The 131,905-nt window shown below is 44.6% G+C and overlaps 1 protein-coding gene across 1 annotated transcript; it reads left to right on the top strand.

The window, feature by feature from the left end:
• Positions 1–49,865: 49,865 nt before the first annotated feature.
• GALNT11 (polypeptide N-acetylgalactosaminyltransferase 11) lies at positions 49,866–131,647 on the top strand. The gene is made up of 12 exons (XM_082257522.1): positions 49,866–49,981; positions 56,815–57,144; positions 76,005–76,128; positions 82,702–82,868; positions 87,470–87,595; positions 88,914–89,163; positions 101,490–101,607; positions 109,923–110,075; positions 122,972–123,190; positions 124,028–124,132; positions 126,112–126,249; positions 131,062–131,647. The coding sequence occupies exons 2-12, from the start codon at positions 56,853–56,855 to the stop codon at positions 131,191–131,193; spliced, it is 1,824 nt and encodes a 607-aa protein (XP_082113648.1). The 5' UTR covers positions 49,866–49,981; positions 56,815–56,852; the 3' UTR covers positions 131,194–131,647.
• Positions 131,648–131,905: the final 258 nt, after the last annotated feature.

The following is a 131,905-nucleotide window of genomic DNA, read 5'->3' as shown; positions in this document are numbered from 1 at the left end:
TGAGCTCGTGTTTCTGATAACTACTGAAAGTTATTCCAGAATTGTTTGTACAGTAACTTATTCTTTTTTCAGCTAACTTATTTTATATTGTGTTTAGCTTTTAATTACTGATAAATAAATATCTGCTAATGTGCACTGTGTACTGAGTTTATTTTCTTATGCAAGAGGAGGGGTTGTCTGCATTATTACCAGCTCTGAACATACATTTATGTACTATATTCATCAATTCTTTTCTGTTATCATCATTAACATCAAAATGGCTATTTAGAAATTAGAATGTATACAGTATATAGAAATGGCTAGAGTTTGACAGATATTTATGATATGTACAATTTTTTTACCTCAATGATTTATTTGCAATCATTATTTTACATGAAACACATGCAATTTAAAGCTACAGTCAGGGCCAGGCCCACCCATAGGTGCACAAGGCAGCCATCTCATAGGCGTAGCTATGACGCAGGGATTGGTTTATTTGGTGCAGCAACATCCCCACTGTAGCTTAGCTGCTTTCTGGCCACCGCAAAGTGTGGAAATTATATCTGGCTGCAGAGTTTGAGATTAAATGGTTTGAAGTGCTGCTGTAGCCTCTGTGTCTGAGCTGACCCAAACGCCCCTTAAAGAGGTTGTAAACCTCCCAAAAAAAAAAATAAAAAAAAATAAATAAAAAAACATGAAAGACAAAGGCATAAGGAGCTAGTATGCATCGCATACTAGCTCATTATGAAATACTTACCTTAGAATGAAGCCCCCGCATCGCTGACTGCTCACCGCTGACACGGTGTCCATCTATACCCGGTCTTCCTTCCGGATTCGCGTCTTCCGGCCATCTGATTGGCCAGAGCTGCAATGACGCCACTCCCGTGCATGTGCGTGAGAGCTGCCGTTTGTTCACGGCCCAGTGCACTGAAGGAACGGCACGGTGGCCGTTCCTTCAGAGCGTATGCATCAGTGATGTCACTGGCTGCATGCAAAGTAAATATCTCCTAAACGGCTCATGTTTAGGAGATATTTACAGTACCTATAGGTAAGCCTTATCATAGGCTTACCTATACAGTCAGGTCCATAAATAATGGGACATTGACGCAATTCTAATCTTTTTGGCTCTATATACCACCACAATGTATTTGAAATGAAACAAACAAGATGTGCTTTAACTGCAGACTTTCAGCTTTAATTTGAGGGTATTTACATCCAAATCAGGAGAACGGTGTAGGAACTACAACAGTTTGTATATGTTCCTCCCACTTTTTAAGGGACCAAAAGTAATGGGACAATTGGCTGCTCAGCTGTTCCATGGCCAGGTGTGCATTATTCCCTCATTATCCCATTTACAAGGAGCAGATAAAAGGTCCAGAGTTCATTTCAAGTGTGCTATTTGCATTTGGAATCTGTTGCTGTGAACTCTCAATATGACATCCAAAGAGCTGTCACTATCAGTGAAGCAAGCCATCGTTAGGCTGAAAAAACAAAACAATCCCATCAGTGAGATAGCAAAAACATTAGGTGTGGCCAAATCAACTGTTTGGAACATCCTTAAAAAGAAAGAACACACCGGTGAGCTCAGCAACACCAAAAGACCAGGAAGACCACGGAAAACAACTGTGGTGGATGACCGAAGAATTCTTTCCCTGGTGAAGAAAACACCCTTCACAACAATTGGCCAGATCAAGAACACTCTCCAGGAGGTAGGTGTATGTGTGTTAAAGTCAACAATCAAGAGAAGACATCACCAGAATGAATACAGAGAGTTTACCACAAGATGTAAACCATTGGTGAGAATCAAAAACAAGAAGGCCAGATTAGAGTTTGCCAAACAACATCTAAAAAAGCCTTCACCGTTCTGGAACAACATCCTATGGACAGATGAGACCAAGATCAACTTGTACCAGAGTGATGGGAAGAGAAGAATATGGAGAAGGACAGGAACTGCTCATGATCCAAAGCATACCACCTCATCAGTGAAGCATGGTGGTGGTAGTGTCATGGCGTGGGCATGTATGGCTGCCAATGGAACTGGTTCTCTTGTATTTATTAATGATGTGACTGCTGACAAAAGCAGCAGGATGAATTCTGAAGTGTTTCAGACAATATTATCTGCTCATATTCAGCCAAATGCTTCAGAACTCATTGGACGGCACTTCACAGTGCAGATGGACAATGACCCGAAGCATACTGGGAAAGCCACCAAAGAGTTTTTTAAGGGAAAGAAGTGAAATGTTATGCAATGGCCAAGTCAATCACCTGACCTGAATACGATTGAGCATGCATTTCACTTGCTGAAGACAAAACTGATGGGAAAATGCCCCAAGAACAAGCAGGAACTGAAGACAGTTGCAGTAGAGGCCTGGCAGAGCATCACCAGGGATGAAACCCAGCGTCTGGTGATGTCTATGCGTTCCAGACTTCAGGCTGTAATTGACTGCAAAGGATTTGTAACCAAGTATTAAAAAGTGAAAGTTTGATTTATGATTGTTAATCTGTCCCATTACTTTTTGTCCCTTAAAAAGTGGGAGGCACATATACAAACTGTTGTAATTCCTACACCGTTCACCTGATTTGGATGTAAATACCCTCAAATTAAAGCTGAAAGTCTGCAGTTAAAGCACATCTTGTTTGTTTAATTTCAAATCCATTGTGGTGATGTATAGAGCCAAAAAGATTAGAATTGTGTCAATGTCCCAATATTTATGGACCTGACTGTAGGTACACGTTACAGAGGAAGCTTTACTTCCTCTTTAAACTTCTGTGTTTGAAGGGACTGCTGGTGTTTGTGGGCTGAAGCTTGCACATAGGGGGGAAATGAGAGTCTAGAAAGCATGCTGGCAGGCAGAGCAGGGACATGCACATCCAGTTTTTAATTTGGTAAAATGTACAGTGCCTTAAAAAGGTATTCACCTTTTCCACATTTTGTTATGTTACAACCAAAAAATGTAAAATTATTTTATTGGGATTGTATGTGCTAGACCAGGGGTAATGAATTAAAATTCAAGGAGGTCCGGTCGCTAAAATTTTCATTGGCCCGAGGTCCGAATCTCAAGTCTGTGCTGACTCTGAACAAAATGTGCCCACCAGCGTGACCCTTAACATAAAATATGCCCATCAGCGTGCCCCTTAGTATAACATTTGCCCGTCAGCGTGACCCTTAACACAAAATAAGGGGCACGCTGATGGGCATATTTTATGTTAAGGGTCACGCCGATGGGCACATTTTATGTTAGGGGGCACCCTGATGGGCACATTTTATGATGGTGGGATCGCTGATGGGCAAAAAAAACGTGTAAATCAGCGTTGCTCTTAACATAAAATATGCCCATTAGAGTGCCCCATAACATAAAATATGCCCATCAGTGTGTACCACAGTATAAATATGCACATCAGCATGCCCCTTAACATAAAATATGCCCATCAGCATGACCCTTAACATAACATTTGCCCATCAGCGTGACCCTTAACACAATAAGGGGCACGCTGATGGGCATATTTTATGTTAAAGGGAACTCTGATGGGCATATTTATGTTAAGGGACACGCTGATGGGCACATTTTATGTTAAGGGGCACGCTAATGGGCATATTTTATGTTGAGCGCAACGCTGATTTACACGTTTTGTTTTGCCCATCAGCGTGCCCCCTAACATAAAATGTGCCCATCAGCGTGACCCTTAACATAAAATGTGCCCATCCGCTTGCCCCTTATTTTATGTTAAGGGTCATGCTGATGGGCATATTTTATGTTAAGGGGCATGCTGATGTGCATATTTATGCTGTGGTACACACTGATGGGCATATTTTATGTTAAGGGCCACTCTGATGGGCATATTTTATGTTAAGAGCAACGCTGATTTACACGTTTTATTTTGCCCATCAGCGATCCCACCATCATAAAATGTGCCCATCAGGGTGCCCCCTAACATAAAATGTGCCCATCAGCGTGACCCTTAACATAAAATATGCCCATCTGCGTGCCCCTTATTTTGTGTTAAGGGTCACGCTGATGGGCAAATGTTATGCTAAGGGGCACGCTGATGGGCATATTTTATGTTAAGGGTCATGCTGGTGGGCACATTTTGTTCTGCCCATCAGAGTGCCCCTAACATAAAATGTGCCCATCAGCTTGCCCCTTATTTTATGTTAAGGGTCATGCTGATGGGCATATTTTATGTTAAGGGGCATGCTGATGTGCATATTTTTTGCTGTGGTACACACTGATGGGCATATTTTATGTTAAGGGTCACGCTGATGGGCAAAACAAAACGTGTAAATCAGCGTTGCGCTCAACATAAAATATGCCCATTAGCGTGCCCCTTAACATAAAATGTGCCCATCAGCGTGTCCCTTAACATAAAATATGCCCATCAGAGTGCCCCTTAACATAAAATATGCCCATCAGCGTGTCCATTAACATAAAATATGCCCATCAGCGTGTCCATTAACATAAAATATGCCCATCAGCGTGTCCCTTAGCATAAAATAAGGGGCACGCTGATGGGCACATTTTATGTCAAGGGAGCAATCTGATGGGCATATTTTTTTTCTTTTATGGGGCACTCTAATGAGCACAACAACACATGCCAGTCTGCACACTTCAGGGTTTTTTTTTTTTAAATTGCATTATTCTCCTCTAAAAATGTGCTCCACATACCTGGAGCCAGCTGAGTCAAAAGCCGCGAACAGGGGGGCGGGGCATGCACATAGCGTCCGCTGTGAGGGAGCCGCAGTCAGGAGCAGAGGGCGGGGCGCGCGAGTGACGTCACGCCCCTACTCGCAGCCCGACAGGACACCGCGATGTCCATTAGTCAGTTGCAGGGGGCGGGGCGCGCGCGGGACGTCACTCCCCTACTCGCGGCTCGCGCGGGACGTCACTCCCCTACTCGCGGCTCGCGGCCCGACAGGGCAACGGCTGCTAGTGAGCCGCAAGCGGTCCGGGCAGAAGCATCGCGCGGGCCGCCAATGGACCGCGGGCCGCCATTTAGTGACCGCTGTGCTAGACCAACACAAAGTTGTACATGTACAATTGTGAAGTGAAAGGAAAATGATAAACGGTTTTCAAGTCTTTTTGGGTATGTCTCTCTACCAGCTTTGCACATCTGGAGAGTGAAATTTTTGCCCATTCTTCTTTGCAAAATAGCTCAAGCTAGATTAGATTAGTTTGGATGGAGAGCGTCCGTGAACAGCAATTCTAAAGTCTTGCAACAGATTCTCAATTGGGTTTACGTCTGGACTTTGACTGGGCCATTCTAACACATGAATATGCTTTGATCCAAACCATTACATTGTATCTCTGGCTGTGTGTTTATGGTCATTGTCCTTCTGGAAGGTGAACCTCCGCCCCAGTCTCAGGTCTTTTGCTGACTCTAACAGGTTTTCTTCTAAGATTGCCCAATATTTAGCTCCATCCATCTTCCCATCAACTCTGACCAGCTTCCCTGTCCCTGCTGAAGAAAAGCATCCTCACAACATGATGCTGCCACCACCGTGTTTCACGGTAGGGATGGTGTGTTCAGGGTGATGTGCAGTGTTCGTTTTCTGCCACACATAGCGAGCGTTTTGCTTTTTAGGCCAAAAAAGTTACATTTTGGTCTCATCTGACCAGAGCACCTTCTTCCACATGTTTGCTGTGTCCCCCACATGGCAAACAGAAAATGGGACTTTCTATGGCTTTCTTTCAACAATGACTTTCTTCTTGCCACTCCTCCATAAAGGCCAGATTTATGGAGTGCACACCTAATAGTTGTCCTGTGGAAAGCTTCTCTCACCTGAGCTGTGGACCTCTGCAGCTTCTCCAGAGTTACAATGGGCCTCCTGTCTCTGATTAATGCTCTCCTGGCCCGGCCTGTAAGTTTAGGTGGACGGCTTGTCTTGGTAGATTTGTAGTTGTGCCATACTCTTTCCATTTTCGGATGATAGATTGAACAGTGCTCCGTGAGATGTTCAAAGCTTGGGATATTTTTTTTTATAACCCAACCCTGTTTTAAACTTCTCCACAACTTTATCCCTGACCTATCTGGTGTGTTCCTTGGGCTTCATGATGCTGTTTGTTCACTAATGTTCTCTAACGAACCTCTAAGGGCTTCACAGAACAGCTGTATTTATACTGAGATTAAATTACACACAGGTAGGCTCTATTTACTAATTAGATGACTTCTGAAGGCTATTGGTTCCACTAGATTTTAGTTAGGGGTGTCAAGAGTAAAATGGGCTGAATACAAATGCACACCACACTTTTCAGATATTTGTTTGTAAAAAATGTTGAAAACCATTTATCACTTTCCTTCCACTTCACAATTATGTGCCACTTTGTGTTGGTCTATCATATAAAATTCAAATAAAATACATTACGTGTTTGGTTGTAACAAAACAAAATGTGGAAAATTTCAAGGGGTATGAATACTTTTTAAAGGCACTGTATGGTAATCATAGAGTATGTAATTAAAAAAAGAAAAAACTTGGCTATGGTGCATCAGATGCAACTCTTCTCTGCATTGTGGTTTAATGCATTAATAAATATATATATATATATAGTGTAATTTATGTTGTTCTTATGCTGAGGCTCATTATTTGCCTCAAGAAAGGTTATCGAGATATTGTAACACCACGTAAAAAAAAAAAAAAAAAATAGGTAATGCTTGCATTTACCACTTAAGCCCCGGAGGATTTGGCTGCTTAAAGACCAGGGCATATTTTGCGATTCGGCACTGCGTGACTTTAATGGACAATTGCGCAGTCATGCAACACTGTAACCAAATTAAATTGACGTCCTTTTTTTCCCACAAACAGAGCTTTCTTTTGGTGGTATTTGATCACCTGTGCGATTTTTACTTTTTGCGCTATAGCCAAAAAAATAGCGACAATTTTATAAAAATAACAATATATTTCACATTTTTTTATATGAAATTCTCAAAAAAAAATGTAAAAATCCAAATTTTTTAACATTTTAGGCCAATTTGTTTTCTGCTACATATAAAAAAAAAATCGCAATAAGCATATTTTGATTGGTTTGCACAAAAGTTATTGCGTTTACTAACTACGGGAAAGATTTATGTAATTTTTATTGTTTTTTTTTAACTAGTAATGGCAGCGATCTGCGATTTTTTTTTGCAGGACTGCGACATTGCAGCGGACAGATCGGACCCTTGACTTACATTTTTGACACTTTTGGGGGTACCAGTGACATTACTACAGTAATCAGTGCTATAAATATGCACTGCTACTGTAAAAATGACACTGGCAAGGAAGGGGTTAACTTTATTAGTGATCAAGGGGTTAAGTGTGTCCCTAGGGGTGTGATTCTAATTGTCAAGGGGCGTGGCTTGTGATGTAACCACAGAGACATACCATCCTACATAGCAGGATCGTATGATCTCGGCAGTTACACCAGGGAGAATGACAGGCGGCTTTGTTTACATCAGCTGTCTGCCTTTCTCCCTCTACAGCAGGAGATCGCGAGTGGCCGGCGGACATCGAAGCCGCCGGTCACTCACGCGGGGATGTCAGGGAACGAGCTTTGGCGGGAGCACGCCTCCGGCGGCGCGCGCTCGCCCCCCTAGAGGTTTGTGGAAAAGCGACGTACCGATACGTCGCTTTGCCCAGGAGGGGCTGACCACCGCAGTACATAGTCGTGCGGCGGTCGGCAAGTGGTTAATGCACACAGGAAGATATGAATAGGCCTGAATGTATTTTAATTACTTTCCCCATCCTGACCATCAACCTCTACTAAAGTCGAAGAACACTGAAAGCTGTGTAGTGGCTGAAAAGGCATTTATATATATATATATATATATATATATATATATATACACAGTTGTAAAAGCTATGGAGTTGTTATTACTGAGTGACAGTAGGGAGGGGCAGATACTGTATGTAACTTAATATTTATGGCAGGGGGAATGCTTACACACTTTATTAACTGTTAAGTGAGTCTTCCCTTTGAAAATTGAACTTTTACTTAGCTTAGTGAATGGGGTGAAGTTGATTTTAATCATTTAACCACTTCCATACCGAGTCATGTAAAATGACGTCGGCAAAGTGGTTGTCTAGATCCGGGCCGCCGTCATATGACGTCGGCCCGTTCTAGCTGCTACTGCGCGCCCCCGGCGGCGCGCAGCGGCGCGATCAGGGATGAGGCTCGTCCCTCGGACATAGCCCATCACTGATCAAGGTAAACAGCCAATAGAAATTGGCTGTTTACCACGTGATCGGCTGTGTCAATCACAGCCGATCACATGAGCGGCTCCTGCACGAGCCGCTCGTTCTCTCTGCAATGCGCGCCCCCGGGGGCGCGCAGAGCAGCGATCGGGGACGAGGCTCGTCCCTCGGACAGAGTCGATCCCCGATCTAGGTAAAGAGCCAATGAAATTGGCTCTTTACCACGTGACCGGCTGTGTCCAATCACAGCCGGTCACAAATGTCAACAGAGAACACGGTAACTAGCTGTCACCGTGTTCTCCTCCTCACACACTGATCCTGTGTGAGGAAGAGAGTGTGGTAACAGCTAGTTACCAACTACAGTGCACCCTAAACACACTGATTGCCCCCCCCCCCAATAAAGAGCACCTGTCACTAGCCCATCAAAGTACCCGAGTACCTGTCATCAGGTACTCAGATGACAGGTACTCGGGTACTCTGATGGGCTGGTGACAGGTATTCGGGTACTCTGATGACGGATACTCTGATGACAGGTACTCGGGTACTCTGATGACAGGTACTCGGGTACTCTGACGGGTACTCGGGTACTCTGATGACAGGTACTCGGGTACTCTGATGACGGGTACTCGGGTACTCTGATGACGGGTACTCGGGTACTCTGATGACAGGTACTCGGATACTCTGATGACAGGTACTCGGATACTCTGATGACGGGTACTCGGGTACTCTGATGACGGGTACTCGGGTACTCTGATGGGCTGGTGACAGGTATTCGGGTACTCTGATGACGGATACTCTGATGACAGGTACTCGGGTATTCTGATGACAGGTACTCGGGTACTCTGACGGGTACTCGGGTACTCTGATGACAGGTACTCGGGTACTCTGATGACGGGTACTCGGGTACTCTGATGACGGGTACTCGGGTACTCTGATGACAGATACTCGGATACTCTGATGACAGGTACTCAGATACTCTGATGACGGGTACTCGGGTACTCTGATGACGGGTACTCGGGTACTCTGACAGGTACTCGGGTACTCTGACAGGTACTCAGGTACTCTGATGACAGGTACTCGGGTACTCTGATGTCGGGTACTCTGATGACAGGTACTCGGGTACTCTGACAGGTACTCAGGTACTCTGATGACAGGTACTCGGGTACTCTGATGACAGGTACTCGGGTACTCTGATGACAGGTACTCGGGTACTTTGAGTACCTGTCAACGGAGTACCCATCATCAGAGTACCTGAGTACCTGTCACCTACCCATCAGAGTACCCGAGTACCTTCCACCTGCTCATCAGAGTACCTGACGCCTGAAGTACCCAAGTACTTGCCGCCTGCTCATCAGTACCCATCACTACTCATCAGTACTCATCAGTACCTATCACGTATCAGTACTGATCATCAGTACCCCTCAGTACAGTATCACCTATCACCTATCAGTCAGTGAGTACTACTCATCAGTACCTATCACCTGCCTGTCACCTGCCCATCAGAGTACCCGAGTACCTGTCACCTGCCTATCGGAGTACCCGAGTACCTGCCACCTGCTCATCAGTACCAGAGTACCTGTCACCTGCCCAACAAAGTACCCGAGTACCTGTCACCCTTCATACAGCCACCATGTCCAAGTCCAAAAAGGTTTATATACGTCGTCCGTTTAAACCTAAATACCGGTGTTATGGCAGCAGATAGCTGCCATAACCCTGGTATTTTTTTAAACGGTGGACAGTTGGCTTTCCGATAAGGGTGGTCCCAGCGGCGGATTCGCCGTGGAATCACCCTTCCGGGATGGCGGAAGAGGCACCCCCCCCCCTCCCGACGCGTTCCGGTCCTTTTCCCCGCTTACCGGACCCGCCGGCAGCGGGGAAAACGATCCGGTCCCGAATCCTCACAGACAGGATGTCGAGTGAGGGCAAGCTTGCCCTCACTTGACTCTATGGTCTTGGAGGACCGGAGCTACGGAAAATGTTGTTGCCTAGCAACCGGTTTAAAGGTCCTTTTTTTTTTTTTTTTTCATTTTATATTATAATTATTTTTTTTTTTCTATCTTTTAGTGTACTTGTGAGATCTGAGGACTTTTTGACCCCAGATCTCACAAAAAAGAGGTCCTGTCGTGCCTATTTCTATTACGAGGAATATTTACATTTCTTTTAATAGAAATAAAAATGATCAATTTTTTTTTTTTTTTTTAAACGGTGTAAAAATAAAAAATAATAAATAAAATAAATAGTAAAAAAAAAAAAAAAAAAAAATTAAAGCGCCCTGTCCCCGTTAGCTCGCGCGCAGAAGCGAATGCATACAGAAACCCCGCCCACATATGTAAACGGTGTTCAAACCACACATGTGAGGTATCGCCGCGATCGTTAGAGCAAGGGGAATAATTTGAGCCCTAGACCTCCTCTGTAACTCAAAGATGGCAACCTGTAGAAATTTTTAAATTGTCGCCTATGGGGATTTTTAAGTACCAAAGTTTGTCACCATTCCGTGAGCGTGCGCAATTTTGAAACATGACATGTTGGATATCTATTTACTCGGCGTAACATTATCTTTCACATTATGGAAAAAAATTGGGCTAACTTTACTGGTTTCTTATTTTTTAATTAAAAAAAGTGAATTTTTTCCAAAAAAATTGCGTTTGGAAGACCGCTACGCAAATACGGTGTGATAAAAAATATTGCAATAATCTCCATTTTATTCTCTAGGGTCTCTGCTAAAAAAAAATATATAATGTTTGGGGGTTCTAAGCAGTTTTCTAGCAAAACAACTGATTTTAGCTTGTAAACACCAAATGTCAAAAATAGGCCTAGGCAAGTGGCTAGGATGCATGATGATGCTCCTTGGATGTTAGGCCCCTCTATATGGCTAGGCTGTGAAAAAGTCTCACACATGCGGTATTGCCATACTCAGGAGGAGTGGCAGAATGTATTTTGGGGTGTCATTTTTGCTGTGTACATGCTATGTGTTAGGAATATCCTATAAATTGACAACTTTGTGTAAAAAAAAAAAAGTTTTCATTTTTTTCCCACATTTTCCAAAAACCTGTGGAAAAAAATGATATGTTCAAACGACCCATAATGCCTCATAGAATATACGTTGGAGTGTTTGCTTTCCAAAATGGGGTAATTTTGTGGACTTTTCCATTGTATTGGTGCTCTAGGGCCTTGAAAAGTGTGATAGGTAGTAAGAAAGTTTTATGTGTATTTATGCTCCTAGAACGCCTGAATGTGCTTCTTGGACGTGGAGTCTCTTTTTGTGGCCGGGCTGTGTAAAAGTCTCACACATGTGGTATCGCCATACTCGGAAGGAGTAGCAGAATGTATTTTTGGGTGTAATTTTTGCTGTGTACATGCTATGTGTTAGAAATAGCTTATAAATTGTCAACTTTGTGGGAAAAAAAAGAAAAAAAAAAATTTTCTTCATTTTCCCAAGAATTGTGGGAAAAAATTACAACTTCAAAAAACTCACCATGCCTCTTACTAAATACCTTGGACTGTCTACTTTACAAAAAGGGGTAATTTGGTCGGTATTTGTACTGTCCTGACATTTCAGGGCCTCAAGAAAGGAGATAGGCAGTCAGTACATCTGGTGTGATCAATTTTCAGTAATTGGTACCATAGCTTCTAGACTCAATAACTTTCACACAGACTAAATAATATACACTAATTTGGGTTAATTTTACCAGAGACATGTAGCAGTATACATTTTGGCCCAAATGTATGAAGAAAATTTTATTTTTTGCAAAATTTCATAATTGAAACTAAAAAAAAGTGTTTTTTTTTTCAAAATTTTTGCTCTTTTTTTGCATATATCACGAAAAAAAAAAACCCCAGTTGTGATCAAATACCACCAAAAGAAAGCTCTATTTGTGTGAAAAAAATGATAAAAATTTTGTTTGGTTATAGTGTAGCATGACTGAGCAATTGTCATTCAAAGTGTGAGAGTGCTGAAAGCTGAAAATTGGTCTGGGCAGGAAGGGTGTCAAACTGCTCTGTATGGAAGCGGTTAATGAATCATGTGCGAGCAAAAATTATTATTTTTTTCATTGCACATGATTGGGGTATTTTTGACAAAGCAAAGTTTCACTTCATTTTACTTCATTAACTATTATAGGTGAAATTCTGCAAAGTGAAAATTCACTTTGCAAGGAAACATACTCTACTATGTTTGCAAGTCAGGATCTGAGTCTTTGCTAATATTAAGATATGGAACGGGTCACAGCAGGGCTGGCTTTTGGGTGGGCAAAATGAGCAATTGCCCAAGACCCCTACAATCCTAAAATGTTACTAAACCCAGGATCCAGCATTCACTATATCTGCTCTCCCAGAGTAAACAGAACATGGAAATACAATTATATTAGTACATTTAAACTGCCAAATACCTTTTCTCATTAGCATGATATAGCAGCCTTGTGACTTCTATCAGTGTCTGGCTGAGCACTGGTTAAAGCTTGTAGGAGGAGTTTTCAGTCTCCTCTGACTATCCTTTGAGGCTTCATGACTCCTGGCCCTCTGTCTGGACAGTGCTGATTTGCCCTGTGCTGATCACATGCACCCTCCCAAAAAAAAACAAAGCAATACACACCAAACCGTGCAGAGTACCTTATCAGCAGATGGATTGGGGACAGTAAAAGAAGGGGAGGATCAAAGAATACAGAATCGAACAGCATTTTTACACAATGCAGAGGATTAACCTAGGTTCCACAGTGAGCATAACAAGCATGCTTTACTGCATATACAGACTGATTTTATTGTTGTGGGTTTAGCAACACTTTAAACAATTCAGCTCTCACACCAGCACACCCCCTATGGCCAGAGCAATTTTTACATTTCTACTATGGGCCTCTTTATTCTGCAATTACTTTGTCATTACATAGGATAGCATAATATTACAGGTAACATTTTATTTTAGGACAAACAAGGCTTTCTTTCGGTAGCATTGCCTTGCAAAAACTATTTTGTTGTTTAGTTTATGCAATCCAAAGATAAATATAGTATATATAGTATATAGTATAATATAGTATAAGTATAGTAAGATAAATATAGTAAAGATAAATGTAGTACTCAATGCATATAGGAAATGGGATTAGGTTGCAAAGAATGGCCTCGTGACAATACCATCTGACAGATATATTCTTGTATCCCCCCTGTGGGGATAAAGGGTGGATGGAGGGTGGTGTGTGTGTGTTCTGTGTTGAAAGTTTGGATGGTTGTCTTGTTGGCTGGCTACATTTCAGATGTGGATCCTACATAGGGTAACCAGTAATGGCTCTACCAATGTTATGCATTATGACTCCATAAAGGGACGCAATCCTCTCATTTCACCCTGTTTGTTACTTATTGGCCGTGTACCGATCCTTGAATTATTTTTCCTTATATGCCTCTGCCTCTGTATACTGTTTTGCTTTTTTGTTGGATTGTTCATGTGTGTTATATTGAAATTAAAAATAAACACTTTCATAAAAAAAAGATAAATATAGTATGTCAGTTCAGGATATTAAAAGCGGAGTTCCGGCCTCAAAAACAACTTTGCACCATCCGCTTGCTTTTTTTTACCTGAAAAATAATTGGATAATTTAATTTTTTTTTTTTTTTATTTACTTACCTTGTTTTTAAAGAAAATATACTTACCTTCCTTCCTCTTCCTCCCTCTGCACCGTCTCTTCCTGCTTGCATTGACTCCTGGGAGATGAGCGTAATCGCTCCTAGTATTTAATGTGCCTGCACCGGCCCTGCTCATTACTTCAGGTGCAGGCGCGTCATACCCTGCTAAACAGCTTCTGGGCATGCCCAGAAGCTGTGCAGGGATGACGCTCCTGCACCGGAAGTGATGAGCAGGGCTGGTGTTCCGTGAAAAAACCATACCCCTGAAAATTCCCTACCCTCGTCAGTTCCGGTGCACCTACATCATTGAACAGCTGAGCAGCTTACTAGTGCGCATGCTCAGAGCTCCGGAGGGTAGGGAATTCTCACGGGTAGTGTTTTTAAACATTACACCGCATCAGCTGTTGCTGCTGCAACATAACATCATCTCCGCTCCTACCCCTGTCACTTCCCTGATCTCCGCTACTAAATGTAAAAGCGGCGGCGGGTCTATGAAAATATAACTCATGGAGCCGAGATCTCCGTGATTTATATTTTCATACACCCGCCGCTTTTACATTTTGTAGCCGAGATTAGGGAAGTGACAGGGGTAGGAGCGGAGATTATTTTATGTTGCAGCAGAGATGTTTTAATGTAACTGCGGCAACAGCTGATGCGGTGTAACGTTACATAACACTACCTCGTGAGAATTCCCTACCTTCCGCGGCTGTGGGCATGCGCTCTGCTATGCTGCTCAGCTGTTCAATGATCTATGTAGGTATGGAATTCTCACGGGGTAGGGTTTTCTAACTTTACACCGGTGCAGGCGCATTCTGGGACTCCGACGTCACCGAAGAGGACACCAAAGAGGACGCTCCGGCTTCAGCTGCCCACACCTGAGATGGCAGCGCTGGACAAGACATTTTCAAGGTAAGTATTTCTTCTAAAAGGTAAGTGAAACAGGGGACAGTTCAGAGGCTATCGTTGCTGAAATGCACTAGCCCCGACTGTCCCGGGGGTATTTTTATCTAAAAAATGTTTTTGAGGCCGGAACTCCGCTTTAACCACTTGCCGACCGCCCACAGTATATTTACTGCGGCAGTCAGCCTCTCCTGGACAAACCAACGTAGTACTACGTCGCTTACCCAGGAGCCTGTAGGGGGCGAGCGTGCGCCACCGGAGGCGTGCTCCCACCCCCGCTCGTTCACGGCCATCCCTGCGCGTGTGACCGGCAGCTCCGATGTTCGCCGGCCACTCGGGATCTCCCGCTGGAGAGGGAGAAAGGCAGGCGGCTGATGTAAACAAAGCCTCCTGTCATTCTCCCTGGTGTAACTGCAGAGACTATACGAACCTGCTATGTAGGATCGTATGTCTCTGTGGTTACATCACAAGCCACACCCCTTGACAGTTAGAAGCACGCTCCTAGGGACACACTTAACCCCTTGATCACTAATAAAGTTAACCCCTTCCATGCCAGTGTCATTTTTACAGTAACAGTGCATATGTATAGCACTGATTACTGTAGTAATGTCACTGGTACCCCCAAAAGTGTCAAAAATGTTAGTCAGGGGTCCGATCTGTCCGCTGAAATGTCGCAGTCCCGCAAAAAAAAAATCGCAGATCGCCGCCATTACTAGTTAAAAAAAAACAATAAAAATTACAAATCTTTCCCGTAGTTAGTAAACGCAATAACTTTTGCGCAAACCAATCAAAATATGCTTATTGCGATTTTTTTTTACCAAAAATATGTAGCAGAAAACAAATTGGCCTAAGATGTTAAAAAATTTTGATTTTTATATTTTTTTGGGGGGGAATTTCATATAAAAAAATGTGAAAAATATTGTTATTTTTTTCAAAATTGACGCTCTTTTTTTGTTTATAGCGCAAAAAATAAAATCGCACAGGTGACCAAATACCACCAAAAGAAAGCCCTGTTTGTGGGAAAAAGGGACGTCAATTTCATTTGGGTACAGTGTCGCAAGGAGTCAACAAGCTTGTACTGTCCAAGTAGCAGGTACAACAGAACAGATAGCCACCAATACACATACTGCTCAGAGAGTCAACTCTCTGCACGTGCACTCTGCATGTGCACGCTAAAGGCCCTGTTTTAAATGGTTATGTTAGGGTTATGGACTATGAGAAATAATGAAATAAGATAGAAGTATAAGTAGAAATGGGAGCCAAATGGGAGCCAAAGATTGACAGACAGGGAGGGAGCAGGGAGAGAAAAAAAAAAAAACATCCCTCTTTAGAGGGGGAGAGAGGGAAGGAGATGGAGAAAACCAGTGTCTATGCGGTACAGAATACAGGATACAGTATCAATTACTGAGGATGCCTACTGGGGAGAGGCCTGTGCCATCTGGACTGAGATGTAGGAGCAATATTCCTGCAGAAACTGGAAGTCATGCCAATAATACCAGGTTTTGCAGAAACCTTCATCTTTAAAGTGGAACTCCAGTTCCCCCACCAAAAAATTAAAAGTCAGCAGCTACAAATACCGTAGCTGCTGACTTTTAGTATTTGGACACGTTCCTGTCCAGGAATCCTGCGATGTCAGCACCCCAGCCGATTTTTAAATAGGCTCTTGGGTGCTACCGCTGCCATTTTTTGTAAGAGAAACTGTGCTACTGTGCATGCGCAAAGCATGCTGCGCTTTGTGAATGGTCCATCGATGGAGGAAGGAGGAGGGGGGCCAAACTGCTGAGTGACTTTGCGGTATCAAAGTCATCTGGAATTGGGAGCAGGTACCTGTCAAAAACAGGTACGAACCGCCCCCCCCCCCCCGAAAGGTGCCAAATGTGGGAGCGGAGGGGGGAGGAAGCAAACACCCCTTTTTGGGTGGAGCTCCACTTTAAGTTGCAAAGCAGCAGTCAAACATTCCAGATCATTCAGCTCGGTCACCACTGATATCCATTGTCCAATCATCGGAGGGTCAGTACTTTTCCACTTTTACTGAATACACACTCTGGCAGCGCTAAGCAAATGGATTAGGGGAGATTTCTTATAACTACATCTGGAGAGCGGGGTTAGATGCTACAGACATGCCCCTGGATGGGTTTCCAACGAAATGTTGGTATTAGGGATGAGCTTCGAGTTCGAGTTGAACATAAGTTAGACTCGAACACCAGGCGTTCGTACATTTGCTGAACGCACTAATAAATAGGGCGCTCGGCAGGAAGTTTGCCCGCTGATGAGCGCCCCATAATGCACTGCGCTGGTGCAGTGAATAAATTATTGATGATCTGATGATTAGCCAAAAGCATGCACATGACCTGTATGCTTTGGCCAATCACAGCACAATGTCCTGTCAGAACCATGATTGGCCAAAGGCAGGGTGCCTTTAGCAAATCATGGCTCAGGGGCTAAGTGCACGCCCCACACTATATAAAGCTGCTGCTTACACGGCAGCCGTGTAGAGTGTGTTAGGGCAGGTAGTTAGTGAATTGTGTGTTTTATCTAGTAATAGATCAACCAGTGTAGTATATATACTGTATATATATTTTTCAGCTATTGCAGGATATCTCAGATAGTTAAGTATATATATTTATCAGTTATTGCAGTGTATATATATCAAGCAGTGCAGTGTAGTGTAGGGCTGATTCTTATGTTACACAGTGTACTGCAGTCAGTTTAGTGCTGTGCTGTGATTGTAGTGAGTTCACTGAAGTGTATTGTATGAAAATTGGTCCAGGCAGGGAGGGGGTGAAAGTGCCTGTATTTAAGTGGTTAAGGGGAACCCTATGACAGAATTTTATAAAAAAAATGGCATGGGGTCCCCCCAAAATCCATACCAGGGCCTTTGGGTCTGGTACAGATTTTTAGGAGAACTCCACGCAAAAATTTAAAAAATAAAACGGCGTGGGATGCCCCCCAAAATCTATACCAGACCCTTATCTGAGCAAGCAGCCCTCCTGAACCATACCAGGCCGCTTGCCCTCAACATGCACTTTGTTCCCATGTTAATGGGGACAAGAGCCTCTTCCAGACTACCCTGGGTTGTGGTTGTTGGGGTCTGCGGGTGGGGGGCTTAATAGAATCTGGAAGCCCTCTTTAACAAGGTGGTCCCCAGATCCTGCCCCCCCATGTGAATGGATATCGGGTACATCGTAACCCTACCCATTTACCCAAAAAGTGTACAAAAAAAAAATAAAGCCTAAAGCCAGTTTTTGACAAGGCCTTTATTAAAAAAAAAAATAGTGTCCCCCGATGTAAATCCATCATCAATCAAGTCGCCCGCTGCACTCGAAAAATAGAAAAAAAAAAAAAGACGCTCCCGCCTCTTCACACGCCTCCCGCGTAATGAGCTGTTTGAGCTGATATCAAGAGCGCCCCATAATGCACTGCGCTGGTGCAGTGAATAAATTACTGACGTCACGTCAGAAGAGGCAGTGCCACCAAGTGATATAACTGGGTGTCCCCGCCCCTTTTCTATAAAAGAGCTGTCACAACTGGGGGACCCCACGCTATTTTTTTCATGTTTTTTTATCTGTCTTGCCGGGACCCGACAATACATTACAACCGCGAGCAGGTTTAAATGACATGTTTTCCTTTAGAAATGTCAGTATTGCTGCAGCAGGCTACATGCATCGCACAAATGTGCCACTTTACAGGCACATTAAAGGGACCCGATATTTAAAGGAATTTTTCATTTTTATTGTTTGCATTGGCACATCTCCCCCAGGGCAGTACCCGGACCCCCATACACTTTTTTTGGGCAATAACTTGCATTTAGGCCTTTAAAATTAGGACTTTTTTCATGTTTGAGAGTCCCATAGACTTCAACGGAGTTCAAAAGTTTTAACAAACTTTTCCCCTGTTCGCAGTGTTCTGGTGCGAACCGGGACTGTTTGACTCATCACTAGTTGGTATTTTTAAATATCAAGTCCTGAACATCATCCCAAAAGGGCCATATTAGGGCATTAGGCTAAGTTTACACTTGCTTCTAAACTACCACAACTCTGAAAAGCAATCTGCATTCAGATAACTTTCAGAGGTGCATGACAGACGGTGAGGATGTGATGTGACACATCTCCTCACCACCTGTTTTAATCTCATAATTACCACACCAATGCACAACATAATGCCTTCATTGCAAGCAGCTTTGAGACATTTGCAGTGCTTCCCCAGTCACTTGAATGGGCCACGTTCTAAGAACTTGACAGGAGGGATCGTTTTTGCACGTCTACTAAAATGTGGCTTGTGTGGTGACTTTGTTGTTCTGGCGACATGACACAATGACTGTGATTCTGGCTTTCGTAATTTATTTGGAAAATGTGATAAAGTTTACCAATGAAATAGCATTTTGCAACATTAGTATAATATGCTCCTTAGCTTCTCTAAGTGAAGTCTGTAAATCACAAAGATAGACAGAGGCATGGGATGAGAGCATTCTGTACCCTATGCTGTGTGTTGTGTCAGAGGGCTTGCATTATTCCAGCCAAGGGGGCCCCAGTTTGATTCTTGCCCATGACCCGGCTTTATCAAAAATCAGTCCTCCTTTATTTGGATTACAGTAATATTTAGTATTTAAAAATATTATCCATATGAAATGAATGTTTTACAGATTTTACATTCTGTTAATAATTTCCTCTGAACCAAGAGTAGAAGGAAAGTCCCTATGTATGTAAATATGTAGGTAATTTTTGTATAAATATATTGCTCAAAGAACATTTCTGTTAAAAAGAGGATGTAATTGGGGCCGCTTCTGAAAAATGCTGAGGAACCAAAAGTGTAATTTGTTTTGGCTTGTCATTTTTGTTGTTTTTGGTTAGAGATCTCACCAGCGGTACACTTCCTTTTTTCTTTGTGGTCATGAGTGCAGGCCTAAGGCTCAACATTTCAATAGCAAAGGAGGAACCCTTAGAATTTCATATAAAAAGACGGTTTGTTTTCCTTACATTTGTGCACACATAAGCAGAATGTTTTGTGAAGCAGCTTATAGTAGAACACACGTTATGTATAGAAAATATATTCAGTATAATAGAGGAAGAATGCCTGGGAACTGAACTCATTAGTAAGATACAAACAGGAGTTCACACTGATGTGATGTGGGAAACCCTGCGATTCAGTGCCAGTTCCCGCATCGCACCATAATCGCACAATGGTTCACAATGAGATCTGAGAATCGCCGGGGGTGTTGATGTACAGTTAATGACACCTCCAGATTAGTTCACAGATCGCAGTGCAAATTGTGAAAATGTGCAGGAATCGGATCGCATAGTTGTAAACACCCATGCGATCCGATTCCAGTTCGAGATGAAAAAAGGGCCCTGCACCATATTGGCAGCTGGGGAGTGTATTTAAGTTCCCATGTCTCCCTGAAACACAGACTCTGGGAACTTCGGACCTGGATAGAGATTTGGGGCCTCTGTGCCTAAACCAGCAATGACTGCTTCAACACCAGGGGAGAACTGGGCCGGGGGGGCAGGGAGGCAATTGCCCTCCAGGCCGCTCTGATGCCTCATAAAATGGCCACTTGCTCCGCACCACTTCCACCCCTGCAGACAGGCATGACACCCGCCAGCCGCCGCTACATTGTGTTATACTTGCAGAGCTGCAGCGGAGCAGTGACATACTCGCACTGCTCCGCTGCAGCTCTGCAAGTATAATACAATGTAGCGGCGGCTGGCGGGTGTCATGCCTGTCTGCAGGGGTGGAAGCGGTGCGGAGCAAGTGGCCTTTTTGACTGGTGAGTCCAGTCACTTCCCTGTCAGGCGGAGTGATCTTCACCCGACAGGGGCTTCCTAGACCCGGCCCAGCGTGACGTCATTCAGTGGCCAGGAGGCGGGAAGAAAGGACAGAGGAGATTGCTTCTGCTAAGACCTGCGAGGAGCCAGTGAAGCCCTGTGCAAGTGAGTTTTCAGAGGCTAATACACCTTACCTAAGGCACTGTTGTGTCAGTGTCTTAGCTGTGTGAATTGGCTGAAGTGATTAACTCATTGGGGGGAGGGGTTAATTTACAATCCTGTTTGTAAAATGCAGCATGGAGGGGGGTTAATGTACTGCCACTTGCCACTGATGCATTAGTGACCAGTGGCAGTTAAGTAACCCCTTTGTGCTGCATCAGTTGCAGTGGCATCATCAGTGTTAATAAACCCCTTTGTGTTGCATTAGTGATAGTGGCACCAGTGTCAGTGTTAATTAACCCCTGTATTGTGCAGCATGAAATGGTTTATAAACACTGACACTGGTGCCACTAATGCAGCACAAAGGGGTTAATGACTGCCACTTGTCACTAATGCATCAGTGTCCAGTGGTGTATTTTATTTTTTTTGCTGCCCTAGGCAAGACTTAAATCGGGCACCCCCCATCTAAATTTGTCCCACCCCAGCCGCAGTATACTGTTCTTGTCTCAGGGTCTGATGAGGAAGCCACAGCTTTTCACAGTGAATGGCTGCGGCTTCCTTATCAGACCCTGGGACATGAGGGCAGAGGATCGGGGTCAGTGGGACACAGGACGGGGTCAGCAGGGCAGAGAATGTGGCGGAACTGGTAAGCACTGATCAGGAGCAATGATTAAGCTGGATTGATATGCAGCACTAGTAGGCGGCACTGATGGGCGCTGATAGGCGGCACTGATAGGCAGCACTGATGGGTACTAATAGGCTGCACTGATCAAGCTGAGCTTATATGCACTGGTGAGGCTGCATGGATGGGCAATGATCAGGCTGCATTGATGAGCACTGATGAGGCTGCACTGATGGAGACTGGTGGTGCTGTGTTGAGGGCACTGATGAGGCTGAGCTGATGGACACTGGTGAGGCTAAGCTGATGGGCACTGGTGAGGCTGCATTGATGGGCACTGGTGAGGCTAAGCTGATGCACACTGGTGAGGCTGCATTGATGGGCACTGGTGAGGCTGCATTGATGGGCACTGATCAGGCTGCATTGATGGAAACTGATAAGGCTGCACTGGTGAGGCTGCATTTATGGACACTGGTGAGGCTGCATAGATGGGCACTGGTGAGGCTGAATTGATGGGCACTGGTGAGGCTGAATTGATGGGCACTGGTCAGGTTGCATTGATGGGCACTGATCAGGCTGCCTTGATGGGCACTTGTGAGGCTGCATTAATGGGCACTGATGAGGCTGCGCTGATGGGAACTGGTGAGGCTGCATTGATGCATTATTTTTGTTAAACCTCCTTTGTTGCTATTAACATTAAATTATGTTACCACATTGTATCATATTTGTCTTGCTTCATAACATCAATATCCGTTATAAACCAGGTGGGCATAGATGGTGAGCTGATTCAGTGGTTCAATGGGCCACTTGACTGGACTTGCCCCCAGGCCAAAACCTGCCAGCCCTCCCCTGTTCAACACCCTTCTAGACTCAAATACTCCAAGAAGAAGATTATAATCAGTTCAAACAATCTAATGCTGGTGTCTCCTGCTGCTTTGTGCAAATCTTTTTAATTAAGCTGTCTTTCTCTCATTGTATAATTCCACATTGTGTGCCTCCTAGGTGTGAATTCTAATTGTTAATTGAGTCACCCATTGTTTTTGTCTGTCTGCTAATACTCTTTGAGATGTGACTAGTATTGTGTCCACTTCACCTAGTTCCAAACCATTGTGGGATGTTTATGTATATTTTAGCTGTTCATTAGATGTACTGTTAAGCCTTGTACTGTACACAATACTAGCTGGGTTGTACGAAAAAAAAAACTGACAGCTCAGGTTGGAGCCGCTGTACTAACAATCTGATGTTAGTACAGCGATCTCCCCTGCTGAGCTATTGTGTTCTGACAGGGGGACGGCCCCCCCCCGCCAAAACACTCTGATCAGCGCTCTCATTGTCATTGACTGAGAGCGCCGATGGGGAGCCGGTCAGCCGGCCTTTTTTTGGTCATAACGGCAGCTGAACGGCCGGCTTCTGTGGGACCGGCTGCCGTACACACGGCTCGAATATTGGCCAGTTTCTATTGAACCAGCTGATAATGGCCAACATTCGGCCCGTGTATACCAGGCTTTAGATGTACTAATGATATTACTGTTTAAAGTTTGCATTGTTTAGGGTTATGTGTGTTGCAGAGTGCGATCACTGGGTGCAGCGGAGTCCATTCAGATCAGACATTGTGGAGTAAACAGGAACTGGCTTCTTTATTGGAACATAACACAGAAATCAAAAGATATCACCTTCTCATGGTGAGGAAAACACAGACAGGAAGAGATAACCAACAAGTACAGTGCAGTGTACAGGAAATACACATCATAGAAAATGCATAGCATATCACTTAGCATTAGCCACATCTACTGTCCTATTTGTGAACTGCAGTTTATCGGATAAGCTAAAAGCTGTTGTATCTCCAACTATGTGATCAAGATCTTACCTGATTTTGTGTGGTATATATTCTGTGTGAATTTTCAATAAACAGTTCTAGTACTTAAGCTAGTGTCGTCTAGTTCTTGGGTGCAATTCTGAGCTATAATACCTGGTTCCTGGTTCCAGAGTGGAGGAAGCTGTATATTGGTGTAGGCACCCAGGTGGGGGGGCCAGGCGGTCTGTCACAGGTTCCCCTATTTCTTATGTAAAAAAACAAATACCTATAATGTTCAAATCACCCTTACCCAAGGTTGGTTCTGCCCCCTTCCTCCCCAGTCAGCTGACTAGACATTGTGTTATTCAAGACATCATGGCGACACAAAGACATGTGTAGAAGAGTAGGCAGACTGGGAGCTAGCATTGCATAAAACCGTTTCAAGGGGTCCAAAGAAACCATTCAACCCTAATTTGTGGGGAATGGTGCTTCCTGATTATATGTGCACCATACGGTCAGATTCAGACCGGGGAGCCTTAACAACAATACGAAATAGTACAAAAAAAAAAAAAAAAACAAGGGATACAAAAATGTTACCCTTGCAAAGTAGTTGCAACAAATGCTTCAAAACTTGAAATAAATGCAAAAATTACTTTATTGAAAAGACAAGACTGGCTAACAAATACCAGTCGCTAAAATCTACAGCAGACCAAAAAAGAACCTGTTACACTAAAAGCTGTATGATGCACCACTTTCACTCTCGTTCACACATGATAGGGCCCCAACCATACAACCCTGCACTACATGAACAACCGCCCCAAAGATCCTTGTAGATAACCAGTGCACTGAATTCATTGCCATTGCATTATAATTTAGTGGAGATTACACTGGATGTTCACAGATAAGAGGAATGCTGGGCTGTTCATCATTAACGCCTTCTATATACTCCGACTTTGAGAATCTTAAAGCTCCAGGTATCAAAGGGAACAGGGCATAGCTGGGAAAAAGTTAATGGCGAACAATCATGCAAAATCTACTGATGTGTAGGATCTGTGTCCAGACTGGGACCTAAGCTGTTGGGTTCTAGAAAAATGGACCTAGATTTGGTGAGCTGTAAGTACATAGTACATTATTCCACCAAGAAAAATATACCACCAATTCAAGGGCAGCGAGAACAAGAAATAAGCTGGATTGCACAGGAAAGAATGGCAGTCTGGCACTATGGCTAATCTGTATCTACAACATGCAGGAACAGTATGCTTCTGTTTATCGGTACAGGATAGAAAATTTAATACAGTATCTCACAAAAGTGAGTACACCCCTCACGTTTTTGTAAATATTTTATTATATCTTTTCATGTGACAACACTGAAGAAATGACACTTTGCTACAATGTAAAGTAGTGAGTGTACAGCCTGTATAACAGTGTAAATTAGCTGTCCCCTCAAAATAACTCAACACACAGCCATTAATGTCTAAACTGCTGGCAACAGCAGTGCGGTCTCCCCCAAAATCCTTACCAGACCCTTATTCAAGCATGCAGCCCAGCAGATCAGGAACCATACCAGGCCACATGCCCTCAACATGGATGCATGCTGGGTCGGTGATGTCACAAGGGGGTGGTGCCACCAGGTTTAGTCACCAGGTAGCCCCGTCCCTTACCTATTTAAGAACTGTCAAATGGCAGAGCAGGCATTCCACGGTTAGCCTTCATCTTTTTTTTGTTTCGGGTCCGGTGGTGCTGCGGGCATCGTGATTGACGATGGATCTTCATCGGGGGACATTATTATTATTATTATTATTATACAGGATTTATATAGCGCCAACAGTTTGCGCAGCGCTTTACAATGTGAAGGAAGACAATACAGTTACAATACAGTTCAAAACAGGAGGAACTAGAGGGCCCTGCTCGTTAGAGCTTGTTTTTTACTTTTTTTAAATAAAGTAAATGCGTTGTTTTTGTTTTTTTTTTTCACTTTTTTCTATTGCTAGCAATGTTTTTTTTCTATTTAGTTGGGAACAGGGAAGCCCGTGGACATCCGTTGTTAAGGACCCCACGGCCAACTTCCCGGCCTGCTCCTTAACAACCAGCTATTCACTGTGCCCTTATTGGGCAAAGCTTTGCCCAATCAAGGCTTAGACTGCACTGTGCAGCGTACAGTGCATTGTGGGGCGCTCAGCGGGCAAACTCAAACTGTTGGCCCAACTCTACCCCAGTGTATCCAAAAACAAATAGCAAACACAGACAATCAGCTTTGCACAAAAATGTTGCACAAGGTACTCACCCAAGGTACTCATAATTCAAACTGAAGCAATCCATTGAGGTGCATGAATGCATGTTATTGCATGCAGCAGCATAGCTTGAAGCTTGTGGGCCACAATGCAAAGGTTGATCTGGGGCCCCCCCAACTACCACCCACAGCTTCAACCGTGCTTTAAGATACTCCTGGTGGACTTGTATGTAAAAGAAGAAACTGAAAGGGCCAGGCGTGGGCCCCGCCCAGGGTGAGTGTGCCTTCTGACTTCCAGATTCACATACAAGCCCACCACTTTTACCTGGCAGCTCATAGTATGACCTGCCTGCCCCCACCTTGTGTGCATGTGTACAGTTGAGAGCCAGGGTGACGGGGCAAGTACTTCTCCGCAGCAACACAGTGTAAAAAAGGGATAGGCAAGCTTTGAGAGGGGGGATCTACCTGAACAACATGAAATCACAGATCACTAAAGTTCCCTGAAATCACTGAAATTACATAGCAAGGGATAACTAAATTGTAAGGAAAATGTAGAAAAATGTAATAAAATAAATGTCTCTGTAAAAATATAAACTTAGTCTACTGTAAAAGTGTTAGTAGATAAGTGGATGTGTTAGGGCAGAGGGTGCTGTTAGTAGGGCCGTGGACAGTTTAACTAGGACAGTGGACGGTGTCAGTAGAGGGGTGGATGTGTCAGTAGGACAGAGGTTCATGTCAGTAGAGCAGTGGATGGTGTCAGTCAGTAGAGCAGTGGGCGGTGTAAGAAAAGCAGTGGATGTGTCAGTAGGACAGAGGTTTGTTGTCAGTAAAGCAGTGGATGGTGTCAGTCACTAGGGCAGAGGTCGGTGCCAGTAGAGCAGTGGATGGTGTCAGTAAGGCAGTGGATGGTGCAAGTCATTTTTTATTTTAGTATGTTACTATTTTTTACAATTTTATTATTTTTTAAAAATTTTTTTAGTAGCCCTTTGGTGGCTACTTTGATTGTTTTAGTAGGCCTTGGTGAAATATCAGGGGTCTAAACAGCTGCACAGAAAGACAGAACAGGAATAGTTCCGTACAGAGCGGCTTCCTGGTCATTCACAAACACAGTAGGCACAGTTTTCTATGCTTCAGTCATGAATAAATAGGTACTCATCACTCAGAAAAGTAAGCGGCTGGTAAAATACATATTTACTGGCCCCTTTCCAGTTCTCTATCCTGAAGATCCCTGCAGCAGCTGGGGGGGGGGGGGGGGGGATAGGCGGTAAATGCCCCCCCTTCTCCAGTCCAGGTTTCGTAAAACCTAATGTGACAAGGAGGTTGCACAGGCCCCCTGGAGCATGGGCAGTGTCAGAATTGTAACCCCTGAAGCTATGCCCATGATAGAATGCATATGTGTTGTGTTGAGAAAGCCCATTCATTATGAATGAGCTGACAAAGCACCACAACAAATTAAAAAAGTGCCTTTTTTCAAAACAAAACACACCACGAAGTGCAGTATATCCAATGTGGTTCCCATGCATTGTTTTCAACTGTACATTGCGTTGGGGTATCATTCACAATGAATGACACCTATTTTAACTCCAATTGTTGTAATAGTGACTGATTACTTGCTGAGACCTATGCCTGGCCTGTATAAGCAGATGCAATCACCATGGACAATCGTTATCAGATAGCTTGAACTCACCAAAAAACTGTAGTTTTCAGGTCAAAACATGGTAATGTGTTCCCAGGTGTGAGCAGATTGCATGGAGGCCTAGACAGATGTGGCAATGTCTTATCCCAAGTATGAAGAAGCAGGAACAGGAAATACATCATAAAAGGGAGGGAATACAGAAGAGAAAGAAAAGTGCAACAACTGAAATAACCACAAGTTGGCAGTATAACGGCCAAATATATAGAAGTCAAATAACAATGGCTTATGGAAATAAACTATATAAATTCTCACACGTGTGACCACAACACCAGAAAGCATTGCACATAATGATAAAGCGTGTGCGTTGTCATGCTTTCTGGCAATGCAAGTTACTTGTGGGCTTTAGTGCAAGTTACCACAAGGCAAACGTGTGAATCGTCCCATTAACTTTTTGCAAAAAAAAAACAAAACACATTTTTAGAACAGCTGAGAAACAGGAACAACAAATTTTGATTTTCAGACTCTGAAACATTTCTAGAAAGCAGCTGGTTTCTATGTCCTTCTTGCGTTAGAGAAGCTGACCTCTTGGTGGACAGGCTAGTGAAATATTATGTACTAGAGATTCATTCTATCCAGACTATCTTGAGGTCACTGTCCAAAAGTACACACTGTAACATTAACAGGGTTACTTTTTTGCTGGTCTTAGGTCAGTTCTATTACACCAAGGTCACTCTGTTTTTTACTGATTACCTAGCACTATTAAGCAGAAGTAAAACATAGTTCCTAAAATGCAGAATAGTGTATGAAGCCGGTTGGGTCATTTTAGGCATTATAATCTGATGTAATAATAAGACAAATCATTAGGTACGGAAATATTTTAGGTGGTACTTTTTACATGTGTATTTTTTAAAACAATTTTTAAACAAATGTTTCCTGTACTATTATTGCATGACATTTGTATCTGATTTTCTAAACTTTAAGTGGGTGACTTTATGGTTCCTTTTAGTGCACCTTACCATAACATATTTGGTTGTTCTGTTGTATCAGTCAGAAGGCCCTTTAACAGGATGGGTAATTGGCCAAATAATCAGACGAACTGTACCTGTAACCTGCAGTTTACTTTTTTTTTTAGTAAAGTTATATTTATTGAGGTTTAAAAGAAGTACACACAACCAAACACAAACACTGCCACACAGGGCCAAAAAATACACAAAAACAGTAAAAACCAAACATCCCAACAACCCCAAAGCCCCCCCCCCCCCCCCCATCAGTCAACCCCACAAACAAGGTCTATGCAATTAAAGCAAAAAAGAGCAGGTTGAAAGGTAAAAGAAAATAAAAGGTCCCTTAAGGGCAAATGCACAAATCCAACCCATCCAGCTTAGTAACGCTAGAGGATAAGAGCTATGGCCATGCGTGAACCACTAATGGATCCTAGAGGGGCACGGCAAACAGGGAGACATCTGGCCCGATAGGGCCAGAGTGCCAGGGCCTGACACATACATTGTATCTAGCCAGGACAGTCTAGGCAGCCGTTACAGGACTCTCAAGCCAAGCCTGCCAGACCTTCTCAAATTTAGTTGGGCAACCCCTACTCAAGTACGTGGCTTTGTACAGCGGCAATGCAATATTGATCAACCCCTTCCAGTAAGTGAGCGAGGGAGTAGTGTAATGGATGTAATTAATTTTTTTTCTGTTTTTACTTTTCATTTTCTTTATAGTATAGTTATTGTATGTATGCTATTTTTGTCTATTCATCAAAAGCCTCTATTTCCTTTCAACCTGACGGTGGTATTAAAGTGACTTCACCCCTGACCTCTGAAGATGCCTCAGCACTGTGTTCCATTCCGCTCCAGCTTTCCTTGGATATGGAGGATGAGACTGGAATCCCCAAGAAGTTCTAGACCGTATATCCTCATGTTTGTAGTCTACGGGGCCGGAGGACATTGGTCACCTGAAAGTCCCGCCCATTATTGTGAAAATGAAACCAGGAGCCCCTTACCCAAGGAAGCCCCAGTACCCCCTTAAGCCCTCCCAATCAGCTGCAATCGCCCTCCAAATAAAGGCCCTGTTGCAAAATGGGGCTCTCGTATATTGCACAAGCCCTTGCAATACTTCTCTCTTTCCAGTAAAGAAGAAGACCGTGAAGGGGGAACCTATAAAATATCGAATGGTACAAGATCTCCGAGCAGTAAATGAAGCCACCATACTGGAAACACCCATTGTGCCTAATCCACACACCTTGCTGGCTGGAATACCGCCCACAGCAAAATACTTCACAGTGGTGGACCTGGCAAACGCATATTTTAGCGTTCCCCTCGACCCTTGTTGCCAATTCCTCTTCACCTTCACCCATGAGGGCCAAGGATACACTTGGACTGTAATGCCTCAGGGAGCTCAAAACTCCCCATCTCAATTTGCCAAGGCAATGACATTTGTCCTGGATACATGGATCAAACTCAACCCAGAGGTAGTGCTCCTCCAGTATGTGGATGACCTCTTGCTTTGTGCGGACACCCAAGAAGAAGCGTCAACTCACTCTGAGAGCCTCTTATGCTACCTGGCCGAGCAAGGCTGCAAAGCCTCAAAACAGAAGATTCAGTGGTGCAAAGGCACAGTGGTCTTCCTTGGTCACTGTGTCTCAGAAGGCACACGGCATCTTACCCGAGAAAGGGTTGCTGCAATCAAGGCCATTCCAGTGCCAATGGGCCAAAGATCCCTCCATGCCTTCTTGGGACTAATCTCTTATTGTCGCTCCTGGATTCCAGAGGCATCCATACTGATGCGACCTCTGTACGATGCCCTGAAGACCAACCCTTTTGTGCTATCTTCAGAGGCCCTTACCAACTTTGAACTTCTGAAAGAAATTCTATCTACAGCCCACGCCCTCAGCCTCCCAGACTACGAGAAGCCTTTCAAGTTGTTTATCTTAGAGAGAGAGGGTCTATAGTGCTGTTATGCTAATATGCTTTTATGCTATTTACTTATATGAAATACTTTCCTTGCTCAAACATAATTGCCAGATCACTTTTCTCCTATAAATCGAAGCAATAAGAAAACAAGAAGAACAGATGATTTCCAAGATGGCTCCTCCAGTGAGAGACACACCTAGGACAGAAGATGGTCATATCCTGGAAGAAAGTTATATGCGCATAGATACATCCAATCAAATAAGATTATAATTTAAAGAGGTTGTAAACTCGTTTTTTTTTTTTTTTTTGTTTTTTTTTCACCCTGCAAGAGAAAGCCATAATGAGCTAGTATGCATCGCATACTAGCTCATTATGCAATACTTACCTTAGAACGAGCCCCCGCCGTGCCGCTCACTCACCTCTATGACGGGCGACATGTCCAGTCGCCCGTCTTCTGGGATCGCGGCATCCGCCCATCTGATTGGCCGGAGCCGCGGTGACGTCACTCCCGCGCACGCGCACGAGAGCCGACAGTCACGGCACGGGACTCTGAAGGAAGGGCACGAGCGGCCGTTCCTTCAGAGCGCATGCGCCAGTGACGTCACTGGCTGCATGTAAGGTAAATATCTCCTAAACGGTACATGTTTAGGAGATATTTACAGTACCTATAGGTAAGCCTTATTATAGGCTTACCTATAGGTACAAGTTGTAGAGGAGGGTTTACTTCCTCTTTAACTGTCTATACTTAATGCCATGCCTACAGGACATTTCCTGGAGATGTTCTGTAAGGGCTTTATAAGCTTAAAAGCCGGAAGCAATAAAGCAGAACTGTTTCACCCTGACTGCGTCAGTGTCAGCATTTCTCTGTGTGCACACATGCATTATTCTTAAAAATTAGGCCAGGGACGGATATAACTCTATCGGCATTGTTCCGATCCAAATCAGTAGTAGGCTTATTCCAGTACATGATCAAGGCCTTCCTAGCATAATAGAGCAATAGGGACAACAGCGTGCGCTGAGCTTGTTTGGGTGCTAAACCATCTACCAAGCTTAATAAACAGACCGCTACCGTCATCGGGACCTGTATGGAAGTAACTACTGAAATACAGCTGAGTACGTCCCTCCAGTAATCTCCAACCAGGGGACAGGACCAGAACACATGCCCAAAATCAGCCGGAGAGCAGGTGCAGTGCCAGCACTCGGCTGACGCCAACCAGTAGTTAACTTAACAGGTGCAAAATTAGAATCAATAATATGAAACAGGTTCAGGGGTAGCAAAGAGCATGCAAACATTGCAGAATAACACAAAACACATAATGAAAGCTGCACAAACATGGACTCTTTACAGCAATTTTCCTCTGGCTCAGGCAGGGTGATTCTACAATAACTGCTAGCTTAGAAAAACTACTTCAGTAAAACAGTTTAGAACACAAACATTTACTTGTGATTGTGCTCATAAATGGCATCCCTCATAGTGAAGTCCAGGGCCACTCTAGAAACCAAAGGAAATTCCTGGAGGGATTCAAAACACAAAAATAAAGGGCCACTCCACTGAAAATGGAGTCCCTGGATCTTCTGGAGAAACTACATGCTACTGATCTTCGGTCTGGCTGCCTGCATACCGGTTCTAACAAGCAAGGTTCTACCCATCTGGTCAGAGCAGCCATCAGGAATTTTAAGGCCCCTTACAGAGCTTTAGGCCTGGGCCTGACCACCAACATCCCCCAAGGCCCGTCCATTGGCCATCCCACCGAATCTGCCCACTGGCCAGTGCTTCAGTTCACCCACTTTTATTTTAACGCTCAACACTTAATATATGAAAAGTGTATTCCAAGTCAGTACACCTACCAACCTCTATATAAGACCCCCTGACACACACCTACCTCTATTTAAGACCCCCCTGACACCTACCTACCTCTCTATAAGACTCCAGACACCAGAGAATTTTGCTGTCAGTCAGAGGATTCTGTGACGGAGGGCACACACACCCCCCAGAGAGGGGAGGACATTGTGTGGAGGACACATGACCTTAAAAAAGCTCTGTAACCCCAGAGGAGCCTCCATCCCCCATACCATCACAGACAGTCTCTCTGTCCCCCATATCTCCTCATAGACAGCCTCTGTCCACTTAGCCTCCTCTCCCCTGACGGAACTTTTCACCGTCATGCAGGCCTGGACTGGGACAAAAAAAATGGCCCCAAAAATGGCATTTTGGACTGAGCAGCCCGGGAGGGGGGGTGACAGGGGCGTGACAGGGGCGTGGTGGGGCGTGGCAGGCGGGGCTTTTGTCTGGATGGTTGATGACAGGATTTAATGTTCCAGGATGTGTGGATTCGATTACGGTACCTTTTTTAGTTTAATCTTTCAATCAATAATTTTTATTAAATTTCAAATACAGATGAAAAACAGAAAATCACATTAACAGAATGTGAAATAAGAAAATAACCACAACAAGGTAAAACATTATCCAAAAGTAGATGGTACAGTGTTCAAAAACTAATATAAACGTTGTACAAGTGCATAGGCATCATGCATGTAAATGTCAACACAGTTTATTCTGATGCAGGGAGGAGACGAGAGGCGTTGAACCACCCCGACTCAGAACCCCTAGGGGAACAATGTCAACAAGCCACGGGTCGTCCTCACCTCCCATCATCCTCAGGACCAAAACAAGTAGAACTAAGCTAAGTAAAGGGTTACATTATAAGCTTTTAGTATCAGGTGTCAAATAGGGCCATTCCGACCGAGCTTTTTGAAATTTGTGATGGGTTAAAGCATTGAGGGATAAGGCTTTTTCCAGTTTACAGTTTTCATTAACCAGGGTGAATGCCTCAGAGAGATTTGGGGAGTCGTGGTTTTCCACTTTCGTAGTATTAAAGTCCTAGCAGCCGAAAGGAGATGTACAATCATTTGTCTATATGTCAGTGGATATAATTCAATGTTTAGATTCAGTAATGCTAATTTTGGTTTGGGAGGCGTTAAGATTCCAGTGATGGATGCCATACATTGGAAAATTGCTTTCCAAAAGCTTGTGAGGGAGGGGCACTCCCAGAGGATGTGTTGTAGGATACCTACTTTACCACATTCTCTCCAGCATAGTGGTGAGAGGGAGGGATTTATTTTGGATAACTTATAGGGAGTGAAATACCACCTATTTACAATCTTTGTCATCATTTCCCAATGATTTGTGCAATGTGATAGTTTGTGGGTAGAATTGATTGCTATTTGCCATTGTTTTAGGGTGAAAGAGTGGTTAAGCGTTTTCTCCCATTTCAGCATGTGTTGCGATTTGGTTTTGAGGGAATCAGCTGTAAGGCAGGAGTAAAAGAGAGATATACCTTTAGTTAGGGGTGGTACTGTGGAGATGAAATTCCATGTTTGGGAATTAGTTAGTAGTTCTGATAGTGGATGTTTGGCTAGAGTGAAAATTATCTTGGAAATGGTGAGTGACAGGTCATGAGAGAGGGAGAATTCCTGTATAATTTCTTCTTTGTCTTTAAGCCTACAATTACTGTATAGTTGTTTAATGAGTGATAGACCGTAATCCTCTAGTTTAGTGACATTAAGCTTTTTAAATTTAGATTCTACTATCTTGATAGGAATATCACAAGTGTGTAAAAGGTTTACTGTAGGAGTTAGTTTGGAAATAGCTCTCCAAGCTTGCAGAGAAGCTTTGACTGTTATGGGAATGTCGGGCCAATTCCAGGGTATCCATAAATCACACTGAAGCATGAGTGTTAGGCTTTCAGTCGGCACTAAATCTTTCTCAATCAATGCCCATAGTGGGGTTTCACTACTGGTGCACCAATGTTTTATTTGGTCTAGCCTTGAGGCCCACCAATAGGCTTGTAGGTTTGGTAGTCCAGCTCCTCCCATCGATTTGTGTGCAGTGAGTATATTGAAGGCTATGCAGGCTTTTTTCCCTGACCAAATAAATTTCCTAATAATACTCGTCAGGGCATTCAACTGTGTTTTGGGTATGGGGACGGGTAGTGCTCTAAATAAGTATAAGATTTGAGGAAGGATGGTAATTTTTATTACCGCCATTCTCGCTCTCCATGTTAGGTCAATTTTTGAGAAGTTATTAAGGTCTTCACAGATTTTTTGCTTTAGGGGTTTTAAATTCGAATGGATAAGGTCAGAGGTTCGAGGTGTGATGGTAATGCCTAAATAAGATATTTTCTTATCTGTCCATGTGAAAGGGCAGTTTCCTAGCAAACGTTTTTTTGTGTCAGGACTAACATTTAGATTTAGGACCACTGATTTGGAGTTATTTACTTTGTAGTAAGATATTTTACTGAAACAGGTAAGGATAGTGTGGGCTGCAGGTAGGGATGTTTCTGGAGATATCAACATCAAGATAATGTCATCTGCGAACAAAGTAATCTTGTGTTCTGTGTCGCCAATAGTGAAGCCTTGTATGTTGGGAGAATTTCTTATAGCTTCGGCTAGGGGTTCAATTGATAAATTGAAAATTGTTGGGGAAAGGGGGCATCCTTGTCTTGTGCCGTTTGAAATTTTAAAGGGTTTGGAAGGCGTTCCAGACGTGAAGACTTTGGCTGTAGGTTGGGAGTAGAGTGCCATAATTTCTGAATAGATGTTACCCTCCAAGCCAAATTTACGTAGGGTGGACAACATATACATCCAGTTGATCCTGTCAAACGCCTTCTCTGCGTCTAGTGTAAGCAGCAGAGAAGGCGTCCGACGTTTTCCCGCTACATCAAGGACATTTACAATTCTTCTATTCGCATCTGACGTTTGACGCCCGGGGATGAATCCCAACTTGATCTTTTCGGACCAGAAAGGGTAGTACCTTCTGCAGGCGTTTTGCCAGTAGTTTAGCAAATATTTTGAGGTCTGTATTTAACAGTGAGATCGGCCTGTAGTTTTCGGGTTTCGAGGGGCCTTTCCCCTGTTTAGGGATTGTGGTCACATATGCTCCTAGCATTTCTTTTGGGAATGATGACGTGTCAACCGCTTTTTGGAATACATCAAGTAGAAATGGTGTGAGGGTGTGTTGAAATAGTTTGTAGTACTCACTTGGGAAGCCGTCTGGGCCTGGTGATTTGCCGTGAGGTAGTGATAATATCGTTTTTCTTACTTCGTCAATAGTTATGGGTGCCTTAAGCATTTGGAGTTGGGCTTCAGAGAGAAGGGGTAAATTAAGGTTCTCTAGAAAGGCTGAAACATCTGTACTTACAGGTTTGTGGATTGCGGGATCTGATTCCAAATTATAAAGTGAGTAGTAATAGTCAGCAAATTCGTCTGCTATTTCCTGGGGATGGGTAAATTTGTGATTTGTCTTAGATTGAGTGAGGTGAGAGATCCTAGATTTAGTTTGTCGGGATTTAAGCCTATTTGCTAATGTTTTACTAATTTTATTGGACTGTGCGTAACATGTTAATTTAAGTCTTCTGAATTGGATATCGCTCTTTTCCAATAGGATAGAACGAAGTTCTATTCTTAGGTTAGCCAAGGTTTTTGTAATTTTGGGGTCTGGGAGAAATTTGTTTTTGGATTCAAGATCATGAATTTGAGATAGGATGTGTGAAAGTTCTTGATTATATTTCTTATTAAGTTTAGAGCTCTGCTGTATGCAGACTCCACTCATGTAGGCCTTATGTGCCTCCCAGAGGCTCCAAGGGTCTGACACCGAATTCGCGTTTAGTTGGAAAAATTCAGTAAGATATTGGGAGTCATGTTTTTTACCCATATCGGACTGCTGGTTTCTAATGTTGCAATGCCATACCGAATTAGCTCCCCTGGGGATTCCCTCATCCACGGTCACCTCCACCACAGCATGGTCAGACCATGTGATATCTTTGATGACTGCGGATGAAATCATCCCCAGAAGCTGCCAATCAGACACAAACATATCCAACCTTGAGTATGTACGATGTCTGGAGGAGTAGAAAGTGTAATCTCTCTCAGATGCGTGGAGAAACCTCCAAACATCGTACAAGCTTTCCTTATATAACAAACCCTGTAAGGAGGTTCTTCTGCTGTTTGAAGAGGAGGAAGTGTCCATCTCTGGATTGGATGTCAGGTTGAAGTCCCCACAGATCATAAGATTGCCATACTTGACTTTGGAGATGACTTTTAGTGTTCTTTTTAGGAATCGCAGTTGATGCATGTTAGGAGCATAGATTGATGCTAGGGTCATTGGTAATCCGTTGAACGATCCTGTGATGATAATATAGCGGCCATCTGGGTCAGTCACTAAATCCTCGTTTTGCCAGTTAATCGTGTGTTTAATTGCTAGGAGGATTCCTTTTTTCTTCGATGGAGATGTAGCTAAATAGATGTTGAAAAAGTCCTTGTTAGAGCATTTTAGATGATTGGACGTCTGGAAGTGTGTTTCTTGCACCAAAATGATGTCCGCATTTAAAGATTTAGCTTCTTTCCAAAGAGCGCATCTCTTGGCTGGATGATTCAATCCATTTGCATTTATCGAGATAATTTTAAATGGCATTTATATATGTAGAAGGGATGTGCTGGTCGGGCTTCGGAGTGGAGTTAACAGTTAATGGAACTGAACTGTACTCATATTCTTGGTCTCGAGAGGGATGGTTTGAAGATGACAGAGATTCATTGTTGCAAGAAGAAGAAATTAAAACAAAACTGAAGAAGAAAAAGAAAAAATACAAAAATAGAACATTGTAAAAAAACGACCATAAAGGTGGTCCGAGATCGACAAAGTTGGTCGATATCCTGTGTGGATAAGGGGCCATGAGGACATTTTTCACTCCATAGGCCCAGAACCGGTGTGATGCTGGTTTGTGGTGCTGGATAATCCACCCTGCAGCTTATTTTTCTTTTTTTGAGATTTCTTCCTGGTAACTACGTTCCAATCAACGTTGGTAGGTAGAGGGGTGGGAGCTCTGTGTTGGGAGTCATCTGTCGGAGGAACGATGCCCCATCTCTGAAGCAATGATATTCCTTCTTCCAAGGTTGAAATTGAGGTAGTGGTACCATTGTGAGTGATTGTGAGGGTTGCCGGATGCTTCCCCTTGTGTAGAATTTTGTGATTTCTTAGCGCCTTTGTGATCGTTGCCAAGTTCCTCCTTCTCTGAAGGGTGTGCCTACACAAGTCAGGCAATATTTGGATCATTGAGAATTCTGCTGGTAACTCGGAGGATTGGCAGAAGGAGGACATGATTTTCTCCTTGGAATGGAAAAAATTTACTCGCAGGAGCACATCCCTCGAAACTTCTGGCGCTAAGAAGGCTGGTTTAGGCAGCCTGTGAATTTTATCTATTATCCGGTCAGTTTCGGATAGTGTAGGAACAAACGTGTAAAATAGCCGGTTAGCATATTGTTCCAGTTGCTGCGACTGCACTGATTCCGGAACTCCTCTCAGTTTCAGGTTGTTCCTCCTTGATCTATCTTCTATATCTGCAACCTTGTCCTTAAGCCACAATATTTTGTCGGAATGCTGATCGTGGGCTTCAACCATTGTGTTAAAAGACAAAGTCTGTTTGCTAAGAGAGGATTCAATTATATTCACTCTATCTCCCAAGTCATGAACTTCTCGTCTGTATTGCTGCATCCATCCCATTATGTCTGCTTGAAGTGTGGATCTAAAAGAATGCAGCATTTCTTTCAGCATAATATCAGTGATAAGGCGTCCCTCTGTGGGGAAAGAAGCAAACTGATCCTGTTGGTGTGGCATAGAGCCTGAGGCATAAGGCTGGGGTAGATCCATCCCTTGAATATACCCCTACCCTTGTTTGGCTGGGGATATGATACAGGGTTTATTTTTAACCGGGCTCCTTGAGGAGGGGGACTCATGGGAGGATGAACCCGATGAGTATTCGCTGTCAGGATTACCCACTTGGCATAATGATTGTGATTTGCCCTTTTAGTTATTTCCGCATGCTGCTTGCATGTTAATTTGTAGGTCTCCACTGTTGCTGCTGCATTCTTTTTGTTGTAGCATAGCTGAATGAGAGTTGTGGATGTGATCAATTTTAATTAGCTTTGGTGACTCTTTACGCTTGCGGATCATTACCACTGATATATTTAGGGTAGTTGTGGATCAGAGGCGTTTGATCAGTGCTGCAGGGATGGATGGATGGGTCCCAGTTCACAGTGGCCACATAGAGCAATTAGGCTAGGCAGTCATTTGTTTCCTAGATCACCACCATTCTGCCAGATAGAGATTAGACAGTTGGGTAATCTGAGGCCAAGATCGTGGCTACTCTGATGTGATTGATGGCAAAATGGACGCTGTGCCTCCACGTGGGGGAATGGTGAGAACATTGCTGTCTGAGTGAGTATATTAGGCTTATTATTTGTGCCTGGGCCGAGCGAGAGGCTTGTGGCAGGGAGGAGGCAGATCGGGTGCTGTAAGTAGGTCTCCAACAGGTGATATGTCTTACCGGGTCCCGTCGCTGCACTCGCTTCCAGCCGTAGGAAAGTCCGCGGCTTCGGCCCGCGGCTAGGCCTCAATAACTTTGTCCCGCCGATCGGCGCTCTTCTCCTCAATATTGCCAAAAAAGATATCCTATAGTGTTGTGGAGAGAGACCGAGGGTGTTTCAAGCGGCTGCCAATGCTGGATTAGGAGGATTGAGCTGGATTCCTTTGATCCAAGACGGAGCTCCTCTCCTAAGCGTCCTGCTCCGCCGGCTTCCGGACACGCCCCCCTTTTTTAGTTTAATCTGACAGACTGGGTCCAATTTAGATCAGAGCTGCCATATGATGCTGTTTTTTTGTCTTACTTTAAATCCTGTTTTGATGGTTGAGTTCTAAAAATAGTATGAAGCAACACAAGATGAGGGTTACTCTAATCAAGGGGTAGACAACCTTTTTGGGCCCAGTGTGCTGAAAAATGTTTTGAAAGAAATTGGGAGTGCCAGATACATAAAAAACAACTGTCAACTTCATATAAAGTAACTGCTGTAAACCGCTTGAATAATAGTAAGAAATCAAGTGAGCTTTGCACCTTCACAAATCAGATCACCCCAATTGCTGCACCTTCCCACCTCAGATCAGTCCCAATTCCTGCACCTTCACACCTCAGATCATCCCCAATTCCTGCACCTTCACACATCAGATCACACCAATTCCTTTATTATCACACCTCAGATCAGTCCCAATTCCTGCACCTTCACACCTCAGATCATCCCAATTCCTGCACTATCACACCTCAGATCACCCCAATTCCTGCACCTTCACACCTCAGATCACCCCAATTCCTGCACCTTCACACCTCAGATCACCCCAATTCCTGCACTTTCACACCTCAGATCACCCCAATTCCTGCACCTTCAAACCTCAGATCACCCCAATTCCTGCACTATATCACACCTCAGATCACCTCAATTCCTGCACTATCACACATCAGATCACCCCAATTCCTGCACTATCACACCTCAAATCAGTCCCAATTCCTCCACCTTCACACCTCAGATCACCCCAATTCCTGCACCTTCACACATCAGATCACCCCAATTCCTGCACCATCACACCTCAGATCAGTCCCAATTCCTGTACCTTGACACATCAGATCAGTCCCAATTCCTGCACTATCAAATCTCAGATCAGTCTCAATTCCTGCACCTTCACACCTCAGATCAGCCTCAATTCCTGCACTATCACACCTCAGATGACCCCAATTCCTGCACTATCACACCTCAGATCAGCCCCAATTCCTGCACTATCACATCTCAGATCACCCCAATTCCTGCACTATCACACCTCAGATCAGCCCAAATTCCTGCACTATCACACCTCAGATAACCCAAATTCCTGCACCTTCACACCTCAGATCAGCCCCAATTCCTGCACTATGACACCTCAGATCACCCCAATTCCTACACCTTCACACCTCTGATCATCCCCAATTCCTGCACCTTCACATCTCAGATCAGCCCCTGGTAGGCTGGCACTGGCAGCAACAATTTTATTAAAATCAGGATTTCTTCTGCATATAGCCTGGCCTGGCAGGCTGGCACTGGCTGCAAATATTTTATTCAAATCAGGATTTCTTCTCCAAATAGGCTGGCATCAGAGTCAGACAATTACCTTAGCCAATGTCATCATGTCACCTATGTGAACCCACTATTAGGGATAAGAAAATAGTGAATCAATGAGTAGGGTGGGGGGGTATGTGCTAGAGAAGAGCAAAGTGATGGGGTGCAGAGAAAATTTGAATATTCTAGGCTGTGTGGGGACAGGACAAAAGAGCTAAAAGCAAACTGGGATGGAAAGGGTGTAAGATCATTGTGTGGAATACTGAGCTGAGACCAGAGGCTGCAGGACAAGTGTTGTAGAGATTTATAGACAGAACAGATAAGAGAAGGACAAAAAATCAACAGGGCAGAGAAGCAAGGAGTATCGGTGTGGCTTTACTGGCTTACATTCACTGCATGTCAGAAGTCTTATCTTTGCGACTGATGACTGAGAACCGCGGCCCACCGGGAATATGCCCGGTCTTCCCTATGGCCAGTCCGGGCCTGCCGTCATATCTGAGGAGGGTTGCCGCTTCCCCATCAGACACACTACAGGAGACAGTCAGAGACTGAGGACATACTACAGGAGATGGTCAGAGACTGCGTACATGGTGCAAGAGATAGTCAAAGACTTTGGACATGGCACAAGAGATGGTCTGAGACTGCGGTAATGGTGCAAGAGATGGTCAGAGACTACGGACACGGTGCAAGAGATGGTCAGAGACTGCAAACATACTACAAGAGATGTAAAAAACAATTTCCAAGCTCAACTTACTGACCAGCCTGCGACCGACTGAATCGGCCTGTTCAACGGTATGTGGTAAAAACAATGGAAGCACATGCATTTAGATGGACAGGTGTAGCGTAGGGCAGATAAACCTGGAGGGAGCCCACCCCTCCTTAAGGGCACAGCGGCACACTGCCCAGAGCACTATGGCAGCAAAGGTGTCAGTGCGTTGCTTGGCCAATATAATTCATAGTACAAACAAGTGGTTACTGCCCCCACCTGTAACTGGTCACTGTAGCAAGGAGCATTGGAAAAGGCAATGCATATAAAAAATAAAAAAAAACAAAGAAATTTCCAAGCTCAACTTACCAACCAGACTGCGACCAACTGCATTGACCTGTCTGACAGTATGCGCTAAAAACAGGGGTTTAGTTGCACACATTTTCAGGAAGCAGATCAAAAGCAAACTGCATAGGTGTGAACCAAGCCTAATATAAGGAGTAGTTGTTGAGTGGGGGTGTTGGAATACATTGTTCCTGTATTTTTGTACAAAAACGACATCAGCCAGTAGATGGCAGTGTTTATAAGTTTGTAACTGCTTTACTGTTAAAGCATATACACACAAAGACAACAAGGATAGAAGGCACAAACAGGTAACCAGGCTCCATGTACACGGGACGTTGTTAAAAGTCCCTTTGAATGCTGGAATTTTTAGGATGTTTAAAATGTCCGTTAGGTCGCGTTTGCACCCACATTTAGCGGGCGTTTGCAGGCGTTTGCGTTTAGAACCGTTCCTAGAGGTAAAAAAAATCATTCCCCTTTAAAATGGAAAAACCCAAACGCAAAACGCGGGTCATCGCATTCGGTCACATTCGGCCACGTTCGGTCGCGTTTGGACGCGTTTTTGCGTTTGAAACGCCGGGAAACACACGTTCGAACTCAAATAATTGCGTTACAAAAAACGTCCCTGAACTCAACTGCCTGCAAATGACTGTAAACGACCCTGTGTACATGGACAGATAAGATAACATGCAGGTGGGTTCAGGGGCTTCTGAAAAAAACACCCAACTGCTCCTAAACGGCCATTTCCAACGTCCCGTGTACATGGAGCCTTACACCTACGGATAGGACAAGGGTGGCATTGTATGGCAAAACTGGTGTAGTCTGTTTTGTGTTGGTGGGAACTGCTATGCTGGCCAATGTAGGGGGCGGGTTGTCAAGATAAGATGGACTAGAATGGCACCTATAGACAAGAAAAGGGTATCAAACTGGCATAGTCTAAATGGTTTGAGTGAATATTGTGTGCACCGCTGGCTCATATGTGGCACAGATTGTCTAAGTTACATGGACCACATGTGACATCTACACACAGAAAAGGGGTGGCATTGGACGGGCAACCTGTCATCTACATAGTGTGAGTACCCTGTTTGCTAGAACAGCACATATAGGACACAGGTTGTCTAGATGGCAACGACGATACCTACAGACCAGTGTTAATTTCGTCAACGGCATTTTTCAAATGACGAAAACGAGACGCAAAGTATAGCACATTTTCGTCAAATGACGACAACGATGACGAAAATCAAATCCGTTTTCGTCAACGAACGAAAACTAAACGAGAATGTGAGGCAGGGACGTTTACCCAACTTCCGGTTTTCACTGAGTTCCGCCTGTGTGGCGTCTGGCGTGGCGTGCCCCGTGACGTCCGACGTCTATAAGAGAGTCGACTCGAGACCAGTCACCTGACCTGACCTGAGACCTCATCACCATCACCAGACAGCACTACAGCCAGAGCCAGGCCCGACTCATCACACAGTCACACGGCAGACGACCAGGCAGTGGCGGCGCGGCACTCCACCACATCCTCCAGAGTGAGTTGCAACAGCCAGCTATTATTGCCCCTGAGTCCCCTCAGAGCTCATGTAAAGGGTGGCTTTGGTTGGGCAACCTATCAGAGCCAGCATGGTATGGGTGGGTGCCCTATATTCATCTAGCCCGGTTCATATAAGGTACAGTTTTATAAAGGATATAAGGGATGGAATTTCATGGGCATGCTTGCTTTTTCTGCATACTGTGCATAGGCTGTGATTTGTAACATGGGCACAATTATACCTACAGCGAGGTGGGCATTATACAGGCAAACTAACATAGTCTGCATTCTGCATGTGGAAATGCTCTTGAGCTAGCCTGGCTCATGTAGAAAATAGATTGTGAAGATATCATGGACACCTTCAGAGGGGGCATTTTTAAAGCATGGCTACATACTGCAGTCTCCATTCACCTAATTGTCCTGTTTAAAATTCATATGGCCATGAACAAGATATTATAAAAACTTTTAAAAAACTATAAAAAAAAACTATAAAAACTAAATAAATATAATTTGATCTTTGACAAGGATGAAATGTCATGTCAGACATGAATCAATAATAAATCAATAATAGATTACCTTCAAGTAGGTAAATTATTTTAATTTAGTTTTTATAGATTTTTAAAAGTTTTTATAATATCTTGGAGTGACGTCACTGGTTGCTTGACGCCAAGCGGCTCTAGCAAACACTGCCAGTGCTATGTGTTTGGGCTCCTGCCCGCCTCCGCAGCAGAGAGAGAGAGCGGCCAGCCAGCCACAGGCAGAGCCAGCGGAGTCGGATCGGATGCGGTCCGGATGATGATGATCCATTCATTCCAGATGGTGAAATGGGTCACTGAAGAGTAAGTGACACAATCTGAGTCAGCGGCAGTGCGCCCCTAGGCGGCAGCGCGCCCTAGGCCGCTGCCTAGTTCGCCTAGCGGGAGCGCCGGCCCTGTTAAAGAATAGAAATCTACCGTTAATGTCACTTACACTTTCTTGATAAGTCAAAGGGACATTATTAGCTATAAGTATCGACACTCCACGTGACTTAGTTTGTAAATTGGTTGAATGGTAAACAAAAGGAAAGACTCTGTTGTTAAGATAGGGTAATTTATCTGTTTTAAAGTGAGTTTCTTGGATGAATGCAACATTAGTTTTTACTCGTTTTAATTCATTTAATAAAATCTGCCTCTTCTCAGGAATATTTGATCCTTTCACATTAAGGGAGATGAGTTTTATATCCTCCATCTCTGGGAAAAAGGAAAAAAATACCCCACACAACCCCCCCCTCTTTACACTCTACCACCCCCCTCCCCCCCCTATCCTGGATTAGTTCCCAGAGGAGTCTGGACTGATATTTCCCAATCTCCTGGTTCCTTCCACGGGAAGGATTTCTATCCTTTATACACACGGCACTTTGGGTGCCACTTGTGTGCCTACCTAAATGGGGGAGTAGCCGGAAGAGGCCAAGAGTCTCCCCCCCACCCCCCTCGCCCTTATTTCTAAAATTATTATTATATTTTTAATACCTCTTTTCTTATGCAGTACTGGCCGTATTTTCTTTCCAATATCGTATTATTTTCTTTATTTACAATTTTACAACTTTCCTCCAGTTTTACCTTCCCGCGGAGAAAAATGTACTTAGCTATGATCATAGCTGCTGCCACATTTACGCTTTACTTGTAGGCATGGCTTGTTTGTGTATATGTGATTCAATGATGGCTGGATGGGCTCACTTCCTCATGCTTTTGGGGATCTGGGCCGACTGCCCAGCATCCCTGGGGTGTACAGGTGGAGATTGTAGCTTTTGCGGGTGCTGGGCAGAGGTCGGTAACACTCTGCCCTGTCGCCAGCTCTTCTGCTGGGTTGGGGTTGGCGAATAATACCCCCAGGACCTGGTTGGGGGTCTGTTGTAGAGAGGAGAGATCGCCTACCTCCTCCTCCTCCTGGTATTCCTGCGGGGCAGGTTGGGGATCTGGACCGGCCGTCCAGCATCCCTGTAGGTCTGGTGCAGAGACTGCGGTCCCATCTGTACCATTGGGGTCAGGGCTGTTGTCTCCCTGTGGTTGGGGAGAAGGATTAGTTGTCTCCTCTCCCTGTAAGGTACACTGCTGCTTGGAAGGAAAGACGACACCTTCGGCTCCCTGTAACTCCTGCTGTAGCTGGGGACCTGGGCCAGCTGCCCAGCCTCCCTGTAGGGCCGGTAGAGAGACCTCGGTCCCATCTCCACCTGCCATCGGTGGGTCTTCCAAGTACCACCAGTCTGTACTGTCTCCCCAACTGAAGGGTTGTGGGTCTGGATCTGCCACCCAGGACTCCGGCTCTGCTTGCAGGGTAGATTGGGGTGGAAGGGAGCAGAGCAGGCGTTGGTAGTCCTGCTCCAGTTTCCACTCCATTCCGACCAGATGAATCAGGTCTGACCCCAAGTCATCCGCTTTGGGGAGACCCAGTAGGGCTTCCCTGGTGTCCTGGATTTCCCAGAGCCGAAACTCTGCAGGACATCCAAAGTCCCTCTCCTCAAAGGCCTTCCACAGCAAGCCCAGGCCACTATAGTCCTCACCTTCCGGCATATTGTCGTCAGCCATCCAGTGGTCGTAGCTGGTGGCATACCACTTTAGTGCCCGGTAAGCTTCATCCAGCCACATCTCCTTCCAAATCAGGTTCCACGGCTCTGTCACCCACTCATCCAGGGGTTGCTCTCCTAGGAAAGGTAACCGCAGGGCAACGTATACCTGGAACCGCTGTTCTTCGCTTGGAAGGTTCTCTTTCCGCCTCCACTGCACATCCTCTAAGACCTCATACCACATTTCCTTTCGAGTGAAATCTCTCCAGTCCAGTATGGCTTCCTCTAATCCAGGCCCATCCTGTTGGACCAAGTGTTGCTGCAACCTCCAGAGAAACTCCTCCTCATATGGGGACGCTGCATCTTTAGGCGTTTTCTCCGATTGCCGCATTTCTGCCATTCTCTGCTCATGCTGCCGCTCTCGTTCTCTCTCTTGTCGCTCTAGTTCTTTCTCTTGTCGCTCATCCTGCAGCTGGATGTCTCTAATGGCATTCTGTATGGTGGTCTCTGATGGGTTAGCACCATATAATGCCAACCGCTCTCGAAATCGTTGCTGAAACAAGTCTTCAACTGACCGGGATCCTGGATCACCATCCCTCTTATCCATCTCGGATAGCTTACTGATCAGGTTGGCCTTGTTCTTTGTCCCACCGGTCCCTCCGCTGCTCTCAAGTAAGTCTTTCAGCATGGCTCTCCTGCATGCTGCATAGCTGGTCATTGACTGTGGTGGTTTGGAGTGTCCCAGTAACTGGAGAGCAAATCCCACCGCTGCCAACCAATGTAACGAGACCCTTGCTCGCTCGCTTCCGCTCTCCCGACACTCCTCTGTTTCTAGTGAGTCAGCTTGCAGATCGCAATGTCTGATGGTTCGGTCAACCAAGGCTCCGGGATCCGAACTACAGCTATGTGCCGTTCGGAATCCATTAGAACAAACACCAAGCAGGCTGTATGAAAGTTCAAACAGGAAGACAATTTATTGGAAGCACACAGCACAGCATTTGGAACATCCTGCCCCCAACAACCGCTTTCCCATTGGTCAATTGCACAGTACATGCCGTTCTCCTTCAGGTCCTCCTTAGCCATGCAAATGAGGACTTGAAAATGAGTCAGCCGGGATTGGTTAAGGACTGTTATATGTAATGAGACAGAAGCCCCCAGGGGACAATCAATGTACACAATAGCCAGACACAGAACAATGGTTCCATAATGAGCCCCCAATACACATTACTCTGAGTGTCAATACATCCCTTAGCAGACAACAGGTGAGTTCATTAGCACACCCGACAATAGGTGAATGGAAAGCCACCTCAGACAAAAGAAAAATTGTTAGACAGTCAGTCTCCTCATTGAACTTCCTGGAATTACCATATTAGGAGTTATACTTCCTGGTCAGAGACCTCATACTGTACAGGGAATAAAAATCTTCATATTACAAGGGAGACATTATTCCTGAATATGACTGTCCCCTTTGTAGTAGTCCAAACCATATTTTCAGTGTTCACCACCCTCCTGGTCACCCTGAATCCATAACAGATGCAGGGTGACTTAAACATAAGAGAGCTCCATAAGGCTGGGCATGGTGCCCCCCCAACTCTCTAAAGGAATTTGGGGGTCCACAACCCCCATGCCCAAAGTGACTCCCGTCACACCCCCTTTGACAGGGGGGCACCCAGATCCTGCCCCCCCATGTGAATGAGTAGGGGTACATTGTAAAAGTGTTTAAAAAATGAAGACAGAAGGCAGTCTTTCACAATTACCTTATTAAAAAAATAAAAAAAACAATGTCCTCCGATGTAAATCCATGGTCAATCATGACGCCCGCACCCACCGCTGGACACGGAAAAAAAATAATCTGTCCGCCACCATTACCAGTAAAAAAAATAAATAAATAAAAATTCCACAAAATAATCCCATAGATTGTAGATGCTATAACTTTTCCACAAACCAATCAATATACGCTTTTTGAGATTTTCTTTTTACCAAAAATATGCCGCAGAATACATATTGGCCTAAGCTGATAAAGAAACTTGATTTTTTACATTTTTTATTGGGTGTGTTTTATAGCAGAAGGTAAAAAAAATATTTATTTTTTCAAAATTCTCTGTCTTTTTTTTTACCATTTGTTATTTGGGCACAGTGTTGCACAACTGCGCAATTGTCAATTAAATTAATGCAGGGTTGTATCAAAAAGAAATGGCTCGGTCATGATGGGGCGTAAAACTTCCAGAGCTGAAGCGGTTAATTAGGATTTTGTTATCTAAAATGTAGCTTTGCTCCTAAGACTATAATTGAGTTGCATTAATTTTTGCAACATTGTCTTGAATGAATTTGTTAGGAAAAATACTTTTTTGTGTGTGCAAATTAACAAATCTTGGTTGCAATCAATGGCCTGCATTTGTGGGAGTATTTTGTAGTATAGTGTCCCACAGAAAATGTTGATTCTGAAAGGAGAGGTTTTCTGACAAATCTATTGGGGTGTACTCATTTATGCTGAGCACTGTACATAGTAGGTGGGGGGGGGGGGGGGTAGCAATATGTCACATGTCACATACAGCACCATATATGGAGTGGGGCAGCCAAAAGTATGTTAACCACTTGCCGACTGCCTAACGACGATTTACGTCGGCAGTCAGCCCCTCACATGCAAAGCGACGTAGGTTTACGTCGCTAGCCTGTGAGGCTCTAGCGAGCGAGCGCGCGCCGCCAGAGGCACGCTCCCGCTCGCTCACGGACCCCCCCCCGCGCGTGTGCCCAGCGGACCCGATGTCTGTCGGGCACTCGCGAATGGCCAGTTACAGCGGGAGAAAGGCAGACGGCTAATGTAAACACAGCCGCCTGTCATTCTCCCCTGTGTAAGAATAGAGATCATACGGTCCTGCTATGTAGGACCGTTGATCTCTGTTATTACACCTCAAGCCACATCCAATCACAGTTAGAAGCACGCCCCTAGGGACACACTTAACCCCTCCCTCTAAAAAAAAAAGTTAACCCCTTCACTGCCAGTGTAATTTTTACAGTAACAGTGCATATGTATAGCACTGATTACTGTAGTAATGTCACTGGTGACCCCAAAAGTGTAAAAAATGTCAGTCAAGGGTCCAATCTGTCCGCCGCAATGTCGCAGTCCCGCAAAAAAAATCGCAGATCGCCGCCATTACTCGTTAAAAAAAAAACAACAAAAATGACAGAAATCTTTCCCTTAGTTAGTAAACGCAATAACTTTTGCGCAAAACCAATCAAATACGCTTTTTGCGATTTTTTTTACCAAACATATGTAGCATAAAACAAATTGGCCGAAAATGTTAAAAAATTTTGATTTTTACATTTTTTTTGGGGAATTTCATATAAAAAAATGTGAAAAATATTCTTATTTTTGCAAAATGACGCTCTTTTTTTGTTTATAGCGCATGATCAAAAAAATCGCACAGGTGATCAAATACCACCAAAAGAAAGCTCTGTTTCTGGGAAAAAAGGACGTCAAATTCGTTTAGGTACAGCGTCGCACGACCGCGCAATTGTCCGTTAAAGTCACGCAGTGCCGAATCGCAAAATAGGCCCTGCTCAGGAAGGGGGTAAAATCTTCCGGGGCTTAAGTGGTTAAAGAGGAGTTCGTCCTGGGGGAAAAAAACTTAAAGGTCAGCATACTGTAGCTGCTGACTTTTAATTATTAGACACTTACCTGTCCAGGGAGTCCACGTTTTTGGCACTCCAGTCGATTTTCGGATCAGCTGTCAGGTGCTGCCGCCGCCATTTTTTGTAATGGAAACTGCCAGTGAAGCCTTTCGGCTTCACAGCTGGTTCCCTACTGCACATGCGCAAAGCGCACTGCGCTTTACCATTGACCCAGCGATGGGGGAAGGAGGAGGGGGGCCAAACATCCAAGGGAGGGAGTTGTGGGATTGTCCCTGGAAAGAAGGGGCGGGGGGCGGTCACAGTTTGTCACATACAGCACAACATAAAGAGTGGAATGAAGCAGAGGCGTAACTAGAACCCTCAGGGCCCGGTGCAAGAAACCATGCAGGGCCCCCCGGACACCTGGCCGGGGCCCTTCCCTTCAAGCCTGGGGCTCCTCCCATTGATACTGGGGCCCTTCACTCTCGTTGCGGGGCCCTTTATTACAGTCCCCCAGCTATACAGTGGAGCTGCATGGGCCCCCTGGAGCATGGGGCCTGGTTGCAATTGCAACCCCTGTAGTTACGCCCCTGGAATGAAGGCTATAACTCTGGCATGCTTTGTTAACATTATAGCATACCTGCCAACTTTTTTAAATTTTTTTTTTTAAATGAGGGACACCCTTTAGCAAACGTAGGAAGGCATAGGACACACCCCCTGCCACACCCCCGTAAAGGAAAAATCATACAAAAAAAATACAAAAAAAACAAAAAAGCCAGTTAAACCCACAAGTGCTTTCTTGCCACTCCAATCCCTTTATACTGGCTTTTGACATTTACAAATGCAGCAATTTAATAATAGGATGAAAGGATTAGCATGTTTTGAATGATAAATAGTGCATTTTATATACAACTTTATAGATCAGACCAAAATGAGGGACAAATGAGGAGGAAAGAGGGTCAGGGGGACTTTGTTCCATATCAGGGACAGTTGGGAGCTATGTTATAGAGAACATTGAGATCTCTATCTGTTGCACACAACACTCAACATAACACTGACACGTCAGATGATGTGAATGGGAGAACCTATCACCTACTGGGGTTTTCCCTAAAACTATGGGATATGAAGTTGTAAATATTATGGTAGTTATATTACAACCTTCTTTTTTACAATCCTTCTATCAAATTCGTGTCTTTTAAACACATACTTAATGTGTGCAATCTTGGCAGGTAAGAACCATTATGATGAAGCTCGGGATCCATAGATATGTGTGAAAGCATCACACCCAAGATGTCTTCCGATTGGAGACATAAACCGGAAAGACTTGTGTCTCTACAGTCTACGAACGTTTGTACCGCACACAGGACACGCCCCACTCAGGGGCTGATCAGGGGTAGGGATGTGGGAGACGACGTCACGGTGCAAGGAGGAGCCGGGTGTCACGTTGTTTAGAGGGCGGAGACTACGACCAGTGTTCTTTCAGAGCACTCTGGAAGGGGCCCAGGTAAGTGGTACGTTGTAGGGTCACTGCTGTGCTGTATGGGGGATGCAAGGTGCGGAATCGGGGGGCTCAGGGGGTGTGTCCAGGTGGTGACAGACGGGTGTTAACATGGCGTGTGACAGGAGGGGGCAGCACACTCAGTGCTCAGAGACAGCTGTGTGCCACATAAGAGGGCAATTTGACTGACTGTAAACACTGATCACAGGACACTGCTGACTACACACTGATCACTGACTGTACACACTGATCACCGCTGGCTGTACACACTGATCACTGACTGTACACATTGATCACTGACTGTACACACTGATCACAGTACACCGCTGACTGTACACACTGATCACTGACTGTACACACTGATCACAGTACACTGCTGACTGTACACACTGATCACCGCTGGCTGTACACACTGATCACAGGACACAGCTGACTGTACTGACTGTACACACTGATCACAGGATACTGCTGACTGTACACACTGATCACTGACTGTGCACACTGAATACTGACTGTACACACTGATCACAGTACACCGCTGACTGTACACACTGATCACTGACTGTACACACTGATCACAGGACACTGCTGACTGTACACACTGATCACTGACTGTACACACTGATCACAGTACACCGCTGACTGTACACACTGATCACTGCTGACTGTACACACTGATCACAGTACACCGCTGACTGTACACACTGATCACTGCTGGCTGTACACACTGATCACAAGACACTGCTGACTGTACACACTGATCACAGTACACCACTGACTGTACACACTGATCACTGACTGTACACACTGATCACAGGATACTGCTGACTGTACACACTGATCACTGACTGTACACACTGATCACAGGATACTGCTGACTGTACACACTGATCACTGACTGTACACACTGATCACAGGATACTGCTGACTGTACACACTGATCACTGACTGTGCACACTGATCACAGTACACCGCTGACTGTACACACTGATCACTGACTGTGCACACTGATCACAGGATACTGCTGACTGTACACACTGATCACTGACTGTACACACTGATCACAGTACACTGCTGACTGTACACACTGATCACCGCTGGCTGTACACACTGATCACAGGACACAGCTGACTGTACTGACTGTACACACTGATCACAGGATACTGCTGACTGTACACACTGATCACTGACTGTGCACACTGAATACTGACTGTACACACTGATCACAGTACACCGCTGACTGTACACACTGATCACTGACTGTACACACTGATCACAGGACACTGCTGACTGTACACACTGATCACTGACTGTACACACTGATCACAGTACACCGCTGACTGTACACACTGATCACTGACTGTACACACTGATCACAGTACACCGCTGACTGTACACACTGATCACTGCTGGCTGTACACACTGATCACAAGACACTGCTGACTGTACACACTGATCACAGTACACCACTGACTACACACTGATCACTGACTGTACACACTGATCACTGCTGGCTGTGCACACTGATCACAGTACACCGCTGACTGTACACACTGATCACAGGATACTGCCGACTGTGCACACTGATCACAGGATACTGCTGACTGTACACACTGATCACTGACTGCACATACTGATCACAGTACACTACTGACTGTACACACTGATCACCGCTGGCTGCACACACTGATCACAGGACACAGCTGACTGTACACACTGATCACTGACTGTACACACTGGACACCACTGACTGTACACACTGATCACTGCTGACTGTACACACTGATCACAGGACACCACTGACTGTACACACTGATCACAGGACACCACTGACTGTACACACTGATCACAGGACACAGCAGACTGTACACACTGATCACTGACTGTACACACTGATCACAGGACACTGCTGACTGTACACACTGATCACTGGACACCACTGACTGTACACACTGATCACAGGACACCACTGACTGTACACACTGATCACTGACTGTACACACTGATCGCAGGACACTGCTGACTGTACACTGATCACTGGACATCACCGACTGTACACATTGATCACTGGAAACCACTGACTGCATACATTGATCACTGGACCCTGTGTACATCCAGGGATCTGCACTCCATAGAGACACAGAGGCTGTGTCTGTTTGGCTGTGTGTCCCATAGGGCTAAAATGGGATGCCCGCATAGGGATACATGCAGCACCTGTGCACCCCTATGATGGTAAAAGATAGACCTGTAGCGGGCACTGAGCTAATCACCCCATATGAATGATGCCTAAGACTTATCAAAACTACAGTGAATCTGGAAAGTATTCACAGCACTTCACTTTTTCCACATTTTATGTTACAGCCATATTCCAAAATGGATTAAATTTATTATTTCCCTCAAAATTCTACAAACAATACCCCATAATGACAATGTAAAAACGTTTGTTTGAAATCTTTTACAATTTAAAAAAAAAAAAAAAAACATCTCTTGTACATAAGTATTCACAGACTTTGACATGACACTCAAAATTGAGCTCAGGTGCATCCTGTTTCCACTGATCACCCTTGAGATGTTTCTACAACTTGATTGGAGTCCACCTGTGGTAAATTCAGTTGATTGAATAAGATTTGAAAAGGCACACGCCTGTCTATATAAGGTCCTACAGTTAACATATCAGAGCACAAACCAAGCTATGAAGTCCAAGGAATTGTCTGTAGATCCCCCAAGACAGGATTGTATGGAGGCACAAATCTGGGGAAGAGTACAGGAAAATGTCTGCAGCATTGAAGTTCCCAATGAGCACAGTGGCCTCCATCATCCATAAATGGAAGAAGTTTGGAAACCACCAGGACTCTTCCTAGAGCGGGCCAACCGGCCAAACTGAGCAATCGGGGGAGAAGGGCCTTAGGGAGGTGACCAACAACCGGATGGTCACTCTGACAGAGCTCCAGCATTCCCTGTGGAGAGAGGAGAACCTTCCAGAAGTACAACCATCTCTGCAGCAATCCACCAATCAGGCCTGTATGGTAGAGTGGCCAGATGGAAGCCATTCCTCAGTAAAAGGCACATGCCAGCCTGACTGGAGTTTGCCAAAAGGCACCTGAAGGACTCTCAGACCATTAAGAAACTAAATTCTCTGGTCTGATGAAACAACGATTGAGCTCTTTGGCCTGAATGGCAAGCGTCATGTCTGGAAGAAACCAGGCACCGCTTAGCGCATGGCCAATACCATCCCTACAGTGAAGCATGGTGGTGGCAGCATCATGCTGTGGGAATGTTTTTCAGCAGCTGGAACTGGAAGATTTGTCAGGATCGAGGAAAGATCAATGCAGCAATGTACAGAGACATACTTGATGAAAACCTTTCCCCATTGCGCTCTGGACCTCAGACTGGGGTGAAGGTTCATCTTCCAACAGGACAATGACCCTAAGCACACAGCCAAGATAACAAAGGAGTGTCTACGGGATAACGTTGTTAATGTTTTTTTTGAGTGGCCCAGACTTGAACCCAATTGAACATCTCTGGAGAGATCTGATGCACTGACGTTCCTCATCCAACTTGATGAAGCTTGAAGTACCGATTGTCGGCCGAACGATCGGCCGTCTTTTGTCCAGTGCTGTCGTGTAGGTTGAAAAGTGCTAAAGACTGCACACGAATTTTGTCTGCCAACAACAACTGACTGCAGAAGTGATGTCGTGTGATGGTTAACTTTCCGTGTGTTTTTTCTTCTCTGAGCATGCCCAGTCTTGCTAATCGGCTGTATGTCGGCCAAATTCTGTACTGACTGGCGAATAATCGGCCGTTCTGGTGTCGGCCAACAAAAATTTGAATGCCTGCACAACAGATTCTGTTCGGCCGAAAAGTCGCTGTCGGTTGTCGGAAGCATCATACTAACAAGTCGACAATCGGCCGATCGTTCGGCGGCCGAATATTTACGGCCGACAATCGCTACGTGTGTACGGGGCTTTAGGCCTCTTTCACACGGCCGCTCCGGTTTTTTGCTCCGCTGCTGGACTCTTTTTTTTTTTTTTTTTTTTTTTTTTTTTTTTCACGGAGCGGATGACACTTGTGTCATCCGCTCCGTATGTCCGCATATCATCCCATCCGTTTGCGGATGATATACGGACATAATGTAAGTCTATGGGCATTGCGGATGTCAGCAGATAACACCGCTGACATCCGATTTTGCTTCCTTTCCATTTTTTACACGGAGGAAAAATAGGGTTCTGTTCCGTTCCAAAAAACGGAACAGAACTGAAAGGAAGAAAATCGGATGTCAGCGGATGGTCATCCGCTGACATCCGCAATCCCATAGACATTCATTATGTCCGTAAATCATCTGCAAAAAAATAGGATGAAATACAGACATACGGAGCGGCCGTGTGAAAGGACCCTAAGAGTTCCTGAAAAGAGGAATGGGAAACATTGTCTGAAAATAGGTGTGCCAAGCTTGTAGCACCATACTCAAAAATACTTGAGGCTGTAATTGGTGCCAAAGGTGCTTCAACAAAGTATTGAACAAAGGCTGTAAAACTTATGTACATGGGATTTTCTTCTTCATTTTTTTTTTTTTTTAATACATTTTGAAAATATTTCAAACAAACTTTTTTCACGGTGTCATTATGGGGTATTGTTTGTAGAATTTTGAGGAAAATTTTAGAATTTATTCTATTTTCAAATAAGGCTGTAATGTAACAAAATGTGGAAAAAGTGTAACGCTGTGAATACTTTCCGAATGCACTGTATGTAATATCAGGACACAGCTATACAATGCATTGCATTGGTATCCCATCAAGGTTAGATGGACCTGCACAGGGCTATGTAATGGCCATACCCTGTACAATTTGATCACAGGTCAACCTAGATCTGTGCACACAGAAAACATGCATTGGTGTGCTTCGGTTCCAATTTTGATGGAGACAGCTTGTGGTATCTCACTACCATGTATTGGGTAAGCCCTGCATTAGAATAAATGGTGCATGTACCTGTTTTTATGCTTTAGGTAGCATGTTAAAATAAATGAGCTGCCTTAATGCAACGTATTTTAGCCCACGGCATAATGTGCATGTTAACGTATCGCAACAGTGTAAAGTCAGCCGCAGTGTCAAGCTGCTAACTGCTTTTTGGCCACTCTAGTGTACACAGGCTTTACCTGTATAAGAGCAGTGTGCGCAGCCAGCTTTTACTGAGTATTTTCTGAGCTTTCGGCAAAATTTCCTGAAGCCTTTATACCTCATAGGGGGTTGGGTCGCTTTTTTTTACTGCTTCACTACTGCCTATCAATGCCACTCACAATAAAAGGGGGAGCGGACATAGGTGTCCCTGTGGCATCATTAGGGCTCATTCACACTAGCCGTGCTCTCTGAGCCCTCGTTCACACTGAAGCGATTTGACAGCTCTACTTTTGCAGTCAGCGTTGCAACGATTGGAAAGGTGCTATTGCCGCCAATGGCGCTGTTACTGCGACACTGACTTTGCGGCGCCGCACCGATTTGCAGAAGTAGTTCCTGCACTACTTTTGCCAATTTCGGGTGCAACTTCAATAGACATTTGTGCATGAAAGGCCCGTACACACGCACCGATTGTCAGCCGAACGATTGGCCGTCTTTTGTCCGGTGCTGTCGTGTAGGTCAAAAAGTGCTAAAGACTGCACACAAATTTTGTCGGCCAACAACAACCGACTGCAGAAGTGATGTCATGTGATGGTTAACTTTCCGTGTGTTTTTTCTTCTCTGAGCATGCCCAGCCTTGCTCATCTGCTGTTTGTCGGCCGAATTCTGTACTGACTGAGGAACAATCGGCCGTTCTGGTGTTGACCAACAAAAATTTTAAAGCATGCACATCAGATTCTGTTCGGCCGAAAAGTCACATCGGTTGTCGGAAGCATCGTACATCCTTAGCGCAACTTTTTTATTATTATTTAATCTTTGGGGTGCTAGTCACACTTGAAGTTGCTGCTTACACATTGTTTATTAGGATTAGCGCAGTTGTCTCTTTTTAATGTAATCGTACTAACAAGCCGACAATCGGACGGTGGCCGAATATTTACGGCCGACAATCGCTACGTGTGCACGGGCCTGAAGCCGCACAGATGTCTTTCAAATGAAGTTGCTTGATTGCAAAGCTGTGTTCAGTGTGAACGAGCGATCCCTATTGCCCTATGTTGTAGTGAGGCAGAGTTTGTCAGGCATTGACGCTTTGCATCCACCTCCATTCACTTCTATTGAAGTGCCCTGTAAGAATGCCTATGATGTTCTGGACAGAAATGGAGTGGTATAGGTGAACACTTCCATTGTAAAAAGATCTAGCAAGGCATTTGAGGAGTGAATGGGGCCAACGTTGCAACTGTGTGTAAAGCAGAGTGGTGCAGCAGGCTTTTAATGGTCTACACAGGTGGTGCTTCTGAGACGCCTCTCAAATACCTTTGAAAAATGATCCATCTCTGATTGCTTTTCAGAAGAGCAGAAATGACAGACACACATGTACATGAGCCCGCCCTTGGCACCCTCATTAGGATCTGTGTTTAACCTCCCCAAAATGGAGCTGAATTGTATTTCACGAAACTGGAAGTTTTGGCAATGTTCTGTAAAAGCCTCCTGAAACAAGTGCAGGTCCGTATACACAAGACCTTGTATGGTAGGAAAGTGCAGTTCTTCTATGACCTCGTCTAATGAGTTAATCTCTGTATAACTAGTTAATATATTATTTGATCCTGTTACATATTTGCTGGATGCTAACTTAGGAATGTTGAATTTGGATGTGTTATTATCCAGTTTTTTTTTTTAAACATTTGCCCCCCCCCCCTCCCAATCCCCCTAACACCTTTGCTCTCTTTGCAGGGAATTGAGAATGGACCTTCGACAATGCTAGGGTTACAATGGGCAGCGCCGCGCTCCGCTGTTTCTGCTATGGGTGCCTCTTCACCTCTGTGACCTGGACACTTCTGCTCTTTATTTATTTTAACTTTAGCGAGGAGAACCAGGGCATCAGACATGTGCCCATCAAGGGGCTAGAGCCATACAACCCGTACCCCAAGAAAATTTACCCCCGCTTCTCTCGGGGATCAGCTGGACAGCCCGATGGTTCCTATAAGGGTCGTGTTGCAGAGCAGATGGGAAATCATGTAGGAGACCTACCAGATACCAATGGCAATTTCTCTCCAGAAATGGGTAAGGAGGATTTTTTTTACACTATTTATTGGGTGACTCACTTAGGGTAATTAATCAGTGTTGGCATGTGGTCAGCATGTTGAAAGATCATCACGTGAATGTGGTGAGGCTTGGAAGTACTGATCTATCTCTATTACTTTCTCTCCTGCTTCCTTATTTGCTCATCAGAGCCCCACCAACAAAAATTACACCCTATTCAGACTTGTGAGACTTGTCATATGACTTTGGTCATCAAAGTCACATGACAAACCTTACTCCATGTTTTCCAAAGATAACCATTCATATGTGTGTAACAAGTCGTAGCAACTTCAAAGTAGTTCATGCGCTTTTCAATGTTGACCCTGAAAAAGTTGCATGAAAGTCTTACTTTTAATGTTTTACATGCAACAGTGGGTCCGAATATGGGAGTCAAATAAAAGTTTCACCCATCCAAAGTTGCATGACTTTGGAATCATACAAGTGTGAATTGAGCCTTAGGATCAGAGTTTGCACAGTACTGAAAAGCAGCCCCCATGTGGCTGTGGCCTTTTCATTGACCAGTCAACCAGTGCTGCATTGTGGGTGAAGTGGAGAAAGAGTAACCTGTCGTCTCCATCCCCCCCCCCCCCCCCCCCCATACTCAGGGAATCCTGCTTTTATTTCTATTTTCTTCTTGATGGGGGGAGCTCTGTTGGGTGCCTGCCAATCAGAAAACCTGTTCCTTTTCCCTGAATAGGCACATTACAGATTTGCTTTAATGTAAATTTTCATGTCGTGCTAATTTTTTTTAAATCTCATTGGTAATTTTGGTTTGTAGTCTGTACAAGAGGGCAGCTATGTTTCATTGTTAATTTCTTTCATTGCAATCAGTCTTTTTTGAAGCTGAATTCCTAAGGCCCCTTTCACACAGGTGGATCGTTCAGATCCGCCTGTCCGTTTTTTTTTTTTTGCAGATCAGAAGAGTCACCCCATGCATATGGGGCATCGGATGTCATCGGAGACATGTCCGCTGACATCCAATCCGATCCGTCAAATCTGTACGGATGAAAACCCTATTTACCATCCTTCCAGCGGATGGGATCGGATGAGAACGGACAGACGGTCCTTTCCCATCCGATTCCCCCATAGAGATGCATGGGGACCTGACAGCTGTGTCTCCGCACACAGCACAGAGAACAGATGTCATCCTTCTGCTCAGCGGGGGATCGGCGGATCGATCCCCCGCTGAAAAAAACGAGTCAGTCCGACGGACGAACTGTGTGAAAGAGCCCTAAGGCTCCTTTCACACACTCCGTCCGTTGGACGGAGTCCGTTTTTCTCAGCGGGGGATCGAGCCGCCGATCCCCCGCTGAGCAGCAGGAGGACAGCTGTGTCTCCGTGCTGTGTGCGGAGACACAGCTGTCAGTTCCCCATGCATCTCTATGGGGGAAATCGGATGGGAACGGTCCGTTCTCATCCGATGCCATCCGATCCGCTGGACGGATGGAAAATAGGGTTTCCATCCGTCCAGATTTGATGGATCGGATCGGGTCGGATGTCAGCGGATATGTCTCCGCTGACATCCGATGCCCCATAGGAATGCATGGGGGGGACCGTTCAGATCCGCCAAAAAAACGGACAGGCGGATCTGTAAGGTCCGCCTGTGTGAAAGGGGCCTAAGAGTAGACAGTCCACTTACCTCATTACGTCCTCGTTTACATCTTAAAGCCGTATTAAACCCAATACATTGCAGCTTATTAATCATTAGATGTGATGACTGCATTCATTTTCTTTTTTGGGCTTTTTCCCTCAATTTTTTTATCTCTGTTTTCACTTGCTGATCTTGCCAGTAACACACCACCTGTATAAAAGTGCACCCACTCTGAATGGAGGAACACAGGGGGCACCTTTTGGACAGCAGCATTGTCAGTCTGGGGGGTAGGAGTGTTAAATTTACTAGAAGATTGGGTTACACTTACAAAATGAAGGCCAACTCCAGCTAACACTTTATAATCAGTTACAGCAACAGTTTCTTTTTTTCTTTTGGGATAAACATTTTTCATAAATGAAAGCTGATCATTGCAGGCACTCCTGTCTGTGGTGGTTGTTTTTTTCTCATCCCTCGAATTGCTACATCAGGTCAGCTTGTTTCATTAGGCTGGGTTCACACTAGCTGCGGCCGCAGTGCGTCCCTGTTCACCGATTTGCAGGTGCGAATCAGATCTGAAAATTTGCCTGAATTCGCACCTGAATTGGAAAGACGCACAGGAGCCATTACAAATGCTGAACGTGGCTGCTCCGGAGCTGTGTGAACTGGCTCTAATAAATGCCGCTTACACTTTCCTGTCATGCGAATTGGATGCAGGGAAAGCCGCATCCAATTTGCAAATGTGTGTACTAGAGCTGCACGATTAATCGTAACAGAATCGAGATCGCGATTCACTCCCCCTGACGATCTTAACATGACACTTGCTCGATTCTTTACATAGCTCTGAGGGAGCAGCTGTCAAAAAAAAAAAAAAAAAAGAAAAGCCTATCAGCATTAGTCTCCCACTGAACTGTAAACACAAATGATTACATTGTATCTTTTCTTTCCTTCTGCTGGAGGAAGGAAGTTTAACCTCTTAAAGACTAAACCTTTTTCCTCCTACACTTGTTGCTTGCAAGTTAAATCAGTTTATTTTTCCTAGAAAAGTAGTTAGAACCCCCAAACATTTATTTTTTTTTTTTTTTAGCAGAGACCCTGCAGAATAAAATGGTGATTGTTGTAAATTTTTATGTCACACTGTATTTGCGCAGCAGTCTTTCAAACGCAATTAATACACTTTAATGAATAAAAAAAATAAAACAAAACCGTAAAGTTATCCCAATTTTTTTTATAATGTAAAAGATGTTACACAGAGAATCGTAAGAGAATCGTGATCTTTATTCCAAGCAAAAAAATTGTGATTCTCATTTTGGCCAGAATCGTGCAGCTCTAGTGTGTACCAAACCTCAAAAAAGAATTGACTAAGTCCCGGTTCACACATAGGGAAGCTGCGGACCCGTTCTAATAGGAGCGACACAAGTTGCTCCGACCTAGAAAAAGGGTCCGGAGCTTCTTTGGGGCGACCGCCATAGACTTCAATGTTATGAAGTCCGTGGCGGCCGCTCCGAGGTCGCGGCGTGCTGCTCGCACCGCGACCTCGGAGGTCGCGGTGCGAAGTAGCGTCGCCCCTATGTGAACGTGGCCTTACTGGCTCGATCACCAGGTGAAAATAAGAGGCATAATAAGTAAATGTTTAAATCAACAGCTGAAATTGCTTTTTAAAAGTGAGGGCTTAATATCCCCTTCAGTCTTGGATGGCTAGTTAGCATGCAGGCAGTGGTTGTTCAAGGTCAGTAAACATGAAAGGTAAATCATTTTCTTTTGGTCTGTAAAGTCTGCGTGCTGAAATAATCAGTCGGCTCTCCTGGCAGAGCTCCGAATCTCATAGTCTGCCACCGATCATTTGGCATAAGATAAATAACATGATTCATACCTTTTCCTGCTCCGAGTCCTGACATTTCAGGGTGGAAAGTGTCCATATTGGCAGAGAACAAAATGAAATAGTTTTCTATATTTCTGCTTCCTGTGTTCGTACAATGTGTACATCTGTGGGACTTTTAGAACAGCAGACAGATTTTTCACTGATTCTGAAATCAGCAAACACGTTCAGTGTTTTTTTTTTTTTTCTAACTCTTGCCTGCCATAATTCGTAACCTGTAAGTTTTTTGTCTGGTCAGCTTTACATTGCCTTATGGCTGGCCATACGCTATACATAATATAATTCTACTATCGCTCTAAAATCACTTTTAGGGTGGCCATAGACCGTTCGAATCTCTGCTGGTTCCTGCTGAACTGGCCGAGATTCAAACCATGTATGGACAGGCTGACTGTACCAAGCTGATCAATCAATTTGGGTCAAACCAGCCTGCCAGATTTACTTGCAATTATTGCTAGCCGTTGCTATATCCATTAGCACTAATTACTGTCTTTGCTGGGTGAGGACGGCTTACCGTCGTTGCAGGAAAGAAATTTGCACCATCTATGGCCTGACTTAAGCTGGATACACACTATACAACTTTTGTGGTTAGATTTCCTTTAGATTTACCTTCAACTATGTAGTGCAAGGGCCGGCCTGATTGGATACAAATTGAAAGTGTTTAGATTTGTCCTCATTATATGGTTTTGGTAAATCTAAAGACAATTATATAGTGTGTATGGCCCATTAGACTTAAAGCAGTTGTAAAATGGCTGGTAAAGAAGGGTCTTTCCCCTGGGTTTGCGCGCTTCGGCTGTGTGATTGGCCGGAGCCGCCACAACGTCACTCCTGTGGATGTACGCGGGAGCCCTCGGTCCTGGCTCAAAGCTCTGAAGTTCCGGCAAGGTATGGCGAACCTTCAGACCGCACGCGCCGGTGACGTCACCGGCTGCATCCAGGGGAAATATCTCTATAACGGTGCACATTTAGGAGATTATTTATTTTACCTATAGGTAAGCCTTATTATAGGCTTACCTGTAGGTAAAAATCACAAAGTGGGCTTTACTACCACTTTAAAAAAAAATGTGAAGGGGTTAGTTCCTAAATTGGCCTCTGTTAAGACAGAAATGTCACACTCAAGGGTATCTCGATAGGTACATATTGATCCCAATGAACATGGCACAAAAAAACAAGGTGTGTGAATTGGGTGGAAATAAAGTTATAAGTCCAACCCAACTTCACCAAAAAGAGGTGATCAAATAAAGGTACCAATGATACACAATGATAACTGAGGTGCTGTGAAAATATGAAAAATATTTATTGGGCACTTATGCCTGGTGAAGGAACTGAACACATATATGAAAACAAGACATCATATAAAATCAATTAAAAACACAAGAAGTTAATATGCATCAGTCTGGAACCAAGAACATAGAAATAGTGGTGCGGTTCAAAGCATGAGGTGGGGTTACCATGCAAACTGGAGGGTATAAGATTCTCCGGTCATGTAAAAGTCCTTAGCACAGCGGAAGATAATCCTGTATAACAAAAAGTGTTGAACAGATACACTGTGGCAGGACCAACAATCAAAAAGAAAAATTGAATTAGATCCTCTGGAGCAGATCCGGGGTCTTAATTGAGTGATAGTTGGTTATCCAGTCATAAACTGTGCTATTGTTCCATAGTGGGAGAAAGATTCCTCCAAAGTAGAAATTTGGGCACAGTAGGTAATGATATCACTGAAAGGCAAAACAGCCCAAAATAGTGTGGTCCCCTCCAATGAGAGCCGTTAGGTCTGATGCTGGGGGCATGAGCTGTCCGCAGGGTTATCAAACAACAGACCCAAGTGTGTGCAGGATGCCAAATGGTAAAGTCCTCTGTGCTAAGCAGTGAAAGAACCATGCACAGTGATGTGTGCGGTCCAAGTGGAGCAAATGTTCATACCTCCGTGTCTAGTAGAGTGACCCCGCCGGCTCGTGCAGTCCTCCGTCGGCGTTTTCCCTTCCGTGCTGGCTCTAGCCTCCTTCCAGGTAGTGACCTATGGGTCCGTCAGTGCCGGCCCAACGTCATGTCCGGTATGGCGAGCATAGTGCAGGGGGAGCCGTGGTGGAGCCGGTGATACAGGAGTCTAAGACACACCAGGGAGGTTGGTCCAGATGATGCAGTTCACCGACCTTGCGTCGGTTTCATCAGAGCTGATGTGTTCAGTTCCTTCACCAGGCATAAGTGCCCAATAAATATTTTTCATATTTTCACAGCACCTCAGTTATCATTGTGTATCATTGGTACCTATTATGGATCACCTCTTTTTGGTGAAGTTGGGTTGGACTTATATCTTTATTTCCACCCAATTCACACACCTTGTTTTTTTTACTACCACTTTAAGCCTGTTAAACACTATCCGTTTTTTCCCACTGGGTTGAACGAAAAACTCCGGTCTGAGCCGCTATACTAGTGATCCAACGTTAGTACAGCAATCTCCCCACTCTGAGCTGTTGTGTTCTGACAGGGGGCGACTCAGCTCTCAGCCAATCGCTGATCGGGAGTCAGTCATCTGCTGGTTTTCCAAACTGCTCGCCTGACAGAAGCCGGCCAAATGGCTTCTGTCGGACCGGATGGCATACACACGGGCCAAATGTCGGCCAGATTTTATTGAACCGGCTGATGTCTGCGGGTATTCAGCCCGTGTGTATGGGGCTTTACCAATGAGACAGTCCAAAATAGGGACACATCCAAACAATCCATTTAATTTGTACCAATCAGGCAAGCTATTGCACTACATAGTTGATTTTACAGTCAGATTGTATAGAATTTGGCCAGCCTAACGCCCACTTTTGACTCAAGCCATGGTTGGGAAATTGTTTGAGTGTTGTCATTCAAATGCAAGCAGTTAGAGTGGCTGGCTAGGCAGAGCTGTGCTGACCTGTAATTACATAAACACATTTTTTTTACAGTTTGCAGATCTGCTTCTATCAGTTTTGATGCGCTGGGTTAATGGAAGCCATAACTGTAGTGGCAGCAATGGTAGTACCATTATGAATGGGGGGAGGGGGACATTGGGGTTGGCTGGGGAAAGCCCTAGCCTCTGCCTCTGTGAAGGTGCCACCCCTTCTTAAAAACCAGCGTGGCTGTGGGTGGGTTCTGTCCACACAGCTGCATCATTTATTTTTACAGATCTTTGAATGAGTCCCATCGGCCACGCCACAATGAACTGCAAGGGCACTGATGAGCGCCCCATAGTTTATTATCTTCCTGTGCTTCATCATCTGTCTGCCCATATGAGAGGTACTGGCAGACAGCTGTACTGAGTGTGCAGGAGCCTGACATTGCACATGTTATCTGCTAATCGTGAGTGTGATGATCTGCAGGCTCCTAAGAAAAAAAAAAAAATGTAATAAATGCATTTTTACCTGTAAAAACTGTGCGTTTATTTAAAGTGAACTTATCCTTTTAATGACAGAGGTGAAATATTCATTAGAACATTAAAGTGTATATGGAGCCTAATTATTATTAAAATATATTGACAGTTTTGAATGGTGTAAGGAAAGGTTTCATCCATTGGTGTTTTTTATTTTTTTCCTCATTGGGGAAATCTCCTCTTCCTGTCCCAGAGACACAAAAGAAAGTGAGGGGAGATCTCTTCAAATTGTTGCGCTATCCTGTTTGACAGATGTCAGAACAGATTTAGGCTCTAATGCTGTTTCGCTGACAACTCAGATTTTTTAAAATTTTTCCTCACTTTTAGTCCTAGCAAATTGGCAATGATCGCAATAGAACCCCAACATTGGGTCTAACCCAGGGGTCTTCAAACAATGGCCCTCCAGTTGTTCAAGAACTACAATTCCCATCATGCCTAGTCATGTCTGTGAATGTCAGAGTTTTACAATGCCTCATGAGATGTGTAGTTTCGCAAAAGCTGGAGGGCCGTAGTTTGAGGATCCCTGGTCTAACCCTTCCACACTCCACCCAAAATTTAGGAAGAATGTTTTGGCTTTACTTTGTTACCATTTGAAGCAATGATTCCATTAGTGGAGGTTATTGGAGTGAATTACAATCCCTCCCCTCCAATGTACTAATCTGATAATCCTATACTTAGGCCTTGCTGACTTGTCACTATCTGTTTAGATGTTGGTTATCTCCCATAGACTTCTATGCACAGTGCTGTCTGGTTCTGTATAACCTTAAATGAATGGTTAGATTTCCAGTTTTGCCTCTTGGTTAGTAAATTAGTTTTCTTTCAGACCACAGACCATCATGGATATTTCTGAAATCTTTCTAAAAATACCATATATTATAACTTTACCATGCCATTTCTGGCAAGCCTGCTTCATGAATAGCATAGGCTTTGCTTACTGCTTAGCAAAGTGTACACAAGAGCTCTACTACAAGCTCTATATGGTTATTATTACAGGCGGTCCCCGGGTTACAAACAAGAAAGGGTCTGTAGGTTTATTCTTAAGTCGAAGTTTTGTAATAAGTCGAATTTGTTTGTAAGTCAGAACAGGTACATTTTTTAAAGCGGAGTTCCACCCATTTTAATACGTTTAGATGTACGTAATCCCCTTTTAAAAATGCTTTTACCAATGTAAACATTTTTTTTTTTTTGCAAGGAAATACCTTTTTTTCTTCTTCATCCGTAGGTGATTACGTCACTCAGAGATTCGCAAGGGCTCCTAGGATAGCGGCGTTATGTATCCCAGCATACCTTTCGAATCGCCTAGTGATGAAATCTCGCATTATTACACCAGCACCAGCTGTACTCAGGGATGTATTGCTTTGAGTACACGCTCCGCCCCGCCTCATCTCAGTGAGCTCTACGGGATGTAATGCTTTCAGTCCGCGCTCACTGAGAGGAGGCGGAGTGCGGACTCAAAGCAATACATACCTGAGTACAGCTGGTGCCGGTGTAATAATGCGAGATTTCGTCACTAGGCGATTCGCAAGGTATGCTGGGATACATGATGCCTCTATCCCAGGAGCTCTTGCGAATCACCGAGTGACGTAATCGCCTATAGGCGGCCGGACCCGGAAGTGCGGAAGAATAAAGAAGAAAAAAACATATTTCCTTGCAAAAAAAAAATAGTTTACATTGGTAAAAGCATTTTTAAAGGGGATTACGTACATCTAAACTTATTAAAATGGGTGGAACTCCGCTTTAAGTGTAGCTCCAGCCAAAAGAATACGTTTTTTGGATAGCGTAGGGAAGGTTTAACACCCCTGTAAAATTTTGTTTTGCTGTCTGTACCCCTGTTCAGAAGATTTCACCTCAATTTCTGTCCCTATGACTGGATTTTGAAAATGTTGGGTTGTTGTGGAAACAAGGATTAGCGTTAAAACTTCAGTGGAGACACCTTTTTCCCATGAGAAGTCTTACAGGAGTGAATTTCCCTTCCTAGGGCTAATTTCTCCTCACTTCCTGTTGTCTCTCTCCATTTGTAAGTTGAATGTTTGTAACCAGGGGACCACCTGTACAAGATCTGTATGACTGTGCTCACTCCTTAAGGTAAAACTGTGGCCTCCATTAAAAATATGCGCTGCATCACTTTCAAACTACATCTGCACCCGTTTTCCCTTACCCCCTCCCCAAACCCCCACAAATCCCTGTTTAACCTGCCATAAAAGTCCACCTACTGCAGCTTTGATGGTGTGGCAACAATGCTGCACTGCTCCTCAATTCAGAGTAGAGTTGCCACTCACATGTAGCTTGTGCCTGCTTGTACAACAGTGGGATGAGATATTGTCACTGCTGATTTCCAGGCCTGTCACTTGTCAGTCAGCACCTGGCCAAACCTTATTCTGCCCTCTGTGTTCTAGATTGACGGCAATGCTTCTGTTGCTGTGAGCTGCAGTGTCTGGGAGGGGGAGCTCATGAGGCAGAAACAAAGAAGTATTTGGCTTTGTCAGGGAAGGTAAAGGACATTTTTTGCTTAATTTCTTAATCTTGCGCAGCACATTGTAACTGGATTTGGTACTTTAGATGTCATACAGGAGGCTGAGGTCCAGGTATGATCTTCATTAACATAGTTACAGTTGTCCATCTTGGACTAATGTGCATATTTCATACCTAGGGGCCATTGGGAAAGGTGACAACTGCTGTAAAAATCACTACTACTAAGATGGAGAGGAGGGGTGGTGACATCATGATCTTCACTTTGTCCAATCAGAGAATGCCTTGTATTCATTGAACAAATACAAAGCCATTTACAAAACACCTTGATTTTTTTATTTAAGAGGTTCTCTGATTGGATGAGGTGGAGATTGTGGTGTCACTGCCCTGCCTTGCCACCCTATCTAATCAGACAACATTTTGTATCGCGGAGAGTGCTTCTATGGATCACAGGTGTGCAGTTCGTTTAGCAGACGATCACGACCATGGAGTCGGGGTTCACCCACATGCCTGGACCGGTGTAACGTTAGAATTCCATACCTCGTTAGATTTCCATACCCTCGTCACTTCCTGTCCGTAACATTGCACATGTTTAGAGCCTCGAAAACACCATTGAACAGCTGTGAAGTTGAGGAGTGCGCATGCTCGGAGGGAATGAAATAATCACGGTATTGTGTGTAATGTTATACTTGCAGCGGTTACATAAAAACAGTTCGGCTGCAACATCAATCCTCTCCTCTGCTATCCCTGTCACCTCCCTGATGTCGGCTAGTAAATATAAAAGCGGCGGCGGGTGTATGAATTTGAAATGACGGAGATCTCGGCTCCGTGATGCGCTTTTATATTTATTAGCCGAGAGCAGGGAAGTGAGAGGGGAAGGAGCGGAGATGATTTATGTTGCAGAGGAGCTGTTTTAATGTAATCGCGGCAAGTGTAAGTACCGTGAGAAATCCATACCCTCCGTAGGTGCACCGGAAGTGACGAGGGTATGGTTTTCTCACGGGTATGGTTTTTTCACGGAACACCGGCACTCGGCTCAGCCTCTCGGTGAACCACTGAGGGCCTAAGCCGACCGCTCCCGCCCCTTCACAGCCCAGCGCTCCAGTGAGCGAGGAGGGGGCAGAGCAGAGAACGGTGACTGAAAGTCCCCAGCTCTCTGCTTGGGGAGCTGTGAGAACCAAGCGATTGGTGGAATTAGATGACTTGGTTCTCAGTGTCAGAGCCGACAGGGGATCAATGCTGCATCCAACTAGGTAAGTATGATTCTAAAAAATAAAAAAGCAAGTCAATACTTGTCTTTTTAAGCAAGCCATAGATGATTCAGTTTTCTTTCCCCATCAACAGTCAGTGTTATTGCGCTGTTGTGTTCTGCCAGTGGGGAGCCTTCCCTGTCAGAGGAACACAATGATGGCTATAGTAATCGCATGCAAAAAATCCAACAGGCTGGTTGTACTGAAATTGATCAGTGGAACGACTTCACCACCAAAATCAGCCTGCCCAATGTTGGAAAGAATCTCAGCCAGCCCCTGCTGAACTGGTGGAGATTCGATCCATCAATGACCAGCTTTAGATTGCACAGTAAGAGCCTGCAGGTAGCCATACTTCAACTCTGATTTCTTCCAAGTATTCTGGATTTCATGACTGTTGAGCTCTGGAAAATAGTAAAGCCGGCAAAGAGTTACCTTGAAGTGCCTTCTGCGACATGTAAAGTTCTGTATGCCCAGGTGGCCTCTGCAGTCTTTCATTTACTGTACAAATTTTTCGAATTTTAAGAAAAAAAAAAAAAGCACATGCTGTTTGAGACTTGCAAAATCAAAATCTTCATATTTTACACGAATAGCATGATTGGGATATCTGATACAGTTTCTGACCACACACAATAAGGTTTGATTTTTCTGCAGAGATATGGAAGCGGTCATTTTAAACTCTGTTCATCACAAGCCAGGCATAGTGTGTGCTGTCACAGGTAATTGTAAACCACACATAGTGGTAACGGGGGCGGCACGCTTATAAGTAGAAAATCTGTGCAAGTCATTTCCTCTGTGACAAGTCCAGTTTAAGTTGCTAATTACAGCTTGTTTCCTCTATTCCAAGACTACGTGCGTGTATTCCCTTGTGGGGCTGAGTGCAGATAGTGAGAGCTGTAAGGTTCCAGTGACCAGCTGGAGATACTGAGCTAAAAAAAACCCCTCTTATTCTAAGGATAAGGATAATGGGCATAGTGCGATGACCCACAGAAACCAATCAGGCTTCATCCTACAAAAGTCAGAGCATTGGAAGCTGCATTGTGAATCGTTACTGTAAGTTACTTAAATGTTGCACTGAAACCTTCAGAATAAGTTCCGATTCAGATCTGCATTCAAAGCTAATGGGCAGAAAAAAAAATGTGAATATGGTTGGTGCAAGGTCAGATTGAATTGTTATTGGTTGTGGTTTACTGCACTTAATCTGACACCTAATTGTATCCTTATATTCCAAAAAGAATCCATACACATGCATCAGCGGAACTCATCGATTTTAACAGTTTAATAAAATAGTTATAATCCTGGCATGCCGGGAATACTAACTGTCACTAAGAGTTTGTGCTCTCAACCAACTGTCAAATCAATAAATAGCTGGTGTCCTAACTGATCACATGTGCAGCACCATGACAATTGCAGATCAAACAGAGGCCAAGATGGAAGCTTCCTTGGCTTTAAGGAGGGGTCAGTTCTGCTTTAAAAGAGAAGTATGGAGTTGGGTGTTTTCCCAGAATTTATACTTGCCTATGTGGATGCAGCATTGATCTGTCCCCCGGCGGCTCTGCACTGAGAACTGAGTGATCGAACCCCGCTGATCACTCACTTCTGACAGCTCCCTGAGCAGAGAGCTGCTGACTGTCAGTCAGCAACTCTACTCTGCCCCCTCCTCGTTCACTGGTGCGCTGAGCAGGGAGCAGCCGGCTCAGCCTCTCAGCAGCTTGTTGAGAGGCTGAGCCGTATATCGGTCCAGGCACCTGGCAGATCCCACCTCCCCGGTCATGATGATGCGGTGCCTGGACCGACTTCTGTGACGTCAGCGGAGAGCGTGCTTCAGACCGCTCACTGCTGAAAACAGGTCACAGGAGTGCAGAACGAATTGCACTCCTTTGATCCATTGGAGATCCATTGGCTGTACATCTCCTTTAAATGCCCTGTAATTTTATTTTTTTAAAATAGTTTCCTTTCCCTCCTTACTTCCATTAGTTTGGAATGAGCAGTGCACATTGGTTGTGGTGACCTGAACTGTTCTATGCATACTCTGAATCCCATACCCCCTAGTACATCCCCAGAGTGAGCAAGAGAGGGTGACTACATTCCTACAATAGTGGGACCAGGGAGAACCATTGTAGTGACCCTCTAACAGGAAGATTACAGCAAAAAAAAAAAAGAGATTTGAAGGAGGCTGATAGCGACAGAATTTACTTTTTTGAGTTAAAGCAGAGTTCCGGCCACAAAATCGACATAATCCATTTTGGGCCATCCGCTTGCTCTTGGTCACCTGAAAAACAAATGGATAGTTACGATTTTTTTTTTTTTGTTTACTTACCTTGTTATTGAAGAAAAATATACTCCCCTTTCTTCCACTTCCTCCCTCTGCGGCCGCAGGGGTATTTTTAGCTAAATTTCACCCCCGTGGCCAGAACTCCGCTTTAAGAATACATACTTGAAAGGAATACTAAACCAGAGTTTTATATAGCTCATCCAGCGGCCTCACAGGTTAGTGAGGGACAGTTTGTTTGGGCCAGCTTGGCCCAAATAAACTATGTAAAGTATGTGGAAAGATGGAGTTCTTTAACCACTTGCTGACCAGCCCCCGTAGTTTTACTGCGACAGGTAGGCTCTATTACGTGAAGCGACATACCTGTACATCATTTTGTGTAATAGACAGTGGGGGCGCGTGTGCCCCGCTTGGCTAGAGGTGGAGCCAATCAGCGGGTCTGGCGGACGCGGTGTCTGCCGGCCACCCGGGATCGCCCCCTATAGAGACATAACAGCGGTCTGCCTATGTAAACAAGGCAGACCGCCGTTCTGTCACAGATGAACACAGGGCTTCTGTGTTCCTACCATTTAAGAACACAGATCTCTGTGTTCATCTGTTGAGTCCATCCCCCACACAGTTATAAAGCTCCACCTAGGAGCACACTTAACCCTTTGATCGCCCCTGGTGTTCACCCCCTTCCCTGCCAGTTTCATTACTAAAGTAACAGTGCATATTTTTAGCACTGACTATTCTAGTAACGTCACTGGTCCTCTCAAAAGGGTCAGTTAGGTGTCCGATCTTTCCGCTGAAATCCCGCTAAATATCGCTGACCGCCACCATTACTAGTAAAAAAAATAACCTAAATAAAAATGACATAAATCTATCCCCTAGTTTGTAGATGTGATAACTTTTTGCGCAAACCAATCAATATACACTTATTGGGATTTTTTTTACCAAAAATATGTGGCAGAATACATATTGGCCTAAATTGATGAAAATAGATTGTTACTTTTTTTTTTTTCTTTTTTTACTGGATATATTTTATAGCAGAAAGTAAAAAAAAATAAAAAAATTATATATTTTTTTTTTTTTTTCAGAATTGTGGCTCTTTTTTTGTTTATAGCGCAAAAAAATAAAAAGCTGCAGAGGTGTTCAAATACCACCAAAAGAAAGCTGTACTTGTGGGAAAAAAGACATCAATTTAATTTGGGTAAATCGTCGTACGACTGCGCAATTGTCAGTTAAAATAAAACTGTACTGTATCGCATAAAATGGCCTGGTCGTTAAGGGGGTAAAACCTTCCTGTTCAGTGGTTAAAGATTGTAAGTGTTGACCGTACATCCACTTTGGAGCACAGTATCAGTGTTTTGGCATAAAAACGGTTACTTCTGCCTAGCAGTAGCCATTCTAGTTTTAAACTTTCCTTAACCAACGTGTAATATATTAGTACCATGAAGGTAACACGAGCAGCACTTTTTTCAGATGCCTAAATTAGGCTATTTATGTCTGGCATATGTGAATAAATAAAGAAAACCGACAGTCTTCAGAAGCTTTTTAAATGAAGTTGCCCTCCATAAGGTGCCAGATGATAGCTCAGTGATCCGTGTTCTCCTTGTGCAGAAATGTTCTGATCTCTACCCTGCCTTCCCTTATGGACCTTACACACAATCTGAAAATCGGATGACAGATCATCCTTTTCTTTTTTTTTTTTTGCATGCTAGTCACATATCGAAAATGGAGAAGTTCATTAAAGTTATGAAAATTCTCGTACGACAGGATAAAAATTCAAAAGTGATGTATTGCTTTGTAGTGTATTTGTATTGTATTTTCGGATGACCACTGTACTGATTAAACAAAAATCACGATCCGGTATCGTACGAGAAACCTTTTTGTGGGATAATATCGGATGAACAGTAGTAAACAACTCTCGAAAGCTCTGTACTAATGATCGGATTATCGTACGATCGCTTCAAAAGCGGAATTTTTCGTCCGATTTTCAGATGTGTACGGGCCATTAGTGACTGCATTTGGAGCCTGAGTAAGTTACAGGCAGGTCTGAATGCTGGTACAGCAGAGGGAGGGGGGAATCTCACAGCAACCTGCAAGATTCCAAATGTCATTTTTACTGTGTCCACTGAAATATGAAAGTGACCTAACTTTTTCCTTTGTTTCAGCTTTATATAAATCAAACAGTCTGCTGCTGTCCTGTTCTTGCTACAAAATCCCCATGTAACTTTGTGCTTATAAAATATTACTATATTTTTTTTTTTAAATCAGATAATTTTTATTAGAAAAACTTTTACATTACACACAACAGAAAAAAGAAAAAAGGAGTCACATCCAGTACAGTGCTCCCCTGCTGGGTATTAAGAACACATAACAGTAAACAGTAATAATTGACACTGGTTCAATTTACAGACAAATTGTCCCAACCTCAGAGAAAACACAAATGCATAAAGTAGAATACACCCCTGAATCGGGGATCCCCCTAGGTTCAAGGAGAACATACCAGTGCACGCATCAGTGCCCCCAATCGGATCCATGACCAGCAGAGCATCGTTAAAACTGGCCCAATCACATATGGAATATGCAACTGGACAAAAAGGAAGAAAAAAGAGAAAAGAGAAGAAAGAAGAGAAACACAGAGGAAAGAAAATAAGAAAAATAGTGATCGATGGTGCAAACTCTGATCAACAGGGGGGGGGGGCAGCAGAGGTATCCCCCCCCCCCCAGCTGACAACCTCCCCGCCCCACCAGGTAGAGAGTAGTATGTAGACCATTCCTCCCCCACCTGTAACATATCCTTCCAGACCCAGCCTAAAATGAAAAAACATAAGATCTACTACAAACTCAAGGGGCCGAAGAAACAACCCCCCCCCAGGAATCTATTCGTGACCAGGTGTGGAGGCGCCAGGCCTGGCACATCCAACCAAGGCCCCCAAATGCGCTCAAACTTCATGGGACTCCCCCTATGCAGATAAGTCAGGTGCTCCCTGGCCAGTAGAGATTTGACCTCCTCCGTCCATTCCGCATGAGTAGGAGCAGACGGGGAAATCCACTTCCTCGTTATCAATTTGCGAGCAAGAAACTGCAGAGTTGATCTTTAAATTACCAGCAGACAGTCATTGCCCGATCTGGTAAAATTCTGTCAGAGAAGATCAACTGTTTTATCTGGGCTACTAGGAGACCCTTATTATTCTTACTGGTATAGTTAGTTGGTCCAGTTGTTCTGTGTTAAGCCCTGTCGGATTTTCCCTGCTGGATCAGCGCTGCAGGTTAAAGCTGCCAGCGATTATCAGTGTATTCTGACTAGAGATGCACCGAAATGAAAATTTTGGACCGAAACCCAAAATGCAGGATGCCATTGGCCGAAAACCGAAAATGACTTTTTCCCCAAATAATTTTAAAATAGGTAGAAGAGGGGCATACGCCAAAAACAGGCAGCGACGTACACCTGTCGCTGCCACCCTGTCACAGTATATGTACTGTGATGGGTTGGCAATAGGTTAATTTAATTACCAATGGTATTTGTATTATGCAGGGGTTAATGTATTGTCACTGCTGGTCACTGATGTATTAGTGACCGACCAGTGGCAGTTAATTAACCCCTTTGTGCTGCATTAGTGCAACCAGTAGCAGTGCAACCAGTGTTAATTAACACTGATACTGGTTGCACTAATGCAGCACAAAGGGGTTAATTAACTGCCACTGGTCGGTCACTAATGCATCAGTGACAATACATTAACCCCCTCATTCTGCAGAATTAATACTAATACCAATGGTAAGCTGCCTCACCCCTCCCCCCTCCCCCCCGCATCAGCCTCAGCGTCCCTCTCTGTCCATGAATGAAGTGACACACCGGGAGGGAGGGCGGGGGGAGCGGCTGCTAATATCTGTAACTATGTGAGCCTTAACTTTGTTCATTCATATACATCGTGAATTGAAGAGGACACTCCGGGCGGGGCGAGCGCCCGCTAATAGATAGAACTATGTGATCCTTCCCTGTCAGCTCAGTGGTACTATGTGTGAATGAGAACTGAGCTGACACCGGGCGGGGGGGGGGGGGAGGAGCGGCCGGTAATAGATACAACTATGTGAGCCTTCACTTCACTTACATGTCAGGCACGTATCTCCTCTGACATGTAAGTGAAGTGAAGGCTCACATAGTTATATCTATTAGCGGCCGCTCCTCCCGCCCCCCCGCCCGGTGTCAGCTCAGTTCTCATTCACACACAGTACCACTGAGCTGACAGGGAAGGATCACATAGTGCTATCTATTAGCGGCCGCTCGCCCCGCCCCCCCCACCTGGTTTGTCACTTCATTAATGCACAGATCGTAGTAGGGACGTCAATTGAGAGGCAGGCGGCCGGCCAGAGGCGGGACTTTTAAAACCTGCCCTGCGCTGCGTGCGCCCTCCTCCTTCCTCACGGCGGCCATATTAATTGCGGCACTGTTAACCCATTATCGGCCGAAATGAGATAGGCTAATTTTCGGCCGATAATTTCGGTGGCCGAAATTTCGGTGCATCCCTAATTCTGACGGTGGGGGAAGTCTCCCTGCTGTCACAATATAATAGCTCAGGGGGAGGATTACCCCTCCCACATCAAATGTGTGGATGGGGAAATAAAGTTACTTTTTTCTTTATTCTTTTGTTCAACCCACTACATCAGGGGTGGGGAACCTTTTTTCTGCCGAGGGCCATTTGGGTATTTATAAAATCATTCGGGGGCCGTACAAAATTATCAACTTAAAAATGTGCCTGTTATATTTGGTCAAACATTTTAATTAACTCACCCCTAATGTGATGGCTGCAACTGCTTCTTTGGTGAGTTGTGTGATGTTAGCTGGTATTGATGATGATGCTACTTGCAACTGGTTTTCCAGGTTTGCGTCGGTCAGTCTGGAGCGCAGTCGACTCTTTGTGGTGGTTGGTAAGTTTTGAAAAGAACTTCTGGCTTGTACTGTGCTGTGGTTACAGCTGGCTCAGGCTGGTACTGCTGGCCTTTACTGTGCTGTGGGTACAGCTGGCTCAGGCTGGTACTGCTGGCTTGTACTGTACTGTGGGTACAGCTGGTACTGCTGGCTTGTACTGTGCTGTGGGTACTGCTGGCTCAGGCTGGTACTGCTGGCTTTTACTGTGCTGTGGGTACAGCTGGCTCAGGCTGGTACTGCTGGCTTTTACTGTGCTGTGGGTACAGCTGGCTCAGGCTGGTACTGCTGGCTTGTACTGTGCTTTGGGTCCTGCTGACTCAGGCTGGTACTGCTGGCTCTGGTTGGTACTGCTGGCTCTGCCTGGTACTGCCGGTTCTGGCTGGTACTGCTGTGAGTACTGCTGGCTCTGGCTGGTACTGCTGTGTGTGCTGCTGGTGGGAAATGCTGGCTAGCAGCGGCACCGTGCTGGAGGAAGAGGCGATGTTTCCTGTATTGGTCACAGGCAGAGTGCATTTGATATCACTCCGCCTGTGACTCACTCAGACTGTCAGAACGGAGCCAAACTATAGAGGACGCATCAGCTCCATTCTGACAGATCAGCTGAGAGACACAGACTCAGCTGCACGGGGGGGCCGGACCAAATGACTTTGAGGGCCGCATACCGCCCCTGGGCAGTAGGTTCCCCACCCCTGCACTAGATAAATGAAAAATAAAATGACTCCTCTGCGGGCTCCCTTTACAGGTCTCTGTACATTTGTTTGGTGCAAGTATCCAAGTTTATGTGCCAATTGTTTGAATAAATGTTTGCTCAATGATCAGATCACGCCTGTCCCTTGTCCAGCTGTCAATTGTGTGTGTAGTCAGCATTTTATGTGTGTGATGTGTGTGATTTTATGTGCCCTGCTTACATGTTACAGGAAGTTATTGTCTTGGGTAGCATGTGTAATGTGAGGTTTCTGTAACACAAATGCAATTTAAAGCAAAAAAAAAGTACATATGTAACCCACTGCCTGATAGTATACATTATAACCAGCTTTACTCTTGTATAATATTTGAAATATTTTTATCAATTCTTCAGGAATGATCTTCAATGAACAAGACCAAGATGTGAGGGACGTCGGCTACCAGACACATGCCTTCAATATGCTAATAAGCAACAGACTGGGCTATCACAGAGACATCCCAGATACTAGAGATCCCAAGTAAGTCACGGTACCTCTCTGTTATATGGGACAGTCTGGTTGTATTTATGTGCTTTTCTGTACTTTTTCCACAGCAGGAACGTCATTCCCGTTGGCAGCCATGTCCTGCAGGACTGACTGTCACTAGCCTTTGTATGCGAGCTGTCTGTGGCATCTGTGTGTGTGAAGAACAGAGCCACTCCGCACTAGAGGAAGCCGAGCCGATGCTTCCTTTATAGTGCCAGCTCCTGTCACAGGAGGAGTGATATCAAATGTACTCCGCCTGTGACCAGAGCAATACTGGAAGCTGCTCCCATCACAGATATCCACTGATGCTTGGGGATGGACAGTGGGTCGGGAACCAACCAGCAGTACCAGCCAGCATTACCCACCAAAAGTACCGGCCATCAATTCTAGCCAGTAAAACTAACCAGCAGTACCCGCCAGTAGTACCAGCCAGAAGTACCCGCCAGCAATACCCACCAGTAAAATCTGCCAGTAGTACCCACCAACAGTACCAGTCAGCAGTGACAGCCAGCAGTACCCACAAATTGTTCCCGACAGCAGTACCCACCAGCGGTACCAGCCAGCAGTACCCCCCCCCCCCCCCAGCAGTACTCGCCAGCAGTACTAGCCCTGGAAGACAGCCAGAAGCAGCCATCAGCCATACCCGCCTGGGGACAGCAGCAGATAACCCACAGTGCATCCATGTGAAAGCAGCTTTAGACCACTTTCACACAATGGTCCGATCGGGTCCATCTGTCTGTTTTTCAAGTGGACCCAATCGGACCCTCAATTCACCTCTATAGAGTGTCAGATGTAAACAGACTTGTGTCCGTTTACACCCGCCTATTTCCAATCCGATCCACCTAAAAAATCACAAGGGAATCCGTCACCCATCTCTGAGGGCGGATCGGATCGGAGGGCCCATAGAGTACAGTGGGCTGTGTCCGTGTCTGCTCTGCATATGCTAAGTGGACATGGACCTGTCATCTGCCTGTCCCACTTATTGTGGCCTGTGACTGGTTACCAAGTCGCTAAAGTGGCCCTCGCTCCTCAAAAGGTTGGGCACCCCTGCTGTAAGGGCATGAGTCCCGGATAGAGAGGTGCGCTGTAGCAGCCTTCCCCCTTGGTGTGTGGTGGAGGGAAGGAGTCCTGGATGGAGAAGTGTGCAAATCACAAACCATCATCACACATTGTGGTGTTTTTTTTTTTTTTTTTTAGTACAGCATACAGGTTGAATCATTTTGTTGTTACATCTGTTCCATATTTGTTTAATGCATGTGAATTTTGGAGGTGTCCTCATAACCTGGCACTTTACAATAAATGTTGCACTTTATTTAAAAAAAAAAAGAGTATGTATTTTTATTTATATGAACATGACTCTTGACACTGTCTCTGTTTTTCAGGCAGCAGTCTGTATGGTATTACTAGGATTGCAGAGTCGGCCATTTGTTTCCTCTGCCTGTTAGTGTGAGGGCTGACACAGTGAACATTGTAACAGCTGAATATCACATGGCAGCACACAACATTCCATAGATTTTATAGCCACCCCCAAATAAACTATACATCCTCCAAGGCCAGCTGTGTATACTGATTCAGTGTTGCATACACATAATTTTAGTATTTTTAGTCTTTTCTTTCTCTTTCTGGATTTTGTCATCATTTGAAAACTCCAAGCATTCATTGTCAGTGTTTTAGATCCCAGTTCTTTATTATTATATATTCTGTAATCTTATATCTAAGGGACATCAGACTGCTGATATAGAAGTAGCAGCAATGGCTGCATGATGAATAGGTCCAGTCTGAGTGTTTCCTAATACAGAATGCTGTGACTGTTTAGGAAGTCTGGAAAGAGTAGCAAAGAAAAGACCATTTAGATCGGGTCTTTAACCACTTGCCGACCGCCGCAAGTACATATACTGCGGAGGTCAGCCCCGGCCAGGCAAAGTGACGTGTATATATACGTCACTAGCCTGTGACCGGCTTGTGAGCCAATAGAGCGCGTGCCCGTTGAGGCGCGCGCCCGCCGCCGGCTCGTTCACTGAGGAGTCCGTGCGTGTGACCGGCGGACCCGATGTCCACCGGTCACACTGCGATCGTCGGTAGAGAGGGAGAAAGTCAGGCGGCTTATGTAAACAAGCCGCCTGTCATTCTCCCCTGTGTAAAAATGGAGATCAGACGGTTCTACTATGTAGGACCGTTGATCTCTGTTTTTACAGTAGTAGCCATGTCCCATCACAGTTAGAAGCACGCCCCTAGGACACACTTAACCCCTCCCTCTCCAATACAGTTAACCCCTTCCCTGCCAGTGTCATTTTTACAGTAACAGTGCATATGTATAGCACTGATTACTGCAGTAATGTCACTGGTAACCCCAAAAATGTCAGTCAAGGGTCCGATCTGTCCGCCGCAATGTCGCAGTCCCGCAAAAAAAATGCAGATCGCCGCCATTACTCGTTAAAAAAAAAAACACCAAAAATGACGATCTTTCCCTTTGTTAGTAAACGCGATAACTTTTGCGCAAGCCAATCAAAATAAGCTTTTTGCGATTTTTCTTTTTTACCAAACATATGTAGCATAAAACAAATTGGCCGAAAATGTTAAATTTTGATTTTTACATATTTTTTTTTTTTGGGAATTTCATATAAAAAAAATGTGAAAAATATTATTTTTGCAAAATTGATGCATTTTTTTGTTTATAGCGCATGATCAAAAAATCGCACAGGTGATCAAATACCACCAAAAGAAAGCTCTGTTTGTGGGAAAAAAAGGACGTGAAACTCGTTTAGGTACAGCGTTGCACGACCGCGCAATTGTCCGTTAAAATCACGCAGTAAAAAATCGCAAAAAAAACCCTGGTCAGGAAGGGGGTAAAATCTTCCGGGGCTTAAGTGGTTAAAGCAGAATGAGATAACCTGTCCTAAACTGCAATTTTGTTCATAAAGAACGTTTGATAGGCTGGTCATCCTATGGTCCTGGAGCTGCATTTTTTTCTAGACCCTCAGTCTGAAAAACTGATTAGCTAAGACAAAGGCAGAAAGCCATCAGGCATGCTGGTATTTTAAAGACAGTCATAATGTAGATGCCAGTCACCTCCTACTGAATTATTCATAGAGCTACAGTAATTACCTTCAACTCTGATCACTTATGACCTCAAAATGTTTCATGCACCCTACAACAACATGAAAGCATGGATCTATCCTGCCTTGTATCAACGGTTCAGGCTGATGGCAGTGGTGTATTAGTGTGGGGATATTTTCTTGGCACACTTTGGGCTCCTTAGTACTAATTGAGCATCGTTTGAATGTCACTGTCTACTTGAGTACTGTTGATGACCATGTCCATCACTTTATGACACAGTGTACCCATCTTCTGATGGCTCCTTCCAGCAGGATAATGCACCATGTCACAAAGCTCAAATCATCTCACCACTGGTTTCTTGAACATGACAATGAGGTCACTGTACTCCAATGGCCTCCACAGTCACCAGATCTCAATCCAATAGAGCACCTTTGGGATGTGATGAAATTGGAGGTTCATGGATGTGCAGCTGACAAATCTGCTGCAACTGCGTGATGCTATCATGTCAATATGGTCCAAAATCTCTGAGAAATGTTTCCAACACCTTGCTGAATCTATGCCACAAAGAATTAAGGCAGTTCTGAAGGCAAAAGGGGTCCAACCCGATACTAGCAAGGTGCACCTATTAGAGTGTAGGTGTAACATGAAACCTGGTCTAAAAATGTTTTTTGCCTTTAACCCTGTTCTGTATAACTACTTTTAATGCAGAATTGAATCTGATTGATGGCTGTTAGAAGCTTCTCATTACCAGCAATTTTATTGGAGGGTTTTTGTTTGTGAGGAACAGAGGGGTTAGTGTCCCACCATCAGAAACGGGCATATTTCGAGGTCACCTCTTACAAAAAAAAAAGTGGGGTGGCCTAGTGCAGTACAAGGATGTAAACATAAACGATTCGGTGGTGGGCAGAGCTCCTTTTGACTCGAGTATACTTGCATAGTTCCTTGTTCTTTCCTTAGTTAGGAAGAAAACCTCAAGCACCAATTTCTCAATGTTTTCCTCCTATGTGTGTTGAGAAACTTGGGGCAAATACCTGGCTTCGATTGTAACCAGTCGATAGACCGGCTTCTGTTGAACAGACAGCTGTACACACATACCAAAAGTCAGCTGATTCCTCCTGACTTGGCCGAATTTCAGTATGTGTATACCCATTTTTAGAAGTGATTAGGGAATGGCTTGAAGTGGTTTGCATCTGATATTCTGGGTCTTTTAATTGCAGCATAAAGATTATTCTAGATAACTTTTTTATATTTTAGACTTGTATGAGTTCATTTTGTTTTGGGGGTTTTCTATAGATGTTTGTTTGCTAGTTAAGCATGGAACCCCAAAAGGATTATGATGGCAATGGGGTTAAAGCTTGTCAGGTATGGAAGTGTAATACTAGATTAAAGTCACCTATGGGAAGAAAGGATCTGGCTGGAGAGTAAGAGGAAGCAAGATGCATTCATTATTTTCACACAAAGACTAGAATAAAAAATGTTAAAATCTCCTCACACAAATCCTACCCAACCCTAAAAAATACTGACTAGGGTAAAAGCCTGGTACATGCTATTCGTTTTTTTTTTTTTCAACCCAGTGGGCTGAACGAAATAAAACGAACAGCTCAGGATGAGAACTATGCAATGTTTAGTACAGCGACATGAGCAGAGGCACTCTCATAAGGTGATCTTTTGACTTCGCTATCTATCCCCCACTGAGCTATCAGCTGAGAGTGCTGATTGGATGCCGATCGGCAGACCTTTTTGGGTCAGGTCATGCCCCTTTGACAGAAGCCGGCGAAACGGCCAGCTTCTGTTGGCCCTGCTGCTGTAGACATGGGCCAAATGCCACCTGATAGTTGGCCCGTGTGTACAGACCTTAAAGTCCCAGACAAAGTTAGTAATTGGTCAATATGACTGATTTAGATAGCGAAGTCAAAAGATCGCCTTATGAGAGTGCCTCTGCTCATGTATTCTCATCAGGAATGGTGAAAAGTAAGATTTATCATGGTATTGAACTCTTTCATTCAGGAAATAGGCATACATTTCTCAGTTGTATCTTCATCACATAAAATTGCTTGTGTTTTTTTTCCCTGGATATAGCCAGAAATGGTACAATGAAAAGATTTCATCATTGACCTGGCTGAATCAATTAGGAAACCGTGATATGAAAGCCATGGCTACCCTACAACACAGCTAGCAAGGAGACAACTGCTTTGAGAGACAGCAATTTTCTTAATCTCCAAGCATTCACCTGAGACCAGCATTGTCTGAGGAATATAGGGAGAGGGGGCTTGTAAGATAATAAATGTTCCAGATTAGAGGAAAAATGCTTGAAGACAGAGTAAAGTCCTGTCTGTAAAAGCAGCCATTTTCTTTGCTAGCTGCATTGTTGGATGGCCATGGAGGGAGGAGGGGTGCTCTCTCTGACTTCACAGCTAGCCTTAGACAGCCCATAGGATGATGGGACAAAGTACTACATGGGGAAAAGAACGCATGAATAAACATGGAAGTGGGACTTCTTTTAAGGGATGAAACCTGGGGAGATGTTCATGTATTGCAGATATGTAATGCTTAGATTTTTTTGCCTGTTGTTATATGCCCTAAGTAATGTCATATTTTGTATGTACCGTATTTTCCGGCGTATAAGACGACGGAGCATATAAGACGACCCTCCCCTAATTTTCAAGTTAAAACATAGGTTTTGGGCTATACTCACCGTATAAGACTACCCCCCTTCCGAAGCTAGGCAACACCATTAAAAAACATCAGATTTCTCATAGATCTCCAAGGTACCCTAGTACTGTAATACATGTAATCTCTCATAATATCTCCAAGGTACCCTTAGTATTACCAGTAGATGTAATCTCAAGACGCTGGCTGTGCGGGAATCCTGTACCGGTATACCATATGTACCGTAGCTTTGGCTACATACAGTATACTGCGCTGAGCCAATCACAGTGAGAGATGTATTCTATTATTGAATGCAAAGCCTGCTCAGCCTGGCAGAGTCAGAGAGGCGGGCTGATGTTACTCCGCCAATCTGAGCAGGCTTTGCATTCAATAATAGAATACATCGCTCTCCCTGATTGGCTCAGCGCGGTACACTGTATGTAGCTGAAGCTACGGTACACCAGTACAGGATTCCCACACAGCCAGTGTCTTGAGAGATTACATCTACCAGTAATACTTAAACTTAGGTTACCTTGGAGATATTATACTCGGTGTATAAGACGACCCCCCCATTTTTAGGGGTTTTTTTCGAGGTTCAAAAGTAGTCTTATACGCCAGAAAATACAGTAAATTCAGTTTTATGTAATGATATTTTTGTAGAAGGAACAGCACACACAAGCAACTGACTTTTCTGAAAGAGTAGGTGAATTCTACAAGGTGATTGTTACAATATAGATTGAACTGCAGATTAGTAGCACTCCCAGTTTTAGAGTCAGTGACAGAGTTGTTGTTGGCCTAATAACTGTACATCCCTGCATTGGAATGGTTTGTGAATTGACATGTATGTATTTATATTGTCAGGTGTGCTAAGAAGACCTACCCCACCGAACTGCCTGTTGCCAGTGTTGTTATCTGTTTCTACAATGAAGCTTTCTCTGCCCTCCTGAGAACAGTACACAGCGTCTTAGACCGAACACCAGCTAATCTGCTTCAAGAAATAATTCTGGTGGATGATAACAGCGAGCTAGGTACATGATGTTCTCTCTGTCTGTGAAGGTTCATTTATCCAGGTCATGGTAAAGCTAGTAGTCAGCAGTCACATTCAACTGCGCTTGTTCTGTAAATTCTTAGAAATGTAATGGCTTATCCAAGGAGCATATTACCAGCATTTATATCAACGCAGGTAGGCACAGATACCTTAATCACTTTGGCATGAAGTCCAAGAGTGATTTAACTTGGCTTATGTAACTAGAACAGGGCGGTTCACCAACTTTCTCACTTCCCATCCTGTTGTAAGCCCATCAACATCTACCTTGACACATTGCATGGTGATTGTGTTCTGGTGTCTCTGCTAGCTGTGTGAATAGAAAAGCTGGGGGTATGTTCCTGACACTCGTCAGAACTGAAGAATTGGCTTAGATATGCTACAAAACATCTTCAAAATAGGAGAACAAATCTAGTTGAATGTGAAAAACTACTACTAGCTGTGTGATATTCTCTCATTTCACATTGGTTCATATAATTGTATTTTCTTTATGCCACACAGAAGACATAGGCAGTATGTGGGGGGTTAGTAAACTGCAGATTTCTTTCTTTTTGTACACTGTACTGCTTCCCAGCTCTCCTAAATAGACAAATACAGCTTATTATAGTGGCAGTAAAGCCTTAAGCTCTTCTGTGCCAGAGATTCCCCCCCCCCATCCCCCTTTACTTACCCAAGCCTATTCTTGATCCAGCTCTGTGCACGAAAGCAGTGGCTCTCTTGGCTCTCTTCCTCCTCACTGGGCAGATTGGTTGCAGAGGGAGCCATTGGCTCCCACTGCTGTCAATCAAATTCTGTGATGAAGAAGTGGGAGGCGAGGCAGAGCCACACTGTCTGTGTCTATAGATGAAGACTGTGGCTTTCTATGGTGGGCACTTGCCAAAGTGGAGTGCTGATGGGGGACCCCAGAAGAGGAGGATTGTGGCAGCGTGGTGAGAAACCATTGCACAAAACAGGTAAGAATAACATGTTTATTTTATTAAAAAAAAAAAAAAACTTCTTTTAATTTAAAGTATACTCTTACTTGAAGCTGTGTTGATACTTCTGCTCCAATGGATAACTTAAAAGTAACTAACAGGCTAAAAAGTTTGTTTCCCGGGAAAACATTTGCTGCTCCGCATCTCGAGTGCTGGTCACTAAATCTCGGCAATAGAGGGGCATCAACCAACCTGAACTGTAATCCTCCCCTTAATGAAAGATTACTTGACCAAGTTCAGAGGCCTTAAATACTGTATGTGGACAAACCTGGTGGAAGCCCATAGCATTTTTTAGAAAGGTAAGCATTTCATCACTTCTGTTCTTCTTAATAATCTTAACCACTTGACCTCCAGAAGGTTTACCCCCCTTCATGGCCAGGCCATTTTATGCTATATGGCACTGCATTACTTTAACTGACAATCGCTTGGTCATGAAATGCTGTACCCAAATAATTTATGTCATTTTTCCCCCTCAAATAGAGCTCTCTTTTGGTGGTATTTGATCACCACTGCGTCTTTAATTTTTTTCGCTATAAACAAAAAATATCGTCAATTTTGAAAAAAAAACCCCAATATTTTTTCTTTTCTGCTAAAAAAAACATAGCATAAAGCAAAAGTGATAACTAAGTGGCTTGGGGAACAAAACACCGAAATCTTGGGTTCATGGCCAGGAAACTCCCCAGAGCTTAATCCCATTGAGAACTTGGGGTCAATCTTCAAGAAGCTGGTGAAAAAAAAAAAAGAAACATTGATTATGCAAGAATCGGCTGCCGTCAGTTAGGATGTGGCCCAGAAGTTGATTGACAGCATGCTAGAGCGAATTGCAGAAGTCTTGAAGAAGAAGGGTCAACACTGTAAACATTGGCTCTTTGCATAAACTTAATGTAATTGTCAATAAAAGCCTTTGACACTTCTGAGATGCTTGAAATTATACTTCAATATACCATAGTAACATCTGACAAAAGTCTAAAAGCACTGAAGCAGAAAACTTTGTGAAAATGACTATTTGTTTCATTCCCAGAACTTTTAGGGATGGCTGTAGACACTTCCTGTTTTAGGGGGACAGCACTTTGTCCTTGTCTCCCAGCTGCTTTCCTCTGTTGTCACTGGGTCAGATGCAGCATTGCACAGGCTTGTTCCATTATTGTCACCATTAGGAAACCCACACTGAGAAATGACATGCAGCAGTTACTAGAGAAGCATGCCTATAGACAGATTGTGGCTGTTTATAGTTTGCAGGAGATCGTCATTGTTGATATACCACAAAGGATAAATAAAGCTTAAAATTGTAATTTTTAAAAAATAAAATGGCAAATATTTGATACATAGTGCTTTAGCAAACTGAATTTTTATTCAGTTGGGCTCGGTTCACACTGGGGCAACTAAGTCGTCTTGACAAGTCGCGCTCCATTCAGTGCAATGGAACCCTTCTAATCGGAATGACTCAAGTCGCTCCGAAATAGAAAAAGATTCCTGCACTACTTGGGGGGCGACTCCGAAGCGGCTTGCATTGACTTCTAGTTGTTTGTAAGCCGCGCTGTAGGGGGCTGCTTCAGAGTCGGGTGACTTTAAAGCCGCCCCAGTGTGAAACGAGCCTAAAGCTGGATACACCCTATACAACTTTGTGGTTAGATTTCCTTTAGATTTAAGCCCCGTACACACGTAGCGATTGTCGGCCGTAAATATTCGGCCGTTGAACGATCGGCCGATTGTCAGCTTGTTAGTATGATGCTTCCGACAACCGACACCGACTTTTCGGCCGAACAGAATCGGGTGTGCAGGCATTAAAATTTTTGTTGGCCAACACCAGAACGGCCGATTTGTTCGCCAGTCAGTACAGAATTCGGCCGAAAAACAACAGATTTGCAAGACTGGGCATGCTCAGAAAAGAAAAAAGACACGGAAAGTTAACCATCACATGACATCACTTCTGCAGTCGGCTGTTGTTGGCCAACAAAATTTGTGTGCAGTCTTTAGCACTTTTCAGCCGACAGGACAGCACCGGACAAAAGACGGCCGATCGTTCGGCCGACATTCGGTACGTGTGTACGGGGCTTTACCTTCAACTATGTAGTGCAAGGGCCTGCCTGATTGCATACAAATTAAAAGTGTTTAGATTTGACCTCATATTATATGGTTTTGGTAAATCTAAGGGCTCTTTCACACGGCCACTCCGTATGTCCGTATTTCATCCCATTTTTTTTGCGGATGAAAAACGGACGTAATGCATGTCAATGGGATTGTGGATGTCCGTGGACGACCATCCGCTGACATCCGATTTTCGTCCTTTCAGTTCTGTTCCGTTTTTTTGGAACGGAACAGAACCCTATTTTTCTTCCGTTTAAAAAAAAAAAAAAAAAGGATGCAAAATCTGATGTCAGCGGTGTCATCCGCTGACATCCGCAATCCCCATAGACATACATTATGTCCGTATATCATCCGCAAACGGATGGGATGATAAGCGGACATACGGAGCGGATGACACAAGTGTCATCCGTGTCCGTGAAAAAAAAAAAAAGTGCCGTAGCGGAATAAAAAATCAGAGCGGCCGTGTGAAAGAGCCCTAAAGGAAAAAATCGAAAGACAATTGTATAGTGTGTATGGCCCATAAGAGTTTACATGTACTTAAAAGGCTCCGTCCTACTGTTGGCCATTTTTAATGCTTCTTTTTTTGTTTTGCTGATGGCTGTGCATTAGAGATGGAGCGTGGAGATAGCAGCGTATACAATTCTTTGTGGGGCACACCTGTATTTATGCGGAAGCTTTGTCAAATGTTAAAGGGAGGAATTAGAACCTGTTGTGTTTGGCTCCCTTTAGTGTTCTGTGAGTATACGTAGATTTGTTTCGTACATGACTCCGTATGCTGCTACATCCCTGCCATGCCAGATAGTAGATATACATTTAAAAATACTTGTGGGCTTGCAGCCTAAGACCACCGATGCTGAAAGAAACGTTTTGGGTTCACTCCATAGGTTTGATCCTCTGACAGCTAGTTAAAATATTCTCAAATCCCCCTTAAGACTTCAGCTTACTTAATGCTGAAAATTCAGTTGGGTAGAGGGTGGTGCTGTTTGGCAGCACAAAGCCAAAATGAGATGTCCGCTCGCAGGATAATTATTGTGAAAACCATTTTAGCTGTTCTTTCCCAAACAGTGTAATTCCAGGTTACTGCAAGGCTCGCTTTAGATGTGAAGCAACATTGTCATGCTTCTGAAAGCCAATGGTCGGATTGCTCTTTTTGAGGCATTTGACAGGCAGTGAGGAGGAGGTTTTAAACTTGTAAATGCTGCACCACCTCACCACTACTGCGTGCATCCATATTCAGTTGAATAGGTTGCGTTCGTCGGCAGTACTGCCCATTGAACATGACAGGGGAATAATTTTACATTTTTGTTGCAGCATGTAACACCCCTGTCCACACCCCTTGCTCCCTAATTGGGGGGGGGTGACGTAGCTCAGCTGTGTTTTTACTAAACCTTCCTTATTCAGCTTTTACAATGGAATATATGTGCAGAGACAAACTGGTATGCTGTAAGTGATATAGATGATGAAAAAAATTCTTCAAAGCTCATAAGCAATATTAAGTGCAAAGGGATTTTTATTCTTCCAGATGACTTGAAGATACAGCTTAATGGCTATATTCAAGAGAACCTTCCAAATAAAGTAAAGCTGGTGAGAAACCGACAGAGGGAAGGGCTGATTCGTGGAAGAATGGTTGGAGCATCTCACGCTACAGGTGTGGCCAATTATTTTGAGTGATTCTTTAAAAAAATAAAAGTTGAAGCTTAAAGCTAAATTGAACACAAAAGCAAACATTTTTATATATCGCAGCTTACCAATTCTTAGATGTGATGGCTGCATTCATTTTCTTTTTTTAGGCTTTCTTTCTTTTAATTACACCAGGTGATCTGGCCAGTAATTCTGTTTTCTATGTATTTTTTTTTTTAACAGAGCAAGCTCTCTGCAAATGTATCTGTTAAGAATGTTGAGACAAATGGTTTATCACTGACAGGGGTGCTTACAATGATCAGCTTTTATTTATTCATGTAAAACCGTTGCTGTAACTGCTTATGTAACTAGAGTGTGAGCTGGTTTTAAATTGTGGTGTACATCTAACATTCCCCTCCCACTAGATTAACAATGATTCTGTCCAAAGGTGCCCCTGTGCTCCTTAATCAAGACTTGGGGCACTAACACAGGAGGTGTGTAACTGGCTAAATCACCAGATGAAAAAAGAGGGGGGAGCCTTAAAAAAGTAAACAAATGCAACCATCACATTTAAAGCGGAGTTCTGGCCTCAAATACCTTTTTAAACTAAAAATACCCCTATAATACTAATCCATCGCCCTTTACAGAACCGCTATTCTCATACTTACAAGGTATACAGTATTGGATTTTAGTCAAAATCTTACTTTTAAAAACGCTGCCTGGGCGCGGCCATCTTGGATGTGGGCAGCTGAAGCCAGTGTAATCTGCTGTGTCCTTCTTCCTGATTCCAGGGAGTGTTCTGGGAGTTCTTCCTGATTCCAGCCTCCTGGGAGTGATGACAAACAGCTCCCAGGATGCAATGCAAAGGCGGAAGTGATGTCACAGACGGGGGAGAAGGAGGAAGTACAATTAAAAATGCCCTGAAAATAAGCTAAGGGACCCCCGAAAAAAATTGAAAATGGCCAATTGTTGATCAGCATAGCGAGCACTCCAGGAATCACTAAAGTTGCAAAATAGGCCGGAACTCCACTTTAAGGGTTGGTAATCCGCAATATATTATATTTTTGGGTTTAATGTCACTTTCAAGTTCAGGCCCCTCTAGGTGTCCCCTCTACAATGAAAAGGACTGCCTGCCTGCGGATGTACAGAACACCTGTGCATCCCATGCGGTCAAAGACAGCCCTTCACACAGGTGTAAGGCTTAGATACGCCAGTGTGAACCAGGCCTTAAAGATAATGTCATAGAAAGATATGAGAATGTGGATAGAGCAGACAAATTTGCGCTTTAATATTAGAAAGCTTAGTTTTTGTGTACAATAATCTGACCCCAATTCTTGTTTTTGCAGGTGATGTGCTGGTATTCCTGGACAGTCACTGTGAAGTAAATGAGATGTGGTTACAACCATTACTGGCACCCATCAAGGAAAATTCTAAGACTGTGGTGTGTCCAGTCATTGACATTATTAGTGCCGACACGCTAATGTACAGCTCCTCCCCTGTTGTACGGGGGGGATTTAATTGGGGTCTTCATTTTAAGTGGGATCCCGTGCCTCTATCAGAATTAGGAGGACCAGATGGATTCACTGCTCCTTTCAGGTGATGGATCGTTGTTAGATGAATTTTTGCAAACTGAAATGCTGCATCCCACATGAAAATAGATGATATAGAATATGTAGGGGTTTTATCTTTGTTTTGATTTTTAAGATTTTTAAGTATAGAAAAGAGAAGGTAGACAACCAGTGTTATGGTACATTATCTCTAAAAGACACATTGTACAAATGACATTTTTAAGCGTAATACTACATGGTATGAAGACATCATATTTAGGGTACAATGGACATGCTAAGGCTTGCATCACATTCAGATATAAGACAAATGTTAGCACATTGGCAGACAATAATTCAAAGAACCAGTAGGTTTTGATATCGATAAAATACAAAACATGAAAAGACGGATAAATAAAAGAATCAATACTTTTGGGCAATGACTATAGCTCTATTATAAGCTCAGAAGACTATGGCATCTGATTATAAACCCTCCACTGAGGGATGAAGGTGACGAACTGGCGAGAGCTGTCTCCACTTCCGCATATTCGTTAAAGGAGACCTTGGATGAAGTTTGTGTCACTGCCATAATTCACAGTAGTTACACCTGTATTTAGGATGTAACATGTTCAGCATTCTCCCCCTCTCCTCTGTGACAGGAGGCATGGGATCTTCTCCCCTCACCCGCTGTCATAATTTAAAAACAGCGCGGAGCCCCACATAGCCGCATCTTTCATTCACTATTTCCTGTGAGGTAATAGACTACAAGTACCACCAGCCATTACGGCTAAAGGCTTGGAGTTCTCAATGAGCTGCGAGGGCACTGGTGAGCGCTCTCATAGTTCATTGGTCTTCCTGTTCTCAAGTAACTTTCTGTCCGTATCGGAGGTATGGCCAGACAACTCTCCTGAGAGTCTGCAGGAGCCCGACATTGCACCTGTGATCTGGTGATTGCGGATTCTATTCTCTGCAGACTCCTTGGAAAAAAAAAATAATGCACATTTCTTTATTGTACATCAGGGGACACAGAGCCCGTAATATTGACTATCTGGGTTATACGCTACTTTTAGGTGATTGGACACTGGCAACCAATAGACAGGAAGTACCTCCCATTTAACCGCTCTCATACAGGAAGAACCTCAGTTTTTTCGCCAGTGTCTTGAAGGTGGTGTTCATGGCTGTTAAAGCTCTTCAATCTTAAATTATGTCCCAGTAAGGGGGTGTTTTGATCCGATCCATTCGGATGGCTAAGCACTAAGTGGATGGTACCCGAGCCTCAGCTAAGAAGACCCGAGGTTTTGCCTGTAATGTGACCCATCTGGGTGCTGGACACTGATAAATGGAACCCTGGTTATTTATTATCTCAAGGAGTTTGCCAGCAGGGTGCTTTACAGGTCCAAGGGTGTGGACCCAATAAAAAAGGGGGATCCGGTCCCTGAAGGTCTGATTGACAAAACCCAACGTGATGGGTGAAGTTTGGGTCCTGTATAGGACCCTGCGGCGGGACTGGTAAGTCTGTTACTTTTTTGCTCTCCTTTTTAAAAAAAAAGTAAAAAAAAAAAAAAAAGAGTGCAGGGACGGAATTGCACGTTTTCTCTCCTGTACTGTGTTTTGGCCACTAGATATCACTGTTTGGCAGACATGTATTTGCTCTGTTTCTCCATATATCTCTGGGCGCACACAGATGACGTCATGGACATGCACCTGGATCGCCTTTCATTTTCAGTGCTGCTGGCTGGATGTGACTGTTCTCTGCTAAGCTGAGCTGCTGGCCGAGACCTATGGGACACAGAACAGGTTGCAGTTTCTGTTTGGGCATGTGAATTTGGAGGCTTGGGCACATCTACACGGTAGGAGAAGGGTAGTTGTTCTGTGATAGCTGTACAGTGCTGGATCACAGTTTTTGTGCAACAGGTTGTTCCCTTACTTCTGGGTCTTTATGTAAAGCAATGTCCTTCAGAAAAAGAAGTAGGGGAAGGGGGGCACAGCAGGGAAAGGGACAAGTGTTCCTGCATTAGGATTAAATAGTCCTAGTTTGGCTCCCGCTGTGCTATCTTCCCCTGAGAGGCCTGAAGCAACTGGTCAATCTGAGCCATTACGCTTATCAGTTATTGTTGCTACCGCCAATGCTTCAGTGTCTACCTATGTTATTAAGGATGATCTGGCATCTGCCTTGGCTAGCCTTGCAGGTAGAATAGCCCGAATGATTGCTTCTGTTTCACAGGGCGGGAGAAAGCGGGATTGATCCCCCTCTCCTGTACCCGGGCCCAGCAGGGATGCAACAGAGCTCCTAGGCCAGGGGTGGGCAAACTTTTTGACTCGAGGGCCGCAATGGGTTCATATATTGGGCCTGGACCAAGATGCAGATATGCCAGCGTGCCCCCTTTCAATGCAGATATGCCAGCGTGCCCCCTTTCAATGCAGATATGCCAGCGTGCCCCCTTTCAATGCAGATATGCCAGCGTGCCCCCTTTCAATGCAGATATGCCAGCGTGCCCCCCTTTCAATGCAGATATGCCAGGGGGCCCCCTTTCAATGCAGATATGCCAGGGGGCCCCCTTTCAATGCAGATATGCCAGGGGGCCCCCTTTCAATGCAGATATGCCAGGGGGCCCCCTTTCAATGCAGATATGCCAGCGTGCCCCCTTTCAATGCAGATATGCCAGCGTGCCCCCTTTCAATGCAGATATGCCAGGGCCCCCCGCGAGACCAGTGCACTTACCTCAGGCAGCACTTCTCTTCAGTCCCCCGCCGTCTTCATGAGTCCTCAGTCCTCCCATATCCTCCTCAGCCAATGGCATGGGGTTTGCCTTTCGGCCAATCAGGAAGCGGGAGGACCCTGATTGGCCAGAAGGAGAATCCGTGTGACAATAGCGAATTTTCATTAGCTATTGTCACACAATGGGTGGGCTCGGGGCGCACTGCTCTGTGTGCCCCGGCCGCCACTGCCGAAGTTCCTCAGGCGGCCCGGTACCGTTTGATCCACGGTACCGGTCCGCGGCCCGGGGAACACTGTGCGCTCTGCGGGCCGGATTAAAAGGTCCGCCGGGCCGTAGTTTGCCCATTCCTGTCCTCCTAGGCTCTCAAGGTCTTGCAGGGGCTTCTGGTTTAGAGCCAGATTGGGCAGAAGATGTTGAAGAGGTGGCTGTTAATGATTTGGAAGAGGGACAGGCTGAAGATGGTTCCTCTTCTGAGGGCTCAGATTCTGACCATTTTCAGCATCTCACTCTGAGTTTACTGATTCAGTCCCTCACCGAAATAGTTTGGACAGGGATTAATTTACCTCCTCTGGAAATGTCAGAAGCCAGAATTGGCGGCTCTTTCCTGCAAAGAGCCATTTTTGATTCTTCTTTAGGACAGGGTGGTCTTACGCCCTCATCCGGACCTTTTTGCCTAAGGTGGTTTCCGGTTCTCATCTAAACCAAGATATTGTTCTACCTTCCTTTTTTCCAAGTCCTCAGACTACAGAGAGGAAATTGTTGCATTCTCTTGATGTAGTACGAGCAGTCAAAATCGATTTAAAAATGTCAGCACTAATTCGTAGTACTGATGTTCCTGTCAGAAGGGCCTAAGAAAGGCCAAGGGGCAACTAGTTCCACTATTTCAATGTGGATTTGTCAAGTCATTGCTCTGGTATATGGCTTAAAGAGTAAAGTTCCACCCTCTAGGTTAAAAGCTCACTCTACCAGGAAGGTAAGTGCTTCATGGGCAGTGCATCATCAGGTGTCGATGGCTCAGATTTGCAAAGCTGCTACCTGATCTTCAGTTCATACATCCACAAAGTTTTATCAAGTTGATGTAAGAACCTGAGAAGGGGCTCAATTTGGAAGTAGCGTACTTCAGGCAGCAGTATAAGCTCTTTCTTGCCCAGGGGCAATTGTGGGGTTACTGTGTCCCCTCCCCTCATGGGCATTGCTTTAGGATATCCCAGATAGTTATTTTTACCGGCTCTTTGTCCTGTGAAATACGATAAAGAAAATAGGATTTTTTCCTACAACTTACCTGTAAAATCCTTTTCTTGGAGTACATCACGGGACACAGAGGTCCCTCCCCTCTTTTCTGGGATCTTCATTGCTTGCTTCAAAAACTGAGGTAGGAGGGGTTATATGGGAGGTACTTGCTGTCTATTGGTTGCCAGTGTCCAATCACCTAAAGGTAGCGTATAACCCAGATAGTTAGTCATTATTACCGGCTCTGTGTCCCGTGGTGTACTCCAAAAAAAGGATTTTACAGGTGAGTTGAAGGAAAAATCCAATTTTTTCTTTTTACTTGCAAAAAAAAAAAATGTGCAGTTACTATTATTATTATTATTTATTTTTTTTTTTTTTTTTTTAAAAGGTGAACTTTTAGTGTATATTCACATTGATCCGACTTGTTAGGCGACTTGTCAGCCTGACAAGTCGCAGTCCTCACGCTCCCACTGTGTAGTACAGTTGCCGTTCTAATAGGAGAGACACAAGTCGCTCCGACTTAGAAAAAGGGTCCTGTACTACTTCGGGGCGACCTGGAGGCGACTTGCATAGACATTCATGTTATGAAGTCCGTGCAAGTCGCGCCGAAGTCGCGCTGCACGCGACTTCACAGGTTGCCCCCTAAGACGGAGCGACTTAATGTGAACGGAGTAATTTTCTTTTAAGCTAGTAACCATCAATATAACAGTTTTGGGTTTTAACAGCCAGTTAAATTCCCTAATGTCTTCTGTTTGTTTTGGCCATCTGATATACTATATGCAATATCTAGCTTTGACAGATCAAAAGTTTTTTTTTTTTTCTTCTTTTTGTGGGACTGGGTGGGGTACTGCCAAAAATATAGAGCAAACTCGTTCAGAAACATAGCAAGCTATAGTTATTAGTTGTGTTGATCTTACATTTGTTCAGACTGCTCCTTAAAGAGAACCTATAACAGGCAGACTCTTGCATTTGTGATTTTATACTTTGCATTTCTCTACAAGAGCTCTAAAAGCTTAAGGTGTAAGTTCTTTTTTTTTTTTTTTTTTTAACCTTTTTAAAAAAAATAAAATTAATGCATATTTTTGCAGGTAAAAAAATATGCATTTATTTTTTCCACTTGGATCCTTTAAAGCATTGCAACCGCGATCAGCAGATTGCCAGGCAGGACTCCTGCAGAATTGTAGGTGTATCGGTTTGCTCGTACCTCGTAAGGGAAGGCAGATACACACTGGCAGGAAGAGACAATGAACTACCACAGCACTCAACAGTGCCATGGTAGTTAATTGAGAACTACAAGCTGACAGCCACAAAGGCTGTTGGTAGTTTCCCATTTACAGAAAAGTTTTTTTTTTTTTAAATAGTAATAGTGAGGTGCAGACCGGCAGCAGCTGCAGGGGTTGGAACAAGTTACATGTTCCATCCTAAGAAGGGGTAGAACATGTTCCCAAAGATGAACTCATAGTTACATAGTAGGTGAGGTTGAATAAAGACAGTAGTCCATCCAGTTCAACCTGTGTAGGTGTGTGTGGCTGTAATCATCTCACATAGCCCTGAATGTTCTGATCCTTGAGATGTACGTCGAAGAGTCTTTTGAAAGCCACCATACTACCCGCAGAAACCACCTCTTGTGGTAGAGAATTCCACAATCTTGTAGCCCTAACAGTAAAGAACCCCCCACGTTGCCTGAGGTTAAATCGCTTCTCCTCTAATCGCAATGTATGCCCTCGAGTCCTCATGCAATCCATCCGACTGAACAGCTGTTTTTCTAAGCTGAGATCCCCATTGAGATATTTATAAATTGCTATCATGTCCCCCCTCAGGCGTCTCTTCTTCAGGGAGAATAAATCAAGCGATTGCAGACGCTCTTCATAATTAAGGTCCTCCAATCCCCTAATCAGTTTAGTTGCCCTTCTCTGGACTCTCTCCAGCTCCAACACATCCCTCCTGAGGACTGGCGACCAGAACTGGACAGAATACTCCAGATGTGGTCGGACCAGAGTTTTATAAAGTGGAAGGATTATAGTCTTATCTCTGGAATACATCCCTTTCTTTATGCATGCTAATATTCTGCTGGCTTTGGCAGCTGCCTCTTGACATTGCATGCTATTGCCTTATCTATCATCAACCAAGACTCCCAGATCTTTCTCCATTTTTGATTCCCCCAAGGGTTCCCCTCCTAACGTGTATTGTGCTTTTATGTTTCTAGTCCCCAAGTGCAAAACCTTACACTCCTCCACATTAAACCTCATTTGCCAAGTCGTTGCCCACTCCGTTATTTTGTCCAGGTCATTCTGTAGGATATCTGCTTCATGCTGTGCAGTTATTGCCCTGGTCAATTTTATGTCATCTGCAAAAACTGCTATCGAACTCCTGATCCCGACCTCAATGCTGTTTATGAATAAATTGAACAAGGTTGGTCCCAGCCAGGACTGAGCCTTGGGGGACCCCGCTTACTACCTCAGACCAGTCTGAGTATGCGCTGTTTATTACCACCCTTTGGACACGCCCTTTTAGCCAGTTCCGTATCCAAGAGCAAATCCTGCTGTCGATACCTGCAGACCTTATTTTATAAATTAAGCGCTTATGGGGAACTGTATCAAACGCCTTAGCGAAATCCAAGTACACCACATCCACTGGTCTGCCCCTATCTAGCTCACAGCTCACTTCCTCCTAGAATGTTAAGAGATTGGTTTGACAAGAACGCCCATTTGTAAACCCGTGCTGATTACTGCTGATGATGTTGTTGTCTTTAGCAAACTCTACGATATAGTCCCTTATCATCCCCTCCAGAAGTTTACATACTATTGATGTCAAACTGACAGGCCTATAATTTCCCGGTATATGCCTCTGACCCTTTTTGAATATCGGAATCACGTTAGCTTTCTTCCAATCCCCTGGTACATCTCCTGTCCTAATACTGTCAGCAAAGATCAGGAACAGTGGTCTAGATATAACCTTACTGAGTTCCTTGAGTACTCTGGGATGTACGCCATCCGGGCCCGGTGATTTGTTTGTGTTAAGTTTGTCCAGCCTTTCCCTGATTTCACCCTCCTGTTAGTCATAGTGGCAAGTCCTGTGTATTACTACTAACCATACAGTCATGGTCAGTGTACCCCTCCGTATCCTGTGTAAAGACTGACAAGAAAAAAGCATTCAGCACGGTTGCTTTTTCAGTGTCCTCTGTAACCATCCTCCCATCATTGTTAATTATGTGTGCAATATGCTCTGCCCTAGTTTTTTTGCTGTTGATATATTTAAAGAATTTCTTTGGGTTTTTTTTACTATCCTCCGCTATTTGTCTCTCAAAGTTGTTTTAGCCATCTCGATTTTGTGTTTACTTTTCTTATTTGCCTCCTTGTATTGCTCGAAAGCCGATACTGTGCCCTCTGCTTTATATTTCTTGAAGGCCAATTTTTTTCCCCTAATAAGTTTTTTAACGCTACGGTTTAGCCAGCCAGGTTTAGCTTTGTCTCTTCTAAATGTATTTCCCATAGGAATGCACTGCAAGATGCATTTGCTTAATATGTTCCTAAAGCATTCCCATTTCTCCTCTGTGGTCAGTGATCCCAGGGTTTGGTCCCAGTTTACCCTTTCCATCAATGAGTACAATTTTGGAAAGTTTGCCCTTCTGAAGTTTAGGGTTCTTATGTTCCCCACTTGCCTTGTTATATTGTTATTTATACTAAATGTGATCATCCTGTGATCGCTAGAGCCCAGGTTGTCCTGGACTCCTACCTCCGAGATTATGTCTGGGTCATTAGTGATCAATAGATCCAGGAATGCGTTTTCCCTAGTCGGAGAGTCCACCAACTGTGACATGTAATTATCCTGTAAGGTTTCCATGAATAGATGGGCCTTCTGTGAGTGTGTAGTCCCCTCTTCCCAGTCAATGTCGGGATAATTTAAGTCCCCCAATATGATGACTGATCCCAGTTTTGCCACTTTACCCAATAGTGCTAAAAATTCCAGCTCTACCTCCTCCCCTTGTTTAGGTGACCTATAGCAAACCCCCACAATTACTTTCCCTTTTCTCCTTCCCTATGGAGTTCTACCCACACAGATTCTAAATCCATGCTCATCCCTTCTGTAATGTCACTCCTCTCTATCACACTTACATTGTTCTTGACATAGAGACATACCCCTCCCCCTCTTTTTCTTACCCTGTCCTTCCGGTACACCGAATACCCTTGGATATTGGCCAGCCAGTCATGTGAGGGGTCGAACCAAGTCTCCGTTATTCCCACAAGGTCTATTTCATCCTCATGTACTAACATTTCCAACTCATCCATTTTATTAGCTAGGCTCCTGGCATTAGCATAAACCCCTCTTAGATTTACGGAAGTTAAACATGATTGGTGGGTATGTTTATTCCTGTTTGGTCTGAGGATTTCCCGCACAGACCTACCAATTGATGTTATGGACCTACTGTCGCTGCTGACTCTACAACTGCCTTCAGTCCTTTGCTCCCTCCTGACTGACTCTACTTCCGAGCCCTCCCCCCCCGTCTCCTAGTTTAAAGTTCATCCTTTAACTATCTGTAAATAGTGATTTCAGAAGATTCACTCTGGTACTCCTTGTTGTGCCTCCTCACTTGGTTCATCACCTTGATGGGTGGCCTTGCTGATCCATGGCGAGGTATGGGAAGTAGAAGGGATGAGCCCAGGCTAAAGCTGGCCAAGATGTATTTATTATAGTACCTCCCCGAGTTTAGGGCTTTATGGGGTGCTCTTTAGTATATGTGAACAAAAAGTGCCTAATTTTAAAGTATGCAAAGATTGATATCTGTAAAGTGAACACATGCAAAGAAAAATGGTCGATGCCTTCAACAGGAATAAGGTGGATTATGCACAAAGTCCCCAGTCTCTATCCCTAACGTCTGTCCTATGAATGAGAGCACAATCTCTTCCGGCTACCACATTCCTGACATTTCTAAAAGAGGGATTACACACATAAACAACAATATGTTGGTTGAGCTGTGGATTTATTTTCATGTAGTAACCACCAGAATACATTGCTTCATTCCGGGATTGCTGTTTTAGCTGCTTTTGTACTTTGTGTCCCAGATTGGAGAAAGCTGGATTTCAGCTCTGCCAGCTCCTCTCTCATAGTGGCGTCCAAGCCAGCTCCTGCTGTAATATGAATACATGACCTGGCTCTTGGTATCTGCCTGGAATCCAAAGGATTCATTTGACCAAAAACAGGATACTATTAGATTCTATTAGCTGGATTGGATTTTGGAAAATGTTTTGTGGTTGGGTTGGCCGCATGTCTGTATTGCTGTAAATATAGAGAGTCGCAATATGGAAGTGATTTTAACTTTCCAGAACTGGGCTGAGCTAAAAACGGTTTCCCAGCATCAGCATACCGTCATCTGGTGTTTGTCTACCACACTATTTATATTTCAAAGTAAAATTGTTACTTTATTAATAATGTTATATATAGCTTGTTCTTCCATGGTGATTTATATCTTAATCTATACCCAAGACCCCAGGGGTGATTTTTAAAGGAATAGGGAGTGCTCACCTTGTAAAGTGAATTTTCATTAAGCTTAATAAGATGAAGCCGTGTACACTGTAAAGCCCATCTCCAGAACTTGACCCTGCTTTTCAACTTTGAGCCATATCAAAGCTCACCCTGTTGTGTAATAGTCCTGCAGACTCTATATTTATGAAGTGTTTTCAGATGGCGACATTCAGCATACTTGGTGGACCATGCATGATCAGCCATGGAGTGTTCCTGGAACAGATGCTGGAATGTAAAGTCTTATTATTCTGCTTGTGCAATTTTGTTTCCATTTGACAATACACCAATGGTTAAAAGAGAAGTTTGGAAATTCAAAAAACAAAACAGTCATACCCAGGTGGATGCTGCATCAGTCCCCTGCCGGTTCTAAGACTGAGAACCGAGTGATCAAATACCACTGATTGCTCGGTTCTTCGGTGAGCAGAGAACCAGTGACTATCTCACTGGACTGTTGGACTGTGGTGGGGGTGGGAGCTGGCTCAGGCTTTCAGTGGAGCACTGAGAGGCTCAGCCATCTGACATTCCAAGCATCTGGGTGAATCCCAAAGTTGGGATCTCTCCAGAGTCTATACCCGCTTGGTGACGTCAGTCAAAAGCAGACTTTTTTTTACCCGAAAACAGGTCACAGTAGTGCAGAATGACCCACAGGAGAAGTATGGTCAAAAGAGCTTTGGCCTTACTTCTCCTTTACACGATAATAAAGATCAGCAGCAAAAGACTTTATGCAGCTTTAGCGATGCATGAAAGCTGTTAGTAATATGCATTTCATGCATCAACATAATCTTGGAGACCGAGGGATGGCCTTGCAGTTAAAGATGGCACCTGTTTCGGCATTTGTGGGGGTGCAAAAAAAAATGTTACTGATTTTAGCATACAAGTAGAAAATTGGGGTCAGTTAGTAAGTGTATTTAGTTTACTATAGATTATATTATACTTTCCAACTTTGGCAGTTATTAGATTTTTGTACCTGACTTCTTTTCTGCTAAAAGGACCCAATCACCTGCAGGGAAAAAAAAATACCAAGGGTCTTCTAACCATGGGTCCCTCTTTTTTTCTTCTGCGGTTTCTTCTCCTGCACTGAATGATGCTCCCATAGTGAAATTTTAGTGGCATTCAATGCAGTAGTACTGTAAACCCACTCCAGACCCCCCTCCCCTCCTCATGTGGCCATGGCAGCCTGGGCCTACTGGAAGTGGTTTAATTTGGTGTATGAGCAGATCTTCTGTGGGGCACAGTGCTGGACTGAAAGTGAGTTTTAAAATTTCACAATACTTGCAGAGTATTGCAGATTTTTTACTTTTTCCTAAAAAAACACTTGGGGTTCTTCTTTAATTAACCTATCATGTCCTAGAATCCTTGAAAAAAACCTGTTTGAATGCTCTAATCATATGCAGGGGAAATTTAAAGTTAACACAATTCACATTATAATAAGGATATAGTGTAGACCCTGGTGTTCATGCTGAGCTAGTGTCCCCCTGTGGTTACGATGTAGAAGTTAATCGGAAGACTGCGGCCATCACTGTACTAGCTGAGGTTACTATGGTAATTTACAACTTCCACAAAGGCTGACCAGGTATCACATATGCATACTTGCATTGTTCTAAGCTGGCCCAATGTTATGTATGCAAAGTATATCTTCCCTGGAAATCATTTTTCATCTGATTGTTCCTCAGATTTAAGCCATAATCTGAAGCGTGTGGCCAGTTTTTACAGCCAAAAAGAGACAAACTTGTGAGCTGATGGCCACGTGATCATAAGCCTTTGGTGGTAGAATTGTTGTTGCCTGTAGCAAGCAATCATAGTCCTCCTTTCCTGTTTCCAATGCCCTATGCTAATTGAATTTGTCCATGAACGAAAAAAGTTTCTTTCAGACCTCTTAGATCAGGGGTAAGGCAAGCCTGGAGAGGTGGAGATTTTCCTGAACAACATGGAAGAGACCAAAAATCATCTGGATGGAGTGTACTTTTTTAAATTATTTTTTAGGTTAAGCCCCGTACACACGCGTCGATAATTGGCTGTGAATTTTCGGCCAACGTCCGATCGGCCGATTTTCGGCTTGTTAGTATGATGCTTCCGACAACCGACTCCGACTTTTCGGCCGAAAAAAATCTGGTGTGCAGGCTATATAATTTTTGTTGGCCGTCAACACAACGGCCGATTTTCCGTCAGTCAGTACAGATTTCGGCAGACAAAAATCTGATGAGCAAGACTGGGCATGCTCAGAGAAGAAAAAACACACGCAAAGTAAACCAGCACATGACATCACTTCTGAAGTAGATTTTTGTTGGCCGAGAAAATTTGTGTGCAGTCTAGGCACATTCCAACCAACAAAACACCACTCTGGACAAAAGTCGGACGATCGGTCGGCCGATAATCGCTGCGTGTGTACGAGGCATTAGTAGAGTAAGTATAACTGAACTAGTGATCACCTCAATCCACCTCCTGTTCTCCTACACACAGCCCTCGTGCATTTTCCTTCCCACCAACTATTTCACTTTTTTTGATTACCCATGAGGCAGTTGAAATAGCAACAAACGTACCCTCAAAGCCTTCAAGGTCTTAAAGTCTATACTTGGTAGATCATTATTTGGGTAGATTTTAGAGAATATGCAAACAGATTAACATGGCCTGGACCTTTTCCTGGTTCTGAATGCAGAGTATAAATGCAGCTCTTGTATTGTGATGTGTAACAAGCAACTAGCATTAGTGTTGTTGAATAAATACAATATGCATATCTATGGCATCCAGTGCTGATTGTCATGTTTGCGGAAATCCTGCCATGTACAGCAAGCTTAGTCCACCCTCCCACGCTTCTGATCAATACACAAATTTTATGTGTCATAAAGGATCCAGATTTGCACTTCTGTTATAAAAAAAATATGACTTAGAATTGTTGGAATTCCAGGTCTCCCACAATGGCTGGAGGTCTCTTTGCAATGGACAGGGAATACTTTAATACATTGGGCCAGTATGACAGTGGCATGGACATCTGGGGTGGAGAGAACCTGGAAATTTCATTCCGAGTAAGTATAACACTTTGTGAGATGTTTTTATTTTTTGGATTTCTGGTGCAGTTTTGTGATTGGATGGCTTCTAAAAGCATTTAAATAAAAAGTACAAACCACTTTTAACCACTTAAGCCAGGGCTTGACAAATTTTCCTGAAATCTAGGAGCCAGCTAAAAAAGTTAGGAGCCAGTTTTTTTTTTTTTTAAACTAACAACCAAGCTTTATTTAATAAAACGGATACTAAATTTACACATAAATACGACTAGAACCCCACTCTCCTCTAGCACAATTGGATGAAAACAGACTGTCTGTCTCTTTCCATCCGATGCCATCTGATCCGATCCATCCGTCTGCTTTTGGTGGACAGGATCAGATGGCGGCAGATTACTGCTCCATAGAGGAGAATCAAGGGTCCGATCAGGTCTGCCTGAAAAACTGACAGGCGGACCTGATCAGACAGCCCGTGTGAAAGGGGCCTTCGGCTGTGGCATGGCGACGAGAAAAAAAAAAAAAAAAAGGAGATTATATCTATATATATATATATATATATATATATATATATATATATATATATATATATATATATATATGAGAGAGAGAGAGATATATAGATATATATTTATATAGATATAGATATATATATATATATATATATATATATATATATATATATATTTTTTTTTTTTTTATATATAGATATATATTTATATATATATATTTTTTTTTTATATAGATATATATTTATATATATATATATATATATATATATATTTTTTTTTAATAATTGGAAAAAAAAGAATTTTTTTTATTTTAAATAATTAAAAAAAAAAGAAAAAAATATATATTTTTTTTTTTACATTTAAAAAATAAATTAAATAATAATAACCACACTCCCTGTCAAAGGTAACTAACTGGACAGGGAGATGGTAATGAATGAATTGAGAACAAAAAGGCAGTGGAAACAGTCATTACTCCCGGCCTCCACAAGAGGGCGCCAGTTCCCCATTGGAAGCCTGTCATCTCAAGTAGGCCGAAAAGCCGGGGCCTCGATTTTCGGACGGCCCGGAAGTCCGTGCACTCCGTGCGCGGAAGTCCGGGCAAAAATGACAGGACACCTTCTGCAGGGCACCCCCAGGCGCCAGGTCGCTAATTCTAGTCGCAAATGCGACCTGGCGCCCGGGGATTGTCGAGCCCTGACTTAAGCCCCGAAAGATTTTACCCCCTTCCTGACCAGGGCCTATTTTGCGATTCGGCACTGCGTGACTTTAATGGACAATTGCACGGTCGTGCGATGCTGTACCCAAATGAAATTGACATCCTTTTTTTCCCCACAAACAGAGCTTTCTTTTGGTGGTATTTGATCACCTGTGCGATTTTTTTTTTTTTTTTTTTTTTTTTTTTTTTTGATCATGCGCTATAAACAAAAAAAAGAGCGACAATTTTGCAAAAATAATATCTTTCACATTTTCTTTATATGAAATTCCCCCCCAAAAAAATGTAAAAGTCAAAATTTTTTAACATTTTAGGCCAATTTGTTTTCTGCTACATATGTTTGGTAAAAAAAATTGCAAAAAGCGTATTTCTCTTACGTCCTCCGACAGTCGCCGCCTCTTCATATTCGTCACATATGGGGTATTAGACTTTGCTCCGAAGGAGTAGCTAGGCAACAGAATATGTTAACATTAAAGCTTTTAACATATCCCACCCTCAAGGGGTGGTCCCCTCAGTCAATACCCTCCTACTTCCTGCAACCATATCTCAGTTTCAATGTCTAGCTTGTCAGGAGTGGCTGGCTCTCTCTGTGCTGGGGCTTTGTGCCCCAGACTCTTTCTTCTTTTTTGATTTTTTGTTTGAGTTTTCTCTCTACCTTTACTTAGCTGTTCTTTTTGTCAGCGTTAGTTAGTTCTTCGGATGAAGAGGATCATGCGGGCTGGGTCTCGGGCTGATCCCCCTGGTCGCAGGTCGTGGGTCAGTGGCTTCCAAGCCTGCCATCGAGCGTTCAGCCAGGTAACGCTCCTGGCACAGTGAACGACCCATCCCTGTTCGGTGCAGGGATGATTGGTGAGGTGGCTACCTCACTGGACGCTGTGCGGTTTCTTAACCCCCATTCTGTGCGTCTTGTATGCGACTCTCCCTGCCTCATGTGCAGCGGCTTGTTCGCCTGTGCGGGTCCCCCACGCCATTGTGAGGTAAGTGTATCTATGTGGGGACCTGTCTGTCTGGGGGGGGTGTCAGTCTGGGACTGTGTAACCTGCCTCTGTTCACACTGTTTGTCTCCCTATCACTCGGCTGCATGCTGTGGGCTGCAAGGGGGGGGGGGGGAGCTGTGTGACACTGTGTGTGTCAGCCTTGTCAGTGTGAGAAGCTGTGTGCTGTGGGGCATGTTTGGGCACTATACAGCGATCGCTGCGGCGATCTGACATGTTTTTTTATACATGGATGACATGTGTGCATTACTGTACTGTGGAGCGGCGGTTTCGGCGTCAAACGGCGCCATTTTGCCTACACTCGCTCCGGCCGCATGTTCTACATGCATGGCGGCCATTTTCTTGTAGCCTCCCATAGGCTTTCATAGAGCGCCCTGGCAGCATCACTTCCTCTTCTCCAGGAACACCGATCGAGGCAGCAGCAGCGGCGAGGGTCTCCTCAGGTTATATCCTTCTTATCCATTGCCTGTGTCAGTTTTATTGTCCCTGTGGGGGTCTCATTGTGCTTGTGTGTGGTGCGGTGGGCTGCGCTCGCCGCGCTTGTTAAAGGGGCAGTTAACCCTTTATTATCCGGCATTTGTAATAGGGGCAATGGATTCTCAGGAGGGCAAATTTCCTACCGCCTTGGTGGAAAGCCAGGGGACCGCTGTTTCCCCCCCAGGGGGGGATTTAGCCACTATTGTGGCTGGCCTTGCTGCTCAGGTGCAGATGCTGGTGGCTGCTCAATCTACTAAAAGACCCAGAGTTTCTCTTTCCTCTGATTCTGAGGGTGAAGGTGATGGGGCTGTTATGGCGGGGGCCTCCTTATCGGGGTCCCGCTCCTCCCTGGATCTAGTGGGGTCCGAGGTGGAGGCTGAAGTTGAAGGGGTTGATAATTCTCCCCCTGGCTCCCCTGAAGAGCTTGCAATCATGGATGAATTGATTGCTTCCATTAAACAAACGCTGCGTTTGCAGGATGAAGTGTGTCCCCCCGCTGCCTTGGCGGCTTATGGGACGCAGAGAAAACGCAGGACGCCGCAGGTTTTTCCCTGCAATGATGATTTTCAGCGCGCTCTTAAGGAACAATGGCGCAATCTGCGCAAACCTTTTGCTGTACCAAGTAGGTTCAAGCTGCGTTATCCTTTCTCGCCTTCCACTGATGAAAGGTGGTGTGTGCCACCCCCAGTGGATCACGCTATTGCGGTTTTAAACAAATCCACTGCGATTCCTGCAGAGGATTCCCCTGTGTTCCGTGATGCCACGGATAGGAGATTGGAGTCTCTTGCCCGTCATACTTATTCTGTTACGGGTTCTATGCTTAAGGCTCTGTTTGCCTCTCTCATGGCGGCCCAGGCGGTCGCAAGTTGGACGCAGATGCTTAGGCGCGTCCTAGTGGCCGACTCGGCCTCGCCGGCGACCCTGGATATGGTGGATCAAATCCACCAGGGTGTCATGTATCTGTGTGATGCGGACTTGGACCTAGTCCCGTTGGCTGCACGTGTGCACAGCGTGGCGGTGTTGTCTCGCCGCCTGGTTTGGTTGAAATGTTGGTCGGTGGACCAATCTTCACGTAAGACCTTAGCCAATCTGCCTTATGATGGGTCTCGCCTTTTTGGGGAGTCCTTGGATGTGTTGATTAAGGGGATCACCGGAGGTAAGAGCACTCTCTTGCCCCATTTCCCCAAGGCTAAGGGGGCTTCTGGGAAGAAGCATGCTAATTTTCGGCCCCCTCAGGGGTCCTTTCGTGCCTTTCGGTCGCACTACAAGGGAAAACCGTTCAAAGGTCAAGGCTCTCAGAAGAAGCCCTGGTCTGGAAAACAGAAGTCCGGTCAATCCGGATCCGCAGCCCATAACAGTGCGGCCTGAAGGGGCGCCCTCACCCAGTTTTGGGGTGGGGGGACGCTTGCTCGGTTTTCTTCAGCCCTGGTTGGCCCGCGTGCGGGACAGATGGGTTCAGGAGATCGTTCGATCTGGTTACAAGATCGAGTTTCTCTCTCGGCCGGAGAGCAGATTTTTTCCCTCAAATCTTCAACTGTCTCCAGAGCGTTTACGGGACCTGCACCTGGCGGTGCGGGACCTGAGGGCTCAGGGAGTGGTAGTTCCGGTGCCTCATCGGGACAGATTTCGGGGGTTTTATTCCAATCTGTTCACCGTGCCCAGAAAGGAGGGCAAGGTTCGTCCAATTCTGGACTTGAAGGCTCTGAACCACTCTGTGCGGGTTCGCAAGTTCCGCATGGAATCCCTGCGGTCGGTGGTGGCTGCCCTGGTTCCGGGGGAATTCATGGCCTCCATCGATTTGAAGGATGCGTATCTTCACATCCCCATTTTCAAGGGTCACCAGAGGTACCTTCGATTTGCCATTGCGGAGGATCACTACCAGTTCGTGGCGTTGCCTTTTGGTCTCGCCTCGGCTCCGCGGGTCTTCACCAAGGTGCTTGCACCGGTTCTGGCATTGTTGAGGGCCCAGGACATTTCTGTCCTGGGGTATCTGGACGACATTCTGGTTCGGTCTGCGACCAGCCAGGGTCTGGAGAAGGACCTGTCTGTCACGATGCAAACTCTGCAGGAGTTTGGTTGGACGATAAATTTTCCAAAGTCGACACTGAGTCCGTCGGTTCGTCTTCCCTACCTGGGAATGATTCTGGACTCGGTGCAGGCGAAGGTCTTCCTGCCGGAAGACAAACTCAGAACTCTTCAGGAGGAAGTCAGGTCCCTCAGGGACGTTCCGCACTCGTCTCTGCGGACGTGCATGAGATGTCTGGGATTGATGGTCTCGGCCTTCGAGGCGATTCCCTTCGCCCAGTTTCACACGCGGGGTCTCCAAGCGGAGATCCTGTCCATGTGGGACGGGCGACCTCAATCTCTGGATCTTCAAATCTCGTTGAGTCATCGCACCAGAAGAGACCTTCTGTGGTGGCTCCAGTCCCCGATGGTGTCCGGGGGCAAGTCGTTTCGTCCTATCTCGTGGACGGTAATCACCACGGATGCCAGCCTGTCGGGCTGGGGTGGTGTTCTGGGCGTTCTGTCCGCCCAGGGGACTTGGTCGGAGGGGGAGTCCTCCCTTCCGATCAACATTCTGGAATTGCGTGCGATAAATCTCTGTCTTCATCGCTGGACGGACCGGCTGCAGGGCTGCCCGGTTCGGGTGCAGACGGACAATGCCACGGCGGTGGCCTACATCAACCACCAAGGGGGCACCAGGAGTGCCCGAGCGGCTCGAGAAGTGGCCGACATTCTGTCTTGGGCCGAGACTCATGTCCCGGCGATAACGGCGGTTCACATTCCGGGGGTGGAGAACTGGCAGGCGGACTATCTGAGTCGCCAGACCCTGGATCAGGGGGAATGGTCTCTCCACCCGGCTGTCTTCCAGATGTTGTGCGCGAAGTGGGGTCTTCCAGATGTGGACCTGTTCGCGTCTCGTCTCAACAACAAGGTGAGAAGGTTCGTGGCAAGGACGCGCGACCCTCGGGCAGACGCGTCGGACGCGTTAGTGGCCCCGTGGCATCAGTACAGGCTGATGTACGCATTTCCACCGATTCAGTTGCTGTCCAGGTTCCTTCGCAGGTTACACTCGGAACGCAGCACGGTGATTCTTGTGGCACCGGACTGGCCTCGCCGGTCCTGGTACGCAGACCTCGTGAATCTGGCGGTTGACGCCCCGTGGCGTCTGCCTCTTCGAGACGATCTCCTGTCTCAAGGACCGATATACCATCCTGCTTTACAGTCGCTGGCTTTGACGGCCTGGCTGTTGAGACCGAGGTCCTGAAGGAGAAGGGTCTCTCCCCAGAGGTCGTTCATACCTTGATCAACGCGAGGAAGTCTTCCTCGGGGAAGGTTTATTACCGTACTTGGAAGGCCTATTTTGCCTGGTGTGAGTCCAGGGGGTTTTCACCCCGCATGTACTCGGTTTCCCGAGTGCTGTCCTTCCTTCAAACGGGTGTCGATCAGCGTTTGGCGCTGGCTACGATAAAGGGTCAGGTGTCTGCGCTGGCCGTTCTGTTTCAACGTCCCGTGGCTTCCAACTCCTTGGTTGGCACTTTTGTTCAGGGAGTGCGGCATCTGGTTCCTCCTAGGAGGGATCCTCTGCCCCCTTGGGACTTGAATCTCGTTCTATCTGTGTTACAACGTGCTCCTTTTGAACAGATCAGGGAGATCTCGTTGTCTATGTTGTCCAAAAAGGTCGCCTTTTTGGTTGCGATCACTTCGGCTCGCAGAGTGTCGGAGCTGGCGGCTTTGTCCTGCAAGTCTCCGTATCTGGTTGTTCATTTGGATAAGGTGGTCTTGCGACCTAATCCTTCTTTTCTTCCGAAGCGAGTTTCGGAATTCCATCTTAATGAGGATATTGTCTTGCCTTCGCTGTGCGCGAAGCCTAAACATCCAAAGGAGGTAAGATTACATTCTTTGGATGTTGTTCGGGCGATAAGGGTTTACCTTAAATCGACTGAGTCTTTTCGAAAGACGGACTCCTTGTTTGTTCTTCCAGAGGGTCCTCGGAAGGGCATGGCGGCGTCGGCCTCTACCATCGCCAAATGGATCAGGCAGACCATTGAACAGGCCTATGCCTTGCAGGGGAAGGTTCCCCCTGTGCCTGTGAAGGCGCACTCTACTAGATCTCTGAGTACGTCTTGGGCCTGTCGTCATGGGGCTTCTGTAGCCCAGGTGTGTAAGGCGGCGACCTGGTCGACCGTGCATACTTTCACAAAATTCTACAAAGTAGATGTTCAGGCATCGGCGGATGCTTCCTTTGGCCGCAAGGTTCTTAGTGCGGCAATTCCCTAGGGTCCCTTGTTGGGGACCTCTGGCTGTTGGGATAAGTTTTTTATCCCCTGGTTATTTGTCTTTTCCTGGGTTGTTGCTCCTGTTGAGCACTTGTTGTTCCTGTAGCCCAGCTGGTTTCCTTCCTTTGGTAAGGTTCCTTTCTTTGATGCGGAGACTGCGTTGCCTTTCGGCGCGGATGCGTTTCCCACCCCTCATGTTTGCACTGCTTTGGGACGTCCCCATATGTGACGAATATAAAGAGGCGGCGACTGTCGGAGGACGTAAGAGAAAACGGAATTTTTGTAAAATCTTACCTGTAAAATTCCTTTCTCTGAGTCCTCCGACAGTCGCCGCCCCCGCCCCTCTTTTGGGGTTTGGTTGTATACTCTACTGCTATTCCACTGAAACTGAGATATGGTTGCAGGAAGTAGGAGGGTATTGACTGAGGGGACCACCCCTTGAGGGTGGGATATGTTAAAAGCTTTAATGTTAACATATTCTGTTGCCTAGCTACTCCTTCGGAGCAAAGTCTAATACCCCATATGTGACGAATATGAAGAGGCGGCGACTGTCGGAGGACTCAGAGAAAGGAATTTTACAGGTAAGATTTTACAAAAATTCCGTTTTTGATTGGTTTGCGCAAAAGTTATTGTGTTTACTAACTAAGGGAAAGATTTGTCATTTTAATAGTTTTTTTTTTTTTTAACGAGTAATGGCGGCGATCTGCGATTTTTTTTTTTTTTTTTTTTTGCGGGACTGCGATATTGCGGCGGACAGATCGGACCCTTGACTGACATTTTTGACACTTTTGGGGGTACCAGTGACATTACTACAGTAATCAGTGCTATACATATGCACTGTTACTGTAAAAATGACACTGGGAGGGAAGGGGTTAACTTTATTGGAGAGGGAGGGGTTAAGTGTGTCCCTAGGGGCGTGTTTGTTACTGTGATTGGATGTGGCTGTGTGTGTAACAGCACAGATCAACGATCCTACATAGCAGGAGCGAGTGATCTGTGCTTTTACACAGGGAAGAATGACAGGCGGCTTTGTTTACATTAGCCGCCTGCCTTTCTCCCTCTCCACCCGACGATCGCGAGTGACCGGCGGACATCGGATCCGCCGGTCACATGCACGGGGGCGGGAGCGCACCTCCGGCGGCGCACGCTCGCCCCCTATTCGCTCCCAGGCTAGTGACGTACCGGTACGTCACTTTGCCTGGGAGGGGCTGACCGCCGCCGTATATAGTCGGGCGGCGGTCGGCAAGTGGTTAAAGTGCCATATCTCCTGGGTCAGGCGGTATTTTTTTATTTTTTTTAATTAGATTGATCCCTAAGTGATTTGTAAATTGAGATGCTGGAAGTAAGTATGTATCTGTTTTTTCAGATCTGGATGTGTGGTGGAAGTCTACTCATAGTACCTTGCTCCAGAGTGGGGCACATCTTTCGTAAGAGGCGTCCTTATGGCTCTCCAGGAGGCCATGACACTATGGCCCATAATTCTTTACGTTTGGCGCATGTGTGGATGGATGACTATAAGGTATTGTCTGATAACACCATACATTTATATACAGTAGTTTGCTAAATGGTTACTTTTAAGTTAATTACACATTCACCCCTGTTAAGAACTATTGTGGTATGTAAATGTCTTAAAGGACTTTGTTTAAGCATTTAAATTCTCTGGTATAGTCTTGGAAAACTATAGCTTTTCAATGGAATTTTAGGGTCAATCTTCACCTTTTTAGTAAGTTTTATATTGTCTTTCCAAAGACAGGATGTGCTATCCTGCCAGTGTTGACCAGCTTGAGGTTGTGAGTATTGTTCAGAACTATGAAAGTCCCCACAATGGGGACATCCCCACAATGGGGGTGCTGAAGACACATGCCCACTCAGCACAAGTGCCATTCAGAGAATGCTTTGCATTTGCTCAATGAATGCAAGCTCCTCTGATTGGTTGAGGTGGAGAGGTGGGTCAGTGATGTGATGCTCTCCACCTTGTCCTGTCAATAAAGGCTTTGCATTTTCTGAATGGCACCCATGCCGAGTGACTGACCTGCTGTGTTCACATTGCAGCTGGGCAGGTGCTTGACACGGGACCCGGAAGTTAGCCGAGATCATTGTAATATTGGTGCCTACTGCATTGATTTCCAGCTTCTATAGGGATCCCCAGGTATAGTATGGGCATAGTTACTTTTAGGGTTGCATCAATATTGAGTATTTTCATGAATACTCGTGAAAATGCTCTGATACCTGAAACCGATGTCTTTGCAGTGTGATTTGAGCCAATACAAAATTAATGAGCTCAAATTGCGCTGAAAGAATTGCATGCGATTTGAACAGGAATGCGGTGCGATTCCTGTCCGAATCACATGCGGTTTCCTGCACCGCTCCTGTGTGAACCCAAGCTTGTCATAGTGATTTCAGCCATGGTTCACACAAGAGCAGTGTGGGAAACCGCATTCCTGTTTAAATCGCATGCGATTCCTTGCAGTGCTTTTATTTTGTATGGGCTTAAATCACATTACAAAGGTATCGGCACTCGGTATCGGAGAGTACTTGACCAAACGTATCGGTGCTCGCCGATAAAAATCCAGTATTGGTGCAACCCTTGTTACTTTGGACCAAAAATATCCATACCAGGAATTCGTCTTTAACCATTAGCCAGAGGAAAGGAAACCACTGCTTAACATTACCATTACAGAGGAACGAAAAATTAAAGGAACACTTTTTTTAATCACAGTATAGCATCAAGTCAGTTAAACTCCTGGGATATTGTTTTGGTCAGCTAAGTAGCAGAGGGGGGTTGTTAATCATTTTCAGCTGCTTTGGTGTTAATGAAATTAACAGGTGCACTGGATGAGCAACAATGAGACGATCTCCAAAACCAGAATGGTTTTGCAGGTGGAGGCCAATGGTATTTTTTTTCCTACTTATCTTTTCTGTTTTTCACTCGTTTTTCATTTGGCTAGGGTCAGTATCACTACTGGTAGCGTGAAGCAATGCCTGGACCCTATAGAGGTTTCACAGGCAGTCCAACTCCTCCAGGTCAGCACATCAATTTGTGCCATTGCCAGGTTTGCTGTGTCTCCCAGCACAGTCTCAAGAGCATGGAGGAGATTCCAGGAGACAGGCAGTTACTCTAGGAGAGCTGGACAGGGACATAGAAAGTCCTTAACCCATCAGCAGGACCGATATCTGCTCTTTTGTGCACGGAGGAACAGGATGAGCACTGCCAGAGCTCTACAAAATGAACTCCAGCAGGCCACTGGTGTGAATGTCTCTGGCCAAACAATCAGAAACAGACTTCATGAGGGTGGCCTGAGGGCTCGACGTCCTCTAGTGGGCCCTGTGCTCACTGCCCGGCACCATGAAGCTTGATTGGCATTTGCCATTGAACACCAGAAAAGGCAGGTCCGCCACTGGTGCCCTGTGCTTTTCACAGATAAGTGTAGGTTCACCCTGAGCACGTGACAGATGTGAAAGGGTCTGGAGAAGCCATGGAGAACTGTATGCTGCCTGTAACATCGTTCAGCATGACCGGTTTGGTGGTGGGTTAGTGATGGTTTGGGGAGGCATATCCATGGAAAGGGATGCATAGACCGCTACAGGCTGGACCAATGTTTCTCAACTCCGTTCCTCAGGGCACACTTACAGGCCAGATTTTAAGTATTACCTGCGGGGGATGCAGACTAGAATACTGCAATCACTGAGCAGCAAATGATATCACCTGTGATGTATTTCAGTTATCTTGCAAACCTGGCCTGTTAGTGTGCCCTGAGGACCGGAGTTGAGAAACACTGGGCTAGACAATGGCACCCTAACTGCCATTAGGTATAGGGATTAATTCCTTGGACCCATTGTCAGACCCTGCAGTGCGCGACAATGCCCGGCCTCATGTGGTGAGAGTATTCAGCTAGTTGCTGGAGGAGAAAATTATGCCATTGAATGACCCCATGCTCGCCTGACCTAAATCTAATAGAACACCTCTGGGACATTATTTTGGTCCATCTGATGCTGCCAGGTTGCACCTCAGTCTTTTCAGGAGCTCAGTGATGTCCTGGTCCAGATCTGGGAGGAAATACCCCAGAAAACAATCTGTCTTCTCATTAGGAGCATGCCCCAACATTGTCAGGCATGCAGAGAAGCACGTGGGGGCCATACTGAGTACCATTTTAAGTTGCTGCAATGCAATTTCAGCAAAATGAACTAGCCTGCTGCATCATTTTCTTACTTTGATTTTTGGGGTGTCTTTGAATTCAGCCCTCTGTAGGGTGATAATTTTCATTTCCATCAAATGTTATGGCATCTTTTTGTTCCCAACACTTTACCCAGTCCATATCATTATAGCTATCCAGCCTGAGAATTTTTTCCCATTGAGATCTGATGTGTTTTTAAAAGTGTTCCTTTAATATTTTTTTTGAGCAGTGTACTTTATTACAAACATAGCAAGCTGACTAGCTTCATGTTAAACCACAATTCATCAGGGGCTAGTGCCACATTTGTGCACCCTTCTTTAAGTGATTGTTTTCTTTCCACCTCACTTTTAGGTTCTGGGTTTAGCAGCAGAGAAGGTATATAGTTCCTGAGTGTGGTGACCCTTGTAAGGGCATATGGGTTATGAGTGGAGAGATGTTTAAAGTGCAACTCCACTTTTGTTGAGAAAAAAATATTCCCCTCTGGGTGATCTATGTACAAACTTTGTTGCAGATTCCTACCTTTTTGTTATTCTGAAGAAATCCCTGTTTGGTCCTCTGTGCTCTTGTGCTGAATGAGTATAATGGGAGTGGTTTCATAATTATTATTCAGCTACAGAGCACCAATGTGGAAATCTGCTGGGCCTGCTCCCCTTTAGATGTATTCCTATTGGGAGTTTTGCCATAAAATTGCCGTAAAATCCATTTCTCTGATGTTCATTGACGGACACAGCTCCTGATTCTTCTTAACCATTGGGTTATACTGCCCCCTACAGGAGTAGGACACTAGGCAGGAAAAAGCTTGACCAGGCCTATGGGCAGTCCCAGGGGGTATACAATCACACTCAGCTATAGGCACTTGGCTTTCCTCTGACACTGCTTGTAACAAAACTTACTCCACAGAGGGGTGGGTGCTGTGTCTGTCAATGAACATCAAAGAAATGCATTTTACAGCCAAAGTTTTAATTCAAAAATCCAGTCAAAAATCCAAGTTTTCTCTGTTGTTCATTGACGGACACAGCTCCTGGTTCTTCTTAACTATTGGGACGTGCCAAAGCAGTGTTAAACATGAGGGGTGGGAAAACAGCAGAAAGAAATTCCCAAGGCTAACCATAGCCAACTAGGTAACATAGAGCTCAACCAAAACAACTGGAGCTCACCTGAAAAAAAACAATACAACCTCAAAGAGAACCAGGTCCTCTAAACTGCAGCCTGTAAAAAATTGCGGCCAAAAGAAGCATCCAAAGTTACCAACACATCCACTTTATAAAAGTGTGCACAGACGACCACATGGCTGCCTTGCACATATGCGCCCGAGTAGAGTGTGCCTTTACAAGGAAAGGAGGAACCTGACCCCTAATTGCATAGGCCTGAATCACTGTTTGTCTGTTCCATCTGGAAATGGTCACAGCAGAAACGGCCAACCGTTTGCGAGGTCCAACCGCAAGTACAAATAGTGAGTCTGACTTCCTAAAAGACTCTGTAGCTGCCAGGTACACCCTGATCGCCCGAACCATATCCAGGGAATACAGAGCAATTTACTTAGAATAGATAGGCCTGGGACATAGGGAAGGCAACACAATGTCCTCATTCAAATGGAAATCAGAGACGACCTTTGGCAGGAAAAATGGACAGGGATGAAGAACCACCTCAGCTCTGTAAACCAACAGGTAAGGTGAACGGCAGGACAACGCCACCAGCTCCGACACCCTGCATTTAGAAGTAATCGCCACCAAAAAGGCCATCTTCTGGGACAACATAAGCAGGGGAAACTCCCGATATTTTCGAAGGGAGATTCCTGGATAACTGACACCAATTTGAGGACCCACGGCGGTAATGGAGACCACACTGGAGGAACCAAGTGTCAAGCTCTCTTGATAAAGGTACGCACCAAGGAAAGTGTGGCCAATGGACGTTGAAAGAAAATCGCCAATTCCAAAACCTGGCCCTTGATGGTACTCAAAGCCAGGCGCTGCTCAACCTCCCCGTTGGAGCAAAGCCAAGATCTGAGCCACCGAAAAGGAGCGAGGGAGAACCCCAAAAGACTCGCACCACGCAACGTACGTCTTCCAAATACAATGGTAGATCTTCCTAGAGGTAGATTAAGATTTTCTAATCTTTAACAGTGTAGGAATCGCCAATTCAGACAAACCTCTATCCTTCAGCACCTGGCTTTCAACAGCCAAGCCGTTAAAACCAGTGACTGTAAAGCAGGATGGAAGATTGGTTATTGAGACAGCAGATCTTCCCTGAGAGGAAGTTTCCATCGGCGACCTGCCCGTACTAAGACCGGCGAGGCCAGTCTGGGGCCACTAGAAAGACCGGAATCCCTTGCTGCTTTGATCCTGCACAAGAGTCTTGGCAGAAGTTTGAGAGGGAGAAAGACATAAATAAGATGATACTGATGCCAAGGAGCCACTAATGCGCCTGCGGCGTCGGCCAGAGGATCCCGAGACCATGCCACAAACCTCCTGTACCTTCCATGGAATGTGTACAGCAGAGAGAGCTAGAACGATCGTTCTGCCCACCTTAGAACACCGGCTACTTCCCAATCCGCCAGGGCACTTCTTGTGCCCCCATGATGATAGACCTAGGCCATGGCATTGTCTGAATTTGTACTGGACACTCCTGAAGACAAGTTTTTTCAATGATCCAGACAAAGTCTGATCACTCCGAGTTCCAGTACATTGATCAGAAGTCTGGACTCTTCCAGAGCAAGAAAATCCTTCCAGAGTCCAGACCCCCTGAGCAAAAGCTGTGCAGAGGACGCCTCCCCACCCGGGCAGGCTGGCATCTGTGGTGACAACTGCCCAGTACAGGGGGAGAAGGATTCTTGTCTCGTTTCACCAGAATCTCTTATTGCAGAAATCTCGCGTGAAACTGTGCAAACGGAACCGCCTCAAAGGTAGACACCATCAGGCCCAGCACCCAAAGGCAAGCCCAGAGGGATGACTGTCTGCTGGACAACAGAAGCTTAATTGCCTCCTGCAATTTCTGGAGTTTTCCCAGAGGAAGCAACACTCTGGCTGAGGCCGAATCCCAGAGTAATCTCCAAGGTGTCCATCAGAGCAGTCGGAGACTCTGCTCGCAGAAGATGATCCTGTAAGTTCCCCAGTACTGCGATCCCCGCTGACGCAACAATGCCAGCATGGGGGCCAACACTTGTGTAGACCCGAGCAGTGGAGGCGAGACCAAAGGCAAACGCCACAAACTGATAATACTCCTCGCCCACGGCAAAGCGGAGGAAGCGCTGGTGACTGGCACATATTGGAATGTGAAGGTAGGTGTCCTTGATAGAAGCAAGAAAATCCCCCAGATGTAGGGACGCCACTACTGTGCGAATGGACTCCATTCTGAACTTCTGTACCTGCCCAAAGCAGTTTAGCGCCTTGAGGTCCAGAATTGGATGTACCTTGCCTTCCTTCCAAGGAACTGTAAACAGGTTTGAGTAAAAACCCTGAAAACTTTCCGAAGCTGGAACCATCACCCCATGAAGTAGCAAGTCTTGCACTCTCCCAAAGTGACCCCGTAAGCGATCTGGGGACAAGTACAGGTTGGAAGGGAAGAAAATTTCCGGAGGAAAAGACCAAAAACACGGTCCTATAGCCGGACCGAATGACTTAGTGGACCCACTTGACCTATACCAGAGAGGTCCACGGATCCGGAAATCAGCAAAGACGTGCCCCCACCCCCTCATGGCTTGCCAGACCGGGTCCTCTTGGAACCTCTGGTGGAGGCCCTGAAGGGCTTTTATGCCTTGACGGATGAAAAAAGCCTCTTATGAGCCAAGAAGAATGACCCACGTCTACTACGGGGCTCCTTGCCGTCAGTAGCCTATGGAAGAAGAGTACTCTTTCCCCCCCTGTGAGACCCTTAAAGATGTCATCCAAGGAAGCTCCAAACAGGTGATCCTCCCCACAAAGGGGAGATCAGATAAGGCCTTCTTAGAAGTCTTATCTGCCTGACAATGCTGGTCTGCGGACCAGACGCCTAATGACCACTGCTGATACGAACAGCCTAAAATCAAAGGAGCTGCATCCAAAGAGGCATCACAAATAAACTGTAGCCCCTGGATCAACTGATCTGCAAGCTCCACAAAGGCGGGGGGAAGTCGTTTCCCTCCAGATCCCAGGGTAAAAGTTTATCCCAGTCATCAGAGTTTGCGACACCAGGGCAATAGTAAATCTAGCCTAAGCCGAACCAGCCATAGTGAAACATATGGCGGGCCAGAGTCTCCTCTCTCCTATCAACCAGATCTTTAAAGGCCAAGGATTCCTCAACCAGAAATAAGGTAGCTTTATTTAACCTGGAAACCGGTGAGTCCACTACAGGTGGGGCCACCCACTTTTTAGGCAGGGAATCCTTATAAGGATGCCGCATAGCAAAACGCTTAACCACTTAAAGCGGTAGTATCATCGATTTTATAACATTGCAGTATCCTAATGATCTCTGTCAGAATTATCTTACCTACCTTTTACAATGCCTGTCACTGCAGCCGTTCTCCTTCGATTTCGATCGCTGCTGTCATCTACGTCACTTGCGCATGCTCAATGTTAATCTATTTTCCGGCAAGATAATTAGCTTGCCGGAATATTGCATTGTCTATTGCGGGGCTGCGTCATTTCCTCTCCTAGACGTCAGCCCCGTGCTCCCGCGAGACTCCGACCTTCCCCCATTAAAAAAATTATCCACTACCCCATGTGACTTGCAACGTCACAGGGGAGTGATAGTGGAGTAGTGAATGAAACCAAAACGAGGCTTGGTTTCGGCGATTACTGCGCATGCGCGGGATTTGGGAATAATACTCGTACTGTGGGCGGAAATACAGCGGCGATCTGCAGGAGAAAAACCACAGCAAGGATGGCGGCGCTGTAATTTCAAGAAATCCGAACATAAAATATGAAATTATAAAGGTTAGCAAAACGTGCAATTGATTCCTTTCACTCAATTACATCGAAAATGACATGTTACTGCTGTTGATGTATTTAAATGAAATGCTCTGAATGAGTTTACTACCGCTTTAAGCCCGGAAGATTTTACCCCCATTCCGACCAGGGGGTATTTTGCGATTCGGCACTGCGTGACTTTAACGGACAATTGCGCGGTCGTGCGACGCTGTACCTAAACAAATTTGGCGTCCTTTTTTTCCCACAAACAGAGCTTTCTTTTGGTGGTATTTGATCACATGTGCGATTTTTTGATCACGCGCTATAAACAAAAAAAGAGCGTCAATTTTGCAAAAATAGCAATATTTTTCACATTTTTTTTATATGAAATTCCCCCCAAAAAAAATGTAAAAATCAAAATTTTTTTAACATTTTCGGCCAATTTGTTTTATGCTACCTATGTTTGGTAAAAAAAATCGCAAAAAGTGTATTTTGATTGGTTTGCGCAAAAGTTATCGCGTTTACTAACCAAGGGAAAGATTTTTGTCATTTTTGTTGTTTTTTTTTTAACGCGTAATGGCGGCGATCTGCGATTTTTTTTTTTTTTTTTTTTTGCGGTACTGCGAAATTGGGGCGGACAGATCGGACCCTTGACTGACATTTTTGACACTTTTGGGGCTACCAGTGACATTTCTACAGTAATCAGTGCTATACATATGCACTGTTACTGTAAAAATACACAGGTAGTGAAGGGGTTAACTTTATTTGGGAGGGAGGGGCTGTGTGTGTCCCTAGGGGCGTGCTTTCTACTGTGATTGGCTGTGGCTTGAGCTGTAAGGACACTGATCAACGGATCTACATAGTAGATCCGTGTGATCAGTGCTTTTACACCGAGGAGAATGACAGGTGGCTTGTTTACACAAGCCGCCTGACTTTCTCCCTCTCCCCCGCCGATCGCCGAGTGACCGGCGAACATCGGGTCCGCCGGTCACACGCGCGCGCGCGGGGGGGGGGGGGGGGGGCGGTCAGTGACCACACGGGAGCGCGCGTTTGCTCCCTAGACCCTCACAAGCTAGTGACGTAGCCCTACGTCACTTTGCCTGTGAGGGGCTGACTGCCGACGTAGATCGTCGTTAGGCAGTCGGCAAGTGGTTAAGGACAAGAGTGCGTTTTGGACAACCCCACTGTTATGTGGGTGATGATGGCAACAGTTATCATAAACGATGCAACACCCTCTATGTAGATAAGGTATAAAGTTTATTAGAAGTCAATTCCAAGATGATACAACTGTTGATGAGACGGTGGCAAACCTTGTGCAAGGACCCCAAATATGCGATATACACCAACCAAAGGTAAGGATAACTCACAGGATGGTTGCCAGCAAACTCACAGGATGGTTGCCAGCAAACTCACAGGATGGTTGCCAGCAAACTCACTGGTGGAAAAATGGAACCAGCTAGGATGGTGCAGAGGTACAGATGGCTGTGCTGTACTTCAGGCCATGGAGATGGTGATGGAGGGGTGCCCTGATAAATCACAAAGGAGTGCGGCCAGGCTCCTATGGTGCCAGATGGATGAGAGGCAGGAAAGGAGTGGAAAGGTGGTGGTGTCACCGTGGCATGTCGGAGGGCCCTTTCGCGGCAGATGCACAGCAGGAAGAGAGCCGGACGTGACGTCAGTGCTACCAGGAGTAGCCGTCCAAAGCGAGGCTTGAACCGCTGAAAGTGGGTAATTGGAACCACAGGTGGAATGCAGATGGAGGGAAGGCAGAAGGAGTTTGCAGCTGTCATCTGTTTTCTTGACTACGCGTTTTGGGTGGGGCCCTTCTTCAGATCAGTTATATGGACACGGAAAAGGAGCCACAGCTCTTAATCCTAAAATGAAGAAAATTAATAGTACAAATATATATATATGGCACCACTTAACAGTCCTGGTTGGTATAGTAAATGCCAATATATAAAAACCCCATGTATAATTATATAAAAAATATCTCAAGTTAAAAATTTACAAAATTATAAATGGTGAATAGCAATGGTTACTAAGAGAGAACTTGCAATAGGTAATTAAAAAAATATATATTATTACAAGAAGAATGCATGAAAGAAAAATGATGCCTATAATTAACAATTTACATTATAAATGGGAAAAGAAGGGGAGGAATAACTGGGGAAAAACCTAGGAGGGGGGGGGGGGGGGGAGTAATACACAATGTGAAGGAATCAGCTTACATCCAAGAACTAATGACCAAGTCCAAGAGCATAAAAACATAAATGCATCAAGGGGTCAGTGCCTCTAAAATGCTGTGCACCTCCCAGCTCCTCATTGAGCCTGTTAGGGGTTAAGGATGCCAGTTTGTAAATCCAAAAGGATTCCCGTCCACACAGTAGGGAAAACCTTGTTGAGTGTACGGGAGCCTACAGGTATGAATTCTATGGCTACTGTCCTAAGGCTCTGAATGTCCTTAGCATGATGGATTTAAAAATGGCGAGGAACACTATGTTTTATACACGGTTATGTGACAATGTTGTCAAAGTAAGTGGGCAAGGGGAACACCACCACCACAGTGGAGGACCTGTGGTGCCAAAAGGGGCCAGTGCCTTTGACGTAGCATCTCCGCAATGTTTAAAATTTCACGCTCTGACACAACCAGTGCATCCACCAGCACCTTTTCATGCACGGCTAGAGGAGCAGAGGAAACTCCTCACTGTCTGAGCACTCAGGGTGTGTGGACACAGACCCAGCAGGGTGACTTGCGTCTGTGGCGGCCGAAACAGATTCAGGATCTGATGGCCAGATGAGGCAGGGGAGGGCGGAAGACGCTATATACTAAGGCCACCCGGAAAAAACATATCAGGGGAGGGCTGTCGACTGCGATTCCCGCAAGGGGGATGCTGACCTAGGGTCCACGAATGGACTGCCAACTGGACCCCACAAAAAAGGGGGTCGCCCTCCGAGCCCCTCTATAGAGGCCCGCACAATAGGAAATAGCCCCCTAAAAGGGGGCCGCCCCCTGTGACGCGTACGCACAGGCAGGGTATCCTTATGGTCCTATAGCTCTAAAAGGGGTAGGTGCCCTCCACAGTAATGGCGGCATGGTTGCCATCAGCAATTAAACCGCCCCCACAGTGCCTCCCCTTCCAAGGGAGGTTCCAAGCTGGCCGCATGGCCTAGTAGGCCGCGAGATGTGGCCTCAAATTGTGTGGAGGCCCAGCCGCAAGTGCACTCATCCCAGCCAGGCTCACTGGGGCCAGCCCCCCTAACAGAGGCCGACTCAGCCGCATGGCCTAGTGGGGATCAAGCCGCGACCTAAATTTGTGTGGATGCCCAGCTGCTTTGCGTGAGCCTCAGCGGAGCCGACCACCCATGGGCAGCCGAGGGGAGGGTGGATGCGAAGGGCTTTACCCCCACATAGCTCCCGACCAGTAGGCTGCAAAGCCGCTGCCTAAATTTGGGGCCGGATTCAGCCGCGTGAGGCCCGTACCCACGAATGCCAAACCATCTGTTCCCCCAGCCCAACAACTGCAGCAGGAAGCCCAGAGGATATCCCTGCCCTAGTTCCCAACCCCCAGGATAGCAGGGGAACCCTGCTAAACCCCCATTGTGCACCAGGAAAATCCTGGTCATCAGCAACTCAAAACAACCCCCCCTTAAGAGCATGTGGCAAAAGCCAGCTCATAACCTCACCCAGGGAGGGGGGTGGGGCCTGAAGACCCACAGTGACCACTAAATTTTTAGGGGGCAGGGGGGGACCTCGGGGGTCCCACCATCCCAGGGAGGGGCCCACGTTCACCCCAAAAACCCTCCAGGGGTAAAAAGAGGACAGCTACTTACCATACCAGGAACAGGGTGAGCACTGCTCCTGACAGACCACTGCTCATGGGAATGGGGGGGGGGGGGGTGCTGTTGGCCAGGAGAAACGCTGCAACTCAGGCCGAGGCCAGGTCGTATGTGCCCTCGAGAGACATTTAACTCGCAGGCCAGCCCCCGTGAGTGTCTATAGCTGGGTGTGGGTGCATACCTCCTGGGACTGCCCATAGGCGTAGTCAACTCGCAGGCCAGCCCCCGTCCAGTGAGTGTCTATAGGGGGCAGTATATATAACCCAATGGTTAAGAAGAATCAGGACCTGTGTTCGTCAATGAACATCAGAGAAATGGATTTTACGATAAGTCAAAAATCCCATTTTTTGGTGAGATGCTCCCAATAGGAACACATCTAAAGGGGTGCAGGCCCAGCAGATTTCCTCATTGGTGCTCTGCAGCTGAATGATAATTATGAAACCACTCCCCACACTGATTTGTGTCGCAATTGTAAACGCTACATTGTTTTCTCTTTATTTAGTATTTTTTTTTTCCCACGAAAGTGGAGTTACCCATTAAGCTTACCTATCAGCAACAGGGAAGTGAGGGGGATGATGTGCCCTGTGTGGGGATATGCCCACCACTCAGCGGCAGGGACGAGTGGGGGGTGGCATATGAGTATCGAATGGGGAGATGCCCACAGATCAGCTGCAAGGGGACTCGTGTAGACTTTCGGGAGTTTATTTACTAAAACTGGAGGGTGCAAAATTTGGTGCAGCTCTGCATAGAAACCAATCTGCTTTCAGATTTTATTTTGAAAGCTTAATTGAACAAGCTGATATTAGAAGCTGATTGGCTACCATGCACAGCTGTACCAGATTTTGCGCACTCAGGTTTTAGTAAGGCTACGTTCACATGTTGGTGTAGCAGATCGTGGGCAGAATCACCGTGATTCTGCCCGCGATCCGGAAATCATTGCAAATCGCGGGACGCCTGTGCGTTGCCGTTGATTTGCAATAGCACCCCAAATGCTGTGCGATGTTGCCGCGATTTCCGCCTGCCGAATCGCAGTAACATTGCGCAAACAAAATTGCGGGTCGCATGACGCCCCAAAGAAGCTCTTGTACCTTTTTTGGACGTCATGCGACCCACGATTTTGTTTACGCGATGTTACCGCGATTCGGCAGGCGGAAATCGCGGCAACATCGGCAACAGCGTCCCGCGATTTGCAATGATTTCCGTATCGCGGGCAGAATTGCGGTGGTTCTGCCCGCGATCTGCTACGCCAACATGTGAACGTATTCACCCCTTTTTTTATGGATAGTGTAGGACCCACTGATAATGGTGTACTTTGACGCAGTGGTGAGCTTGAGCACGATATGGCCACATGGTGGGACTAAATCCCCATTTTTATTTATGGATTGTCTCCATATTTGAGAGTCATTTCTTTAGCATGTGTGCGCTATTCTTTTTTAATAAACATGTGAACGTAGCCTAAATCAACCCCTCAGTGTTTGAATGCTTTTCAACCCTTGTTCTTGTCATTATTCACTTGCTAGGAACAATACTTCTCCCTCCGACCAGAGCTCAGGAACAGGGAGTACGGTGACATCAGCGAGCGAGTAACACTAAGGAACAGACTAAAATGCAAGTCTTTTAAATGGTACCTTGACACTATATATCCTGAAATGCAAATTTCTGGACCGAATGCTAAACCCCAACCACCCATGTTTGTCAACAGAGGCCAAAAACGACCAAAGGTTCTACAGCGTGGGAGGGTAAGCTCCTGAAGTAAATGTTTTCCATAAGTACTGGATAATTATTCTAACAGTGTTAAGTGAATGACGTTCTGTTTACATTGAAATGTGGACTAATAATGAGGAATGTAACATGGGGAACCTGCACTGTGATGGACAGACTAATAAATGAGTTTGCTGAATGTATTGTCTTCTCAATCTGTTCAGGCTACAATCTGCAATAATAAAGCGTAATACACAAGAACCATCAGAGTACATTTAAAGAACTCCAGTTAAGAAAAGCATGCCATTGATCTTATATAACATCAGATTGTGTGCACTTGTGTATCATCATCATCATTATCATCATCATCAATTGCTAAAGGCTTTGTGTGACAATTTCTGCTGATAGCAACAAGCAGAATGTTGAGGGAGACTTATTTATGCTTGACTCAAAACTTGTAGTTCAGTACCTTTCCTCTGAAATGGTGTGTTTAAAACATAAAATTGCTATTTACATGGAAGGTATTTTAGGATGGCTGTAGATCAGTGCTTACAAATTTATATCCTTTTAGTGGAAACACTAAAAACTGGACACATTATTGGGAAAGTAAGGCCCCTTTCACACTTGTGCGACTTGAGACTGCAAAGTCGCATGACAAGTCGTACTCCATGATTTCCAATAAGGGTACCGTTCATATATGTGCGACTTCAAGTCGCAACGACTTCACAGTAGTCCCTGCACTACTTTGGGCTGATTTTAATGCGTTTTGAGGTCCATAGATATAGACATTGCTTCAAGTTCAGTCAAAATCGCGTGACTTTTAGGTCGCATAAGTGTGAAAGGGGCCTAAAGAAAAACCCTGTTGTCTCTTTCAGCTCATTAACATGCAAACACATCGATGTCTTGTGGCCCAGGGTCATCCAAGCCAAAAAGGGGGGCTAGTAGTAGCAAAACAGTGTGACTACAATGACTCTGATCAGGTATGTGTTATTTTATTCCACTCTACTTTGAGTTTGTGTACTGATCTGTGTGTTTCTCTGCTTTCCACTTTCAAGTTCATGCAGAAATGCTGGTACCTTTTTTACTTTGCCCTTTGGAAGTTTTTACCCCCCTCCATGACCAGGGCAAGGTTTTTCTCTTCGGCATTGCGCTACTTTACCTGGCAATTGCATAGTCATGCAACATTGTACACAAATACAATTTATAGAATTTTTTTTTTACACAAATAGAGCTTTCTTTTGGTGGTATTTTGATTGGCTTTTATTTTTTTTTTTTTTTGCTAAAAAAAAATGAAAAAAGGAGTAACCTTTTGGGAAAAAAAAGGAAGTATTTTACTTTCTGTTATAAAAGAGATCTAATAAAATAAAATTTCGTTATAAATTTAGGCCAAAATGTATTCTGCTACATCTCTTTTGTTAAAAAAATAAATAAAATATCCCAATAAAAAATATCCCAAAGTGTCTGTGTCGCAACAATTTCCCTTTGGGATTATTAAAGTATTCTGTAACTTATTGGTTTGTGTGAAAGTTATACAATCTATAAACTATGGTATATATTTGAAAATTGATCAATCCCGATGTACTGATGGCCTATCTAATTTCTTGAGGCCCCAAAATGCTAGAACAGTACCCCAAAAATTGCCCCTTTTTGGAAAGTAGGCAGTCCACGGTATTTCGTAAAAGGTATGGCAAGTTTTGTTTAAAAAAATGTTTGTTTCAATGTTTTTGAAAATGTAAAAATTAGATACTGACTGGTGACAGTATGTAAAACAGAAAAATATATATATAATTTTTTATACATAGTTTTTTTTAAAAACCCAACTTTTTTTTTTTCTTTTTAGCTATTTTCTTCTAAATCCTGTCATCAGAAAAGCTCAGTGTCACCATAGTGACACTGTAATGCTCTGGGGGGGCATCGACAGATCGCAATAGTAAGCAAGCTGTTCATGAATAGAAAGCTATTCATATCAGGTTGTTTACATTGTTATCATGTGATTGGCTACAGCTAATCACATGGTACAGGGTGCCAGGTACCATGCAAGTGCTGTGGGACAATCACAGATCACATCAGTAAGCAAGCTTTTCATGAATAGAAAGCAACCCATGACAGGTGTTTACATTGTTATCATGTGAATGTGATCGCTATGACTGGTGGTAACAGTAAGAGTGTGTGTTTTTTACCAAAAGTATTGGGACACCTGCCTTTAGACGCACAGGAACTTGACTGGCCTGCACAGAGTCCTGACCTAGACCCAATAGAACACCTTTGGGATGTATTAGAGCAGAGACTGTGAGCCAGGCCTTCTCGTCCAACATCAGTGCCTGACCTCACAAATGCGCTTCTGGAAGAATGGTCAGACATTCCCATAGACACACTCTTAAATCTTGTGGACAGCCTTCCCAGAAGAGTTGAATCTGTTATAGCTGCAAAGGGTGGGCCAACTCAGTATTGAACCCTACAGACTTATGCCCCGTACACACGTGCAGATTATCTGCAGACTTACCTTTTCTATGTAGTGCAAGGGCTTGCCGGATTTCATACAAATTGAAAGTGTTTAGGTTTGACCTCATATTATATGGTTTTGGTAAGTCTGCAGACAATCTGCACGTGTGTATGGGGCATAAGACTGGGATGCCATTAAAGTTCATGTGTGTGTAAATGCAGGCATCCCAATAATTCTGGTAATATAGTGTGTTTGTATATATATATATATATATATATATATATGTGTGTGTGTGTAAAATATATATGAGCCTTCACCTGCCGCAGTAAATGTGGTTAAGAAAAGAAAACCTCATATTAAAAAAATGAAGTAGAGATGCACCTAACTGCCAATTTGTATCTTGATGTCCTTTTTTTAGTGACACATATCCTTTTTTATCTAACTGGCATCATCTTCTTGAGTTTACTGTTAAATTTGTACAAATAAAAAAGTGGTTATTTTGCTTGACCCTTTCAGGTCTGGACTTACAATGAGGAACATGAGCTTATCTTGAGCAATCTTCTGTGTCTGGATGTGTCAGAAACTCGTTCCTCGGATCCTCCTCGTTTGATGAAGTGTCATGGATCTGGGGGATCACAGCAGTGGGTGTTTGGTGTAAGTACATTTTATACATAATATTATACATACTATCTGTATGTCTGTTCCTAAATTGTTAGGTATTATTACTTCTAGATTGACTAACCTTGTAAACGAAGTTTGCGGACACCGGACGACAATCCTAACTATCAACCTTATGGAAAGTGTTGACTTTTTCAACATACAGTTAGGTCCATATATATTTGGAACCAGGCACAATTTTAGATTTTTTTTTTCAGGTATTTACCAAAACACATTCAAGCTATAGGTAACTAATGGATATGGGCTGAAAATGCACTCTCTCAGGTTTAATTTAAGGGTATGTGCATCCAAATTGGAGGAATGGTTTAGGAATTACAGCTTTTAGGAATAGCCCCCCCCCCCCCTTATTCAAGGGACCAAAAGTAATTGGACTATTGAGTCAAAAGCTATTTCATGGCCAGACGTGGGCTACTTCATCAATTAAGCAGGTAAAAGGTCTGGAGTTGATTCTAAGTGTGGTATTTGCATTGGAACCTACATTATGCGTTCAAACGAGCTGTCCATGCAAGTGAAACAGGCCATTGTAAGGCTTCAAAAATTAAACGAATCCATCAGAGAGATAGCAGCAACATTAGGAGTGGCCAAATCAACAGTTTGTTACATTCTAAGGAAAGAAGAAAGCACTGGTGAGCTCAGCAACATAAAAAGGCCTGGACGTCCATGGAAGACAACAGTGGTAGAATCCTCTCTATGGTAAAGAAAAACCCATTCACAACATCCAGACAAGTGAAGGACACTCTCCAGGAGGTGGGCGTATCCCTGACTTCACAAGAACAAATACAGAGGGTTTACCACAAGGTGCAAACCGTTTAAAAGCCTGAAGAATAGAAAAGCCAGATTATACTTTGCCAAAAAACATCGAAAAAAGCCACACCAGTTCTGGAAAAGCATTCTTTGGATGGATAAAACTAAGATTAATCTGTACAAGAATGATGGGAAGAAAAAAGTATGGCGAAGGCTCATGATCCAAAGCACACATCATCTGTAAAACCCGATGGAGGCAGTGTGATGACATGGGCATGCATGGCTTCCAGTGGCACTGGGTCATTGGTGTTTGATGATGAGACAGAAGCAGCGGGATGAATGCTGCAGTGTTTAGAGATATACTTTCAGCCAAATGCAGCAAAGTTGATTGGACAGTGCTTCACACTACAGATTGATTGGACAGTGCTTCACTCTACAGATGGACAATGATCCAAGACACAGTGCAAAAGCAACCCAGGAGCTTTTGAAGAAAAGTAAGTGGAATATTTTGCAATGGCCGAGTCAATCACCTGATCTCAACTCAATTGAGCATGCATTTCACTTGCTGAAGGCAAAACTAAAGGCAGAAAGACCCACAAACAAAGAACAACTGAAGACAGCTGCAGTTAGAGCCTGGCAAAGCATCAGTAATGTCCATGGGTTCCAGACTTCAGGCAATCATTGCCAGTAAAGGATTCTCAACAAAATAATAATGAACATTTTATTTATGATTATATTTGTCCAATTACTTTTGAGCCCCTGAAGATGAGGGGACTGTGTTTAAAAATGTTTGCAGCTCCTAAAATGTGTACTTGATATTTTATGTTCAACCCCTTGAATTCAAGCTAAAAGTCTGCACTTCAAATTCATTTGAATTGTTTTGTTTTCATTTTATTCTGGTGGCATACAGAGCCAAAAGTATGAAAATTCTGCCTGTGTCCAAATATATATGGACCTAACTGTATCTGGACATGAAAACTTTATATCTCAATTAAACGGTGTCTACAGATAAAAGTGATATACTTGAATAAAATCACAAAGAAAATGTGTCTTTGCAATCAAGTATTCAAAAAAATATTGATATATTTAATGATATACTGTGGAAGAAGTAAGTACAACCTTGATCTCAGGAGCTGGTATTGTCTGGCAGAAATTTCTTCTTGTAAACATTTTTCACAACTGCCCACCATGGTCTCTGACATTAACCTAAATTTTACTTCCAATGGCATTTCAGATCAATATATGTGTATTGTAGTGATATCCCACCTTAAAACCTAACTCCAGGTTTCTTGTGACTTCTTCTTTTGTTTGGACCAAGCTGGTGAACGTGCTGGGAGCACCATATAAACTGTATGTAGTATCAGCAACTTACAATGTATAGTGCTTTGTTCCAGCAGTGGGATGACACTTCTCGCCCTGCTCCAGAAACAAAAACAAAGTGGGACTAAGCCCTGCTCAGCCATTCACAGGAAGCCTTGTATTTAACTGTAAGGAGTACAAGTCTTCCTCTGCTTGGCTGATGTGGAGATTATGATGTTAGTTGCCCACCTTTCACTCAACCATTCAGAGAAAGCACTGTATTTATTGATGAAATAAAGGTGGATGTTCAAGCCTTCTCTGATTCCAGCTACAGACTGCCCCCCCCCCAATTCTGTTGTTTTTGTTGCGTTGCCTGCCCCTCATTTCAACTTATTTTGGGTGCCCCCAGTCGTCTCAGAATAATTGAATCCTGTGCCCCTGTAACTGCTGAATTTTAATTAAAGAAAAAAAAGTCAGTGCAGTCCCTTATTAAAGCCACTGTGCTAGACCTACGTCACTGTGGTACTTTTTTCATAGCATTTGGACCCCAGTCTCTCCCTGTCTGCCTATGCAGGTCTCCTTTCACACTTTCTCTGATCATCATTTCCTTTAGTATGTTTCTCTAGCATTTTGTATACTGGACATTATTACAGTGTATTCGGAAAGTATTCACATAGCTTTACTTTTCCACATTTTTTATGGTACAGCCTTATTCCAAAATGGATTGAACTCATTATTTTCCTTGAAATTCTACAAATGATACCCCATAATGACAAAGTGAAAGAAGTTTATTTGAAATCCTTGCAAATTTATTAAAAATAAAAAATATCCTATGTACAAAGGTATTCCCAGCCTTTTTTGTGGAAGCACCTTTGGCACCAATTACAGCCTCAAGTCTTTTTGAGTATGATGCTACAAGCTTGGCACACCTATTTTTGGGCAGTTTCTCCCATTTTTCTTCTTTGTAGGACCTCTCAAGCTCTATCAAGTTGGATGCGGAGTGTTGGTGCACAGCCGTTTTCAAATCAATGACATTCACGCAGTTGTCCCGTAGCCACTCCTTTGTTATCTTGGCTGTGTGCTTAGGGTAGTTGTCCTGTTGGAAGATGAACCTTCTCCCCAGTCTGAGGTCCAGAGCGCTCTGGAGCAGGTTTTCATCAAGTATGTCTCTGTAGATTGCTGCATTCATCTTTCCCTTGATCCTGACTAGTCTTCCAATTCCTGCCACTGAAAAACATCCCCACAGCATGATGCTGCCACCACCATGCTTCACTGTAGGGATGGTATTGGCCAGGTGATGAGCGGTGCCTGGTTTGTTCCAGACATGACACTTGCCATTCAGACCAAAGAATCCAATCATCATTTCCTCAGACCAGAGAACTAGTTATGATTAATGGAGCACTGAGTTCATCAATGAACAAAAGAGAAAATTGGATTTTTGTACTTACCGTAAAATCCCTTTCTCTGAGTTCATTGACTGACACAGTACTTCTAATACTGCTTGCTACTAAACGGATTACCTAGAGCAGAGATGGGGGATTATATACTATTTGAGGACGGCCCATGGGTGTAACCAGGTGTTTTTTGTTCTGCCTAGTCCTATTCCTGGAGGAGGCAATATAACCCAGTAGTTAAGATTTATGGAGCTCTGTATCCGTCGATGAACTCAGAGAAATGGATTTTACGGTAAGTACAAAAATCTAATTTTTTTATTTTTAATAAATTAGCAAAGATTTCAAACAAACTTCTTTCACGTCATTATATGTCATATTATTTGTAGAATTTTGAGGAAAATAATTAACATAAAGTGGAGTTCCAGCCATTTTTGTGTTTTTTAAAAGTCAGCAGCTACAAAAAGTGTAGCTGCTGACTTTTAGTAAACACACACTCACTTGTCCCATGATCCAGCAGAGCGGCGGGCGGGAGCCTCGGTCTTCTCCCCGCAGCGCCGGCATCACAAGTGTGGGCACCCGGCTTTAACAGCTTGCGGCTTCACAACCGGGTGCGCTGGCAATCTTCTGGGACCTCGGACGTGTCCCAGAAGATTACAGGGAGGGAGGAGGGGGGAGAGGAGAACTTCAGCTAAAGCTGCCTAGGTGGCCTGAGCGGAAGTGGGAGCAGGTACCTGTCAAAACTTGGTACCCGCCCCCCCAAAAAAAAAATGACATGGCAAATGCGACATTTCAGGGGGTCAGGAGCACTTAAAGTGGAAGTTCCACTTTTGGGTGGAACTCCGCTTTAACCCATTTTGGAATAAGGCTGTAACATAACAAAATGTGGAAAAAGTGAAGCACTGTGAATACTTTCCGAATGAACTGTATGTAGTGCCCTTTGGTTATATTCGGGGCTGCGCTTCTTCAGGGTAAACACTGCAATATTAACTCTAAATATGTACTTACTATACTTTTCTTTGAGGGCTAATAATACAAATTGTAACATTTGGGCGGTTTATAAAGTGTGCTCATCTAACATTCTTTTGCTGCCAATTTCTTTTAAATGAAGCCTGGAACTTCTTAATAAAAAAAATACATTCAGATTGGCACACATGTTCCAGAGAAGATTCTGCTCTTGTTTTACTTAATTGCAGTAATTCCATCCTTCGCTTTTTCCAGGGAACATTTCATTAAGCCTCCGCTGGTCATGCACCTGAAACACTGCTTGAGTACGTTTTATGAGCTGCAAGGCTTTTTTTTTTGCTTCACCTAGGAGGTGTCCAATACTAACTATGTTCTTTCTTACATGCAGAAAAACAATCGACTGTACCAAGTGTCCGTGGGCCAATGTATGAAGCTTGTTGACTCCCTCAGTCACAAGGGATATGTCGCCATGGCAATCTGTGACGGGTCCCCATCTCAGCAGTGGCACATGGAGAGCTAACATGTCACACTGACATTCCCGACCTGCAAAAACGGCATGGACTCTATGTGGCGTTACATGCCATATGCTGCTATTTTATTATGGAACTGTTTTACAGAATATATTGCCGGACTGACGCATGTAGGCAGCCAGCTCATACCTGTCCGCATAGCAGAAGACGCTTCCCATTACTAATGTGCTAATCACTAAGCATTAGAGGGTGTAAAGAACTTTAAATTGTTTTAAATGTTCGTGAAACTTATTTTGTACATGGAAAAACAATTTTAACCATTTTAAATGACTTTTATTTACCTTCCAGTATATATTGTCATAAAAGCATTTAAATACTTTTAAAAGCTAACAATCCAATCACATGAGCGGCATTAGGATTTCTGAACACCTTGTTACGTTATTAGGGACCCTAGATATATTTTACATTGCTTGTTGCATTTCTAATAAAACAGTGTAAATATAACATTTGTTTCTTTTTCATTTAGAAGTCAGATTGTGAGAGTTGAGTTCTACTTTAAAAGTTTTTACAATTGAAGCAACAATTTGTAGTGCGCTGTATGTAAAATGGGATTGTACTACTTTGGGGTTAATTCCTGAAACCTTTTAAGTGAGATCATTAAGTGGAACCATATGAAATGCTTTGTTAAAAAATCAAGATAGGCTATGTATGTCCACAGCACCATCCTGGTTCAAAACTTTTGTGATATAATAATCAGTTTAA

The sequence above is a fragment of the Pelophylax lessonae genome (assembly GCF_965119305.1).
Source record: "Pelophylax lessonae genome assembly, chromosome: 5".
Lineage (NCBI taxonomy): Eukaryota > Metazoa > Chordata > Amphibia > Anura > Ranidae > Pelophylax > Pelophylax lessonae.
Note: the sequence above shows the minus strand (reverse complement) of the source record. Positions and strands in the feature narration are given on the sequence as shown.

Excerpts from the sequence above, each read along its gene's own strand:
- GALNT11 (XM_082257522.1), top strand. The coding sequence starts at position 56,853 with ATGGGCAGCGCCGCGCTCCGCTGTTTCTGCTATGGGTGCCTCTTCACC. Across the intron at positions 110,076-122,971 it reads TGTGGATGGATGACTATAAG|GAACAATACTTCTCCCTCCG; the intron begins GTATTGTCTGAT and ends TTCACTTGCTAG. Across the intron at positions 123,191-124,027 it reads AGGTTCTACAGCGTGGGAGG|CTCATTAACATGCAAACACA; the intron begins GTAAGCTCCTGA and ends TGTCTCTTTCAG.